This window comes from Schistocerca serialis, chromosome 1, assembly GCF_023864345.2.
Source record: "Schistocerca serialis cubense isolate TAMUIC-IGC-003099 chromosome 1, iqSchSeri2.2, whole genome shotgun sequence".
Classification (NCBI taxonomy): Eukaryota; Metazoa; Arthropoda; class Insecta; order Orthoptera; family Acrididae; genus Schistocerca; species Schistocerca serialis.
In genome coordinates this window covers 359,028,065-359,172,243 of record NC_064638.1, presented here as the reverse complement: position 1 = coordinate 359,172,243, position 144,179 = coordinate 359,028,065, and the positions used below count along the sequence as shown (strand labels likewise).

The 144,179-nt window shown below is 42.5% G+C and overlaps 1 protein-coding gene across 1 annotated transcript; it reads right to left on the bottom strand.

Moving 5' to 3' along the window:
* Window positions 1-50,898: 50,898 nt before the first annotated feature.
* On the bottom strand, window positions 50,899-135,342 carry LOC126470267 (uncharacterized). Its single transcript, XM_050098009.1, has 5 exons — window positions 135,266-135,342; window positions 91,672-91,917; window positions 66,562-66,626; window positions 66,434-66,465; window positions 50,899-53,528 (listed from the first exon to the last, which is right to left on the bottom strand). The coding sequence occupies exons 2-5, from the start codon at window positions 91,782-91,784 to the stop codon at window positions 53,412-53,414; spliced, it is 327 nt and encodes a 108-aa protein (XP_049953966.1). The 5' UTR covers window positions 91,785-91,917; window positions 135,266-135,342; the 3' UTR covers window positions 50,899-53,411.
* Between the last annotated feature and the right edge of the window lie 8,837 nt (window positions 135,343-144,179).

The following is a 144,179-nucleotide window of genomic DNA, read 5'->3' as shown; positions in this document are numbered from 1 at the left end:
AAGATAAATAAATCACGGTGCTTACGGAAGCTTACATTCATTACTCCTTCGCTCCATATGCAAGTGGAAAAGGGCTGTGCTTCTATAATACTAATGCAAAGTACCCTCTGACATGGACCGTGCTGTAGGTCGTGGTGCATAGAAACCAGAGCTCCTCCGACAAGCTTTCAGAGGTAGTTTAAAGACAACTTCTGAGCATTTTCGTATCAGGGATATGAGGTCTCCGGCAGTTCTCTACAGAGTAATAGTGTAATTATGATTTATTCGGTTTGTTACCGCAATCACCTACTTTCTGTGAAAATACTATCACTAACAGTGAATTAGCTGGGTGGCTGCCGTCGGTACGGTAACAGCTCAGCATAGTGCCGTTGTGCTACTCTTCAATAGCATTCAGTGAACTCATGTACGAGGTGCATATCGGCCACCTCTTCGTCAGTAAGCCTATTCGTAGTAATACCGTCGACATTTCAAGTGTTGTGCACTATTTTCAGTGCAATACAAATACAAAGAAAACTGGAGCAAGAAACCAAACGAAATGTAATAAATCTGAAATGAGCTGCCGGAGACTATGGGTCCCTTATACCAATCTCAGAAAGTCTGTCGGCGAGGTTCTGGTTCTTCAACCTACACATTGAGGATGCCTCCAAACGTCGTATCAGCCCCCCCCCCCCCTTTTGCCGGCGTAGTGTGGCAACTCGACATGTTGTGGACTCAGCAAATCGTTGGAAGTGGCCTTCAGAAACATTGAGTCATGCTGCCTCTGCAGCCGTCCGTAATTGCGAGTGTTGCTTTTGCAGGATTTTGTGCACGAATTGGTCTTTCGATTACGTCCCATAAGTGTTCGTTCTATGGGATTCACGTTGGGTGATCTGGATGGGAAAATCATTAGCTCGAATTGTCCAGAATGTTCTTCAAACCAGTCGAAATTACTTGTGGCCCGGTGACATGGTGCACTGATATCCATAAAAATTGCATCGTTGTTTGGGAAGATGAAGTCCATGAATGGCTGCAAATGGTCTCCAAGTAGCCGAACATAATCATTTACAGCCAATGATCGGTTCAGTTGAACCAGTGGATCCAGTCCATTATACGTAAACTCAGCCCACACCATTATGAGCCATCAGTCAGCACAGTGCCTTGTTGACAACTTGGGTCAACGGCTTCATGGGGTCTGCGCCTTACTCAAACCCTACTATCAGCTCTTACCAACTGAAATCGGGTCCCGTTTGAGCAAGCCACAGTTTCTACTTGTCTAGCTTTCTAACGCGTACGTTCTTCGTACGTCCCACATTGATGTCTATGGTTATTTCTCGCACTGTTCCTCATCTGTTAGCTCTGGCAACCGTACGCAAACGCCTCTGCTCTCGGTCGTTAAGTGAAAGCCGTCGGCCAATGCTCCTCCCGTGATGAGAAATAATGCCTGAAATTTGTTATTCTCGGGACACTCTTGTCTCCGTGGACCTCGGAATATTGAATTACCCTACTATTTCCGAAATGGAACGTCTCATGCATCTAGCTCCAACCACCACCCCACATTCTAAGTCTGTTAATTCCCATCTTTCGGCCATAATCCCGTCAGAAAATCTTTTCACATGAATTGCCTGAGTTCAACTGGCATTTCCGCCAGTACACTGCACTTTTATACCTTGTGTGCGCGATACTACTGCCATCTATATAAGTGAATATCTCTAGCCAATGACTTTTGACAATCTATATGTCGCAGGAGATTTGTGGAAATTAGCAGTGGAGTTGTCCAGACATTGACGTGAACATTTTTCCATGCGAAATTTTTTAGCTGAACCAACACTCTATGTTTCTGGTTAGGTAACTCACTACAGTATTAAAACTTCAACTGGCAACGAAGCAGGCACTTGTGGAACGAACGCATATTTTATGGTATTTTCATATTGATAACTTTGAGATCTTATGTGTTAGCCTTACTTTTATTGTTTTACTTCAGGCCTATATCTAAAACTTTTCGTCAGATATTTTATTTTCGTTTTCCTCTCAATCCAAGTTGCTGACAGATATGAGAAACGCTCCAATTATATGCAAATGATCTGTACAGACAACAAAAATTGTTCCCGTGGATGGAGGATATACACGAAATAGGTGTTGGGAAGGACTGACACAAGAATAAAATCTCCTAAGATCGCATATGAATTACTAATAGATAAAACTGTATCTGAATGAGAGTTGTCGGACTCCTTTGACTTGACTACAGTAAAATGTAGATTGGGAGGGAACCTCTAGACAAGTAGAGTACCGAAGTAGTCTAAGGGTAACGTACTCAGATGAAATGTGATGCGGTTTAATATGGATGCAATAAGAAACATATCGCAAGGCACAAGCTGAAGCCTCTCCTATCATTGAAGCTGAGTTTCATTTACATCATTATTTCGTTGCAGAAGCACGAAACAAGATATTGGACACCGAAAAGCTCCTCTGTATGAAACAGTTTAACGCAGAAATATCTATTGCGTGAGCATAGCGCATCGTAGTGTAGTGCTGCGAGATCAAATCGGATATGTCAAGTGATTTCTGTATAATACTGTTTGGATTCCTTTTTGCGCTAAGACTGAAACTTTAATATATTACATATATTTGAACTGTTTTTACATATCGATATATTAGAAACAACAATGGTGAATAACTACGCCCTTGCCGCAGTGGTAACACAGGTTCCCATCAGATCACCGAAGTTAAGCGCTGTCGGGCTAGGCTAGCACTTAGATACGTGACCATCCAGTCAGCCGACGCTGTTGGCAAGGGAGGTGCACTCAGCCCTTGTGAGCCAAACTGAGGAGCTACTTGATTGAGAAGTAGCGGCTCCGGTCTCGGAAACTGACATACGGCTGGGAGAGCGGAGTGCTGACCACATTCCCCTCCATATCCGCATCCTGTGACGCCCGTGGGCTGAGGATGGCACGGCGACCGGTCGGTACCGTTGGGCCTTCATGGCCTATTCGGGCGGAGTTTAGTTTTAATTGTGAATGACTGTATGACTGTTGCAATCAAATATACGAAAATACATGAAAGGAGGACAGTTATTTTCCACAGATAAGTACCACAGAGTCGTGTGTTCTGGAATATAATGTATATCGACGACAAAAACCCTATTCTGCGCATCTGAATACTCTCTCCATAGATATTCGTACTCACATACAAGTATTACGTTTACGTGGGGCACCCGAATCCCGTTTCCATAAACCCATTTTCCAATACCGCTTCTAGGTGGTTATGTAAACACTTCAGTTCTGAAAATGCGATATTACCTGCTGGATTTACTCTTCACCAATCACCGAACGTGGTTAGCACACTGAACTGGCATTTTGGTGAACGACGGTCGAAATCCCCTCCCAGCCATGCACATTTACGTTTCCTATGCTTTTCCTTAACTCGATTATGGCAAATAAAGCCATAGTTTCTTTCAAATGGCACAGTCGATTTCCGTTGAGATCATTCTCCAGCCGAGCTTGTGCTCTATCTCTGATGATCTCGTTGTTGAAGTGATGCGAAACTCTTATCTTCTTTTACGTTCTTCCACGGTCGTTATTCACTCTCATATAAACACTGTAGCATTTTTGAATCGTGCTTGCATTCTCAAGTTCCTACTTACTTTTAAAAAGATTGGTTAAAATGGTTCAAATGGCTCTGAGCACTATGGGACTTAACATCTGAGATAATCAGTCCACTAGAACTTAGAACTACTTAAGCCTAACTAACCTAAGGACATCACACACATCCATGCCCGAGGCAGGATTCGATCCTGCGACCGTAGTTGTCGCGCGGTTCCAGACTGTAGCGCCTAGAACCGCTCGGCCACTGGTTAATATGGACGAAGTGATTGTATGTGGAGTGAGGGAAAAGGAGTATCCCACTGAGCGGTAAGTTATTCACGTCCTTTGTTTAACTGAAGAGGACCATGTATTATATTTATAACATGGAAGGAAACACAGCTGCATCAGGAAAACTGAACTGAGTGGCAGCAACCCCTATATTCTGCACAGCTGGCTAATCAGTAAATTGTTATACCCACTCTCTCCTTTAGTGTGAGAGGATCTAATACGGATTGTAATAAAAATTTGTTAATTCTGTACATAGGAATATGACTGTGTCTTCTCTGATTCAGAATTCTTCAAAATGTTGAAACAGAATAATCTTTTCCAGTGACCGCTTCGCACTCGTGTAATCCTCTTCCTCCTACTAATAGTCACCTGACGTCCATAAGGATATCGTAATCACTGTTCATGAAAACTAATACAAAAGCAATGATAACATCACCTCGGCGTGCGGACAAAATCGGATACTTGATTTACAGACACCATGCTTTGAAAACAATCGCTGCTCGATGACCAATACTTCATCAGCACGTCGATTCAGATCGAACAGGTAAATACTACACTGAAAAATGATTTTCGTCTTCCAGAAGTTACGTTACATGTGAACGAAATGTTAGTGAAGCAGCGCGACTTCTGGTAGAACCACTCATGTGAAGCCCAGATACAATCTGCCGGCTGGAGTGGCCGAGCGGTTCTGGGCGCTATAGTCTGGAATCGCGCGACCGCTACGGTCGCAGTTTCGAATCCTGCATCGGGCATGGATGTGTGTGATGTCCTTAGGTTAGTTAGGTTTAAGTAGTTCTAAGTTCTAGGGGACTGATGACCTCAGAAGTTAAGTCCTATAGTGCTCAGAGCCATTTGAACCAGATACAATCTCCCACTGCTGTCTAGTAAACAAAAAAATACGTGCTGACAAAGGGTCAGGCAAGGTATACGACCACATCAGCGCATTCTTCCCAGATGGGAAACATTGTCAGAGACGAACATATCGAAGGGTGCATTGCAGGAGTTTATTCAGTTCCAATTTATTTGAAAGTTGCCTACAACCTTTCTCTGTAATAGTGCTAAAGAGAGTGCGCCCTTCAACGTCACCCTTGGGCTCGGAGACTCTGAACAGCAGTGTGTCGACACATACCGAAAGATGGCCAGATGTGAGCTGTAAAGTTAGTCAAATTGGCTCCAGATTTCACCATACTTCTGCCCTATGCTACAGTGGACGTGTTACGCGATGGGAAGGTCGTCACACACCCCCTTAACCACATTTCACCTCTTTTCTTGACGCCTATGCGATGCAGGTCAGAACCGCGATGCCCAGTGTTGAAATTACGCGGCTTTCTCATGGGTGGCTGAGGAAAACCTTTCAGACGCGTCGTCGCTCAGGAAGTGATATAAAAGGCGCCAATAAAACCACCCCTTGCCTACAGGCCTTCATTTACACAGATCTCACGGTGGTAAACGACAGTGTTCCGTGAGATGTAGAACGGAACAACGTTCTTAGCTTAGACACAGCTGATACCCCCAGACTATTCTCCCCTTCTCTAAGGACATCATGGGGCTGCAACCTCATTTCAGGTGATCTGGCTCCTTTGGAGGGTAGTGCGACGAAACTTTTTGCCCCATTATACTGGGTGGAACCACTGTGGACATTCTAAACTTCTCAACAAAGGATTTTTATGGTTTTTCAGCCCCCATGTTCCAGGCCCTCCTTATGGCGTGATTATGGAGGGCGGGGATTGCGACATTGACAAGTGAAATGGCAAACGGTCCCTCTAAGTTCATTCTGTTCAGCAACACCCTCAGTGTCACCTGCTCGTCTTTGTTGAGCACTTTAAAAATGTGCATGTACAGAAACAACTCCTGACTGAGACCCAGGCAGGTAACCCTTTCGATACACTACAACTGAGTGACTCTAGCTAGTCTAAGGGCTGCTTGCAGGCATGCCGAATCTGAGGGGTGTCGAACGTGTTGCCTGCCCACAGGCGTCTAGGAATCAGCCAAGGGTTGCCTCTGTATATGTACATTTCTAGAGTGCTGAGCAAAGGTGCATGGGTCGGCACCGAACTGGATAGTCCTACAGGGATGCTTTGCCATTTTCTTCATTCACGTTCCAATGTCACAGCTCGCCACCATGATCATGTCACAGGAGGGTACAAAGGAAAAGAACTGAGAAAGCCTAAAAATTTTCTGCTTTCGATCTCATTCAGATTTCTCCGAATGGTTTCGAGTGATCCCTAGTTGTTCCACCTTGTACACCAGAAGAAAATTTGCAGTCACACTGCACTGCAAAGGGGTTAGGTCACCTTAAATGGGGTTGTAGCCCCATGATGTCCTTAGAGAAGGGGAGAATCGTCTGGGGGGGGGGGGGTATCAGCAGTGTGAAAGGTTGTCAAGAAAGTCGATATGTTGCACATCGAAACACAAATTGTCGTTTTAGGCCGCAAAATATGCGTAAATGAATGTCACAAGAGTGGTTTCATTGACTCCCTTTACGCCACCTGCCAGGGACTTTTCGTGTCGATTCAGAGAGACGTATGCCTAAAGTTTTTCCCTCAGTTATCCTTAAGAAAACCGCGTCATTTCAACACTGGGCATCGCAGTTCTGATCTCTATCGTAGAGGCGTCAAGAGAAGGGGATGAAATATGGTTAAGGGGGTGAGAAGGGGGTGAAAAATGGTTAAGGGTATGAGTGGCGACTTTCCCATGGAATGGGATGTTGACAGTGGCGTTTGGCAGCATTGTGGTGAAATTTGGAGCCAAATGCGTCCCACGATACACCTCACGTGAACGTCTGAGTTCTGGTCTTTTCTTCGCATGTGGTGATCAATTGCTGTTCGAAGTGCCCCGAGCCGAGCCCGAGGGTGAAGTCGTAGGGCGTCAAGCTTTTGCACCGTTACAGAGAAATGTTGTAGGTATCTTGGAGCCAAATCTCAAACATCAGCATCGCAGTGGAGAAAAATAGAGGAGGTTTCAAAAAAATGACACTTTAATTCTTCTGCGCAGTGTTTTTCACGTTACATACGCCGCGTTCCGTACCTGACAACGATGTCGATAGGCCGCCATAGTCTGCCAATGACGCCATCTGGGTGCCATGTGAAGAGGCATAAGTTCTGCACACTGCTCTCCTGGCTGTTGTCGGCTTTCCACACCCTGCAGCCGCTACTTCTCGTTAAAGTAACTTTACAATTGGCATCACGAGACTCAGTGTGCACCATTGCAGTCCTCCCACCAAGGAAAAGTCCCTGACAGATTCAGGAACTGAACACGTTAGCTCTGCAGACTGCCCATTTACAGAGGCGCTCTATAAAAGTATAATGAACAGAACGGCTATACAATAGCGGACTGTATCTTTTGGATTCTTTTTGCCGTTCTCCTTATAATATGAACAAACGGAAGGAAAACCAGCGTTCAGTGTCCCTTGAACAACGAAGTCACTAGAGACGAAGGTAAAGGAACCGTCCCGGCAATTGCCTGGATCCATTCAGGGGAATCAGGGAAACCCTAACATGGATGGTCAGAGCGGATTTGGACCTTCGTACTTCCAAAAACGAGTTATCATTGTATCACGTTGCCCGGCGCTTTCCGCAAATACCATTGCTGTTAAGGTCATGCATGCTAGTACCCTGGGTCTTGAATACGGAGTAACGATTCGAGTCTCATGTTGGAACAAAAATTAATCGTTCACGGACATATTACGGGGACAGCATGCAGAGCTCTATGTCTGGCATAGAGATGGTATTGATATCTACTGGGGTCACTGTGATTAACAGCGAAATCTGACACGGATGAAAGTATACGATAACAACAGCAAAAAGGTTCCAACAAAGATGCGTCAGGAAACGATCCGTTTATGAATTAACTTCGAATGTGTGGTCACGAGCCACCATTCACTTCAGTATCAAATATTGCCATAGTCAGTATGAATCTATATGAAATGCGAAAGTCCTCATCGAGCTGTTCTTGAATTTCGCCCGTGGCCCATGTTAGGTGCATGATGGCGCCCCGTTAAGTTTGCTGCCAATGTGAGGCGGCATATAAAGCCCCGGAATCGTCCAAGATCCATAACCTTAGCCTTAAAGATCACTTGAACAGAAAAATATGTTTCTTGTCAGGGTCATCATAAAAGCGTAGTGTTACAGGACTAGCCGTTGACGCACTGAAGAACTGGAACAGTGAACTGTACACTCTAGTCAGGAGTTACGAGTCGATTGATTGAGTGTTCAAAAGAATCAGTAGCTGACCGTAGAGACGAGTGCAGTATTGCCTCCAAAAGGGAAAAGGATACGTGGAACATCTCATTTAAAAGGTACGAGAGTACAATGAACTTTAATATATGACGCTTTGGGGCAGTGCTCTATTTCATATTAAGGTAGGCCATGGCTGAAATTTGAACCCAGTTATATGGAAACTTAATTGAAAAGTTTACATTTCAAAAACGTTGTTACTAACTAGGACAACATTTCACACTCAATTCATTGGCGTCCCGTAACCACACAACCACAGTTATCTCGCAAACGCCTCGTTTACAGAACCACATTTACTGAAACATTTCTACTTCTTTTAAAATTTCAAAAGGAAAAACAGCCTTGATTGCTGCTAATTGTTATTTAAACCCCGTTTCACCTTTTTGGGGCATCATCACATCATGTAATTTTCTGCCAATAAACATTTGTCAAAAAACGTGAGAGATAGGACATAGACCTTAACAACACCAGCATCCGCAGAAGTAGCAGAGCGGAAATAGGACCATTCTCACAACTCCCCACAAATAGGACATCTGTATACACAGCAGTAGTCTCCTCAGAACAGACATTTGAACAGATGTGTGTATACACATACGTATCCACGTTCGGTTGCTACCGGAAAAGCGACGTCAGAGCATCTGTTCTGTCCAGAAACGAAACAGCGAGAAAAGCAATAGGGAAGCCATGGTACTACAAATCTTGATTGATTTGCCAGAAAACTTGTGGTTAATACTTAATGCAATGTAAAGAGGATACTTCTTATTTATTACCTTGCAAATACTGAAGGAGTTACTTTCATGCGCAAGCCTTTTGTACGGAACCCGTACACAATATGTGGACAAAGGTCTATGATGTAAAAGAAAACAACGTTTATCCAGAGAATACTGCTCTTCACGAAAGCGCCGCGCGGGGTAGCCGCGCTGTCTCAGGCGTCTTGTCACGGCCCGCGCGGCTTGCCCCGTCGGAGATTCGAGTCCTCACTCGGGCATGGATGTGTGTGTCGTCCTTAGCATAAGTTACCTTAAGTTAGATTAAGTAGCGCGTCATCTTAGGGACCGATGACCTCAGCAGTTTGGTCCCATAAGTCCTTACTACAAATTTCAAAATTTTCTCCACAAAAGTTCAATATCCATCGATAGTCCTATCTAGTACAGGTCCAACACACTTTAGCAGAATTCTAGAATTTGTCGCACGAGTGTCTTGTAGGCAATGTCCTTTTCGAAATCATTGCAGTTTTGTAGTATTTTACTTATGAGTCGAAATATGTCTCCTACTTTGTTAATGACTCAGCATATGTCATGTTCCATTATATCTCTCTACAGAATGTCATAATATGATATTTCTGTAAACTGACTGATTTCACTTCTGACTCATTGTTACTGTAGCTATAGGATAGTACGTTTTGTAAAATCCACGATTTTTCACTTCTGAACATTTAACGCATGTAGGAAATCTTAGCACTACACTGAAACCTGATCTTGGTCTCGTAAGGTTTGATCAACTTCTTTCAGGCGGTAACTCCATCAGCTGCGAAATATCTGTGGTTACTACTACTTCCCGAAGTTCTTAGCATGTTCATAAAAGAGTGTAATCAAAATGTATTTCTGAGTTGGCAATTCGTGTAAAGCTGATTTCCCCGATAATTCTTATGTACTGTAACTCGGCTGGCCTGAACGGCTTCTTCATGGCAGTATCTATTCCGACTGTTTCGACCTTGGAATGTTTATTGGTAAAATTAGTACTGGCCAGCTTACGGAAATAGTTATTGCTGTAACTGTTGTCACCAGATTTTCTTATAGTAACGTAATGTACTGCTCACTTAAAAGTGGAAACCCATGTTCTCCGTTTTTCGCTTTAAGAGAGATAACTACTTTGAGTCTAGATTAAGACAACTTGTCTGCAGCAGTAGGTCAGTTGTGGGATGCTTGCAAATTTCTGATTGGCAACTGCGTTTTGTAGACACAACGGACAGTGCAGTTGAAGAGTCGGAGCTCTACTGGTAGAAGCACACAACTAGTGACAGACCAGGGCAAATATAGCTGCAAGGAAGGTAACTGCGAAAAAGCTTGGATAACAAATCGACGAAAATGTAAAGTAGAAAAATGTTCAAGGACAGACTGGAATACATCAACGAAATAAATAAATAGGAAGCGAAGGTGAAACCACTGCAGAAAAAAAAGTGATGGAACAGAAAAAGAAACCGTCGTCAAAACGAGTATTGTAGGATATAGAAAAGTCAAAACAAACTTCCGTGAAATTAATAACAGGTACTTCAACACTAAGATTCCAATGGGTATTGAATTCCACTGTTAAACGCAGAGGAGAGAGGGAATAGGTGGACAGAGAACATAGAGATAGCCATGAAGACGAGCAATTGTCTGATGACGTGATAGAAGAAGAGTTGCGCGACAGGGTTCATTATTTATTACAATATACAGAGAAAATACCACCAAGTGTTACATTTTTACGTACAACACACCCTTTACACCAAATATAAACAGCTCCACCTCGAGGCCCCTTACGACGTCCACAAATTCCAACTACAAAAGGCATCGTAGTATAATAATGCACTGCACTGTACCCGTATCCTTACTCAAACATTCACCAACTTTGAAAGTACAATAGGCAATGACGTCACGATTATTAAAACTTCTTCAATAGGACAACTGGTCTACATCAAATACGAATTCTTGGTACATTCCACCCTATTGACTTGTTTTAGCACCAGCGGACTTCTAAAGAAGTGCGTCGCTCGAAGGCCCTTCAACCCGAATGAAGAGGATTTAGCAGCCGTAGCTGGTTAATCTTGCAGATATTCCAGAATCCAACTTCTGGGTTCTTCATCTGTATCTACAGAAATACTCTGCAATTCACCTGGCAAAGAGTTTATCGAACCACTTTCAGCTGGCCAGTGTGGCCGAGCGGTTCTAGGCGCTGGTCGCAGGTTCGAATCCTGCATCGGGCATGTGTGTGATGTCCTTAGGTTAGTTAGGTTTAAGTAGCTCTAAGTTCTAGGGGACTCATGACCCCAGATGTTAAGTCCCATAGTGCTCAGAGCCATTTGAAGCATTTTGAACCATTTTCACGATAATTCTCTACGCCCAGTCTCTAACAGCGCACGGGAGAAACAAACACTTAAATATCTCCGTACGACCTCTATTTCTCTTTATTTTACTACAACGATAATTTCTTCCCAAGTAGCTAGGTCAAAAAAATATTTTCGCTTTGGGAGACTGAAATTTCGTGAAAAGTAAACTGTTGTGAAAAACGCCTTTTCCCCCCAACTCGTGTCTCATATCCGTGGCACTCCCTCCCCTATTTCGCGATAATACAGAACTAACTCTTCTTTGAACTTTTCCGGTGTGCTCCGTCAATCTCACCCAGTAAGGCTCCCATATTGCACAGCGATACTCTGGCAGAGGACACTGTAGCAGAGGACGGACAGGCGTAACGTAGACAGTCTCTTTAGCAGACCTGTTGCGTCTTGTAAGTGTTCTGCCAAGAAATCGCAGTCTTTGGTTCGCCTCCCACAACATTTGCTATGTCATCTTTTCAGTTTAAGTTATTTGTTGTTATAGTTCCTAGGTACTTTTTTGCGTGTTCTTCCGTTACTTCTTGGTAGAATAGTTCCATATTTAAGATTGAATAACAGGTAAAATGTTCAGGTCTACTGATTTTTTCTTATTTCAAACTAGTTTTCGGCTTATTGGGCTATCCTCAGGAAACAACTGACTAGCGTCTGAAAGAGACACTAGTTCTTACGTAACCAAACATTATTAGCAAAGATACAATCCGCTTGCATAGAGTTCTATGCATCAAACTTGTTTCTTAACGTTGAAATTACACTTCAAAATGGACCACGTTAACCACAGTAAATAATTAAATTACACAATATTAGAGGTTAAATTGTTATAGTTCTAAAGTTTGTGAGATCTTAACATTGACTAAGAAACTGTTCATCTACAACTACATCTACATCTACGTGATTACTCTTCTATTCACGATAATGTGCCTGGCAGAGGGTTCAATGACCACCTTCAAGCTGTCTCTCTACCGTTCCACTCCCGAACGTCGCGTGGGAAAAACGAGCACTTAATTTTTTCTGTGCGAGCCCTGATTTCCCTTATTTTATAGTGATGGTCATTTCTCCCTATGTAGGTGCGTGCCAAAAGAATGTTTTCGCAATCGGAGTAGAAAACTGGTGATTGAAATTTCATGAGAAGATCCCGTCGCAACTAAAAACGCCTTTGTTTTAATGATTGCCACTCCAATCCACGCAGCAAGAGAGGGGAAGAAAACCAATGTGCACTCCGTGTGCATACCGGGGGGAGTCATTCCAGATGTGGAAAGGGTCCTTCCGGATGCCATGAAGGGTACAGGGTGCACACATCTGCAGGTGGTCGCTCATGTTGGCACCAATGATGTGTGTCGCTATGGATCGGCGGCTATCTGATTTAGTGAAGACTGCCAGTCTCGCTAGCGGGATGAAAGCAGAGCTCACCATCTGCAGCATCGTCGACAGGACTGACTGCGGACCTTTGGTACAGAGCCGAGTGGATGAATCAGAGGCTGAGACGGTTCTGCGACCGTGTGGGCTGCAGATTCCTCGACTTGCGCCATAGGGTGGTGGGGTTTCGGGTTCCGCTGGATAGGTCAGGAGTCCACTACACGCAACAAGCGGCTACACGGGTAGCAGGGGTTGTGTGGCGTGGGCTGGGCGGTTTTTTAGGTTAGATGGCCTTGGGCAAGTACAGAAAGGGCAACAGCCTCAACGGGTGCGGGGCAAAGTCAGGACATGCGGAGACCAAGCAGCAGTCGGTATTGTAATTGTAAACTGTCGAAGCTGCGTTGGTAAAGTACCGGAAGTTCAAGCGCTGATAGAAAGCACCGAAGCTGAAATCGTTATAGGTACAGAAAGCTGGCTGAAGCCAGAGATAAATTCTGGCGAAATTTTTACAAAGGTACAGACGGTGTTTAGAAAGGATAGATGGCATGCAACCGGTGGTGGAGTGTTCGTCGCTGTTAGTAGTAGTTTATCCTGTAGTGAAGTAGAAGTGGATAGTTTCTGTGAATTATTATGGGTGGAGGTTACACTCAACAATCGAGCTAGGTTAATAATTGGCTCCTTTTACCGACGAGCAGCATTAGTGGCAGAACAACTGAGAGAAAATTTGAAATACATTTCACATAAATTTTCTCAGCCTGTTATAGTCTTAGGTGGAGATTTCAATTTACCAGATATAGACTGGGACACTCAGATGTTTAGGACGGGTGGTAGGGACAGAGCATCGAGTGACATTATAATGAGTGCACTATCCGAAAATTACCTCGAGCAATTAAACAGAGAACCGACTCGTTGAGATAACATCTTGCACCTACTGATAACAAACAGACCCGAAATTTTCGACTCTGTATGTGCAGAACAGGGAATCAGTGATCATAAGGCCGTTGCAGCATCCCTGAATATGGAAGTTAATAGGAATATAAAAAAGGGAGGAAGGTTTATCTGTTTAGCAAGAGCAATAGAAGGCAGATTTCAGACTACCTAACAGATCAAAACAAAAATTTCTGTTCCGACACTGACAATGTTGAGTGTTTATGGAAAAAGTTCAAGGCAATCGTAAAATGCGTTTTAGACAGGTACGTGCCGAGTAAAACTGTGAGGGACGGGAAAAACCCACCGTGGTACAACAACAAAGTTAGGAAACTACTGCGAAAGCAAAGAGAGCTTCACTCCAAGTTTAAACGCAGCCAAAACCTCTCAGACAAACAGAAGCTAAACGATGTCAAAGTTAGCGTAAGGAGGGCTATGCGTGAAGCGTTCAGTGAATTCGAAAGTAAAATTCTATGTACCGACTTGACAGAAAATCCACGGAAGTTCTGGTCTTACGTTAAATCAGTAAGTGGCTCGAAACAGCATATACAGACACTCCGGCATGATGATGGCATTGAAACAGAGGATGACACGCGTAAAGCTGAAATACTAAACACCTTTTTGCAAAGTTGTTTTACAGAGGAAGACCGCACTGCAGTTCCTTCTCTAAATCCTCGCACAAACGAAAAAATGGCTGACATCGAAATAAGTGTCCAAGGAATAGAAAAGCAACTGGAATCACTCAACAGACGAAAGTCCACTGGACCTGACGGGATACCAATTCGATTCTACACAGAGTACGCGAAAGAACTTGCCCCCCTTCTAACAGCCGTGTACCGCAAGTCTCTAGAGGAACGGAAGGTTCCAAATGATTGGAAAAGAGCACAGGTAGTCCCAGTCTTCAAGAAGGGTCGTCGAGCAGATGCGCAAAACTATAGACCTATATCTCTGACGTCGATCTGTTGTAGAATTTTAGAACATGTTTTTTGCTCGAGTATCATGTCGTTTTTGGAAACCCAGAATCTACTATGTAGGAATCAACATGGATTCCGGAAACAGCGATCGTGTGAGACCCAACTCGCTTTATTTGTTCATGAGACCCAGAAAATATTAGATACAGGCTTCCAGGTAGATGCTATTTTTCTTGACTTCCGGAAGGCGTTCGATACAGTTCCGCACTGTCGCCTGATAAACAAAGTAAGAGCCTACGGAATATCAGACCAGCTGTGTGGCTGGATTGAAGAGTTTTTAGCAAACAGAACACAGCATGTTGTTATCAATGGAGAGACGTCTACAGACGTTGAAGTAACCTCTGGCGTGCCACAGGGGAGTGTTATGGGACCATTGCTTTTCACAATATATATAAATGACCTAGTAGATAGTGTCGGAAGTTCCATGCGGCTTTCCGCGGATGATGCTGTAGTATATTGTAGCGAAATGCAGGAAGATCTGCATCGGATAGGCACTTGGTGCAGGGAGTGGCAACTGACCCTTAACATAGACAAATGTAATGTATTGCGAATACATAGAAAGAAGGATCCTTTATTGTATGATTATATGATAGCGGAACAAACACTGGTAGCAGTTACTTCTGTAAAATATCTGAGAGTATGCGTACGGAACGATTTGAAGTGGAATGATCATATAAAATTAATTGTTGGTAAGGCGGGTACCAGGTTGAGATTCATTGGGAGAGTCCTTAGAAAATGTAGTCCATCAACAAAGGAGGTGGCTTACAAAACACTCGTTCGACCTATACTTGAGTATTGCTCATCAGTGTGGGATCCGTACCAGATCGGGTTGACGGAGGAGATAGAGAAGATCCAAAGAAGAGCGGCGCGTTTCGTCACAGGGTTATTTGGTAACCGTGATAGCGTTACGGAGATGTTTAACAAACTCAAGTGGCGGACTCTGCAAGAGAGGCGCTCTGCATCGCGGTGTAGCTTGCTCGCCAGGATTCGAGAGGATGCGTTTCTGGATGAGGTATCGAATATATAGCTTCCCCCTACTTATACCTCCCGAGGAGATCACGAATGTAAAATTAGAGAGATTAGAGCGCGCACGGAGGCTTTCAGACAGTCGTTCTTCCCGCGAACCATACGCGACTGGAACAGGAAAGGGAGGTAATGACAGTGGCACGCAAAGTGCCCTCCGCCACACACCGTTGGGTGGCTTGCGGAGTATAAATGTAGATGTAGATGTAGATCATGTCTGTGACAATATCTCCCTATTTCGCGATAGTACAAAACGAGCTGCCCTTCTTTGTGCCTTCTTTGTACTTTTTCGATGTCATCCGTCAGTCCCACCTGATGCGAATCCCTCACCGCACAACAACACTGTTAAACTGAGCACTCTTCATTTATGTTGTGCAAGAAACATGTTTTACATTGTAAATTACATTTTATGCAGTGGGCAACATTAAACACAGTACAGGGTTAAAACGCTCAGTATTATAGTATTCCAAGCTATATTGTTGAAGTTTGTGGGGTACTCAAGGTAAGGAATAGGAAATTCTATTGTTTTTATTTCGTGTAGCAGTATGTGACATTGTGGTGGTGGCTGGCTGATTGCGTCATGTGAAGCTTAAAGATAGGGATGTACTCAGCTGTAATTGATCATTTAGAACCACCTGGGGATTTTGAGCTAAATGTTTGTTTACATCAAGTGCTTCTAACAGGCTGAGTTTTCTTCCTTTGTTGGTTATATGCAATTGAACTGCCATCATTTGCATTTGTGTAATTTATCGTGTAACCGAAATTTTACGGATTTCTCTTAGTACCAATGGGGATGACCTCGTACTTTTCATTATTTAGGGCCAATTTCCACTTTTCGCTCCATATAGCCATATTGTATAATCATTTTGCAATTGGTTATGATATTCTGATGACCTAACTTAGACGGTAAATGACAGCGTTATCTTCAAACAATCTAAGGTGGCCGTTCAGATTGTCTCCTAAATCTTTCCCATGGATTAGGAACAGCAGAGGGCCAATAACACTTACTTGGGGAACGCCAGACATCCCTTCTGTTTTAATCGATGACCCTCCGTCATACGAACTGTGAATCACGAGTCTAGTCGTACAACCGAGACTATATAGCCCATACGCACGGAATTTCATTAGGAGACGTTTGTGACGAGCGGTATCAAACGTCACGGGGATTTCTAGACATATGGAATCAATTTGAGATCCCTGTCGGTAGCACTCGTTACTTGATGAGAATAAAGAGCTAGTTGTGTCTCATAAGAACAATATTTTCTGAATCAGTGCTGACAGTCTGTCAACAGAGTGTTTTCCTCGAGGTTATCGATAACGTTCGAACGCATTACATGTTCCAAAATCATATTGCAAATCGACGACAGAGATATCAGTCCGTAATTGGTTGGACTACTTCTACTTATTGTCTTGAGTACTGGTGCAATACAAAGGGAACTTCATCAAAAATAGTGCATATTTTTTCCCAAAAGAAACAGTATTTCACTGACAAGCCGTAAGATGTTCGGCTTTCCTTGAAGAGGAACAACAGCATTTTGTTACAAAATACGAATAGACGTGCAATCATCTCAATCCGCTAAATGATATTCTAAGTTGATTTTATGCTCGGAATAAAGCGAGTGGCAAATAATGGATGAGTTGTCCCATTTGGAAATGTACTGTGTATGAAATCCAAATGATGCGATTAGATGACAGGATGAGGCGAGAGTAGACGCGAAAGCTGAGCGGTTTGTTACAGGTGGGAGTGTAGTCGAGTGGCAGAAAGTCCTGTGGTATGCGCCTTTGATCGCGGAATAATAGTCGTTGTGCAACTGATTCATATGAAAGGGTGACACATTTCGTATGAATCAGTTGCACAACGATTAGGATTCACGGTATCCAGTTTTATGGCACTATACGATAAGCTTGTTGACTCGAAAAAAGCGTATGGGGCCTGAAGATACAAAATGAATTGCCGAAACTGGTTGCGTTCGAAAAAAAATAAAATAACATAAAGCATACGGCTGGTGCTAAAGTTTGTTGAACTGGGATGTATAGTATCTGTTTATGGCGGACTGTGTGACCTAGTAATGGGAGTTAAATGAATATCTACTTGGAGATGATGACGAAGTGTGTTGGTACAGGCAGATGAAGATAGGTGCAAACTAAAGTAGACCAGTCACACAAAACTAGCATTAGGAAAAGCAGATGGCTGGCTAAGATTCAATAGCAGAATTTTAAGGAAATGTGGCTTAGAAAACACTCGTTCAACCGATTCTTGAGTATTGGTCATCAGTCTGGGAGCCTTACCAGATTGTATTGACAGAGAAGATACATTACTGGCCATTAAAATTGCTACACCACGAAAATTACGTGCTACAGACGCGAAATTTAACCGACAGGAAGAAGATACTGTGATATGCAAATGATTAGCTTTTCAGAGCATTCACGCAAGGTTGGCACGGGTGGCGACACCTACAACATGCTGATATGAGGAAACTTTCCAACCGATTTCTCATGCACAAACAGCAGTTGACCGGCGTTGCCTGATGAAACGCTGTTGTGATGCCTCGTGTAAGGAGGACAAATGCGTACCATCACGTTTACGACTTTGATAAAGGTCGGATTGTAGCCCATCGCGACTGCGGTCTATCGTATCGCGACATCGCTGCTCGCGTTGGTCGAGATACAATGACTGTTAGCAGAATATGGAATCGGTGGGTTCAGGAGGTTAATACGGAACGCCGTGCTGGATCCCAACGGCCTCGTATCACTACCCGTCGAGATGACAGGCATCTTATCCGAATGGCTGTAACGGATCGTGCAGCCACGTCTCGATCCCTGAGTCAACAGATGGGGACGTTTGCAAGACAACAACCATCTGCACGAACAGTTCGACGACGTTTGCAGCAGCATGGGCTATCAGCTCGAAGACCATGGATGCGGTTACCCTTGACGCTGCATCACAGACAGGAGCGCCCGCGACGGTGTACTCAACGACGAACCTGGGTGCACGAATGGCAAAACGTCATTTTTTTCGGATGAATCGAGGTTCTGTTTACAGCATCATGATGATCGCATCCGTGTTTGGCGACATCGCGGTGAACGCACATTGAAAGCGTGTATTTGTCATCGCCATACTGGCGTATCACCCGGCGTGATGCTATGGGGTGCCATTGGTTACACGTTTCGGTCACCTCTTGTTCGCACTGACGGCACTTTGAACAGTGGACGTTACATTTCAGATGTGTTACGACCCGTGGCTCTACCCTTCATTCGATCCCTGCGAAACCCTACATTTCAGCAGGAAAATGCATGACCGCATGATGGAGGTCCTTTACTGGCCTTACTGGATACAGAAAATGTTCGACTGCTGCCCTGGCCAGCACTTCTCCAGATCCATCAGCAACTGAAAACGTCTGGGCAATGGTGGCCGAGCAACTGGCTCGTAACAGTCACTACTCTTGATGAACTGTGGTAACGTGTTGAAGCTGCATGGGCGGCTGTACCTGTACACGCCATCCAAGCTTTGTTTGACTCAATGCCCAGGCGTAATAAGGCCGTTATTACGGCCAGAGGTGGTTGTTCTCGGTACTGATTTCTCAGGATCTATGCACCCAAATTGCGTGAAAATGTTATCACATGTCAGTTCTAGTATAATATATTTGTCCAATGAATACCCGTTTATCATCTGCATTTATTCTTGGTGTAGCAATTTTAATGGCCAGTAGTGTATAAGGGGTGGTCAAAAAGTTTACGTTCGAAGGGCGTACAGTCCAGAATCGGTGAGTAAATCGGGTAAAATCACCGTGAGCATTGAGACAATCATCACATCAATGCACCAGGTTCAAGATAACCATTTGGTAAAAGTCCGTGTCCTGCTACGTGAAGAAGGCCGTAACCGTCCATTGCCCACCCTCGTCCGACAGGAGTCATCGATCCCTCAATGCCTTTTTTTAAGGGACTGAAGGTGTGATAGTCGCATGGGAGGAAATCAGGGCTGCAGGATGGGTGTTCGAGTGTCTCCCGGTTGAGTTGGCGTAACTTCTATGTTACTACTTTTGCGATATGTGGACGTGCGTTATTATGAACTTGGTGCACCATTCGACAATGTTAGTTTTCGTCAGACATGCTCCGATGGATGTCTACCGGTTGTCCTTTGGCAGCCAAGGAAAAAGTAACAGCACGTTGGTCCATTTGTTAATAACGTCACCATAGTTCACGTTTCCGCATTAACCGCACGTCTGAGATACACGAATGCCACACTTATTCATTGCTACATGTCGGTGTTATGTCCCCGCATCGGAGTCGCATATACACTTGAACAACGCTCTCAAACGGAAACTTTTTGACCGCCCCTTATACAAAGAAGAGCAGTGCGTTTCGTCACAGTATCGTTTACTTAGCACGAGAGCGTTACGGAAATGCTCAACAACCTCAAATGGTAGATGCTACAAGAGAGGAGTTTTGTATCACGGATGGTTTTACTATTGAAATTTGGGGAGCAGAAGAATCGGGCAACTTATTGCTTCCTCCCACATACGCCTCGCCAAATGATCACAATGAGAAAATCAGGGAAAGTAAAAGTTTACTGACAAACATTCTTCCCATTCACTATTCACATCTTGACCAAGGGAGATGGGAAACTATGGCGGGTCCTGAAGTACGCTCCGCCACACACCGTAAGCTTACTCGCGTAGTATAGATGTAATGTAAGTATATCAGAACGTCATGGTTGGAAATTAAGGAAAAAGCGTTAGGACTGTAGTTGCCATGTTTATGGCCCCTGCATTGTGCGTGTAAATAAATCTGTAATCTGTCTGCCAGCGGAAAAATGTTCGTGTCGGAGAACATAAAAGGCGAATACGCTCCTGGTTAAAAGATCTTCCTCAGCACCTTCAAAAATTTTCCCAAAAATTTTGGCATGCAAACATATTCGCGCTCTTTTTTAACATGCAAGTTACCTCAAACTCGCACAAGCTTCCCTAGTAGCTCATTCACACCCACTAGTGCATCGCTGTAAGTCGCTCTTACCCATACATTTCCAGCTGCCCTTTCTCAATCACTCATTCAGTTCAACTCATTGTCATCATCTCTTTGCGTCTGTCATTGTTTCCTGCGTCACAGCCACAGTCTCCTTCGTTCATGTTACACAACTAGCCTCCTCTCATTGTCACTGTCTCCCCCTTATTGCTAATATCTCATTCCCTCGTTCCTACCGCTACTGTCTCTTTTCACTTTCAGTATCTCTCTCTTCCTCGTTGTCTTTGTATATATTCTCTCATTATCACTGTCTCTCACCTACTTCCTCCATCTCTTTCTCTTTATTCCTCCCCTCCCCTCTGTCACTGTCTCCTACATTCTTTTCCTGGCACTATTCAGTCACTGTCAACTATGTTCCGCCGGCCGGAGTGGCTGAGCGGTTCTAGGCGCTACAGTCTGGAACCGCGCGACCGCTACGGTCGCAGGTTCGAATCCTGCCTCGGGCATGGATGTGTGTGTCGTCCATAGGTTAGTTAGGTTTAAGTAGTTCTAAGTTCTAGGGAACTTATAACCTCAGCAGTTGAGTCCCATAGTGATCAGAACCATTTTGAACTATGTTCCACTGTCACTCTGTTCCTCAGTCTCACACACACTCCTATTGTTTCCTTCGCTATTCCTATGCCACAACCATTGTCTACTTAAATCCAATAATTATTATTTTTCCCTCACTTTCCCACTGATTGTTTCCTCCTCGCTCATCATAAAAAAGTACAAATATGTTCGCATGCCAAAATTTTTGCGAACATTTTTAAAGTTGCTGAGGAATGTAGAGTGAGGCACTTGCTATCCTATTTTCCAGTCAGTCTTTTAAACAGGGGCATATTCTCTTTTTTTGTGCTCCGATAAGAGCATTTTTCCACTACTTTCCTTCTTTTTCCTGTCACAGCAGGGCATATCGCTCTTATGGAAAGAGCCTTATGGGTCAGTGAAATTTTGGTAGTTTACTTATGTGAGACTGAAATGATTTTACATACACAAAAACTATGCTTGTACTTCAGTACTACAACATAGGGTTCCCAGAATCCTTCTGATAATAACGTAGACACGTTCCAGCATATTTCTCCGTACTACATCGTTTTATAGACTAAGTTTTCGCCTCACACCGGATTTTACGAGTAGAAGTATGGCAGCTTTGAATCTCTGTATCTCGGAACCGGATAAAGATATCAAGAAAATAATTTCAGTTGTTCGAGATAGGCATCTTAGGAAAATATCGTAAAAATTACAGCCATTTGCAGCGCACAGCCGTCTTGGAATCCGCGGCTCAGTTTTGGTACCCAAAAACCATGTTTTTGGGGTGTTGGCACTTCTAGACAAATGCCTGGAGAATATATCGTTAAAATTTGAGCAATTTGCTAAGGTTATTTATTTTGATATCAGCTGCTAACGGTGAAAAATGCTGAAAAACTATTTTTTCGAGAACCACCCATGACTTAAATTGTACATCTGTAAGTCTCTCAAGGCGCAATGTAGATCACATCTAATGCAAAAAGAACCAAACACTTTGTTCCATTTGCCTAAGCTGAAGGAAATGTGTAAGACTCAGTCTTTGACCCTTCAGTGTAGGACAGTTACAGCAAGATGATCCATCTGTTGGTTACACAAATGATCTGTAAGCCAAGGACTATCCAAAACACTTAACTATACTTTTCTATTATTAATAGAACCCGAGGTATATGCCCTGGAAAAAATTAGTTTTTATGCGAGGCAGTTTTGAACATATTGGTAGCGCATGCTGTCGCTTGTGTGCCGATACGAGTGGAGAGATAATTCATATCGAAGTAGGTTGAGAACCAGATTTGATTCAAGTATTTACGGCCCCTGGCTGTACGAATCAAAAGCAACAAGTAAGACAACAGTTAACGAATACGGCAAAAGTGCCGCCTGTCTTTAACATTCGTCGTCTTTGCAGGACGAGAAAGCGAAACGTGTGCAACCTTGTGGCTACACGGTTGGAAGGAAGACTGCTGACGCAGGCGGGTGCGGCCGCTATGGCGTTGCGCAGGCGACGAAACAACGGAGCACAAACAGCTTCATCAGCCCTGACGAACGAGCCGCCAGGTTACACTGCAAGGCGCCGCTTTCGGGGACGCTCGCGCGCCGGTACAAACGAGTTAGTACCTTAGAACCTTGCAGCCGATGCTTATCGGTAATAACATAGAAAGGAAACTCGTATTTTCCACTCGCACCGGCCCTGCAAAGTACAGGTTGTACGGCATCCGAATTGCCAGCAAGAGAAGGGGGCACCACATGGAAAACAGCTTCTGTGTAATTTCAAACATTTCATTGGATGATGCGTGACCTCCAGTTTAAGTTCAGACACATTAGCAAACAACTAATTCGCTAATAGATGTGATCATATAATCATATAGGTCCAGGTTCAAATGGCTCCAAGCACTATGAGACTTAACATCTACCGAGCGAGGTGGCGCAGTGGTTAGCACACTGGACTCGCATTCGGGAGGACGACGGTTCAATCCCGTCTCCGGCCATCCTGATTTAGGTTTTCCGTGATTTCCCTAAATCGTTTCAGGCAAATGCCGGGATGGTTCCTTTGAAAGGGCACGGCCGATTTCCTTCCCAATCCTTCCCTAACCCGAGCTTGCGCTCCGTCTCTAATGACCTCGTTGTCGACGGGACGTTAAACACTAACCACCACCACCGTCTCTAATGGCCTCGTTGTCGACGGGACGTTAAACATTAACCACCACCACTTAACATCTGAGGTCATCAGTCCCCTAGACTTAGAACTACTTAAACCTAATTAACCTAAGGACATCACACACATCTATGCCCGAGGCAGCATTTGAACCTGCGACCGCAGCAGTCGCGCGGTTCAAGACTGAAGCGCCTAGAACCGCTAGGCCACCGCGGCCGGCGCGACCGAAGCAACAGCGCGGTTCCGGACTGAAGCGCCTAGAACCACTCGGCCACAGCGGCCGGCTTATAGGAACAGGTTAAGCTAAATAGCTTAGTTGGGGGGGGGGGGGGGTTGTTTGGGGAAGGAGACCAGACAGCGAGGTCATCGGTCTCATCGGATTAGGGAAGGACGGGGAAGGAAGTCGGCCGTGCCCTTTCAAAGGAACCATCCCGGCATTTGCCTGGAGCGGTTTAGGGAAATCACGGAAAACCTAAATCAGGATGGCCGGACGCGGGATTGAACCGTCGTCCTCCCGAATGCGAGTCCAGTGTCTAACCACTGCGCCACCTCGCTCGGTAAATAGCTTAGTGAACGCACCATAGAATGAATATTATGTCTCGCCGGCAAATGGGTATTTAGAATCGGAGTGTCGGATTACGTGGGCAAGGAATGGGGAGAAACTATCTCCGCGATTTCTCTAAATCGCTTAGAGAAAGTTGGAGAAACGAAAACCAGAATGATCGGCCGGGAATTTGAAATCCCCCCCCCCGGAGAACAGGCTCATCACTGGGTGGTTCTCAGACTGCAGCCAAACAGAAAATACAGCGGGTTTATATGACAGTAAAGTAGACTTTCAGAGATGAAATAAAACAAAGAAATAATTAAGTGAGGTTTGTTAGTTGCATGTTCCATAGATGATCTGAACGATTCTTTTATCGAAATTATGTGGAACGAATGATTTACAGGGTACGTAAACGGGATTAATGTTAACTTCAATGAATATTTTATTTTTTTACATCCACCCACGCAATTAAGATTGCATGCTAGGTGATAGTTTTTTACAAGCTACAAGTTTTTAAATAAAATTTAGCACTTGGAAAAGGTTTTGTCCAGGAGAAATGATTTTAGGTTAGAATTAAAACTTGCTTTGCTATCTGTCAGACATTTTATCTTACTGGAGAAATTATCCAACATGTTTGTTGCTGCATGTTGAACACCTTTCTGAACAGTTGTAATTACAGATAATAAAGGTAGTCTTTTCCTCTGTTGTTCTAGGTACTCTTCTCAAATTGTGATGGTTTATTTATGGCGAATTTCATAAGCATATATGTGTCTTGCTATGGTGCAGTTAAAATGTACAACTCCTTGAAGAGGTACCTACGCGACGCCGCGGGTGAACCCCATATACTATTCTTTCTGCACGCTTTTTTACACTCAGTTCTTTTTTTCTGAGTGGAGAGTTACACTGGAACATTATTGCGTAAGACGTTATTGAGTGGAAACATGCAAAATACGTCAAAGGAAGATTCATTAGTTCCAAGACTACTAATTATACAAAGAGCAAAAGTAGCTTATCTTAATTGTTTGAGCAGCTGAGTGATAAGCTTCTTCCACTTCAACCACTTCAACTTTTCATCAAGATGTAAAGTTCAACTTCGGCACATTCTGACCTGTTTACTGACTCTTGTTCATGCGCTACGTCAATTATTGGAGTGACTGTTGTGCGAAACTGAATATAGTGCGTTTTCTCAAAATTTGGGAAGAATCCATTTTCACAACTCCACTTCATAATTCTGTAAAAACATCCTTTACAAATCTTTATATTATTTTCTGTCCAAAGGGATTTGTTTTAACACCGGTATCACCTGCAAAAGTACCAATTATGCATGATGAATGTCGAAGTGAAAAATTATTGACATACATAAGGAATAGGAATGGACCTAAAATTGAATCTTATGGGAGTCACAACGTGAGTTCTCTCCGGTCACTAAAATTTTTTCCCCTTCCAACATTGTTTATACCGTTCAGCAAAATGTTATTCTTTCTGTTTGTTAAGAATCATGGCGAGTAAAGACATCAGTTCCATAAGACTTGTTCTTCTAAGAATGTAACATAATGTACACAAGCAAACGCCTTGAAAAGATCACAGAAACACTAAGTGGCGATATTTCATTACTTGAGGCTTGTAATATTCGGCGAGCGAATGTATAAATACTGTCCTCAGACGAGCAACCCTTTTGGAATCCAAACGGTGATGTGCTACGTAAAATGTTTCTACTTAAACGTGAGACTAGAACTGAGTACGTTAATTTTTCAAATATTTTGGAAAAACACGTCAGTAAGGAAATTAGGTGATAATTATTAACATCTTTGTCAGCTTTCTTAACAAGAGATTTAACAGCATATTTTAATCTGTCTGGAAAGAATGCCTGTGTCAGTGATTACATATATCTCTAAGAACATTATTTACTAAGTTACAACTTTCCATAATTCTGATTGGAATTCCATCAACATTATATAAGCTTTTTCTGTTAGAACTTCTGTTTGAAAACAGCCTAAGCTTTATTTAAAAGTAGTTAATCACACTAGCGAGACTTTGCAAGCACCCTCAAATGGGGATGGTTGGGCTGGAAGGGACCTACGCAGAGTTCTGAAGCCATACCTTTTAAAATATATTATTTTCTCTATGTAAACTGTGAAGGTGAAGTCTAACAATGTTATTTCATTAATTTAAAAACTAACTGACGCTACACATCTTAATTTTGAGATCTTCATCTTAGCAACGTCATTAATGTTATTCAAAGACTTACAGTTTTAAACATGATTGTTTCTCAGAAACCGTATACTAGTTTCAACATAGGATTATACAGATAACCGGTTGCAAGTAACTGTTTGGTACAATGACTTACGTTTCGACAAGTACTACAGGTGTCTTCACCGCAAATTTTGAGAAACCCTATAAAATAATACAAAGAAAATTTAGTATGACAAAAAAACGCATTAACCAGGATAAAATTGTCATAACGTGCAAACATTACTTACGTATAATTACATTGCGAAAAAGCAATGGTCAAAATTTATATGCTCAAGTCTAAAATAAAATAAAACACATTCCAGCATTTTCTACATGTGCCTAGCTAGGAACGTCATGAGACTGACCGGCCCAGTGGCTATATAAGAAAGCATTTTTCCGTTCAGCCGTCCATCGTGCACTTTCTGTACCTTCCTCACCTGACAATCTTAATGAAGAAATGAATATAATAAAAACTATTGTAGTTAATAATGGCTATAGTCCCACGTTAGTTGACAATGTCTTCAAAGTTGAAACTGACGCTAAAGTGACCACGTAACCACTTTAGGCAGCAGTGGTGTAAGGAGTACAAAAATATTTTCTCGATTCAATTTTTAGGCCCCTACTTCGTATACGAGGGTGAGTCAAATGAAAACCTTAAATATTTTTTAAAATATTATTTATTGTGCAGAAGTGGTACAAAGCTGTATCACTTTTCATCATAATCTCCCCCACGCTCAATGCAAGTCCTCCAGCGCTTACAAAGTGCATAAATTCCTTTAGAAAAAAATTATTTTGGTAGTCCGCGCAACCACTCATGCACCGCGTGGCGTACCTCTTCATAAGAACGAAACTTCTTTCCTCCCATTGCGTCTTTGAGTGGTTAGAACATATGGAAATCACTTGGGGCAAGGTCTTGTGAGTATGGTGGATGAGGAAGACATTCAAAATGCAGGTCTGCGATTGTTGCAACTGTTGTACGGGCAGTGTGGGGCCTCGCATTGTCATGTTGCAAAATGACACCTGCTGACAGCCATCCACGTCGCTTTGATTTGATTGCAGGCCGCAGATGATTTTTAGGGGAAAAAAAATGGTTCTGAGCACTATGGGACTCAACTCCTGAGGTCATTAGTCCCCTAGAACTTAGAACTAGTTAAACCTAACCAACCTAAGGACATTACACACATCCATGCCCGAGGCAGGATTCGAACCTGCGACTGTAGCGGTCTCGCGGTTCCAGACTGCAGCGCCTAGAACCGCACGGCCACTTCGGCCGGCATTTTTAGAAGATCTGCGTATGATGTACTGGTGACAGTGGTCCCTCTAGGCATGTAATGCTCCAAAATGACGCCTTTTTCGTTCCAAAAGAGAGTCAGCATAACCTCCCCTGCTGATGGTTCTGTTCAAAACTTCTTTGGTTTTGGTGATGAGGAATGGCGCCATTCCTTGCTCGCTTTCTTCGTTTCCGGTTGGTGGAAGTGAACCCAGGTTTCGTCCCCAGTAACGAATCTTGCAAGGGAGTCATCACCTTCTCGTTCAAAGTGCCGAAGAAGTTCTTCACAAGCATCAACATGTCGTTCTCTCATTTCAGGAGTCAGCTGCCGTGGCACCCATCTTGCAGACACTTTATGAAACTGGAGCACATCATGCAAAATGTGATGTGCTGACTCATGACTAATCTGTAAACATGCTGCAATGTCATTCAGTGTCACTCGGCTGCTTTCCTTCACTATGGCTTCAACTGCTGCAATGTTCTGTGGAGTCATAACTCGTTGTGCCTGACCTGGACGAGGAGCACCTTCCACTGAAGTCACACAATTTTCCAACTTCCTACTCCATTCGTAGACTTGCTGCTGTGACAAACATGCATCACCGTACTGAACCTTCATTCGTCGATGAATTTCAATAGGTTTCACACCTTCACTACACAAAAACCGAAAAACAGAACGCTGTTCCTCCCTGGTGCAAGTCGCAAGTAGGGCGGCCATCATTATACTGATACTGTGACGGTATGTGTGCATCTACACTATGCTGCCACCTACAGGCCATTCTGCACGCTGTTTGTAGCACGTTTACCAACTTACAGGATAACGACGCGAAATTTCTATTTGTTATTACAAGTTTAAGGTTTTCATTAGACTCACCCTCGTAAAATTCATCGTCTTCTGATTAAAAACTATGGATTCAAAGTTATCTTTTCCACGAACAGTAACTTGCAAAAAAATCTCAGACACTGTCTCAAGTCTACAGTTGCTTCTATACACAATTCAGGAGTATATAAAGTCACACTTGTGATACGTGTCCGTTTTATTGTATAGGACAAACTGGAAGGTCTTTTAGCGTCCATTTATTATATAGGACAAACTGGAAGGTCTTTTAATGTCAGGTACAAGGAACATTTACAGGGTCAAAAGAGACACCGATGTATACCGTTCCACTTTTGTTGATCGTTGCTGATTTCTGGACATCCATCTTACACAGAGAAAAGAAAGATCATTGACACGACGAGCGCAAAGAGATGGAGATTTTAAAGCATATTTCTAAGAACGATGACCTAATCCTCAACGAATAGTTACATCTACGTAACAAAAATTTTTCAGTGGGTTCAATTCACTGCTCGAGGAATTTTGATTCCTCCACCTTTTACTATATTTTCCTGCCACTGATTCGGAAACATAATTTTCTTCGAAAGTCATAGACGTATGCTACTGAAGTTATCTTCGTGCAGATATTTTCTGGATTTTACAGCTGTTTGTATAATTTTTGTATATTATTCTGTCTTTTACGTAATAGTAAATCCTGTATAGCCTAATGAATGATTCTTAGTTGCAATTAATCTGCCTGGCTACTGTATATTTTCAAAAATACAGTACGTTCTCTTCGTTTGTATTTTGTTTTTAAAATTAACTGTTGTTTTTTCCAATTATTTCTGTTATAATGTTTCAGATGAGCACATGTCACTGTCCGCGCCCGATAGGAGGCGCAACCAGTATTATTTTCGTGGTAGCAACGTAAGCCACAGGGCCGACAAGTCTGATGATGTTCCTAGGTAGGCACACGTAGCGAAGACTGGAACGGGGCTTATTTTATTTTTGACTTGAGATAGCTGCTCTAAATTCGGGCCATCGCTTTTTCGCAATGTAATTTTACAGAAGCAACCTTTGTACGTCATGACAATCGTCATCTTGGATAATATGTCTTTTTGTCTTACTTAATTTTCTATGCATTATTTTATAGGGTTTCTCAAAATTTCATTATGATGAAGACACTCTCAGTAGATGTCGAAATCTAGGTCAGCGTACCAAACATTTATCAGCAACCAGCTGTCGGTATAATCCTATGTTGAGATTATTCAAAGACGCTAAAACTACCCATCACAGATGAATTATTAGTTTTATTTAGGTAGGAAGCAAAATTGTAAAACTGAAATAATATTTTTCGATGACAATCTGCTTATGCCGTGCATTCACTGAAACTGACCATGTGATCAAGGCATTCCCGCTCTTGTATTCACCACGTAGGGATAGTAAGGTAGTCACTATTATATATTTGTAAGTACGCTAATAATCTCACCATTAAGCGCCCTAAATCCATAAACAAACACGTACACACGTAGTACCATAGCTCGAATTATCAGCAAGCAAAAGTTACAGCTGGCCACCTCTAAGGATTGCCTCGAAACTACACTCATGTTCAGAAAAAACGGAACACCTTGGACGACTAGAGATACGACGTTCATATCCACAGGATATATACATTAGTGTGTTCAGCAGAAATGATTAGCCTTTCAGTCAACTCGGTTCAGCAAGTTTGCTTAGGAGGCACAGGGTCTCCCATGGGCCCTTATAACTCGTTCCATGCGTGTAAGTTGCGAATGGCGTCTGTGATGTAGCCATCCATGCTGCATTCACCTGGTTCCAGAGTTTATCTGTGGTGGTTGGCATTGGGTCCCAGTGCTGCACCCGCCGTTTCATCATATCCTACACATTTTCGATTGGCGGCAAGTCTGGTAATCTTGCGGACCAGGACAAAAGGCTGGCATTCTGCGACACAAAGAAGTCACGTGTTTGTGCAGCAACATGTGGTCGTTTATTGTCTTGCTGAAAAATGCCGTGTGGGGTGTTGTGCAGAATGGATACTGCTACGGGTCGCGGGATGCCATTCACGTGGGTCACACTTGTCACAGTGCCCTGGACACACACCAACTGTGATTTGTGGTTGTACCCAACAGCACCCCACATCATAAGGCCTTCTGTCGGCGCTGTACATCCAGTCAATGTGATGTCGCGCCCCCTGTCTGCGGAACCTGGATTCTTCCGAAAACACTAAATGATGTCATTCCTGTCCTCAGTGACGACATTACATACACCATTGCCGTTTAGCATGTTTCTGCACATTCGTCCAAGGCAGGCGGAGAAGTGGACGACGCGCACCCAACCCGTGCTGTAGCAAACAACGACGAACAGTCACCACCGATAGTGTCGATGTGTTACGCTGTGTCACTGATGCGCCAGAGCCGAGCAGGAAGCAGTCTATGCTGCAAAGTCATTCGCATGAGGTATCGATCTTCTCGGGAGGTGGTCTGGGTGGTGCGACCTGACCCATCTCGTCGCGTTCTATGGACTTCCGTGAACCATTCTATACATATCAGTTGCACTGCCGAAACACTTCGTCCCATATGAGCAACATTATGGCGGATGGATCATCACATTCTCTCATGCCAATAATGCGCCCTGTTTAAAACTCACTGTTTTGACGGTGAGTTTCGCGCATACGCCTGCGAGGCATCTTGCACGTCTGCTCAAGTCAAACTGATCCATTACCTTCGTTTTTTAGCGATAACGAGAGCCACCGGCACATTTTAACTGTAAGTGGTGTTGTGCGCCGCGATATCGATGTTGACCTTGAGCCCGCGGTCCAACAGGGTTCAAACGCTAATCATTTCTGCAGAACATACGCTACTGGCCATTAAAACTGCTACACCAAGAAGAAATGCAGGCAATAAACGGGCATTCATTGGACAAATATATTATACTAGAACTGACATGTGATTACATTTTCACGCAATTTGGTTGCATAGATCCTGAGAAATCACTACCCAGAACAACCACCTCTGGCCGTAATAACGGCCTTGATACGCCTGGGCATTGAGTCAAACAGAGCTTGGATGGCGTGTACAGGTACAGCTGCCCATGCAGCTTCAACACGATACCACAGTTCATCAAGAGTAGTGACTGGTGTATTGTGACGAACCAGTTGCTCGGCCACCATTGACCAGACGTTTTCAATTGGTGACAGGTCTGGAGAATGTGCTGGCCAGGGCAGCAGTCGAACATTTTCTGTATCCAGAAAAGCCCGTACAGCACCTGCAACAGGCGGTCGTGCATTATCCTGCTGAAATGTAGGGTTTCGCAGGGATCGAATGAAGGGTAGAGCCACGGGTCGTAACACATCTTAAATGTAACGTCCACTGTTCAAAGTGCCGTCAGTGCGAACAAGAGGTGACCGAGATGTGTAACCAATGGCACCCCATAGCATCACGCCAGGTGATACGCCAGTATGGCGATGACGAATACACGCTTCCAGTGTGCGTTCACCGCGATGTCGCCAAGCACGGATGCGACCATCATGATGCTGTAAACAGAACGTGGATTCGTCCGAAAAAATGACCGCAATCGCGAAAGGTTACAATCCGACCTTTATCAAAGTCGTAAACGTGATGGTACGCATTTGTCCTCCTTACACGAGGCATCACAACAGCGTTTCATCAGGCAACGCCGGTCAACTGCTGTTTGTGTATAAGAAATCGGTTGGAAACTTTCCATATGTCAGCACGTTGAAGGTGTCGCCACCGGCGCCAACCTTGTGTGAATGCTCTGAAAAGCTAATCATTTGCATATCACAACAGCTTCTTCCTGTCGGTTAAATTTCGCGTTTGTAGCACGTCATCTTCGTGATGTAGCAATTTTAATGGCCAGTAATGTACTAATGTACACGTCCTTTGAATATGAACAGCCTATCTCTAGTCGTTCAAGGTGTTCTGTTTCTTCTGAACATGAGCGTGCTTATACAGCCCACGGTTAAAGGGAAAATACGTCGTATTATAATCTCATAAAACTTAGACCTCAGGACAGAACAAAATTTTGCGACACACTCCATAGTTCGTGCCACAACAGTAAAATGTCGTGGCATATCCGTTGGGAATGCTTAATCTACGTTATGCTTAGTGGTGGAATCTGGAAACTTAACACTGCACCATTTGGCAAGAAAGTACGACAACACAGGTGTATCTAAATGAGTTCATGACGGAAGCGTGCGTGATAAATTTGCCTAGGGTTGCTGAAACACTGTTGACAGATATACTGTAAAAACGCGCTCTGCCTCGGCACCAAATCAGTGAATGAACAATAATATATTAATAGAATCGAAAAACGCACTTATTGAGGTGGACTAGCTCTAATCTCAGTGTAAATAAATAGTCGTCTGACTTTGGGAGCCGCGCGTAGTGGTCGTGCGGTTTGAGGCGTCATGTCACGGATTGCGCGCCCCCTCCCACCGGCGATTTGAGTCCTCCCTCGGGCATGGCTATGTGTGTTGTTCTTAGCATAATTTAGTTTATGTAATGTGTAAGTCTAGGGACCGATTCCCTCAGCAGTTTGGTCCCTTAGGAATTCACATACATTTGAACATATGTTTTTGAGAGTATTCTCGTTTTCGGATCGCTTTGCCGATGGTTCACATTCAAATGGCTCTGAGCACTATGGGACTTAACATCTGAGGTCATCAGTCCCCTAGAACTTAGAAGTACTTAAACCTAACTACATCACACACATCCATGCCCGAGGCAGAATTCGAACCTGCGATGGTAGCGGTCGCGCGGTTCCAGACTGAAGCGCCTAGAACCGCTCGGCCACATTGGCCGCCGCTTTGCTGGTCGGCCTACACCATTTGGTGCGAGGGTACATCAAAAAATGTCATTTGGTGATAGCATCAATATGAAGCGAATAATCTCTCACCTCAGTACATTTTGTGGTACATTTGCAAATAATGTCTTTCAGAAAATTATTAAGTGGTTCTCTGCAAATGGACTCTCACTAAATTTTGAGAAAATGCAGTTTATACAATTCTGTACAGTAAATGGCATAACACCATTAATAAATATAGACTATGAACTGAAATCTGTTTCTAAGGTAGAACACTAAAAATTTCTGGATGTGTGCATTGATGAGAAATTGAATTGGAAAAAACACATCGATGATCTGCTGAAACGGTTAGGTTCAGCTACTTATGCTATTAGGGCTACTGGAAATTTTCGTCATATACATATCAGTAAATTAGCCTACTATGCCTATTTTCATTCACTGCTTTCATATGGCATATATTTTGGGGCAATTCGTCATTATGAGAGAGAGTATTCATTGCACAAAAGCGTGTAATCAGAATAATAGCTGGAGCCCACCCAAGATCACCTTGCAGACATTTATTTAAGGAACTCGGGATATTCACTGTACCTTCACAATACATATATTCACTTATGAAAATTGTCATTAGTAACCCATCCCAATTCAAAAACAACAGCGAAGTGCGTAGCTACAACACTAGAAGAAAGGATGAAATTCACTATTCTGGATTAAATCTCACTTTGACACAGAAAGGGGTGAATTATGCTGCCATAAAAATCTTTGGTCATTTGACAAATAGTATTAAAAGTCTGACAGATAGCCAACCAACATTTAAAAGCAAATTAAAAGAATTTCTGAATGACAACTCCTTCTACTCAATAGATGAATTCTTAGACATGAAGTAGTAACTGTAAAAAAATTAATTAATTAATTAATTAATTTGTCTTATGTTAAAGTGACACGTTCCACATCATTACGAAACGTCGTATTCGTGATCTATGGAACAAGGATTAATGTATGTATGTATGTATGTATGTATACATGTATGTAATAGTGCACGCTGGACCACAGTGGAACGGAACATGCAAATAAAACCATCATGCCAATATGTAATACCTAAAACATGGTTTAATGAGACAGTATAACGACGAATGTTTCCTTCAAACGTTCGAAAATATACACAATTTTAACTCCGTCATCTATTACTTCCACTGCTTAAAAATTCTTTCGAGTTATATGCACATAGCCAATCATAAAACAGTGTTACTTTCAATTAAAAACTGCTAATGATTAATTCTCCCACAGAAGAAATAGGCGTTATAATGTGGGCCCCGGAAAGCTCGGTACCATTACCATGTGCTGTACGAGAAAACCGTCTGTGCCCTCAAGCAACAAGTAGATAACAGGCAACCTCTTTGACATGCAGTGGGGCATGTCGGAGGGATGGCCAAAATGAGCTTCAGTAGGTGCTATTGCAATACACTGCGGTGGAAAAAGTCTTGGGGTATTTCCTTATATCGTGTCGGATCTCTTTTTTCCCGGCGTAGTGCAGCAACTAGACGTGGCATGGACTCAACAAGTCGCTGTAAGTCCCCTGCAGAGATACCGAGCCATGATGCCTCTATAGCCGTCCACAATTGCGAAACTGTGCCGGTGCAAGATTTTGTGCACGAACTGACCTCTCGGTTATGTCCCGTAAATGTTCGATTAGATTCATATCGGCTGATCTGGGTGGTTAAATCATTCGCTCGAATTGTCCAGAATGTTCTTCAAACCAATCGCGGAAATGGTTGCTCAGTGACATGGAGCATTGTCATCCATAAAAATTCCATCGCAAATGGCTGTAAATGGTCTGCAAGTAGCCGAAAATAACCATTTCCAGTCAATGATCGATTCAGTTTGGCCGAGGACCCAGCCACAGCCCATTAACGTCAGATTTTGCCGCAGTGTTCCAACTGATTCGTTCGTCGTACGTCCCACATTGTTTTCTGTGGTTATTTCACTTAGTGTCACTTGTCTGTTAGCACTATCAATTGTACGCAAACGTCGCTGCTCTCGGTCATTAATTGAAGGCCATCGACCACTGTGTGTTGTCCGTGGTGAGAGGCAACGCCTGAAATTTGCTATTCTCGGCACAGACTTGACACTTCGAATTTCGGAATACTGAAGTCCTTAACTACACTCATGCTCATAAATCAAGGATAATGCTGATACATGGTGAAACAACGCTCTGGTCGGCGGTTTGCGGGTTTAAATCACCTCGGGGTATGACCATGCGGTGCTTCTGACCTGCGGTCGTCGCACGGTGGCGCTGGCAGCGGTCCACATATGCAGAGGTGTATTGGTGCATGTCAGAGTACGGTGCAGCGAGTAAGTGTGCAGACGTTTTCAGACGTGTTAATGGTGACTGTGTGTTGAAAATGGCTCAAAGAACACATACTGATGACGTTATGGGGGGTAGAATATTAGAGCGACTGGAGGCTGGTCAAACACAACAGGTCACAGCACGGGCCCTCCGTGTGCCACAAAGTGTGAACTCAAGATTATGACAACGATTCCAGCAGACAGGAAACGTGTCCAGGCGCTACAGTACGGGACGTCCACAGTTTACAACACCACAAGAAGACCGATATCTCATCATCAGTGCCCGCAGACAGCCACGGAGTACTGCAGATAGCCTTGCTCGTGACCTTACTGCAGCCACTGGAACAGTTGTCTCCAGACACACAGTCAACGGACAACTGAACAGACATGGTTTACTCGCCCAGAGACCTTCAATGTGTATTCCACTGACCCCTGGTCACAGTAGAGCCCGTAAAGCATGGAGTCAAGAACACAGTACATGGGCATTGGAACAGTGGTCCCAGATTATGTTCACGGACGAGTCCAGGTATAGTCTGAACAGTGATTCTCACCGGGTTTTCATCTGGCGTGAACCAGGAACCAGATACCAATCCCTTAGTGTCCTTGAAAGGGAGGTCGTGGTTTGATGGTGTGGGGTGGGGTGGAATTATGATTGGTGCACGTACACCCCTGCATGTCTTTGGCAGAGGAACTGTAAGAGGTCAGGTGTATTGGGACGTCATTTTGCACCAGTTGTCCGCCTTTTCAGAGGTGCAGTGGGTCCCACCTTCCTGCTGATGGATGACAACGCATGGCCCCATCGGGCTGCCATCGTGGAGGAGTACCTTGAAACAGAAGATATCCGACGAGTGGCCTGCCTGTTCTCCAGAGCTAAACCCTATCGAACACGTGGGATGCTCTCGGTCGACGTATCGCTGCACGTCTTCAAACACCTACGACACTTCAGGAGCTCCGACAGGCACTGGTGCAAGAATGGGAGGCTATATCCCAGCAGCTGCTCGACCACCTGATCCAGAGTATGCCAACCCGTTGTGCGGCCTGTGTACGTGTGCATGGTCATCGTATCCCATATTTATGTCGGGGGTACATGCGCAGGAAACAGTGGCGTTTTGCAGCACATGTGTTTCGGGACGGTTTTCTCAACTTATCACCAATACCGTGGACTTACAGATCTGTGTCGTGTGTCTTCCCTATGTGCATATGTTATTAGCGCCAGTTTTGTGTAGTTCCACGTTGTGTGGCACCACATTCTGCAATTATCCTTAATTTATGTGTATTAGTGTATTTCCGAAATGGAATGCGCCATGTGTCTAGCTCCAACTACCATTCCGCCTTCAAAATCTGTTAATTCCCATCGTACGACCATAATCATGTCAGATACCTTTTCACAAGCATCACCTGAGTACAAATGACAGCTCCACCAAAGCACAGCACTTTTATACTTTGTGTATGCGATACTACCGCCATCTGTATATGTGCATGTCGCTATCCCATGGCCTTTGTCACCTCTGTGTATATCTGTACTGATGAAAAACTCTCAGGATCCCAGCTGAGTGCCAGAGTTAAGATAAAGCGACGTTTCTTTCGCACGTATCTGTCCTTTTCGCCAGTATCGTTGCTAGAAGTTAATTCTGTAATATTTAATGATAATATTCTGTAATATTTAATGTTTATATTCCATCGCCTACCCCATGAGCCATGGACCTTGCCTTTGGTGGGGAGGCTTGCGTGCCTCAGCGATACAGGTGACCGTACCGTAGGTGCAACCACAACGAAGGGTTATCTGTTGAGAGGCCAGACAAACGTGTGGTTCCTGAAGAGGGGCAGCAGCCTTTTCAGTAGTTGCAGGGGCAACAGTCTGGATGATTGACTGATCTGGCCTTGTAACACTAACCAAAACGGCCTTGCTGTGCTGGTACTGCGAACGGCTGAAAGCAAGGGGAAACTACAGCCGTAATTTTTCCCGAGGGCATGCAGCTTTACTGTATGGTTAAATGATGATCGCGTCCTCTTGGGTAAAATATTCCGGAGGTAATATAGTCCCCCATTCGGATCTCCGGGCGGGGACTACTCAAGAGGACGTCGTTATCAGGAGAAAGAAAACTGGCGTTCTACGGATCGGAGCGTGGAATGTCAGATCCCTTAATCGGGCAGATAGGTTAGAAAATTTAAAAAGGGAAATGGATAGGTTGAAGTTAGATATAGTGGGAATTGGACAGGTCAATACAGGGTTATAAATACAAAATCAAATAGGGGTAATGCAGGAGTAGGTTTAATAATGAATTAAAAAAAATAGGAGTGCGGGTAAGCTACTACCAACAGCATAGTGAACGCATTATTGTGGCCAAGATAGACACGAAGCCCATGCCTACTACAGTAGTACAAGTTTATATGCCAACTAGCTCTGCAGATGATGAAGAAGTTGATGAAATGTATGATGAGATAAAAGAAATTATTCAGGTAGTGAAGGGAGACGAAAATTTAATAGTCATGGGTGACTGGAATTCAAGAGTAGGAAAAGGGAGAGAAGGAAACATAGTGGGTGAATATGGATTGGGGGAGAGAAATGAAAGAGGAAGCCGTCTGGTAGAATTTTGCACAGAGTATAACTTAATCATAGCTAACGGTTCAAGAATCATAAAAGAAGGTTGTATACATGGAAGAATCCGGGAGATACTAGAAGGTATCAGACGGATTATATAATGGTAGGACAGAGATTTAGGAACCAGGTTTTAAATTGTAAGACATTTCCAGGGGCTGATGTGGACTCTGACCACAATCTATTGGTTATGAACTGTAGACTAAAACTGAAGAAACTGCAAAAAGGTGGAAATTTAAGGAGATGGGACGTGGATAAACTGACTAAACTAGAGGTTGTACAGAGTTTCAGGGAGAGCATAAGGGAACAATTGACAGAAATGGGGGAAAGAAATACAGTAGAAGAAGAATGGGTAGCTCTGAGGGATGAAATAGTGAAGGCAGCAGAGGATCAAATAGGTAAAAAGACGAGGGCTAGTAGAAACCCTTGGGTAACAGAAGAAATATTGAATTTAATTGATGAAAGGAGAAAATATAAAAACGCAGTAAATGAAGCAGGCAAAAGGGAATACAAACGTCTCAAAAATGAGATCGACAGGAAGTGCAAAATGGCTAAGCAGGGATGGCTAGAGGACAAATGTAAGGATGTAGAGGCTTATCTCACTAGGGGTAAGATAGATACTGCCTACAGGAAAATTAAAGACATCTTTGGAGTAAAGAGAGCCTCTTGTATGAATATCAAGAGCTTAGATGGAAACCCAATTCTAAGCAAAGAAGGGAAAGCAGAAAGGTGGAAGGAGTATATAGAGGGTCTATACAAGGGCGATGTACTGAGGTCAATATTATGGAAATGGAAGAGGATGTAGATGAAGATGAAATGGGAGATACTATACTGCGTGAAGAGTTTGACAGAACACTGAAAGACCTGAGTCGAAACAAGGCCCCGGGAGTAGACAACATTCCATTGGAACTACTGACGGCCATGGGCGAGCCATTCCTGACAAAACTCTACCATCTGGTGAGCAAGATGTATGAGATAGGCGAAATACCCTCAGATTTCAAGAAGAATATAATAATTCCAATCCCAAAGAAAGCAGGTGTTGACAGATGTGAAATTACCGAACTATCAGCTTAATAAGTCACAGCTGCAAAATACTAACACGAATTCTTTACAGACGAATGGAAAAACTGGTAGAAGACGACCTCGGCGAAGATCAGTTCGGATTCCGCAGAAATGTTGGAACACGTGAGGCAATACTGAGCCTACGACTTATCTTAGAAAATAGATTAAGGAAAGGCAAACCTACGTTTCTAGCATTTGTAGACTTAGAGAATGCTTTTGACAATGTTGACTGGAATACTCTCTTTCAAATTCTGAAGGTGGCAGGGGTAAAATACAGGGAGCGAAAGGCTATTTACAATTTGTACAGAAACCAGATGACAGTTATAAGAGTCGAGGGGCATGAAAGGGAAACAGCGGTTGGGAAGGGAGTGAGACAGGGTTGTAGCCTGTCCCCGATGTTATTCAATCTGTATATTGAGCAAGCAGTAAAGGAAACAAAAGAAAAATTCGGAGTAGGTATTAAAGTCCATGGAGAAGAAATAAAAACGTTGAGGTTCGCCGATGACATTGTAATTCTGTCAGAGACAGCAAAGGACTTGGAAGAGCAGTTGAACGGAATGGACAGTGTCTTGAAAGGAGGAGATTCAGAAGGATGTAGGTTGCAGTAGGTACTAGGAGATGAAGAAGCTTGCACAGGATAGAGTACCATGGAGAGCTGCATCAAACCACTCTCAGGACTGAAGACAACAACAACAACAACAACATATTCCATCGAACATTTCCGAGTAGACAGTTGCAGACCGTACCTTATGTGAAAAATTAATTAATCTACCAAGACTGATAAGCCAAAACATTATGACCACTGCCCACCGCGACGTTGGATACCGCCTGGTGGCGTTGCGATCACGTGGCGCGCTAACAAAAGTACTGTGAGCGGAGCAGACCCAGACGGGGGATTACCATGGCGAAGATATGGGCTGCAAATGGGGAAATCCATTGACAAAAGCGACCTTGACAACGGCCAGATTATTTTTACACGGAGCCTGTGAACGAGTATCTCGAAGACGACGAAGCTGGTCTTATGTTCACGTGCTACTTTCGCGAGCATCTATGAAATAAGGTACATCTACATCTACATGATTACTCTGCCATTCACATTTAAGTGCTTGGCAGAGGGTTCGTCGAACCACAATCATACTATCTCTCTACCATTCCTCTACCATTCCACTCCCGAACAGCGCGCGGGGAAAACGAACACCTAAACCTTTCTGTTCGTGCACTGATTTCTCTTATTTTATTTTGATGATCATTCCTACCTATGTAGGTTGGGCTCAACAAAATATTTTCGCATTTGGAAGAGAAAGTTGGTGACTGAAATTTCGTAAATAGATCTCGCCGCGACGAATAACGTCTTTTCTTTAATGACTTCCATCCCAACTCGCGTATCATATCTGCCACACTCTCTCCCCTATTACGTGATAGTACAAAACGAGTTGCCCTTTTTTGCACCCTTTCGATGTCCTCCGTCAATCCCACCTGGTAAGATCCCACACAGCGCAGCAATATTCTAACAGAGGACGAACGAGTGTAGTGTAAGCTGTCTCTTTAGTGGACTTGTTGCATCTTCTAAGTGTCCTGCCAATGAAACGCAACCTTTGGCTCGCCTTCCCCACAATATTATCTATGTGGTCTTTCCAACTGAAGTTGTTCGTGATTTTAACACCCAGGTACTTAGTTGAATTGACAGCCTTGACAATTGTACTCTTTATCGAGTAATCGAATCCCAACGGATTTCTTTTGGAACTCATGTGGATCACATCACACTTTTCGTTATTTAGCGTCAACTGCCACCTGCCACACCATACAGCAATCTTTTCTAAATCGCTTTGCAACTGATACTGGTCTTCGGATGACCTTACTAGACGGTAAATTACAGCATCATCTGCGAACAACCTAAGAGAACTGCTCAGATTGTCACCCAGGTCATTTATATAGATCAGCAACAGCAGAGGTCCCAGGACGCTTCCCTGGGGAACACCTGATATCACTTCAGTTTACTCGATGATTTGCCGTCTATTTCTATGAACTGCGACCTTCCTGACAGGAAATCACGAATCCAGTCGCACAACTGGAATGACTCCTCCAGGAACTGAATCAGAAGGCTGTCTACTCTCGCTCTATTATGAACTATTTTCGCTAATCAAGCAGGTACTGTAGAATGACAGTGAAACTACCATTAGATGCTAAATGGTTGGACTTCCACTACTCTTCAAAGATCGTGGGGTTCGGAGGCTTGTCTGCTATGGTAAGTCGGATACATGGTGATCCCTGGCATCTCTGCCGAAAGAGCACAGTGCTGGTGCACGCACAAGTGTTTCGGAGCACTCCGTTCATCGTACATTGTTGAACAAGGAGCTTCGCAGCAGACCATCCCTATGTGTTCACATGTTGACCCTACGACTTCGTCAATTACGAGATCCGTGCTGCAGTGGTTTGAGGAGCATTATAGTGAGCTCATGTTGATTTATCGCGACCAGATTCGCCAGATGTAAATCCTACAGAACCCATCTGGGTCGCTGTCGGACGCCATCGACACTTCCGCAAATCAGCGGCCCGTTATTTACGCGAATTACATGACCTGTGAGTAGACATTTAACACCACATACCTCCACAAATCTACCAACAAACTGTCGGAGTCCTGATACACAGAATCAGTGACGTATTTCGTTCCAAAGACGGACAAACAAGCTATGATCATAATGTTTTGGCTCATCAGTGTTTATCCTCAGTTCAGTTGTCTTCTTCTATGCGGAGGAGAAGACAACGAACATGAAATAAGTTCTTGTGCGCTATTAGTATCGACCAAAGAGGAAACCAAATCACAGGCCCCATTGTAGTAGTGGAAGAGTTCAGCTTATTTTAAAAGAACACATTGAAATAAATGACACAAAGATGATCAAACAGTAGAAGATAAACAGATAAAAGTAAAGTGACTTCTTTTTTTTTTCTTTTTTTTTTTTGCCTCATCACTGGCCAAGCGAGAGAGACAGGAGCACAACATGGCGAATAGTCTTCTCTAGGATAGGATTCTTGCTCGAGCAAGGCGTACCCTCTCTTAATGACACTTTGTAAATCAGTCCTATCTCGTTTTCTGAAGTGATTGTGATTCTTTTAATATTCCATCAGTGACACTTTGCGGTCATTGTGAAATTATGAAACCCTTTCTGCAGCACTCTATATACCCTGACGATAAGCATCTTACTAGATTCTTCTGGTACAAGATCAACTCCAACTAATCCAAAACAAAGGACAGTTTATCGGTTCGGCCTCGCATGCAGCCCGTTTTTTGCCTTCAGCTACCATGCTGGACTAGCAGACCCAGTTCCGTATAGCTGCTGCCTTACTTCATCAGAACATGTACATGGATGACTGCTCCAGGAACTGAATCAGAAGGCTGTCTACTCCCGCTATATTATGAACTATTTTCGCTAATGAAGAAAATAAAATTACCACTGTCTTTGTGTGCGTTTAGTTCGAAACAATTATCCGTAATTTGGAAGATGGAAGGAATTTGCAATTTTAATATGATGTATTGCTCATTTACAGTCCTGTTGCCTTACATTTTATAACAGGTCGTTCATTTTACAGCTTTTCGTGTAGATTACCGAACATTCAATATTACAAATAGCAATTATTGTTTTCAATAATTACAGCGGAAGTAATAATAAATTAAAAGTACATTAGAAAATTAAAGAAACACCCAAAAAATATTTAAATTTGAAGTTGAATTGGTGACAGGTGATTGGAAAGACTTGGTAAAAAGAACGAGAGAAATGTTATTCTGTCAGAGCCAGCCTGGTCTGAAAGCCTCGGAACTACTTCGAGCCTTGCAGTCCCGGCTCGCTATAGTTTAATTTATGGATTAATATTTCTAAACATTATTTACAAAAACACTTTAACTATTATGCACATTGCGGAAAGCTCAGTGGTGTTTCAGTATAAAGTACGTTATTCCTTGCTGTTACTAATTAACCGTCAGTTCTAATATTATGTGTTTTGAATTTTACCTACAATGTTGCTTATATACGCAGTGTTCAGTAACAAGCGTTACATCCCAACAGTGGTATAATTACCGCGGGATGGATATACCTGCTGTTTATCCTCAAGCTAGAACAGGTTTACAGGGTTGATTGTATTTCACTGCTTATCCTAATACGATTTAATTATTCTAGTTGCAGTGTGAGGTCGCCTGGGTACGTATTGGTGTAAGTGTTCGCTGTTTGAGTGAATGGTGTCTCGGTACTGCTGTCTGTGTTGGTGTACGAATTGGAATTGCTGTCTTACGTGTTTCGTGTGTGTTGCAGTGTTCTTTATACGGCCGTGTCTGTTTTCGTCATTTAATGTCCTTGAGACATCATCAGCGATTTTATTTATTATCTCTCAGTCGCCTTTGTCTCTTATTGCCTGTATCATGTCATTGTCGCACCAAGTCGGTGTCTGGTGCGGTTCTCCCTATTGGTGACAGTGAAAAAGTATGTGTTCTCGGTATGCATGTTCCCCAATTGTACGAGCAGCATTCTGGTCGCTGCCTACGCGGTGAAGTGCGCAAGGTAAGTGCCGTGATCTGTCAGAAAGTGAACTGGAATTGACATGGTTCAGTATCAGACGTTCCCTGATGTCCGGGAAGAAATGAAACACCCTACGGTCCTTGCGGCTTGTCTTACATTCCCTTTGCCAAATATCCACCCGTCATTTAACAAGTTGGCGCTTCTCGGTGACGTCCTGTCCGGTACTCTCGATTACCTAATCCTGTCTCTCACTCCTCAACCAGTACATTGCAGCCCGAACCCGAATGGTTATGTCCTTAGGTAAGGATCCAGGCATCAAGCAGAGTGATTCCACTGACGTGGTGTTGAAAGCTCCTGACAGTCTTACCAGGGCACTTCTCTGACCTCGCCGCACGATATCCCTATTTGTCACCAGACATACTCGGTGGGGCCCATGCACTGGCTGGGAAACTGACAGAGACCCAAAGAGCGCACAATAGTCAGTTCTCAATGTGTGTAATGGTAACCTGAAGTGTTTTATGTTCAGACTAGCCAAATTGTGCATGATCTTGACAGCCGTGTCAGTCGTTGTTCTGGTGACAAGGGATTTCAGATCGATTACGTATTTTTGAATTTCTGGAAGGCTTTTGACACTTTCACACAAGCGGCTCGTAGTGAAATTGCGTGCTTATGGAATGTCGTCTCAGTTATGTGACTTGATTTGTGATTTCCTGTCGGAGAGGTCACACTTCGTAGTAATTAACGGAAAGTCATCGAGTAAAAGAGATGTCATTTCTGGCGTTCCCCAAGGTACTGTTATAGGCCCTTTGCTGTTCCTTATCTATATAAACGATTTGGGAGACAATCTGAGCTGCAGTCTTCGGTACTTTGTAGATGACGCTGTCGTTTATCGACAAATAAAGTCATCAGAAGATCAAAGCAAACTGCAACGATTTAGAAAAGATATTTGAATTGGCAGTTGACGCTAAATAACAAAGTGTGAGGTCTTCCACATGAATACTAGAAGGAATTCGTTAAACTTCGGTTACACGATAAATCAGTCTAATCTAAAAACAGTAAATTCAACTAAATACCTAGGTATTACAATTACGAACAATTTAAATTGGAAGGAACACATAGAAAATGTTGTGGGGGAGGCTAACCAAAGACTGCGTTTTATTGGCAGGACACCTAGAAAATGTAACAGATCTACTAAGGAGACTGCCTACACTACGCTTGTCCGTCCTCTTTTGGAATACTGTTGCGTGGTGTGGGATCCTTACCAGATAGGACTGACGGAGTACATCGGAAAAGGTCAGAGAAAGGCAGCACAGCACGTTTTGTATTATCGTGAAATATGGGAGAGAGTGTCACAGAAATGATACAGGATTTGAGCTGGACGTCATTAAAAGAAAGGTGTTTTTCGTTGCGACAGAATCTCCTTACGAAATTCCAATCACCAACTTTCTCCTCCGAATGCGGAAATATTTTGTTGACACCGATCTACATAGGGAGGAACGATCACCAAGATAAAATAAGGGAAATCAGAGCTCGTACGGAAAGATATAGGTGTTCATTCTTTCTGCGCGCTATACGAGATTGGAATAATAGAGAATTGTGAAGGTGGTTCGGTGAACCCTCTGCCAGGCACTTAAACGTGATTTTCAGAGTATCCATGTAGATGCAGATAGATGTAGATGTGTTCGTCAAAGGACAGTCGCTCGTCAAATTGGACACAAAGATATCTGCGTACGCTAATGTCGAGTAGTTATATGGTTCGATTGCTTTGTAGTGTTCCTTTGAGTCGTATAAAAAAAATGGCTCTTAGCACTATGGGACTCAACTGCTGAGGTCATTAGTCCCCTAGAACTTAGAACTAGTTAAACCTAACTAACCTACGGACATCACAAACATCCACGCCCGAGGCAGGATTCGAACCTGCGACCGTAGCGGTCTTGCGGTTCCAGACTGCAGCGCCTTTAACCGCACGGCCACTTCGGCCGGCAGTCGTATAAAACTGTTTTGTGTAGAGCCCTCTGAAGTCTACTATGTTTGCGTCACTGGCTGATGCTTGTGAGCAGCTGTGTTTACCGGTGGTCGAGTTGCGCTCTTGAGTCCGCGGAGACCACCATCAGGAGGTCAACTGCGTATGCTATCGCCCCGTTCGCATGGTTATCCACATCCATTTGATGCATCGGGGGTTCAAGGGCAATATCTCAGAAGACAAGGCCGCACATCGATCCTTGCGGGCAACCTTTGGTGATTCTTATAATCAATTTCTGACTTCCCGCGCGGCATTCTAACACCCTGTTTCTACAGTGGTTCGAAAGTCTATCGTAGAAGGCCTTAGGTACCTGCATCTCTCTGAGTCAAACATTGAGAGCCACCAGAGATTATCAAATACACCCGAAATGCAGAAGAATAGCAACTGAGTATTTGCTTCATGTGTTATTAACTTTGGGTAGTACCTTATTTCGTGTCTCGTCTACACAATTTCCCGTCCTGAAGCCCAATTGGTGTGGACTAGGGCCAAGGAGCTCCCTGTGCGATTGCAAGCGATAACACAGAAGTCGCTCCTGGAACTCGGCTAAGGTTTTCATTAATCATACAGGCCTACACGTTTTTGGATCTGAGGGATTCTTTTCCTCTGATTTTTTTAAATTATGTCGGCATTTGCTGTTTTTCAGGCCGCAGGTACCCATCCCAACCGTAGCACTTCGTTGACTAGAGCCGTCAGATATGGAACTATCTGTGGAACGACAGTTGCCAGTGTCTCGGAGTGGATACCATCTGGCCCGGCGGCTTTTTTGTTTTTTAGTTTGGCTATCGCAAGCGCGACCTCCTCACATGCAAAGGGAATAATGACAGCACCATTTTCATAGCAACAGTTCATTAAGATTCGCTGTCAAGTATGAATCTGCTCTTCCGGCCATTGCTCGTCATCTGGAAGGGGTTTGTTTAGTAGGAATCCCGCAGAACATCTCCATCACTCTTACGGTACCGTCATCTCGTCTCATCGTTGTTAAGGCAAGTGGCGTCTTCAGATGCTCCGCTTGTATTTTGAAGGATCCCCCCCCAGCGTCGCGCCAAATGTTGGTTTGGAGCTGTTTCTGCACGTGCGTGTTCCAATGTTCCAATGTTCTTGTGTTTTTTGTGACTATTGTTTGTAGCGTTGTTCTGCTTTCCTGAACTGTGTGAGCTTCACATCTCTGTCCCTTGCTGTTTGTCGCTCTTTGATACCATTTCCGTTTGTTCCTTGCTCCTTTGCACAACCTTGTTTATCTTCTAGTCCATGGTATGTTTAGCTTGCGTCCTGTGTAACCGGTCGGAACTGCAACCCTTTGTGCTTTTTGTAGTAAGTCAACCAAAACTTGCACTTAATAATCCACTGACCCCTCAACTGCATGTAGGGGCAGGGTTCAGTCATTTGTCTTAGTTTTGCCCAGTCCGCCTTATGAAATAACAATCTCTGATGTCTGTCCTGTGTAGATGAGTGTATCTCAGTATATGTGAGTAGCACCATCCATGACATCCCACCACGTTATAAATGGCATCTGCAATTTCAATTGTTATGTCAACCCTGCTGCTGGCTCCCGACGGCGCTATTAGGTGGGTGGCCGATTCGGACTGTTGGCGATGTAGAGGCTGTGTTCATTTAGCACCTCCTGTACTTTGTACCCAGCATCATTTGTTTTGTCAGAGTGCCATATACTGACCTAGCATTTATGTTACTGCTATCACTAAGTTTGTTATTGGCATAGTCGACAACGTCTCTGATCTGAAATGTCGTTCAATGTCGTGCGAGTAATGCGCGTATAACTACACAATTATCCACTTCTTGCTTTCGTGCACTAATTTCACTGTTACGAGGTGTTCAGTACATAGATGAGCAGTGTAACTGTAATGTTTCGATTTGTGACAACAGTAGCAGACTTCGCATTGGATTTAAGGTGGAAGGAGGAGAGAGCCAAACGAAAGTCTCAGTTCTAGGGATGATATGAAATTCGGAAGAAGATACAGTCTCAGTGAGTCAGCAAGAAGTCACTGAAAAACTTTCAGAGACGGCTGCAACAAAAGGAAATTTACTAAGAGCAACAGCAGGTCTTTTTGACCCTCTGGGATTAGTAACACCAGTATCCAAAATCGTAGGAAAAATTCTGTTTGAAGACACTTTGTTGCTCAGGCTAGGTTACCACAAAGCCCTGCCTCACAACCTACCTATCAGATGTCGCACTTAGATGACAAACCTTCCTGAGCTTTCTAACATTCTTCCTAGGTGGCTGCAACTGTCAGATCGAGAGCTCCTGTATTCATGTTTCCTGTGATTCATCTGAGACAGTATATAGTGCTGTCATATATTTTATTTCCGCCGATGAAATTCCAAACTAATGTGTAGTAAGAGTAGATTAGTGCCCGTGAAGAAAATAACACTTCCTCGGCTAGGACTGTTAGTAGCATTGACGGGGACGAGGCTACTACATTACTATCATAAGGTCATAACCTCTAATCTAAACAGAGCGACATTGTGACTGTGTCGTAACACGTGGGTGGATAAAGTATGATCCTGCCACTTGGAAAAAATTTGCTTGCACAGAGTCACAGAACTGCAAACACTCGCCACTCTACCTGAGTAGACACTATCCAGCAAAGAAACCCTTGCGGATTTAGTTTCAAGAGGATCGACACCTCAGACGTTGTGAATATTGGACGTATGGTGAAATGGACGACCATGGCTATCACAAACTCCTAATTTATGGCCGAGCAATTATCACACATGTGTTGCACCTAGAACATTATCGGAAGTTACATAGACCTCCTCAGGCTTTCCTCATTCAGACTCCACAACCACTTATGAACGTTAATAGATTCAGCTCTTACTGGAAACTATTACAAACCACTGCTTACCTTCTCTGCTTCAAAGGAGAACTTCAGAAAGCAGACACTTGCGAAGAGTTCACTGCAGAAGAAATAGCATAGGCTAGTTTTTGTTGGATTAAGACTGTGCAGCAATACTTGTCATGAGAAATTATCACTTTAAGCAAAGTCCTATCGCTTCCTAGCACATCAAAGATAAAATGCTGCTACCCATATTTAGATAGTGGCCTATTACATTTTAGAGGTCGTGAGCAACATGACAAAGTCTTTAAGAATGGCATCCCCTTATTCTATAAGGAAACCATCACATCTTCAGACTTCTGATCATGTACATACATCTCAATCTACACCATCTTGAATTACGAGTGTTTGTTTCACGACTAATAATGTGCTTTTGGATACTACAAGCCCATAATGTGATCAAAATGATCCAACATAGTTGTTTTGCCTGTAAAACTCCTCATACTATTGTTGGACAACAGAGAGAAGCACCATTACCAGCTTAGTGAAACCAGACAAGCTGACTGAAGTTTCTAGAATTTTTCATTGGGCCCCTATACTCAAAAGCAGGCATCACTATAAGTATTACATTCTATTAATCACTTGTGCTGCAACTAGAGCTATTCATTTGGAACCAGCTAATAACTCAAAAACACACCAATGCTTATGAGACTTCTGGAAGGCGTTCGATACAGTTCCGCACTGTCGCCTGGTAAACAAAGTAAGAGCCTACGGAATATCAGACCAGCTGTGTGGCTGGATTGAAGAGTTTTTAGCAAACAGAACACAGCATGTTGTTATCAATGGAGAGACGTCTACAGACGTTAAAGTAACCTCTGGCGTGCCACAGGGGAGTGTTGTGGGACCATTGCTTTTCACAATATATATAAATGACCTAGTAGATAGTGTCGGAAGTTCCAAGCGGCTTTTCGCGGATGATGCTGTAGTATACAGAGAAGTTGCAGCATTAGAAAATTGTAGCGAAATGCAGGAAGATCTGCAGCGGATAGGCACTTGGTGCAGGGAGTGGCAACTGACCCTTAACATAGACAAATGTAATGTATTGCGAATACATAGAAAGAAGGATCCTTTATTGTATGATTATATGATAGCGGAACAAACACTGGTAGCAGTTACTTCTGTAAAATATCTGGGAGTATGCGTGCGGAACGATTTGAAGTGGAATGATCATATAAAATTAATTGTTGGTAAGGCGGGTACCAGGTTGAGATTCATTGGGAGAGTGCTTAGAAAATGTAGTCCATCAACAAAGGAGGTGGCTTACAAAACACTCGTTCGACCTATACTTGAGTATTGCTCATCAGTGTGGGATCTGTACCAGATCGGTTTGACGGAGGAGATAGAGAAGATCCAAAGAAGAGCGGCGCGTTTCGTCACAGGGTTATTTGGTAACCGTGATAGCGTTACGGAGATGTTTAATAAACTCAAGTGGCAGACTCTGCAAGAGAGGCTCTCTGTATCGCGGTGTAGCTTGCTCGGCAGGGTTCGAGAGGGTGCGTTTCTGGATGAGGTATCGAATATATTGCTTCCCCCTACTTATACCTCCCGAGGAGATCACGAATGTAAAATTAGAGAGATTAGAGCGCGCACGGAGGCTTTCAGACAGTCGTTCTTCCCACGAACCATACGCGACTGGAACAGGAAAGGGAGGTAATGACAGTGGCACGTAAAGTGCCCTCCGCCACACACCGTTGGGTGGCTTGCGGAGTATCAATGTAGATGTAGATGTAGATGTAGAGACCGTCCAAGGTTTATATGTTGGAATGGCATCACTATTTACAGTAATACCACCCAAATTTTTATGTAGCTAACTTAGAGATAACAGAAATATGGACCACTATCTCTGCTGACAAGACATGCCTGTTTGTCACACAATGGAGTATCACATGGAAATTTATAATATCATAATTTCTTGGTAGGGAGGATGGTGGGAATGTATGTTAGGCTCAAGTAGACAATGCCCCAATAAAATGCTAGGGCTATGGCTAGGGCTAGGGTGCTGTAGCATGGATGAGAAAGACTTACAAACCATATTTGTGAACACAGAAGTCACCCTTAGTACTATACTTGTCACACAAACTGAGGACAACAGTGTTCCCTAGCTCACTTTCTCGTTTGAGGAAGACTTACCACATTATCCCATGGACCTTGGACTACCAAAAGCAACAGATTTGGTAAGGAAATTTAAGCTTGAGACATCTGAGGACTTCTGGAAGCTCTGGAGTGAAGAGAACTTATTGATACACCAACACACTAAAACTGGCAAACCACTAAAGGTCTGGATTGGAAATATTGCACTTCTATAGGAAGACGTCTTTCCTTGCCTCATCTGGGACTGGGTAAGATTAAAATAATTACAAATAGGTTAAGATTGGCTACCAACGTCTGTCATCCTCGTAGCCACAGATTTAAGGGATGTTATTAAGCCAGCTGCTTAGCCTACTGGAAATTGACCAGGTGGTGAGGATATGGGAGATTAGTGACGCTCTACTTCATTGTCCTGAATGTTCTATCATTGCACTTACATTTATGTTATGTCATTGCCGTCATATTGCTATAGCTAAGTTATTAAACACTTTGGTTCGAGTGATCAGTCTCTCACTTTCTTTTATTTTCAACTCATTGGTAACAGTCTTCAAGTCTGATTCTTCAAGCTTGCATGTCGATGTATTTAAATGTCAGTGGTTTTGGGATACCAACAGGAATTAGGTTTTCATTGGTTGTTAAGGATCTGAATACAAAACAAAAATTAAGTGCAACTTTTATGCTGACACTTCTCAATCTTTCTTGGTGCAATCCAATATTCAGTTGTAATCAAGTTTATGTAACCACCCAATAGTATTATTTTTAGGATACTTCACAGCCTTATCTGTTCGTGATATTCGGAGTCAGGTAGTACTCTCAGGTGTGAAATGCTTTCACAAGTGTTACAACATTTATAAGGCACAAAATGGGTATGAACAGAAAAAATAAATTTAAAAGCATACTTTACTATCTAAATGAAATGTATTCACAGTTTCATATATGGACTACCATCAGCAGTATAATGGACTGATGAAAATGAAAATTTGTGCTTTTCACAGGCTGTCACTTTACTACTTGGCTATCCAAGCACAGCCGACAGCCAGACCCACACTTCCCTGTCATCAACCCTACGTCTACAACCTGTACTCTTACATTCATTATGTATATTTCCATACAGGAAAGACAAATTTACTTTAATGTTGCTTGCCCACTGTCAGCAGATAAATATGATATTGGAGTGCCTGCGTTAATCTGAATTACAAAGTAAAATTCCTTTGGATGTGCCTGAATGTACAAAGGAACTTTACATTGTGATTTGGATTAACACAGGCACCGCAATGTTGTATTTATCTGCCAACATCAGGCAAGTGACTGAAGTAAAATTATCGTGCCTGTATGAGAATGCGCCAATGGCCTTGCCGCAGGGGTAACACCAGTTCCCGTCAGGTCACCGGATTTAAGTGGTGTCGGGCTGGGCTACTTGGGCTTGCTTGGATAAGTCACCATCTAGTCTGCCGAGTGCTTTTGGCAAGTGGGGTGCACTCTACCCTTTTGAGGCAAACTGAGGAGTTACTTGATTGAGAAGTAGCGGTCTGGTCTGAAACTGACGTTCAACCAGGAGAGCAGTGTACTGACTGCATGCCCCTTGATATCCGCATCCAGTGACATGTGGGCTGAGGATGACACGGCGGCTGGTCAGTACCATTGGACCTTTCAAGGCCTGTTCAAATGGAGTACGAGAATGTACATAATGGATGTATGAGTATAGGTTGTAGACGCACAGTTGATGACATATGGCAGTTTGGGTTTGGCTGTGAATCGTGCGCTGATAGCCACATAGGCAACCACATTTCATTATACAGCTGATCATAGTTTTCATAACAGCTGTAGTTGCTGCAGTGTCTGTTCCTTTGAACGTGCATTACATTGTAAGTCATGTTAACACAGGTACTGCAATAGCATATTGCTATTTGCAAATCCAAGCTTTCAGAATAAATCAATGTACCATATAATGGTCCATTTTGTGACACACTTGCACTTGTAATTAATAGTCTAACTTTCACTAATATAACACAAATACAATTTCTGTACATACAATTTCTGACTATCTGAGCAAGGTAAGCAGCTGACTTTCTTTCTATCAGAATACAAGTCCTAAATTACCACGGAAAAGTATAACACTATTTGAATGAGGTGATAATCACTGTGTGTCAGTAATAAATACAGCACACATGAGCAGTTTCTGATACAAGTTAAGAATATTTTAATATATTTCTTTGACTAGTTTAATGTCTCAGAAGAATGCACCGATACATTATCTAACATTTCACACATTTTATTTCCACTATCAGTTACATGCATAACTTTATGCTGTAAAAAGGAACAGCTTTTGACTGAATACCATTTTGATTTTGCCTTGGAGAGTTTGTCAGCATAATCATTCCAGTAGTCCTTTGTCTTTTTAAATACAGTACACTCACTTGTTAAACTTCATGCTAGTGACACTTTCTAATGATAATCAGTTTAGCTAATCTGTTCTGTTAACATTTCAACACAATTTTTTACTGTCTAATGTATTATTTGGGATGTTCCAAATAACAGTTCCATCACAGTGTCCTTCACATTCACTGATTTATTCCTTTTGTTTTCAAATAATTTAGCGTGTCAGATATTCAGAGTTTATTGTACTCATTAATTCCTCTTTGATATTTTTCTCACCAGTGCATTTTTACTATGCACTATCACAACTATTACATAATACTTGTTCAGTGTGGTTTGCTATGTATGTAAATGACATAATACTTATATACTTTGACTTGAGAACTGGATTGTATACTGAATTAACTCACCAACTTTTAGAAGACACAATGATAATTTTTTCAAATATTTTAAAGGAAATTCTATTGAAAGTGTACAAACATCCTACTAATCTAATCTTACAAAAATTTTCTTTGTTTTTAATTGGATTCAGCACTTATGTACAAAATTCAGGTTTCACATTCATGTATGTTCATAAGACTATACAAGAACTGTGTAAGAACAACTGAACCCCCCAAAAAGTTAGTTTAGTTTATTTTATTTTAGGTGCACAAAGTCATAATACTAACTCTGAATTCATACAACAGTACAGAAGAGATTCAATAAAGGAAAACGCAGTCTGCCCGTTAAAAATTAAGGTTTTTCTTCATCATCAGGGACACGTCTGTTGCTGCTTCTTCTATCAATCATTGTAGTTTTGCGACGAACTAGTCGAGATGTCACATCATTGCGTCTTAGAGACATCAGAATCTGAACAGAAACAAATTTGTCATTAGCCATTTCAACTGTATTTTAGTAGTATATCAAGTATATGTTTAAACTAAATTAAATGCCTTCAATAATTCCATAGATAACTTAAGTGGAGCACTTTGAACATAAGGGTAGTTCATTTCCTAAGCGTATAATGAAATATTTCTGGAGCCATAAAGGACTTTTTATATAAAAAATGAGTACTCAACAATACCCAAGTACATATTTATTCTAGTTCTATTAGTCCCCCTCCTCCACCACCCACCCACTCATTTCCGTCCAAGTGTCCCTGCCCCTTCTCTCTGTCCACTTGCTCCTACCTCTTCCCTGTATCTCCTCATCTTCCCTTTCTCTATTTCCTCCTCTCCCTCTCTCCATCCATTTCTTCCTCCAATTATCTATGACCATCTCATCCCTTCCCCTTTTCTCTTCACATTATCACCTCACCCTAATAGGAGGTTGCTGGTTCTTACTCCCACAGTATTTCTTTTCAGACATTATGTAATATATACAAAGTATCCATGGGTTTAGCAGGAGCTTTTTATCATGGCTGTCTGCATCTGAACATGTCCTGTAGTTCACATATATTTAATATATTTCACACACTTTGAATAAAATAATTTTAGCTATTAGGCCACATCACTATAAAACACTAAAGAAACTAAATTACCAATGCTTTGACTGATTATCTGCAGCCCTCTTCATGGCAGTTCACTGCTGGATACTGGTGAATGTCTTCACTTGTATGAATTCTATTTTGGTTACATGGCTGCTGCCAATGTCACATAGCGGTATGATGCTACTTAGTAAGTGATTTAGACAACTCTCCGATTGATAGGCAATAGCAAATCAGCAGCTTGTGTCCAGGGAGTAATTTTTTCCCGCAGCAAAGCATCAAAACCACACAGCCCCTCTCTCAGGGCCATTGTTTGTGCTGTTAAATGCTGCTGGCTGGTGAAAATACACTCCTGGAAATTGAAATAAGAACACCGTGAATTCATTGTCCCAGGAAGGGGAAACTTTATTGACACATTCCTGGGGTCAGATACATCACATGATCACACTGGCAGAACCACAGGCACATAGACACAGGCAACAGAGCATGCACAATGTCGGCACTAGTACAGTGTATATCCACCTTTCGCAGCAATGCAGGCTGCTATTCTCCCATGGAGACGATCGTAGAGATGCTGGATGTAGTCCTGTGGAACGGCTTGCCATGCCATTTCCACCTGGCGCCTCCGTTGGACCAGCGTTCGTGCTGGACGTGCAGACCGCGTGAGACGACGCTTCATCCAGTCCCAAACATGCTCAATGGGGGACAGATCCGGAGATCTTGCTGGCCAGGGTAGTTGACTTACACCTTCTATAGCACTTTGGGTGGCACAGGATACATGCGGACGTGCATTGTCCTGTTGGAACAGCAAGTTCCCTTGCCGGTCTAGGAATGGTACAACGATGGGTTCGATGACGGTTTGGATGTACCGTGCACTATTCAGTGTCCCCTCGACGATCACCAGTGGTGTACAGCCAGTGTAGGAGATCGCTCCCCACACCATGATGCCGGGTGTTGGCCCTGTGTGCCTCGGTCGTATGCAGTCCTGATTGTGCCGCTCACCTGCACGGCGCCAAACACGCATACGACCATCATTGGCACCAAGGCAGAAGCGACTCTCATCGCTGGAGACGACACGTCTCCATTCGTCCCTCCATTCACGCCTGTCACGATACCACTGGAGGCGGGCTGCACGATGTTGGGGCGTGAGCGGAAGACGGCCTAACGGTGTGCGGGACCGTAGCCCAGCTTCATGGAGACGGTTGCGAATGGTCCTCGCCGATACCCCAGGAGCAACAGTGTCCCTAATTTGCTGGGAAGTGGCGGTGCGGTCCCCTACGGCACTGCGTAGGATCCTACGGTCTTGGCGGGCATCCGTGCGTCGCTGCGGTCCGGTCCCAGGTCGACGGGCACGTGCACCTTCCGCCGACCACTGGCGACAACATCGATGTACTGTGGAGACCTCACGCCCCACGTGTTGAGCAATTCGGCGGTACGTCCACCCGGCCTCCCGCATGCCCACTATACGCCCTCGCTCAAAGTCCGTCAACTGCACATACGGTTCACGTCCACGCTGTCGCGGCATGCTACCAGTGTTAAAGACTGCGATGGAGCTCCGTATGCCACGGCAAACTGGCTGACACTGACGGCGGCGGTGCACAAATGCTGCGCAGCTAGCACCATTCGACGGCCAACACCGCGATTCCTGGTGTGTCCGCTGTTCCGTGCATGTGATCATTGCTTGTACAGCCCTCTCGCAGTGTCCAGAGCAAGTATGGTGGGTCTGACACACCGGTGTCAATGTGTTCTTTTTTCCATTTCCAGGAGTGTAAATGGTCCACCAGGCTGGAACCATTGGCAGCCATGCCATAGGTGGCTTTTAGCCATCCTTCCTGTTCATGTTGTTAGAGTATCTGATTATTTCAACACCCTCTTATTTTCTGCTGCTACATTCAAGGCTGCTGAGCAAGTTCACACAGTTCTTGGAAACTGATAGAACAGCCAACTTTTTATTCTTTCCCAGTCATATGTAACATTCATGCTCCTACATTCAAATGCTAATGGATCTTCTGGTTTGACTAATGTAGACTTCACCACAATCACACCAATGTTCATAGAGTCTCTCAGTATGGAGAGCATCCACAGGATTGTAAGTGAGCCTCAACAGATCTCTGATCTTGTGGGCCACTGTGGAATATGGGTTAAATTCCTCTGCAATGTAGAACCTTGTCTACATGGTTAACATCACTAATCCAGTGAGCTTGGGCTGTCAGCGTACATAGCACAGTATTCATCTGTCCTCGACGATTCCTGTAGACCATCTTAGTTTACTGCTAGGTGTTCTGTACACCTCCACATCCAGAAAAGGAACCACTCAGTTGTTTTCCATTTGTAGAGTGAAATGTCTGTTCTTATATAAGATGTTGAGGTGCTCATGAAATCTGCATAGTTCTGTTTCCTCAAGCAGTCACATGATGAATATGCCTTCTACGAAATTGTGCTAGGAGTGTAGGTGCAGTGACACGGAATTTAGCCATTCGAAAGCTTCCATGAATAGGTTGGCTGCTACAGGTGAGAGGGGAAGCCCTTTACATTCTGTTTGTCTCATAAAATTTGCCCTGCCAATTAAAATATGTTGATAAACACAATTGCACCAGAACACAGATGTCTTATGGATTAGCTCCTGCAGGGTGTTTATTGTTTCAGCTGTGGGCACATTGGTAAACAAAAATTTTATGTCAAAGCTAACCATAAGATCCATTAATAGTACTTGCTGTTCCCATATAAGGTGGATGAAATGTTTATACTATGTGTGGCCAACTAGACTGCTCAGTTTGTGGGCCAGATATTTTTGCAGTAATATATGGCAAGTTGACCCCATTGACAACCAGTCTCCAAAGACAGCTTTCCTTGTGAAACACTTTGACAGTCCATATATTATTGGCAGCTCTGGAATTTTCGACATGAGCCCCCAAGCTACATCAACAATGACTCAAACTCTTCAGAGGGGCTTGTGCCTGCCTCAGTGTGTTCTCTGTGGAGTTAGTTTTAAGTACTTTGTATATGGAGTCAAACAGCAACTCATTTATTTTGGCTTCATATAGTGTTATGTCCAATACTACTGCAGTATTGCCTTTGTCCACTTAGTGTGACTTTCTGCTTCAGAGACTATGTATGCTGCAGGATTCTAACTGTTTCTTGTTGGATCTTCTCTGCTTCTACTTGAGGCAGTTTCTAGAGCGACACTTCAATTCCTTGTACAATATCCTCTGTTAGTATGTGCTGGAGCATCACAGAAAAGTTTAAATGCTTCCAGTGCCACACAGAATATATGGAGTATCAAAGGTTCACAATCATGCAGTCTGGTTAGCCACAGGGAGTCTTGTTAAGGATGCATTTCATCCAGCTTATATGTGAACAGCAAGTTCTAGCTACCCATCTTGCAGTCAGCTTTGACATAAAACTGTTGTTTACCAATGTACATTTAGCTGAAACTGTCAACATCCTACAGGAGTAAATATCATCAGACATCTGTGAGCTTGTCCAGTTGTGCTTTTTATCAACATAGTTTAGTTGGCAGTTAAAATTTAATGATCAGACAGAATGGTAATGGGTGCCCCCCTTTCATCTGTATCAGCTGACGTATTCACGGAAGCTGCTCTAAATCCATTGTGCCCATGCTGTTGCCTGAGGTACATGGACAGTACATTCATCGTATGGTCACAGGAGGAAGCAGAAGTACCCTGATTTGATGATAACCCCAACAGCTATGTAAGAACATGCAGTTCACAATAGAAATGTGAAAAAACAGAGTGATTCCTTTAGTGGATGTGGAGATGTGCAGAAAATCTAGCAGCAAAATAGGAAATAAGTTCCAAGGGAAACTGATGCACGCCAATGGCTACCTGCATGTGGATTTGCATCACCATCCAGCAAAAAATAACACTGTGCTATGTATGCTTACAGCCCAAGCTACCGGATTAGCGACACTAACCATATACAACATGAATTGAATGAGCTCCAGACAACATTCCATACAAATGTATGTCAGAGACCTGTAATGAGCTATGAGATACAGCAGATATGGTTGTCTAAGATACAGAAGAAACTCTTCCTGTTGTCTTGTTACCTTATTGCCCTCATACCTTCTATGAGAGGTGTCAGTGACCGTGTAGGCAAGGTTCTCCATCATGGAGAAGTTAAACCCATATTCCAAAGTGGCCACAAGATGAGAGATCTGTTGAAGCCCCCCAAGAATCTTGTGGATGCTTTCCACCTGCAGACATCCAAGAATTTGGGTGTGAATGCAGTGAAGTCTGTGTCAGTGAAACTGGAAAACCTATTTGCACTCCTAAAACTGAGCATGAATGTTACCTACTGCTGGGACAAAACAAAAAGTCAGCTGTAGCATGCACACTACCAAGAATGAGGCCATTCTATCAATTCTCAAGGACCTTGCGTGCTCGCTCAACAGTAGTGGAAAATGAGAGGCTATTGAAATAATCAAACACCGTAACACCAAGAACAGGGAGGATGGCTACAAGTTACCCATGGGCTGGCTGCCAGTGCCTCCAGCCTGGCAGACCATGTGTGTTTGCCCACCAGCAGCACTACCACCACCACTCGACTCAGGTTTACAATGGCCATGAGAGAACTGCCTTGAGGCTTTAATGCTTCGCTGCAGGAAAGCACTAACCCTTGGACACATGCTGCTGATTTGCTACTGCCAAACAATCACCATTAGGATTTGCCTAGGATCAATTACTAGAGTGACACAGGCAACAGCCTGTCAATAAGCCGTTATCTGCCAATCACCTACTATATTTGCCATCCAATCAGTCACCAAAGAAGCACAGGCAATAACCTATCATACAAGCATCCTCTACATAACAATCTTTCTTCAAATTGTCCAACGTCATCCAACACACATCAAGCTGGTAGCCACCAAATAACCGAAATAGACAGTATGTAAGGGAGTGTATTCACCAGTATCTAGCAGTTAGCCACCTTGAACAGGACCGCTCCAAGTCTGCTGAAACTTTGAAAGTTTAGTTGCTTTAACATTTTGTAACATGGCCTAATATTCAAAGTTATTTTATTCAGCATGGCAATGGCTGTAGTAGCTTATAAACTTATAGTTCACATATCTTTATGCACATATTTCACCTCTATCTCTATCAAAATTTGTGCTGCAGTTTCATTTTCAGGCAACGCCATATTTATGAAATCATATCTCCTGAACTGTGTCATACAATGACACAGACAGAGGTGACAAAAGTCACTGGATATCTCATAATACGATATCAGACCACCTTTTGCCCAACAGAGTGCAGAAACTCAGCTAAGTATGGACTCAACAAATCATTGCAAGTCCCCTGCAGAATTACTGAGCCCTGCTGCCTCTGTAGCCATCCATAATTGTGAAAGTGCTTCCAGTGTAGGATTTTGTGCACGAACTAACCTCTTCATTATGCCCCATAATTGTTCAGTGGAATTCATGTCAAGCAACATGGGTGGCCAAACCATTCACTAAAATTGCCCAGAATGTTCTTCAAACCAGTCACAAACAATTGTGCCTCATGAAATGGTGCACTGTCAACCATAAAAATTCCACTGTTTGGGAACATGAAGGCAATGAACGAGTAAGTGGCCTCCAAGTACTCTAACATACCCAGGACCCAGGCCTTTCCATGTAAACATAGCCCACACCATTATTGAGCGACCACCAGCTTGCGCAGTACTTGTTTTTGACAACTTGGGTCCCTAACTTTGTGGGGTCTGTGCCATACTTTAACTCTACTGTCAGCTTTTATCAACTGAAATTGGGACTCATCTTACCAGGCCACAGTTTTCCAGTAATTTAGGATCCAACTGATATGGTCATGAGCCCAGGAGATGCACTGTGGGTAATGTTGTACTGTTAGCAAAGGTAATATTGTAGGACACCTACTGCCATAGCCCATTAATGCCAAATTTTGCCACACTTTCCTAATGGATATGTCAAAAAGCAATACTTATGCAAGGTATAAAAAACTATATATATATATATATATATATATATATATGAATATAATAGAGGGAAACATTCCACGCGGGAAAAATGTATTTAAAAACAAAGATGATGTGACTTACCATACGAAAGCACTGGCAGGTCGATAGAAACACAAACAAACACATACATACAAAATTCTAGCTTTCGCAACCAATGGTTGCTTCGTCAGGAAAGAGGGAAGGAGAGGGAAAGACGAAAGGATGTGGGTTTTAAGGGAGAGGGTAAGGAGTAATACCAATCCCGGGAGCGGAAAGGACCTAAGGTAAGTCTTTGTGCACTTCCACTATTATTGTTGTTGCTGCTGCTACTACTACTACTACACCTAATATGTGTATTAGAAGCATAGTTTTCATAATGCTGTAGAGATAACCAAAAGCACTCTAAGATAGTTTCATTCCTCTGCTCATTTCTCATCCTGTTATGCACTCATTATATTCAACTTCCCTAATTATGAGTACACTTGTTGGTTCTACGATTTTATTTAAAAATAGTAAAATTTTCTTTTTAATATTGCTTATTATTTTAGTTTGGTTTTAATTTACTTTCATGCCTATTTTCAAGCTTCCTGTATTAAAATCTTACCATTATTTTTATGTTTAGGCCAATTGCATCAGAGCTACACAGCATAATGTTTGTTTATTTACTTGTCCATAAAAAGCTTTTTTCAGTACTTATACTGCACACAAGGTATTGGACAGAAAATTCTTTTACATTTTGATATAAAATCTGCATTTGTTCTTCACCAGTATTCTGAATGGTTCTGTGTGGCCCAATACAAATTCCACTCTTTTACCAAGCCCTTCATCTCAGGGTTGCACTTGCACCAACATCCTCAGTTATTTGCTGCATGTATTCCAATCTTTGTCATCCACTACCATTTTTCCTATCTTGAAGCCCCCTCTAGTACCATGGAAGTTATTTCAGGACATCTTAACACATCATATCATCTGTCCCTTCTTTCTCGTGTTTTGTTTGTGTTTCTTTCCTTGCCAGTTCTACAGAAAACCACCCATTTCTTATCTTACTAGTCTACCTCAATTTTGAGATCCTTCTACAGTACCATATCTCAAATGCTTCAGTTATCTTCTTTTCCATTTTTCCCAGTGTCAATGATCCACCACCACAGAGTGCTGTGTTCCAGGCCTACACTCTCAGAAATTTCTTTCTCAAATTAAGAATTACATTTGATATGGACAATTATTTTGCCCAATGATGCCTTTTTCCTTGCACTAGTCTACTTTCATTTCGTTCTTGTTACATCCATCTCATGTTATTTTGCTTCCAACTCGGGCACAGCCCTCGGGCACAGCCCTCGGGCACAGCCCTCGGGCACAGCCCTCGGGCACAGCCCTCGGGCACAGCCCTCGGGCACAGCCCTCGGGCACAGCCCTCGGGCACAGCCCTCGGGCACAGCCCTCGGGCACAGCCCTCGGGCACAGCCCTCGGGCACAGCCCTCGGGCACAGCCCTCGGGCACAGCCCTCGGGCACAGCCCTCGGGCACAGCCCTCGGGCACAGCCCTCGGGCACAGCCCTCGGGCACAGCCCTCGGGCACAGCCCTCGGGCACAGCCCTCGGGCACAGCCCTCGGGCACAGCCCTCGGGCACAGCCCTCGGGCACAGCCCTCGGGCACAGCCCTCGGGCACAGCCCTCGGGCACAGCCCTCGGGCACAGCCCTCGGGCACAGCCCTCGGGCACAGCCCTCGGGCACAGCCCTCGGGCACAGCCCTCGGGCACAGCCCTCGGGCACAGCCCTCGGGCACAGCCCTCGGGCACAGCCCTCGGGCACAGCCCTCGGGCACAGCCCTCGGGCACAGCCCTCGGGCACAGCCCTCGGGCACAGCCCTCGGGCACAGCCCTCGGGCACAGCCCTCGGGCACAGCCCTCGGGCACAGCCCTCGGGCACAGCCCTCGGGCACAGCCCTCGGGCACAGCCCTCGGGCACAGCCCTCGGGCACAGCCCTCGGGCACAGCCCTCGGGCACAGCCCTCGGGCACAGCCCTCGGGCACAGCCCTCGGGCACAGCCCTCGGGCACAGCCCTCGGGCACAGCCCTCGGGCACAGCCCTCGGGCACAGCCCTCGGGCACAGCCCTCGGGCACAGCCCTCGGGCACAGCCCTCGGGCACAGCCCTCGGGCACAGCCCTCGGGCACAGCCCTCGGGCACAGCCCTCGGGCACAGCCCTCGGGCACAGCCCTCGGGCACAGCCCTCGGGAATCACGTTTGCATCGGTAGATAACATGCCATTGATTTTAATGCCAGGGACACCTGTTGGTGTCTGGTACCAAAAAAGATGTCTGATCTTTCATGCAGACTTGGGAAGATAACATATGGCATCCATTGGCCGACACGTACCTCTCCTGTTTCCGTCGTTTTATAAACTGGCAAACGTGGGTACAGAGCCACTTAGAGGCTATTAGGTTCTCTAGGGATGGTGCTGTTTATGTCACTGTAGAGCTTGCTGATGCTTTTTAATTGCCTCAGCGACTTCCGGCAACCACCCAGGGATTGTCTTTCACCAGGGGCTCCCTAAAGAATGAGGGATCACGTTTTCCACCGCAGAAACGATCGTTGTAGTGACCTGCTCAACCACAACATCGATGGCACCATGTGGGGGAGATTCAGCATTGCCATGTTTAAAGTCCATCTCAGTAGGCGTCCGTGGGCATGATGCTGGGGAAGTGATAGGAAGATGGAGTGACAGGAAGATGGGGAAGTGGTCACTACCACACAGGTCATCATGTGCTCTCCAGTGGATAGATGGGAGAAGGCCGGGACTGCAAACCAAGAGATCAATGGCCGAATGCGTGTCATGTGCCTCACTGAAATGTGTGGGGGCACCTGTATTTAAGAGGCAGTTATGACAGTAAATTTTTGACCTCCCTACCTCAGCCAGTAAGCTTGGTGCCACTCCACAAGGTGTTAAGAGCGTTAAAATCTTCCAAAAGTAGGAAAGGTTTAGGGAGTTGATCAATCAGTGCAGCCAATATGCTCAGGGGTACTGCACCATCTGGAGGAAGACATACATTGCAGGCAGCTATTTCCTGTGCCATCCTTATCCTGAGAGCCACAGCTTCAAGAGGGGTTTGAAGGGACACAGGTTCACTACATACTGACTTCAGAGCCGCAAACTCCACCTGACACTATTACAGTCACTATGGTTCCTGTAATATCCCTTATAGCCACAGATGGCAGGGGTCCACATTGGCAGGAACCAGGTTTCCTGGAGGGCAATGCAGAAAGTAGGTGTAAAGCTTAACAGTTGCCATAGCTCAGCCAGGTGGTGGAAAAACGCCGCAATTCCACTGGAGGATTATGTGATCGTGAGACTGGGAAGGCATGAAACACTCAGTGAGGCAATCTACACCTTATGGTCACCTGCTGCCACCAGATGAGTACCTGTGCAATAATGTCCATTGTGTCTGAGGGCCCAGCAAGATCTAGGTCCTCAGCAGACACCAGAATCTCCACCTCATCCTCAGACACAGAGCTTCTAGGTAGTGGTGGTGTGGGTGCCACCACAGTGCCTTGGTTTTTGTGGGTCTTTTTCATTTTAGGTCTCTCTCACTGCTCCTTAGGTTTGTCTGGTTGGGACGGCTTCACTGATTGAGTTTCAGGGACTGTGGAGGACTGAAGCCCTATGACCAGCTACCTGTGGTTGCTTCAGCCACTGGCAGGTATCAGCTTTGCCACTGGTAGGAACCTGGGAAGGGAGTGGCCCAACAAGGGATCCCTTCCTGGCAAGAGGAGCTGAAGAAGACTTAAAGCTTCTCTTCTCCAGCTGAGAAATAGGGACTGACATCCCCAATCATTGGGGGAGGGGGTGATCCTGAAGTAGGTTGTGCAGGAGCAACAGGGAGGTAAGTACCCCCCCACCATAAAGGGGGCAGATGGAGTCTGATGGCTCAGAACCAAATATACACAGTAGAACACAAAATAGTAGAAATGTTGCCACAGCAGCAACGTAGGTTGAAGTCATATGCACAGGATGTTGACTCTCATATTTTCTCTTAGTTTCAGTACAGGTCAGTTGGTCCAGGGTCTTGTATTCCATTATTTTTCTTTCTTTCTGGAGAATCCTGCAGTCTGGCAAGCGTGAATGGTGCTCTCCGTAGTTGACACAGATGGGAGGCGGGGCACAGGGAGTATTGAGATATGAAGAATGTCCACAATCCCAATAGGTGATGCTGGAAGTACAGCGGGAAGACATATGGCCGTACTTCCAGCACTTAAAGCACCACATCGGGTGTGGATGGGGGGGAGGGGGGGGGGATATATGGCTTTATGCCACACTGGTAGACCTGTCAGCAGTTGACCTTCTTGTGTTATACGTCACCCTCGAAGGCCAAGATGAAGGCACTGGTGGCAACCTGATTATCCCTTGGACCCCGGTGGATGTGCCAGACAAAATGGACACCTCGCCACTCTAAATTGGCATGCAGCTCATCGTCAGACCTCAAAAGAAGGTGCCTGTGAAATATGATACTCTGGACTGTAATTAAGCTCTTATGGGGTGGGATGGAAACAAACATCCCCCAGTTTGTCACAGGTTAGTAGTGCCTGTGACTGGGAAGAGGATGCTGCTTTGATCAAGACTGACCCTGACCACATTTTCGACTAGCCCTCCACCTCCCCAAACTTACACATGAGGTACTGGGATTAATAAGCTTTGCTGCCACCCTTAGCCTGGCTTCCTCCCATGGTGTGGCAAGGAGGGTTAGGATTTGGGGTCTTATTTCTTAGCACTGGAGTTAGATCTTGACTGCTTAGAAACTGCCAGTGTTTGACCACTAGCAAGATACGACTTACTACACTTTATGGCAGTCATCCACCCTGATGCCCTCCATTCCGACCAGGGCCCTCCCCACTGGCACCACCCAGGCACAGGAAAGGCCCCCGGCAGAATGGCCATTGCCTGGAGTCCCGATGCCCCAGGATGACGAGCATCTACTCCTTGGCATACATGGGGAGTTAACGGTGCAGGCAACAGCAGAGTGATCCCTGCATATCAGGGGGCTACAACCAACAGGGTACATGGCAGCCCCACCACAATGGACTGGCTACCATGATGGATATCCAGCACATCGAGCCAAGATGTCCATTATCGTTGGCAGTGCAGAAAGCGATACTGCACAGAGGAGGGAGGAAACTGCACCCAGATGGGTGACCTCACCCAACACCTGGAGAATGAGCAGGAGTGCAGATCCACATCAATGAAGGATGCAAGAGGTCTCAGCACATGATTGACACTATGCACCATGTAAGACACCCTTCCCCAATTGGCTCGCTCTTTGGGAAAGTTTTGAAAAATGGAGTTCAAACCCTACAGGGGACCATCACATAAAGGCCGAAATGTGAGAGACTCCTTTTAGTCACCTCTTACGACAGACAGGAATACCTCGGGCCTATTCTAATCCCCAGACCCACAAGGGGGTGGGGTTGGGTGTGGGTGGGAAGGCTGTGGCCAAAAGCTTTTGTGTAAGTGTCATAACTGTGCCTGCCTGCATTTTAATATCTTATCTGTGCAGTGGTATCAACCTACTTTTTCCTACATAATAAATTACTGTTTCTATTTGTTTGTTTGTTTTGTAAATTTACAAGTCATTTTTACTATATTGAGGAATGTTATTTTATGCATAGTTCATTTATTTTGATTTTTATACAACACAGTGCAACATTTTAAAATTTCATTGGCAATGCAGTTTTAAATTGTGATTAAAACACAACTGGAGACATATGTCCAGGAAAGTGCCTGTCAGCATCCCATCAAAAGAAACTAAGAGACAACCTGTTAATGGAGGTAACCAAGAAACAGATCTATTACAACCAACCAGTAATTCAAAAAATTGTGTTTTTAAGTTCTTCCATTACATGAATTGAATTATGTGATGCCTTCAGGATGGCAGGAATTAAGGAAGTTTACTTTGAGAAACTGGATGAAGTTATCAGTTATGTTACAAGAGCGATGTGATTACACAGTAATGAGTAAGTGGTCATCATGGAAACATTTAATCAACTTCCCAGAACAACATGTAATAGGAGTGTGTGGCTGGATTCATTCCTTTATTCATAAATGGAAAAGGATTGCATACCACCAGGTGTTACCCATTTTTCTGCTACACGATCTCACAGTTACGCATGTTATCTTATTTTGTCTTTACTAGAAATAATGTGAACCTTCAAGATTTGATTAGCATTCTCCGAATTTTTGCATGTGACAAAGTATCTTATTCATACAGGTTTGCATAACTGTTCTAAATATAATACTGGATTATGCAGAATAAATAGAGTAACTTACTGATCGATCACCAGCTGCCACACCTTTCATTTCTGAAAATGAATAGGTTTTTTTCAGTATGTGGAGAAAGTGTAGTGATATGTTATGAAAGTCTAACAAGAAAAAAAAAGGTTGAATAATCTTCATACTTCTCACAGTTTCACGCCTTTGGTTTCGAGTTAGTGGTATCTCTTCTTCACTGTCAGAATCACCCCTAGAAATTAAATGCACATTTATTACGTACATTATGAACTGAAACACTTTACACTAATTTCATACATTACAGCTTCCAGAACTAATCACTCTCCTAATAGCTAAAACACTCCCAAGTGAAGGACAAGGGGAAGAATAGAGTGGATTTGGAAAGGAGAGAAGCTGTTGGATCATGGTAACTAGAGGAAAATGAAATGGGGAAATTTGTATAAGCAACTGTGTTATAACTACATTTTCCATTTATATATGATTGATAAGTCTTTCTCTTGGGTCTTTTACCAATCTGGACCACATGACTAATGGTTAGGAGCAGCAGCAGCATACAGACAAAGAAGTACCATATGCTCAAAGCCTTGGTAGTGCTGCCCCTGTCAAAAGTGATTGTGTGAAAGGGCAGAGGCTGTTCTTTCATATTTACTCAGTGTGTGTGAATAGATTAGTATAGTAATGACCCAGCTGTCTAGAGTATGACATGTCTGAAGTCCTTCATAAGACTGGGAGAGGGAGTGCTTAGCACTGTCGTTGCAACAATAATGAACACCAAGGCTGCAGGAGAGAGATGAGTGATGGACATATTGTTGCTTGTTGGTTTAATATGGACATAGGGTGTAATGGAACCATCTGAAGTGAATGTTGATGACCATGAAGGTGTCTCACTAAGCAGAAGAGGACCAAATGAAATTGATTTGAGAGAATATGTTGAGGATTTGGCAGAATGAAGGTGTAGTATCTCGGCCATATATCCACCTAGTTAATCTAAATCAGATTACGAATCTGGCATTTAAAAATGTTATTTTCCACCTTTGCTGTTACACTATCAGCATAATTTATGTCACATGATCAGCTAATTTTGGCAGTGTACCACATTCAAATGCTACCATTATTCTTTTTAATTTCATATGACTATACTGTGTACTTGTATACACTACAGTGCTGAATCAGCCCATGTAGAGCAATAATCTACGAGATATGTAATGATTTTATCTGTTTACCTACTATTACTACTTTTTAATCATTGAAAATTACAGAACATTGTTCTCACTTGAGTCAGCCATGACAGCAGTTGTATATTTAAATGACAAATGCATGTTTGTATATGCAAACACCTGGTGATGGTGTAAAAATATGATTATATGAGAAGCATCCGTCTATGCCACATTGCTGAAATCAATTGGTCATATGGTAGAAATGACGGCATAACAGCCAAGACGGAAAATTGAATTGCCTTCCAATGAATCTGTATCTGTGGTAAGCAATATGGAAAGATTTTTTAGGATTTCGGGTAGTTTGAAAGAGTTCCTCCACATGGCACACACACATGCTGGAATATAAAACCTAGTATGACAGGTTTCATAGCTCTGACTTTCTAATAAACTACTTGTGAGAGCATTATTTCATTAAAATGTATAAAATTCATTCGTTCATTGAGGATACTGTTGTGGAATCCTTTTAGAGAAATTAATATTTTTTGGAAAACCAAAGAGAAGTTCAAAAATAATTATAAATGCTGTGTGACAATGAAAATGATCCAATGCCACAAGAAACAGCATGATTCATTTTTAACAGTCTACATTTAGCAGGAAATGTTACTGATAGTTTCACTATCATTTAACACGATGATAGTCAACTTTTTTCCAGCATTCTTCTGTGTTTTTCACCTACATTTGAATGTCAAGGAAGAAAAACAGAATGAGATATTTCAAGTCTGAAGTACACACTAACTCAGATTCTGTTATATTCTCAGATGAAAAATGACAATATTCTGAGATACATTAATTTTTCAAGAAATACCCACTTCAATTTAGTTTCTTGCTCAACCTCTGTTGCAAAGGCCATTGTTACATTGACAGTGACCATTACAACAACTGCTGTTATAACAAAGGCTAAACTGATGTTTCAGTGTGATAAAATCTGCAAAAAATCTTTGGCAGTATTTTTATTCTCAATGCATCCGAACCTAACTATTTTCACAGATCCACTATAGTGTTTTATCAGTTACAATTTTGTCAGTATAACTATCCAATAATTTACAATTTTCTACTATATTTTCTCTCAGTACACTAGATTTTTTTTTACAGTAGCAGTACATAAACTGTTGAAATGTGTTATCAAAGTTAAAAACAAGCACATTTGTGGAAATTCTTGTATTAACCTGCACAAAAAGTACTAGTTGTTTCCATTAATGTCCCTTTGTTTAGCTTGATGAAACTATTTTTAGGATAAAAGAAATCTGTCTTGTGATTAAAATAAAAATATGTCATGTAGACAGATGGATCCAAACAGACTTACTTACTAAAGTGTTTCGTTTCATTCTTATTAGCTAATTGATGTCCATAGCGATCTGGTTTAAAAGATGGGTAAAATAACACCAAATGCTTCTGATAAAATGTATTATTATCTATAGGACAGTAAATACTTTTGAAATTCCAATGAACATTTACACTGGGAGAATATTCCAGATTTGTAGCATACGTTAAAGCAAAGTATGAAACAGATTTAACTTGACTTGAGTGAAATTTTGCCAGCTTAATAATTATCTATTTCACTATAGTTAGATGAGTTCATTATTTCACAATGGCAACTATCCTGTTTCCAGATCATTTGCTCAATTTATGTTGTATCTGAAACGAAGTCTTTCACAACAGTACTGTTGTATAAAACATTCTCTGATTTCTTGCTGCATCTATTCAATTCACGGTAAAACCTCAAGCTTTTGATAATCACCTCCATTGTCTTCTTCAGGAGCAACTGATTGTCAGAACTGCTTCTGTAGTGGTCTTATATAGCCCAAAGAAGGCTTCTCATTGGTCAGTAATTATGTCACGTTGATGAAGATGATATCAATGTCTGCACTGGTGGCACCCCCACTCCTGCCATAGCATAAACATTCTGATGAACATCTCTGGCCGTTTTCTGCATTGAGAGCTCGCTTCCATGCACCACTAAGATTATATCCACTGTTAGACGTTCGTAGTAGTAGTAGTAGTAGTAGTAGTAGTAGCAGCAGCAGTAGCAGTAGTTTATTCATCCAGTGACAATGTACATTGTATGGTTTTCATCAAAGAACATAGTATAACAAAACAATAAGATAAGGGTGCACAGTTTCCTACAGAATACAATGGCTTGTTGCACCCGTTACAACATTTTTGGGCAATACAACTTTGATTACTATAGTAATACAAAAGTATGAGAAGGATCTCTTACATGAAATACATTAGAAGTAAATAATTGATTTAACACTTTTGTTAAGAGAAATTAACACTGAGGCTGTGGCAAGTGTTTGATTTATAGTACTATTAACATATAGTAAATTAATGTAGTTACTTGCTACAAGGTTACTGCAGATATTCATTTATACTATAATAGCAGTTGGTCATTAAGAATTTAAATATTGCTTCCTTGAATGTAGTCAACGTTTTTATTTCTTTTAGCAGTATAAAGTTAGATCTGAAACATACAATCCAAATATCAAGAAACATTTTGAATCATGTGCCATAGAGCTAAAATCTGAGGAGAAGCATAAAAAACTAATTGTCATAACAATATACAGGGCTATTACAAATGATTGAAGCGATTTCATAAATTCACTGTAGCTTCATTCATTGACATATGGTCACGACACACTACAGATACGTAGAAAAACTCGAAGTTTCGTTCATCTGAAGCCGCACTTAAGGTTTCTGCCGCCAGAGCGCTCGAGAGCGCAGTGAGACAAATAGGCGGCAGGAGCCGAGAAAGCTTATGTCGTGCTTGAAATGCACTCACATCAGTCAGTCATAACAGTGCAACGACACTTCAGGACGAAGTTCAACAAAGATCCACCAACTGCTAACTCCATTCGGCGATGGTATGCGCAGTTTAAAGCTTCTGGATGCCTCTGTAAGGGGAAATCAATGGGTCGGCCTGCAGTGAGCGAAGAAACGGTTGAACGCGTGCGGGCAAGTTTCACGCGTAGCCCGCGGAAGTCGACAAATAAAGCAAGCAGGGAGCTAAATGCACCACAGCCGACGGTTTGGAAAATCTTACGGAAAAGGCTAAAGCAGAAGCCTTACCGTTTACAATTGCTACAATCCCTGACACCCGATGACAAAGCCAAACGCTTTGAATTTTCGGTGTGGTTGCAACAGCTCATGGAAGAGGATGCGTTCAGTGTGAAACTTGTTTTCAGTGATGAAGCAACATTTTTTCTTAATGGTGAAGTGAACAGACACAATGTGTGAATCTGGGCAGTAGAGAATCATCACGCATTCATGCAGCAAATTCGCAATTCACCAAAAGTTAACGTGTTTTGTGCAATCTCACGGTTTAAAGTTTATGGCCCCTTTTCCTTCTGCGAAAAAAACGTTACAGGACATGTGTATCTGGACATGCTGGAAAATTGGCTCATGCCACAACTGGAGACCGACAGCGCCGACTTCATCTTGCAACAGGATGGTGCTCCACCACACTTCCATCATGATGTTCGGCATTTCTTAAACAGGAGATTGGAAAACCGATGGATTGGTCGTGGTGGAGATCATGATCAGCAACTCATGTCATGGCCTCCATGCTCACCCGACTTAACCCCGTGCGATTTCTTTCTGTGGGGTTATGTGAAAGATTCAGTGTTTAAACCTCCTCTACCAAGAAACGTGCCAGAACTGCAAGCTCGCATCAACGATGCTTTCGAATTCATTGATGGGGACATGTTGTGCCGAGTGTGGGAGGAACTTTATTATCAACTTGATGTCTGCCGAATCACTAAAGGGGCACATATCAAACATTTGTGAATGCCTAAAAAAAATTTTTGAGTTTTTGTATGTGTGTGCAAAGCATTGTGAAAATATCTCAAATAATATAGTTATTGTAGAGCTGTGAAATCGCTTCAATCATTTGTAATAACCCTGTACAGGTCGCCACTAGGTGACAAACATATTTCTTAAAAATTTGGAAGCAGTGCTGAACATTCTGTACAACAATGAAGTGAACTTATTACTATGTGGGGATTTTAACAACAACCTGTTAATTGAAAATGAAGGAAAGAGACAGCTTGTGAGTATCCTAAACAGCTTTCACATGAAACCACTCTTCACAGACCCCACTAGAACAACAGAGTCCTCTTCATCCCTATTAGGCAATACATTTACAAATATCGAAAATGGTGTTACTGAGGCATGAAACGTAAACTTAGGTCTTTCAGACCACAACATACTAGTAACATGCATAAATTCTTCTGTACTTGAGGTGGTTAAATACAAGTGGGAATATAAAAGGCACTTCTACCCAAAAAAGGTTAATACTTTTATTCAGTCATTAGCAAAACAAACCTGAGAAGATGTATACGCAAAAATCATCACCTGATGAATCATTCAATGCATTTCATAATACTTTCATGTCCATATTTGAGATGTGTTTTCCAAAGTAACTGACAAGAATTAATTTCACGCCAAGAAACAGCAGCCACCTGCTATCAGAGTATCCAGTCAAAAGCTAAAACTTCTAAATCAACTGAGAAACGACAGCCAAGATTAACACTTTGCAGAATATGTAAAGACATATAACAAAATTTATAAGAAAGTAACTGAAACAGCTGAGAGAATGCACAATGACAAAGTAATCATAGGGACAGCAAACAAGTCAAAAGCAATATGGAATATAGTAAAAAAGGAAACAAAAAATGTTAAAAAGCAAGACGACATTGTATTAAAAGATGATCACGGTGTGTTACTCAGAAATGGTACTCTATCAAATTACATAAATTACTATTTCATGAACACTCCAGTCAATCTGAGTAAAAATTTTGCTAGAAATAGTAGTACCACAGTTCAAAGAGAGCAAAGTGGTAATTCAATATTGCTATGTCCCACAAATAAATTAGAAGTTCTTGAGATAATAAAAACAATGAAGAATAAAATGTACTGTGGGATTGATGAGGTACCAGGTTCAGTCATAATTAAATGTGCTAGTGTCATAGCAGAACCACTCTCACATAACATAAACATATCATTAACAGAAGGGACGTTCCAACAAAGACAAAAAATTTCAAAAATAAAACCATTGTATAAAAAGGGTAATATAAATGGAGTGGGAAACTATAGACCAATAGCTTTGTTATCTGTATTTTCAAAAATTATAAAGACAAACTATAATTACAAATTACCTCAAAAAATTCAAAGGCATGAGTACAGAAGAAGCAATTACCCAATTCATCGAAAACATTGGAATAGGACTTGACAGAAATACCGGTACAATAGGAATAAACTTGGACTTATCAAAGGCATTTGATACTATTGATCATGATATCTTGCTAGACAAACTAGAAGCTATAGGTATAGGTATACGAGGAGTTGCATTGAAATAGTTTCAGTCATATCTCCACAATAGAAAACAGGTAGTAGAAATTACCTCAGCAAACAATAAAAACCAAAGCATTGTGTACAGATTGAACATGCAAACCATTTCAATCAGAGTACCCCAGGGCAGTGTTCTAAGACCTCTCTTATTTCTTATATATATATATTAATGATATCAAGATCCCAGTCAATGGTATGCATGTAACTGTTTGCTGATGACACAAATATTGTAACAGACATAAACAGGGTATTGCCAACATCTGCAACCACAGTTTTCGAATACATACAGAACTGGTTTGAACTGAACAGGCTGACCCTAAATATTTCAAAAACTTATGTGCATTACAAGAAAACAATGATGTCAACCTCAAAATTCAAAATAAACAAATTGAAAGGGTAGCTGCCTCAAAATTTAGGTGTGCAAATTGATGAAAATTTACACTGGAAAGCCAACATTCTCTACCTCAGTAACAAGTTAAGCTCTACTTGCTTTGCATTACACATAATTAGCATTGTGTGTAGTACAGGCTGTAGCAGAACTGTGTACTTTGTTTACACCCATTCTACTATCACCTATGGCCTAACTCTCTGGGGTCAATACAGCAAACATGAAACCATCTTCACCCTACAAAAATGAGCTGTTGGAATAATTTCAAACAGTACAAGGCTAACACCTTCCAAACAGTTATTTCAACACCTAAATATTCTACCCTTACCATGCCTCTATATAAAAAAAAGTGTTAATATAAAAATGCACATTGATAATTATAAAACCAACTCAGATGTTCATTCCTACAATACAAGAATGTGCAATGACATTCACATAAAAAGAACAAACAAGGTTTTAACACAAAAACAAACCAACACTCAGGGTACTGTATTTCTACAGCCTCTTCCATTACAGAATCCCAGTAAACAGTATTTTACGTTTGCTTGTGACACTGTGCTCAACAATGGCAAATTTCTCCAGTTCTTGATTTTTAATATGACGAAGTTCTGCACAGTGGTTGGAAACAGTGCAGACTGACTGACCAACATAATTGCTATCACACTCACGAAGGATGAGGCGGCCAAGACTGTCCTTAACAGCATATTGCATCTCTTATCTTCTCAGGAAGTTGGAAAATAGATCTGATTTATTGTCTTCCCAGGACTCTGCCTATTTTGCTACAGAAACAACGGAATACAATTAGTGACTCATCATGTGAATGTTCAGCATTATCACATTTCTTTTCTTGGAGAATGCCGACTTCATATAATGTTACCCATTGTCATTCTTTCAGAACACATATTTCAGATGATTAATTTCAGAATCCAAGTGGTCATCACCAGAAACAGATTTTGTTGTGTGTACCAAAGTATTTAAAGCTGCTCTCTTCTGGGTGAAATGTTGAAAACTCTGGCGGTTAAGACATAAATCAGCGTGCATCCGCTTATGGTACACTGAGTAGCCAATATGTCCTTCTTACCTTCATTGTATCAAAACATCTGAAAATGGGAGACTTCCCTCTTTCCCTGTCTCAACAAAGAACTGGATGTTTGGGTGCATACTATTCATATTTCCCTGGAAATGATCAAGAGCTTCTACGCCATCTGGCCAGACCATAAATGTTTCATCAACATGATGATAAAATGAAGATGGATGAAGGGGAGCCAAGGTTAATGCTCATTCCTCAAAATGTTCCCTAAAAAAAGTTAGCCATTGCTGGAGACAACTGAGAACCTATAGCCATTACATCAATCATTTCATAAAATTTACTGTTACACAAGAAGTAGGTGGTCCTTTTAACATATCTGAAAAACTTGATCTTTGCAGGAGGAGAATGCTCTGCCAACAGTTTCAATGTGAACACCGCATGAAACTTTTATAAATAGTGAGACCACACCTAGGCTGATTAAAATATCATTTGGGCCAACTCTAAACTGTTTAATTTTTTAACAACTGGCCTCAAGACGAAAGTGTATTACGTTCTCTACAGCGTGATGTGGAAATGTGTGAACAGAATACAAATCTACTTAAGAAAATGATGAGAAGCCTTCTTAGCAACTCTGATAGTATTAACGACGATAACAGTAGTGAGTATGTTACACCTAATTCAGTGCATCATAAACAGTGTGAAAACATGCTTCACACAGCAATAAACATACGTATCAGCGCACTTTAGGCAGGTGTGAGTACAAGTAAAACTACGTACAGGATGAATATGTTATGTCTAGTGCAGTGCATCGTAAACAGTGTAAAAATATGTTTCATACAGCTGTAAACACAGCGATAAATACACAGAGTGAAATAACTACAGGTAGGCCTACCGGTACTGTAAACCACACACAGGAACATGCGCAAATTAATACAGTGTTACATTCGCAGATTTCTGAATCAAATGTGTGTATATATTCTGACAGCCATGGACGTGGTCTTGCTGAAATCTTACGTGATAGTTATCGTGTAAACACAACCGCCAATGTAAAACTGAGGGCACCCATGTCTGAAATCACAACAAACATGAAAGTCGGAAATTGCTCCAGCACAACTCAGTGTACAGTTATAATAGGTGGAGCTAATGATGTCTACAGGAATGAACTTCACAAATCCACTAACAATTTGAAAGAAATTTTGAGCTTTGCTAGAACACCTGTAATTATTGTTGGTATTCCCCATAGACACGACCTTATGGCTACTTCTATTGTAAATAAAGAAATCATTAAGGCTAACAGACAGTTCAAGAAGATATGCAAAGCATTCCAGAGCTCACATTTCATGAGTGTAGATTCACTGGACAGAGAACATTATACCCAACATGGCCTGCATTTAAACAACAGGGGAAAGATTCTATTAGGACAAAAAATCCGAGACTTCCTTTGTTCAGTAGGCAGATGCAAGAAAAGTGAACCCATTATTCTTCCACCTCCAGTAACCCATTCTACAGCATCGTTTGTAGGACAACAATCACTATCTTCAACAGAAGCAGATCAGCCTACACTGCTGGCAGCTTCAGCAACAGTACCTACTAAGGAAAGTGAGCCCATTATTCTTCTGCCTCCAGTAGCCCAGTCTACAGCATCTTCTCCAGTACTACAATCACCGTCTTCAGTAGAAGCAGATCAATTTACATCACTGACAGGTTCAACAACAGTACCAACTACACCAGCAGAAACAATGAAAACCACCCGCCCTTTAAGCAAAAGAGTGTCACCACCAGGTCATCTCAAAGATTTTTTTACTGGAGGCAGGCAGTAATCAGCCAATGTGGTGAGCACTGCAACAGATGCTAAGCATAAAAAATTAGTAGTTTTGTATCAAAATGTACAGGGTATAATTAGTAAGATTCCAGAATTAGAAGTACTATTGCTTGATGAACTAAAGTATGTTTCAGTTTTATGTGTATGTGAACATTGGCTAAAAGAAAATCAAGCTTTTACTGCCAGAATAACAGGATTTGAAATGGTGAGCAGCTCCTGTAGAGAAACTTTTAAAGGGGGAATAACATGCATTTATGTCGGACAAGGAATTGAATGTAAAGAAATCAAGTTCAGTAAGATAAAAAACATTGAAAAAGTATTTGAATATTGCGTTTGCAAACTTACAGACCTTAAAATAATTATTGTGTGTGTATACCGTTCCCCATCAGGCAACTTTATGGAATTTTTAGTAAGTTAAGTCATTCTACAGTAAGCATTATTGTACTTGGAGATTTCAATGTCAACTTTAAAATCAACTGTTTAAATGTTACAAAACTGATCAATGTCTTTTGTTCGCATAATTTAGCACTAACTATCTTTGAATACACTTGACATGGAAAGAACTCTGAAACAATAATAGACCAAAAATTTCTTGACTTACATAAACTAAACAATGTTGTAGAAGTGATTGACGCTGGATTCTTGGATCATAAAGCACTAAAACTTAGTATAAATAATGTACTCTGTAAAAACTCTAGCCCAAGTGAGACACACATCCACAGGAGATGTATTAATGAGGACAACATTAGGATTTTTAATTCCTTGTTAAGGAATACAAGTTGAGATCTAGATAAACATGATAGTATAGACATGAAGTTGGAGTCATTTCTAGTGATTACAAACATAACTTTGAAATTGTTTTTCCCCTTAAGAAAATGAAAGTAAAAGGCAAAATTAACACATGGATAACACACGGCATAAGAAAATCTGGAGAGCAACTCAGAATGTTAAGTAAATCAGTAAGGCAAAATCCCACTTTGAAACGAGTTAAGTGTTATAGGAAATTGTACAAGAAAGTAATTACTGCAGCAAAAAAGTTGAATAAAGATTCATGTATCAGTAGAAATAATGGCAACAAAAAATGAAATCACTTTGGAAATGATCGATAGTAACTTAGGAAGAAGCAAAGTAAGAAACAACAACATTGTTATTAAAACTGAGGACAAAACCATAAATGATCCATTATACATTACCAATATATTCAACTGTCATTATACAAGTTTAGTTCAAAACCTCATACAAACCCAAAGTAGTACAGACATCAGTCATATCATCACATTGAATCCCAAAACTATGTTTTTGTATCCTGTAACAGTACATGAGGTAGAGAATGCTATCAGCAAACTAAAAAATAAATTATCCTGTGGCACCGATGGCTTTCAGACAAAATCATTAAACACAGCAGATATATTACTCCTCTTCTTGTAGACATAATTAATGCATCTTTCAGTACTTGCACTTTCTCTAGAAAGCTGAATCAATCAATTTTAAAACCATTATACAAAAATGGGGATTGTTATGGTGTAAAAAACTACAGGCCTTTATCAATGTTATCTTGTTTTTTAAAAATTATAGAAAGAGTAATGTATGGGAGACACTCTACTTTCCTAAAAAAAAAAAAAAAAAAAAGTGGAATATTGGTCAATGAACAAAATGGCTTTCGAAAGAATAGATCAACTAAAACAGCTATATACAACTTTCTAAAACTTGTCCTAAATTCCATTGATAATAATGATGAAGTAAATTGTGGGGTCTTTTTAGATTTATCAAAGGCCTTTGACGTTATTGATCATAAACTACTGCTCGAAAAACTTAGTTGCTATGGAGTCCGTGGTACTGCTCATGCATGGTTTAAGTCATACTTATCTGGCAGATGCCATAAAGTAGAAATAGTTCATGATTGAAAGTCATACTTTTCTAGTTATAAGGAATTTAATTATGGGGTGCCCCAAGGTTCAGTGTTGGGACCCCTGTTCTTGATCTTTATAAATGACTTGCCAAACTATTTAACACTAGCTGATTGTGTACTTTTTGCTGATGATACAAGTCTCTTTATTAAAGCTCAGAATGAGACTGACCTTAACAGGAAAATTGAAACAACAACAACAGTTGAAGCAAGTAAATGGTTCAGGGACAACAGTTTATTTGTGAATGAGAAAAAAACATTATGGATGAATTACAGACACGTGTCAAATAATGTGAAGCCCGATATAACTGTGAAGCTAGGCCAAGAGAATATACTACAAACGCCAAATACAAAATTCTTAGGAATTTGGTTAGATGAGCATCTAAAGTGGACCAAGCATATAGATGTGCTCAATAAAAAATTAAGTAAATGTTTCTATGTATTTAGAATGCTAAAAATTGCTGCAGTGATCAAACAGTATTGTGTACATATTATGCATTTATGCATAGTCTTTTGCGATATGGTGTCATTTTGGGGAAATTCAAGTCAGGCAAAACGCTCTTTTATTATTCAAAAATGAGCGATAAGGATCATAAAAGAAGCTGCATCTAGAGATCCTTGTAGGGAATTTTTCAAGGAATGTTAAATCAGGACTCTTCCATCCATTTACATCTATGAAAGTATATGCTTTCTGAAGTCTCACCCCCAGTTTTCTTCTTTAAACAGTGAGTTCCATAACTATACAACAAAACAGAGTAATGACTTACACAGAGAAGTGCATAAGAAAGCCCAATACAACAGAGTGCAATATACCACCCAAAAATTCTCTATAGTGCTCTTCCCTTAAAAATTGGAAGGATTCAGAAGCTGAGCAATTTTAAAAGTGAACTCAAAAGAATGTTAATTAGTAATAGTTTTTACAGTGTTAGTGAATACATGAATTCTTCAGAAAGGGTAGCGTGCCTCCACGTATCTTATAATTCACTCATATGCAAACTTGTGTTGTGGGGTAGACTCTAATGTACACACAAAAATTAATTAATTTGTCAATATAGAGTGTTATAATCATTGTTTCTTGTTGCTGTCCATTATACACAGAATATATGTAACTTATTTGCGTCCTATATTGTTACATATTTATATCATGTAAGCTATAATTGTTTTTGCCTCTATATTTAATTCAGATTTGTTCACTGATATTTTTTACATAATATGTTGTTATTCATATTTTTTTCTGTACGTAACATGACGAATCCCGTATCATTGTACATGATAAAACGGGTGCTCAATAAATCAAATCAAAATGGAAGAGCAACAGTCCTTGAGTAATTACCAGAAGATTCTGCAAATATTTTGGAATACAAATTACCGATGAAGAGAAACACTGCTGATAGTAACAGATGTTTGTAACATTGAAAAGAAAATTATGAAGTGTATGAAAATCAATGTGATTTTTCTGATCTTTGTTATGCTAGCAGAACAGAATCTTTCAATTGTGATGGTACTACGATCTTGTGAATGGGACTATTCAAGATGCTGAATTTGAAAATGGTTGTTTTATATTCATTAGAAGAAATCATTTCCAACTGGTTATGGAACCAAGCCACACTTTAACAGCTGCAAAGTAATTGTTTTACCTGCAACTTTTTTTCCCCTCAAAAACAGGTTAGCAACATGAATCTGCTCATTGTGTTTCCTTCTGAACAAAATGGCTGCTGGCATTGATGACTACAACAGGCAACTGGATACACTTCCAACATTCAGGAATTAGAGTGTCAAGTGCTACTAAGAGGAAACTGCATATGGAGGCAAAAGTAAATCAAAGCCATCAATTTCTTAAGTATGTAAGCACATACAAAAAAAACATTCAACAAAATAGTTAAACTAGCAAAACGTACTGCGAATAATAACTTCATTTCAAATGCAAAAAACAAATCAAAAGTTGTTTGGTCTATTATAAGAAGCGAAGTTTGCCGTGAGGCAGAGAGAAAATACGCTTCTAAAATAGTGATAAATGGTAGAGTTGTTACAGAACCCAGTGCCATTTGTGAATCATTCAATGACTTTTTCATAAACTGTAATAAATTTGGTGACTGTACACCACCAAAAACAAAGCCCAATATGACAGACAGCAATTGCCCATATTTTAAGTTTTCTCAAGTTTCCATCTCAGATGTCATCAAAATCATAATGTCCCTAAAAAAATTCCAAATCTGCAGGGTAGGATGAGGTCACAACCTAATTTCATAATCAACCAATCTTTTGATGAGGGATGTTTCCCAGATCAATTAAAATATTCAGAAGTTCGGCCCATACATAAAGGCAAACAAGATGAATTGGGCAACTATAGGCCAATCTCACTGTTACCAATTTTCTCAAAAATATTTGAAAGCGCTGCATGTGATCAGATCAAAAATCACAATTCATCTAACAACATTATCTTAGGCAATCAATATGGTTTCAGAAAAGGCTGCAGCACAATCCATGCGATAAATGAATTAGTCACAAAAGTCAGCAGATAGAATGTGTGTGTCAGCCATCTTCTGTGACCTGTCCAAAGCCTTCGACACAGTAAATCATGACCTGCTTCTCCAAAAATTGGCACGCTATGGTTTTCAAGGCAAATCTCTTAGCTGGGTATCATCATACATGGCAAACAGAAAACAAAGTACTTATTAACATCAACTGCAAGAAATTTCTCTCTGGCTGGAAACACACTCAATTAGGTGTTCCACAAGGTTCAATATTAGGGCCACTACTTTTTCTGTATTATATTAATGATATGCCATGTCAGGTCCAGTCTGATACAATCCTCTATGCAGATGACTCAACAGCTGTAGTCTGCTGTAAAAATGAGGTAGACCTAATTCGTCATATTGAACAAACACCTGGGGAACTGGAGGCATGGGTCAAAAACAATAACTTGACATTAAATTTTACAAAAACAGAAATTGTTCATTTCACCAGAAAACAATCTACACAGTCTGTCTAAGTGAAATAAGGTATATGGACAAAAAAATTAGAGACTGCAGACTGTGTCAAATTCCTTGGCATATTAGTCAATGAAAACCTGTTATGGAGTCATCATGTGGACAACATACTGGGTTGACTGAATAGCCTTGTATATATTATGAATATCTTGTATAGTATTACCGATTTAGCTGTAAGAAAAACTGTATATAATTTATATTTTGCTTCAGTCATTTGGTATAGTATAATTTTCTGGAGGTCTGAAAAAACAAATTTACTTAGAGCTTTTAGACTACAAAAAAGAATCATCCAAGCAATGTTGGGAGCAAAACCAAAGCAACATTGTAAACCTTTATTTGAGAAACTAGATCTAATGAGCATTCCAAGCATATACGTCTATGAAACTCTCACTTTCACGAAAAGAAACCCACAACTTTTTGAGGGCTACTTCTTCTTGCATCAGTATGATACTAGATAGAGAACGAGCTTCATGTTACCTACCCACTGTTTAAAATCATATGAAAAAAACCCATACTATATGGGCATGAAATTTGTAAATAAAATATGTAAAGATATGGATGATGCAAATGCAAAAGGTACCAAAAGAGACCTGGGAAAAATATCTGAAAGATAAATGTTACTATAGTGTAGAAGATTTTGTGAATGGCAACAATGCATTTTAATTGTAATTAAAATACCTCTTTGAAGATGTTACACCACATATATTATTAGTTTATTGTCTATTTTTAGTATTATTACATGTAGTGTAAAACTGACAAGTCACCTATGTCACAATCTTTGATTGTATAAGGCATGTTATGTGATGATAAAAATTGAATTGAATTGAACTGAAAATCAAAAGACTGGGCAAAATGTAAATGCTATGTATCAGTAATACTGCAAGCATATGCACCTGAAAATTTTGTTAACAATACTCACAAATGTCCTGTTAATATGGAAAAGCTACTACAAAACAAATAGTGACACTTCAGCAATGGTTTAAGTGTGATGCAGAAGTGGCAAATATTATTACAAAATTCACTAGCAAAATAATTTGCTTAGCTCATTTAGGCATGCTTTGAAACAGGTGAAATTTGGGGCAATGGGTGCATAATTCTATCATATCAGTATGCAGCAATCCTACATGTTGCTCAAAGGTTTCCTCCTCCTCCTCCTCCTCCTCCTCCCCCTCCCCCCCCCCCCTTTTCCATGTTGAACATGACAACAAGAAAGACATCAGCACACAATCTGCGAAGTTGTGGAAGCTTTTTGTGGATTTGAACAATGATTTGAAGAAAATCATATTACACACAGCCAATTCTTATCCATCCTCAGCAGACAGCATGACAATCTTAAGAATTTGTTGGGCACAATTGTGTCAAGAAATCAAACTCTGAACTTGTTTATTGAAAAACTGTATCATTTCTCAATGATACCTAGTAACAGTTGAATCACCTGTGTTTGTTGGCCAAATTGATCCTAAGAATAAAATTTAGTGAAGTAAAGGCAATGATAGCGAAAAATCAAAGTAGAATATTGGAAGTTCTGAATCATAAATGTGGACAGGTACTGGTAGGCTATCGGTTGTAGAGTACCTTAGAAGATAGTCAGGCCAGCAACCATCAGCCTGATAAAAATGTTTTATTTGTATCATGTTTAGGGTACTTCAGTCAGTAATTATGTTGAAGTGGACAGATTGTTAGTGGCACATCAGATCGCATTACCATGATAATATTGTGTGTCATACACAAAATTTGTTATTCCTGGAAATATTTTACCTTGGGAATGAGATTTAAGCATGCTGGCTCATGAAGTATATGTGAAATTTCAAATATTGAATTAAAAGACTTACTCTGTGTTTCTTAGGCTGTGTGGGGGGGGGGGGGGGCGGGGGGCGGGGGGGGGGCAGGGGGGGGCGGTGGGGGGCGTGCAAAATTTTGGCTCAATTCTTTCTGGTTCCAGAATTAGGGCCACCCATACCAAATCATGATGTGCACAGGGTGAACAATTTGGCCAACTTTGGTATAGCTTTGCACATCTGTTATGACATCTATCACCTTCAACTTTTGTACACTAGTACAACTTTTAGGGCTGAATGCAGCTATAGCACTCAAATTGCTCAGAAATGACTATCCCTTATGCTACTTGGTCCGAAAGTGCCTTGTAAAATTTATTGCGAAATATTTAAGTCATACTTTGATCATCTTTTACTATAAGGGAAAAGCAGCTATGACCTTGACTTTTTAGCTGCTAGCCAATAACCAGGCGCCCACTAAACAACAACAGTATTAGCATTTGTGAGTATATAGTTCTGATTTTATTGACCCTTGTCTCAAGTGTCAGATTGAAAAGTGAAAATTTACAGCATTTTTCAGGATTAGTTTTTAATATGGCTACCATCTCTGATCTTTCTTTAACTGACACCACTGGAAAGAGTTCAAATTTTGCTACAAGGAACATTTTAAAGTAAAATGGTAATTTTCCTTATAAGGTTTTTAAACTAGCTTCAAAGATACCTTAGTTTTTACGCATACCGAATGCTTGACAGAATAGCTTTAATGAATGGCATACAAAAATGAGCAAATAAACAACATTGCTGTGCACATAACAAATTTCATGGATCTAAAATTCTCTTCATGTTCTTCACCATGTCTGGTGGCCAAGTGTATCTCCGACCCATGGAATTGGCACTTGGAGCTAGCAAAATGCTCTGGGATTCAGCAGGTGTCTTTCCTTAGGGGTCAATGAAACAGATTAGTTGGACCATGTGGATGCATGAAACTGACAAAGGCATCTTGTTCTTCCAATGATGTATCACAGATATTTCCAATCCACCAATTGTGGTCATAAATGCAGGCTATGTATTGCCCAGATTGGATGCTGTCAACTGGAACACTCTAGAAGTATACTTTATCAACACTTGCACTAAATGACACTGTTATTGGAAACTCTGCTAATTTGTAACTATTTTTCATTGATTGGTCTGAAGCAGTGGTTTTTTCTGGTCCCTGCAACCATGCAACCATTTTCAAATCTCTTTTCCTACAAAATTCTTGCAGCATTAATTTCTTCCTTTGTGATAAAAAGGAATTTGAGTCTGTGAACTTGTTCATCACAAAATCTGAGTAGAACACTTGGTGTTAGAATTTGATCTAAAGTTGGCCTTTGGGACTTGCTCTTGCTGCTAATCACTTTGTTCTGCCCTCAATACCACCACATGGAGACTTTACATGGCTTGTGCTGAAGAAGTTCCATTCGGCACCCATGCTAAAGTCATTGTAATGCTGACAGATTCATGAAGTTCTTGAAATTTTTGTATTGGGCGTCTGATACATCACTACAACAGCTGATGTGCTTCAGCACTGGAAAGTGGGTTCACAGCTGATCAATCAGCTTGGAGCAGAAAACATGAACTGCAACTGTATCACGTCACAAGCAACCACTGATTATGCAGAAGCTAAGAGACTCAATCTTATCAGGCAAAGTCTTGTAATAAATAAGAAAGGAATGTAATGTAGCCTGACTATTTTCCCAATGGAAGCCTTGTACCACATCCTGCACAACAAATGAACAATTTTCTGCCAAATCCATCAGAACAACCAGTTTTTCACATTCCAGATTTTCTTCAGTTTCTCTTAAGTAGTTACTTTGATGCTTTGCTGTATAATGATGGGGGTGAGAGATTCACAATGTGTATCCATTCCTTGTATTCAATTGCTTCATCAATGTTGTTCCCTTCAAATGCAGCTTCTACAAGTCTTTCCAAGACTTCTAATTCAGGGCATTGGTCACATCATTGGAACATGCAATCTTTTGAATCCATATTGCAAACCTTTTTGGCTAACTCTTTTAGTCATCCTTAAGTGGAGTTGTTGCTAGCACCAACTTGACATTTTGATGAGCTGTACAAACACAAACTGAATGTGTTACTGCTGAACAACTGCAATGCACCACTGTGGCTGGAGCTCACAAAATTTGGAAAAGCCAACTTTTGGTAAATTTTGTCTGCAATGTTCTTAATAGGCTTCTTTCAAGTTACAAAGCAGCAGACATTTCTGCATATGAACTTCTGGGCCAGGTGGTGTCCTTATGGCAACAAAGTCCTTTTTCCCCAGGGCAGATTTGGCTGACTTCTTCACTGTCTTAGAATTTTGCTACACTTTACTTAATATCTTCTTGCAGAGTCTTTCCTCGCTTTGGATCTTGTTTCGCTAATGCCTTTCTCTTCCTTCAGCTTTCTGTCAGCCTTAACCATTCACTCACACATGTAGAATTCTTCCATTTTTTTAATACTTTAACTGCTAGGGGCCAAAGTTAAAATCTGAATTTACTCACCAGCTTTGGACAACTCCAGCTTTGCTTTAATTCATTGATAAGCACTTTTTACAAAGAGAAGTTGTGGCATTTTTGATCTGGTTGCAGTTCTATGACATCTGCTTTAAGCCAGCCCCCCCCCCCCCCCCCCTCCCCCTCAATTTCAACAGTTTTTGTAGCCACAACCATTTGAACTTGCCTTATCTTTCATTTCGCGTATCCACTAGAATTCACGTTTGAAATGTGCTGAAATTTTAGTGGCGACACACCAATTGCTGCCAAGCTAGAGTTCATGCTGCCTGAAGCAACCGTAGCATCATCATCATCAGACTCTGATGATGGCAATGGGTTGGCCTTTTTTTTGCATTGATGTCAACTCTACAAGCAGGGCAAAGTTTCTGTCCAGACTTAACATCAACTGTTGTCATTTCAAAAAGCAGGCTGTTGCAGGACACAGACCTTTGCTGAACACGTGATTCTTCTTTTGAAATGGATTGAAGCACGATTTCTGCATGTATTGAAACCTGGTCGACAGTTCTGCTTCATGATGTAAACGTATTTTGGCGTCAAAATCAAGCTGAAATCCGACTTGTCAAATCAGCAAGTTCTGATCCTCCTAAGAGACGTCACTAATTGATTTCAGAAGGTGTTTGTCCTTGGTGAACTCAGTTAAATGACACACTGACTTGTTGATTTGTCCAATGGTGCACTTCTCTAGGTCCATATTTCCATTGTTTGAAGTCGTAGGTTGTAACTTCAGCAATGCTTCAGCAGTGGATTGAAGGAATCAACCAAGCTGCAAGGTAAACATTCACAGGTAATAACCACAAATGATACAATGATACAATGATTGTCAATTTGCATACAAGCACGAGTGACACCCAAATCAAATTACATATTATATAGTGTGAATGTATAAAATGAGAATGCTGGAGAAAATTCCATAACATCACAGAAAATTCAAGAAATTTCTATTGCCTTGCTATAACACTGTTGTACCTGCATACAAGTTTCTGGAATCCATGCTTTGTGTTATAAAACAGTCATACCTGCATATAAAATATCCAGAAATTTCTGGAACCCCTACCCTGTTATAAAATAGTCATACCTACATATCTAATTTCCAGAAGCTTCTGGAACCCATTATGAAACAGTTGTACCTGCACATCAGAGGAACAAAAGTATCATGCTGCAAATAATTTGTACTAACAAATCACATCACAGGTGCCTTGATATTCTCCAACATAACAGCTACCAACATGGTAATACATGCAGTAAGCGTAACATCTTAGATTTCTTTTAAAGTATTTTAAACACCTTATACAGAAAATTACCATTCTACTTTTTCAAATCCCTTGTAGCAAAAAACGTGCTCTTTTTAGTGGTGTCAATAAAAGGAAGATCAGAGTTGATAGCAATATAGGAAACTGATCCTGAAAAGTGCTAGACATTTGCAATTTTCAGTTTGACACTTGAGACAAGTGTCATTAAAATCAGAACTATTTATTCACAAATGCTAATACTGGTGTAGTGTAGTGAGCATGTGGTTGCTGGTCAACAGCCCAAAAATCAATGTTCCAGCTGCCTTTCCGGTATAGTAAAGGATGGTTAAAGTAGGGCTTGACTCTCTTGCGATAAATTTTACAAGGCACTTTCAGACCAAGTAGCATAATGGATAGACATTTCTAAGGAATTTGAATGCCTCAGCTGCATTCAGCAACAAAAGTTGTACAAGGATACAGAAATTCAGAGTGATAGGTATCACAGAAGATGCACAAAATCATAAAGTCAACCGAATTCTTTACACCATACACTATGTGACTTGGTATGGGTCCACTAAGGCGACTTTAGCTCTGGAACCATTATAACAACTGAGCCAAAATTTTGCATATTGACCTAACACATACATATTTATACAAGAAAAGTTTTGTACAGAATCTGAGATGATCAAGTGGGAACCATTTTTCATTCTACGACACTTGACATGGAATGACATTTGTTTTGGGTACAAGCAGCTGCACAGAAAAGTTTTTGCAAAAGATTTGATTGCAAAAGAGAAAATTGAAGACAAAGGTAATAGGTAAACGAAGAGCATTCATCTCTATGTACTTGACTTGCATATCATTAAATAAATGCAAACTATTGAAATGGATGACAATTTCAGAGACTTTACTGGTGTCAAACAGATATGATTTTATGTACAGAGACTGAAGCAATTGTGTCATTTCATTTCTTTAAGTACATGTACCTGGGTTTCAGGCTAGATCGCCATTTACATTCAATGCTGAGGTGTTATTCCGGAACATGGAGTGTCTCAGCGATTCTCTTTGTGCGTAAGGGGGAATTTAAAAAAGTAGACTGAGGCGGCAGTTAAAATTTGGACTGAGGAGAGTGGCATACCAGGGTAATCTGTACAGTTCTGAGAACTGCTGTGCCAAGGTGACTTGTGGCTGAAGCACCTGGCTAGTAAGCAGAACACCCTGGTTCAATTCCCAGACTTGGTACACATGTTGACTCACCGTTTCAGTCTATACACATACAGCCTATTCAAGTAAATTTTGTGACGTCATCAGATATGTTGCAAACATATCATGAGAGACTTGGTCATCAGTACAAAGAATGTATGAAAAGTGTGTTTAAGCAAATGAACATCAATGTGGATGGCTGCAAAGAATATTTTTTGATTGACATGTTCCTAGCAAAAATGCATTGATTATCGTTCAAGCACTGAATGAATTGAACTATTCAAAGATGACTTTAGCAAATTTTTGTAGAATTTTCTTTTTGAAACAGAAGAGATGTTAGCACTGTTCTGTAATAATTATTGAATGCAGCCAAATATATAGTCTTATAATCAAACAGTTGTGATGCTGTGGTGAGAGAAACTTCAACAACAAGAAAGTTTCAGAATACTGATAACCAGAGACACACAGCATTTTACTACTATACCCTACACACTGCAGCAACATGGTGTTGCAGAAAGACACACACTCATTATGTTGAACCCAAGCAAATCAGCAAACTGTGGGCAAAAGCATGTCATGCTGCCACAAACCCTTTGAACCATTATGGGAAGCCTTCTGTTGAGAATAAATCATCTTATGATTGTGGTATGAACAGCCAATAGGCAACTGGAATCACCTTATAGTCTTTGAAACAGAATGTTATGTGCACTTTAATAAGAAATTTCATTCAAAGTTGACACCCAGGCTTTGTCTGGACGTTTGGTTGAATATATGTGATGTGTCTTTAGAATCTTCCAGCTCAGATGAAGGTTGTCCTGAGGTAAAAGACTAAGCTTTTCACAAGCTGCACATCAGTGTTACTGAATTTAAAATTCAGTGGAACATTTATAACACCAATTTTAGTAAAAATTAACAAGATTCCACTTTTTAAGGCCACAAATTATCCCGAGTCTCTTTTTTGTATTCTGAAGACGTTTATACTCTGAGTAGCATTTCCGATAAAATGATTCTATGTGAAGCAATGAATGGAACTGAACAGGAAGTCAGTACCACTGTCTCTTTACTTCTTGTAGCCTTTAATTTCCTCAGAGCATAGCAGACTATTTAGAGTCTAACACATCATTACATGTATCTACCATTTCACTTCAAGGCCTGCTGAACTTATATAACTACAAATTTTGTGGCACTAGTTTTTCTACAGTTTTCTTTTTTGATCCAACCCGAAAGTGTTGACATAGATTTTTCTGCTGCTCACTGCAAACTTTTGAAGCTGTATTCAGAGAGTAATAAACCATCATCAACAAAAATACAATACAGCAGTTGCCTACAATGTTACTGTGGTGAGGGAAAAAAAAAAAAGACGTCACCGATACAAATCAGAAAGCGTAATGGATCCAGGATCGTACCCTGGGGAACTCCGTGTTTTATTCGTAACAACTGAAAATAAATTATTGTTTGCGATCCCATTCCGAAATTTTCTGAATACATTTTTGAGCGTATTTGTGTGTATGAACAAGCTGGCTCCTCACTATGCAAGGAATCTCAGAGGAAACAATTTTTTCATTCTATTATCGAATACTGATTTTCATTCTGTTATCGGATACCGATATTGTTTTCGAAATATTACTGGCTAGAAACCTGAAGTTCCGTTTGTAATTTATCGCACGCCGATGCTGTGGCAACTTTCTCCGCTGCTGATTGGCTAACATTCCGTGCAGGTCAAACCGGTCTCCCGTACTGAGTCATGAGCGCTTTGCCCTTTCGCCTAGCTATGAGCTCTGCCAAGGGGCGTTGCGGCTAGCAGTTCGAATTAATGTTCGCTTTAGCTTGCGTGCAGATGCTCAGCTTTCAGGATGGGGGATAAGAGTACAGTACAAAAGCAGTACGGTAACTCTTTATGCGACTGCCCTACCGTAAGGCATCAGTCACATGCTGAAATCGACGTGAAATCAGTAACTGATTAACTGCTAACTATCTGAGAAAATGCGAGGTTGTTCTACATCGATCTTTCGTCTTCCTTAATGTTTCCAAGCAAGTCGCCAGTATCTTATACTGCTCCGATATTAAACCCAAAATTTATAAGCGTTCCAAGTGCGGTAGGCATTTCACCGAGGCAAAAAATTTTTCGATGAAAACTACCGCACTACTTGATGAGGGCTCACCGAGATAATATCGCACCCCTGTATCAACAGCGACAACTCAAAAACGCACTAGTTGAAAAAACTCCAATTAATGTAACAAAACGACTACCGAAACAGTATAAGCTCAAGTAAGTATCGATGCCATTTGGCAATAAGTAAAATTTTTCTTGCACATTAAAGCATTTCACGCGTATTTTTCAGTGACAAACTAAAGATGACGCTTTCGATTTTGTCACTTTTCTTGCTGGGATGCGATATGTGACACGCATAATTTATGTTTCAGAAGAGTCGTGTCGTGAACAGTGTAGAAATAACAAAATCATCTTCGTCCACACTGTCTTCCACATCCAGGTAGCGCTTTCTTTTTGTAGGATTCAACCACAATTGGCTCCATTTACACGTCAACAATTTAATGTGAGCTGTTAGCTAATAGAAAGCAAACAAATTCCGACGGAGTGTAATTAGCAATATTGATGAAGCAAAATTATCTATTATCACGACGATTGGCTTGGACATCATGTGATGAAAACAGATGGCTGTAAGCTATTACAGAGCCGTCATTGGCTGAACTATCGCATCCTAAGGTATTTACAATCAGCATGCGCTATTTTATGAATTGCCATAGACGAAAACGAAAAGAGAAAAAAGCGGCTAAACCACGAGGCTTTCCAATCAGTAGGTGCAATGCTACGAACTGAAATGATAGCTACCCAGCAGAGAACTGTAGCATACGATGATACATCTAAACCTAAACACCACCTCCTGGTACACTAATTAGCCCATTTACGTAGGCCCTAACATGCAAAATATTTTACAGTAATTTCCTAATCACTGTTACAAGGAATTGTAAATAGGAATAGTATAAGTTCGTCCGTACTTAGTAAAGGACCGGACCGTGCTAATGTCAACAGTTGCATTGTGTTTTGCATACAAGTTTATGAAAAATTACATTAATATTAACATAAAAATGGCTAAGTTTAGAGCGTGCACTTCATCAGACATCACAAACACAATTTCATACGACAAGGTGAATAAATTCTGAAAATTTTCAAGACGAATTTTCTGTTGCACGGACAGAACTGTCATTCCCAGTACCATTTAAAGCTGACCACGTGCATGGCCTACAAACTACGTAGCATGACCTCAGACTGTCAGATACAGTATTGACTGCTCCACTTCCGGCGAAGGTTTTTGTGCTGCTGCTGCTGCTGCTGTTTTAGAGCTCAGTGTTCGACCTCAAACAAATTTTCAGTTTGGATCTAACAGCATTTAATATTTTCTTGATGTCATGAGGCAAAACGACGTTTTTACTGCTTATGGATAGTGGTAACGACAGATTCTGTTCTAAATTAGAAGTGGTCGAACCAATCACAAAGCTGGGTTGTCATGTCAGAATTTGGAGTGAATGACGATTCTTAGACCAAATCAGATTTAAGATTATTTCGTTACTTCTGACATTGAACAAAACGTAAAAGAAAAATTACGCGAGCATTGAATACTTGAATCTGGCATTTATAGAATAATAGCCACGCATTTGATTACAAAAGTACTAATTATCGATGAATCTTCACTTTGAACTTCAGAGTTCAATTCATACATGCCACTAGATTATTTCAAAAAATGTAGATAAATAAGGAACAAAAACGTCAAACTACTAGAATACAGCAACGGTACTCACATATCAAGCCTGGTACAACAAATCCAAGAGGCGAGTATTTCACAGCAGGACTTCACTATGTGATACGGCCCACAGCACATCCACATGCACAGCTTCTCACAGCTGTTGGCCATCACGTAATGCTGCAGCTAGATCACTTGTGGCCTGGCAAACAGGTTCATTTTCGAAAAGCCATTGTGACGAGCATTAGAAGACTACTTCCTTGCCCAGGAAACAAGGAACATTCTTTGCAGCTATAGGTGTTCCCTGAATAAACAGAGAAAACAAAACTGTTATTCTGTGTTCTTGGTAGTGCTCGTCTGGAAACTGCAAATGCGTATTTCGTTTGGAGGTTAAAAGCCTTCGATTGTAATAGTAAAGAAAACAAAGTGTATAGGTAGGAAGAACCAAGTTTTGGCATCCCGCCCGCGAATTAAGACTGACGCGCAATAATATTACGGCTGATTTCGCCATAACCCGCTTTCGGCCATCGTGGCCCCGAAAAAGATATATGGCACTACTGAGGAGTTATGATGATGATGATGATGTTTGGTTTGTTGGGCGCTCAACTGCGTGGTTATCAGCGCCCGTACAATTATCCAATCTTTGCTCAGTCCAATTTCGCCACTTTCCTGGATGATGATGAAATGATGAGGACAACACAAACACCCAGTCATCTCGAGGCAGGTGAAAATCCCTGAGGAGTTAACCGGGACCATTTGTAAATTAAAAGAAACGTAGTTTGTCGTAAACGGACAGCACAGATAGGTTGTCGGTAGTAAACAGAGACAATCCTGTTTGCTCCAAGTAAAATCTGACGACCATGCACGGTTCAATGTTACTTACAGTACCCTGCTACACAATTCTTCATTTTAAAAAGCTTTTCCAGAGATGGATCAGAGTAGATCTTAGGTTTCATTCGTTTACGATGTTCTGCAGCTAAGGTAATGTGTACCCCGCGGTATCATGCGCCAGGCATGAACAGCACCATTACTGCATTTCATAGAACTGGCACTTTGATGCCAGCACGTACCATAACGTATACGGCTTTTATCCTCCATTAATATGTTTCTTTGCAACAGTTGTTAGTAAAGTTTCTTGGTGATAGATCACGGTAAGTGATATTTGGGAGAGATGAAATGATAATTGAACAGTCGAAATTAATTATGACAAAAATTAACATTTAGTGGTATCCTTTTGGATTGAATTGATGTCAAGTTTCCATTTCTTTTTTCTTCATCTCTGAAGGTTAGCCGCCTATGCAGAGGCCGATACGCATGCCAATACCATCACATCATCAACGGGTTTCACGTCCTCGTCGCCCTTTATCTACCTCCACACCAAAATCTTATCCTTGTTGTGAAAAACATTGTTTTTACTCTCAGCTGTCAAAAAACTCACAACAGTACTTTTACGCAATGTCTCTTTGGAGGATAGTAAGTTTTTAACGTAATAAATGCGTGGACACTTGCGTGGTGCCTTATAACTGCATTCTGTACGTTTGAGCACTACTCTGACAACTCTAGATGACAAATCTGAGCTCTGTTATTCCGCTAAATGTGGCATAATTACAGATCAAGCCGTACTTGCTACTTTTTAATGGAGATTTAATATTCTGATCCGTGAAATTTAATTTTGCTTGCTGTGAGCCGGACAACATTTCCTAGTGACAACAGAGATTTTCAGTACGTCGTTAATCCAATCGTCGTCTTCGAGCGCTATTGCTTTTCTGGAACAGATCGAACATTAGTAGATGAAACTGATCAAACGCAGTGTTCTATCCAGTGTCACTGGTGCATTTCTTACATCAAAAGGTTGTGCAGAGCAGTGATTTCCGTTTTGGATATCTCCAGCATGCTGGGTTTGAAACAGGTCTGCAACTTTTGTGTTCTTACAATAACTGTGGGGGAAACGCTTTAAGTTTGCTTAGGAAGTTTTTTTATTTATTTATGGCTAGTTTCGGTCGGCTTGTCCATTAACAAATCATCCTGAAGAACAAAATATAGTGGATGTTAGGGTACATAGCACTGAAGGTTTAACGAAATTCCAAATTATTCTAAGGCGGATAGCATACTGTGTATATAAGCGGTACTTAACAACTAGGCGTACAAGTAAGTTACTGGCCAAAAAACGCACAAACTTTGCAAAATACAGTGTAGCGTCCACACATGAACACTGTATGTCGAAACGTAAAATGATGTTAAGTGGTAACTACAGCAACCACGAAAGCGAGGCTAGTGGCGACACGTGTGAAAGTATTGGAGCTTTTTTTTTTTTTTTTTTTTTTTTTAATACAAGTACAGTTTACACAAATCATTTGTAAAATACAATCTTAACAAGTTCTGAACCATCTACATTAATGAAACGTTATAAAATACATCAGGTACTATGACGCCACACACGGCATATTGAGACTAATACAGAGGGAAACAAGGGAAGGACGTATGGCAGATCAACTACAACACATTACAACAAAATGTAACGTGGTATAAGGCGTCTATATAGCGCGGACGTGGTGACTCGTGTTGTACAAAATGGCGTGGCTGTAGTTATGTTCTTCCTGTACATCAAATATAAACATAACAAACCATCCTAAATACAGACACTAAAGTATAAATTGACAAGTAAAGTAAAAGAAGGGTTATGTGAGACATTGTACAATGTGGTCTGTACGTTTGTATACTGTACAAGGGTTACCACAACCCTTCCTTTAACATTTTATGTTTTAATGCCTGTGTTTAGGATGATTTGCTATTCCGTTTATATTTGGTGTACAGGAGCAAAATGCTACCACCATACCACCACGTCTTCTTGCATAATGTGGGTCATTACACCCGCATGTACAGACACATATTAAGGTTACAAAAGTCATGCGATACCTCCTAATATCGAGTCTGACCTTTTGTCCGATGTAGTGCAGCAACTCTACGTGGCACGGACTCGACATTTTACTGACGTCCCCTGCAGAAATACTGTGCCGCGTTGCCTCTACAGCCGTCCATGATGCGGAAGTGTTGCAAGTGCACGATTTTGTCCACGAACTGCGCTCTCGATTATGTCCCGTGAATATTCGGTGGAATACATGTCGGGCTATCTGGACGGCCAAATCATTTTCTCGAATTGTGCAGAATGTTCTTCAAACCAATCGTGAACAAGGGGCCTTGTGACATGGTACTTAGTCATCCATGAAAATTCCATCGTCGTTGAGACGATGAACTCCACGAATGGCTACAAATGGTCTCTAAGCAGCCAAACAATTATTTCCGATCAATGATCGATTCAGTTGGACCAGAGGACCCAGTCCATTCCACGTGAACACAGCCCACAGCATTACGGAGCCACCACCAGCTTATACAGTTCCTTGTTAACAACTTTGTCCATGGCTTCGTGGAGTCCGCACCACACACTAACCCTACCATCAGCTCTTAGCAAACTGAAATAGGGGCTCAGGGTGAAACCAATATGGTTACGAGCCCAGGAGAGGCGCTGCTGGCGATGTTGTGCTGTTAGCAACTGTGCTCTCGTCAGTCGTCTGCTGCCATAGCCCATTAACGCCAAATTTTGCTGCCCTGTCCTAAAATACGTTCGTCGTACGTCCCACATTGATTTTAGAGTTTTTAGATGCATTATTGCTTGTCTGTTAGTAGTGACAACTCTACGCGAACGTGGTTGCTCTCGGTCGTTCAGTTAAAGCCTTCGGCGAGTGCGTTGTCCGTCGTGAAAGGTAATACCTGAAACCTGGTATTCTTGGCTCATACTTTTCACTGTGGATCTTGAAAATTTAATTCCCTAACGATTTCCGAAATGGACCGTCCCATGCGTCTAGCTCCAAGTACCATTCCAAGTTAAGAGTCTTAATTCCCGTTGTGTGGCCATAATCACGTCGGAAACCTTTACAAATGACTAACTCTCATCTGATACTTTCCTCTCTTTGGGGAAATGTGTTGGGGAGTTTGTAGCCTTTCGGCTTTTACTCCACGTGTTTACTTGTGTGTGAGATTCTGTGATTTTTTAGTGTCTGCGTAATGTGATGAATGTTCTGTGTGTGTTTCGTACTTGCCTGAGGTCAGCGAGTGATAAACATGACTCACATGCCTACAAAACAAAGCGCTGCCCCTTTTAAAAAATGGTTCAAATGGCTCTGAGCACTATGGGACAGAACTTCTGAGGTCATCAATCCCCTAGAACTTAGAACTACTTAAACCTAACTAACCTAAGGACATCACACACATCCATGCCCGAGGCAGGATTCGAACCTGCGACCGTAGCGATCGCGCGGTTCCAGAATGTAGCGCCTAGAACCGCTCGGCCACCGTGGCCGGCTGCCCCTTTTATACCTTGTCTATACGATATTACCGCCAGCTGTATACGTGCGTATCGCTGTCCCATTACTGCTATCGTGTGTGTGTGTGTGTGTGTGTGTGTGTGTGTGTGTGTGTGTGTGTGTGTGTGTGTGTGTGTGTGTGTGTGTGTGTCATGCTACAGTTTTTTGTACTTTGTGTTTTAGTTGATCTGGCATATGTCCTTTCCTTGTTTCGCTTTGTAATAGTTACAGAGTATGCCGAGTGTGGCGTCATAGTGCCCGATTTATTTTATAACATTTTATTAATGTAGACGGTTTCAAACTTGTTGAGATTTCTTTTACAAATGATTTGTGTAAACCGTATTTGTATTACAAAAAAAAAGTCCTAATACTTTCACGCACGCCGCCACTAACCCAGCTTACGTGGCCGCTGTAGGTACCCCTTATCATCATTTTACATTTTGAAATGCAGTGATGTTCATGTGTGGACGCTACATTGTATATCGCCAAGTTTATGCGTTAGTGGTCAGTAACTTGCTTGCACGTCTGGTTGTAACGCAAGACTTACGTATGCACCATGTTATCTACCTTAGAACAGATTTGGAATTTTGTTAAGCCTTCATTGCTATGTATCCTATCCACTGTACTCTATTCTTCAGCATGATTTAGTAATGGACAAGCTGTCCGAAACTAGAACTTAAAGCTGTTCTCTAACAGTTATTGTGAACGATTTTTTTCTTGTTTTTAAGGACTTTTTGTTTGTAATGTTACTCAGTAACTACGAAGCTTCAACATAATTCTTTTTAGCTGTGTTTGTCCTTTACCAAAGGAGACAACTTTATTTTCCATTTGTGGAAAGAAGTATCTATATTATGGTGACGTTTCGTACAATCAGTTTCATTTCCCGAATGTGTTAAATTTTGTATGGATTCTCCGGTAGGAAACGCTAGTTTCGTGTTGAAATTCTTTGCGCGCTGCATTCTCTTTCACGGAAGATGGGACAAGGTCTCTGCGTCTTTCAGAACCTCAGTACCGATTTCGGTGTACCGCTTTTCGGGCGTGATTGCGAAAGTATTGTGCTTCACTTTATCACAGTTTCCGGTGAGAAACAAGAAATCAATCTCTTTCAGCTTCTTGTGACTCATTAAGACGTCAGAAAAATACTTCGCTGGCACACTCGAAGTTTCTGTTACACAGTAGTAATAAGATAACTTTTAGTTGTACACCATTGTACTTCAACAGCACTATTAATTTTAGCAGAACACGTTACATTCAAAATATCTGACTTCGATAATTCCTACAGCAAAAATCGATCTTACTGAAGAGTAAGTCTGATTTATCAGCTTTCGTATTCACCTACAGGCCTATGAAGAGCAGTGACCAAAGAATCTGTTTTAAAACAGACATCTCCAGGACTTATCTGTTTTCTTCATTTTCTGCCGCAGGGCAACCAATGACTGCGCTTAAGCAACTAAATCCGCTTTACGCTTTCTTTAATATCTTTTCGTCTGATTATTTTTATATCTAGTAAACCATGCAATTTCTTTATTTTGTTCAGTTTCTTCCTTTATCATCGGAATTGCCGGTAAAATATCAACCTCTCTAAGTTAGTACATCCAAAAAATTCTGCCTGTATGTACACTTCTTGGTTCCCCTCAATTTAAGTATATCAGCGCACACGCTTTCTTTTTTCCCAGATTTGTTTCCTTTTAACGATCCTACAACCAGTAGTAGTAACGCTTATGTGAATTCTGGCTGAATCATTGTTTTTGTGACACGGTATTGAACTTTTGCAGTTCTAGATAATAATTCGTTTGTCGTAAATACCGTTTGTTTTGTGTTGTGAAAAAATCACGTTTCATAATGTTCTGATGGATTATGTCTGAACCCCCATTCGGCTATCTTTCTGGACTTTCCTACGAAAACCACCTCACACTATTTGCAATAATTATCGAGTAATTGACTTCTTCCCTATTCCCTTACTTTTGGTCCACGTGTACGCTTATTGCGCAGCTCAAGTACATCGTTTTGCTATTCAGTAGTAAATCTGATCCCAAATAATAGTTGACGCTTAAAATGTCACACTGTGCTGAAAGTTACGTGGTTGATTTTGTTTACGTACGTACTTACTAATAGTGGTAGAGCGTCTAGTGTTGCGTTGTGAAATAACATTTGTACGATGATCGGCATTCAAAAATGATCATTGTAACACAAGCTTTTCACATTAGTAACTAACCTCATTTGCAAGAATGAAATGTGTAAACAAATCATTATTGTACACTTGGGATAAACGAAGGAGATCAATCTGTTTAAAAGAGACTGGTCTTGTATCGCGAAGTAGGATGCTCTTATTTTCATCGAGCCATCCTGATTCTAGTTTTCCATGGGATGGTTCCTACTAAAGGTGTCATGAATTAATAATGTTTCTTTGGCGTTTCTGACGCGTCCACAGTCATTTCCTAGCATCCTGACAACTGGAGAGGTCACCGCTCTGCTTCCAGTCCACCGGGGCGCCTACGGATTTGGTGTCAGAAGACCTCGCGCCCACCGCCTACGCATTTGGTATCAGAAGTGTTCTAACCGCCCACTACAGCACTGGCCTGCAGATCTGGTATCTGGAGTCGTCGACACCGCCACTGCAGGACTGACACCACAGAGTTGCGGTCAGAACTGTCGACTCTACGCAGCCTTGTGGTAAGTGCACGAGGCGATTTTTGTTAATAACTATGGATGCACGTTATTTGTTGGGAGTGCACTTTGTGAGACCTGCGGAAACAGCAGATTTATCTGAGTTTAAGGGAAACAGTTGAGAAACGTACTTGGTACCAGTCAGATGTACTGTGTGTAATTTAACGGGGCATGGGGAGCCATGCACGAGGTTTGTACCAGTAGAATGTTCAATTTGTAGCCGGTTTGGTCACGCAGCGCACAATTGTAGAGAGTGTCGCTGGGCAATAACAAGGCGGAAGGATTAATTTTGTTTAGTTGTGCATTGTGAGTCTTGTTTGTCTTCTTGTGTGTAGTGCTCAACTGTGACAAAGGAGTTGAGTAGCTAGTGTAGTTAGTGTTCTGAGGAGTAAATTCAGTATAGAGTAAGTGGTTGGTAATTTGCACAAATCATGCCGGAAACAAGATCCGTTAGTACTAAAGTGAGTATAGATGCTCTGACGGAGCAAGTCTCACAATTGTTAGAAGAGAATGCGCAGCGTAAGTTACGTCACGTAGAATGAATGACGCAAATGGAGACCTTGCGTTCGGCGCAAGAGTCGCAAACGGGTTTAAGTGAGTGCAAGTCAGTAGAATGTCCAAACTTGCAATATATCCTTCAGTGGCTAACCTGATCACGCCTTTCTCGCGTAAAACAGAGGATGTCACAGCGTTCATTAACGATGTTTTGGCAACAGCTACAATGAGCAATTGGTCGGACGTAACTACGTTACGTATGGCAAATTTGCGACTTGCACGGAAAGCCAAGACGTTCGTGATGTACCGTGAGACGCTTAGTAAGGCGAGCACGTTTGAAGAATTGGCAGATGGGTTACGACGAAGATATCGTAAGCAGAATAGTGCAAGATTTTTTAGGGAGAAGTTAGCTAATTTGACACAGAAGGTCAATGAGACAGTGGAGTCTTTTTCAGATAGGATACGGAAAATTAATTCGCAGGCCCATGAATTATCGGGTAATCCTGATGCGGATCGTGTATTACTACGAGAGGCAGAAAACAGAGCCCTCGATGTATTCTTCAGGGGAATTGATGCAGAATTTTCTCGTAGGGTTAGGATGGAGAATCCTGGGGATTTAGCTGCAGCACTGCGTATTGCAACGCATCTGCAGGAGATAGACATTGCGACAAGGGTTCGCAATGATAAACGCATCTTTGCGTCGTAGAGGAATTGTTACCGTTGTGGGAGGAAAGGTCACGTGAAGGCTCAATGCAGACAGCCGCAGTGCTGTGCTTGTAAACGCAATGGTCACAAGGCGAATGAGTGTCGCAGTAAGCAGAATGGTAACGGGAATAAACAGGAAAAAGCGTTAAACGGGAACGGGAGTGTTTCGTCTGTCGGAAGACATTCCCGGTAAGCAGAAGTACGGTGAAAGCTAGTACAGAGACGGATTGTTGCTTGATGGGCGTTTTAAGGAATAACAGATGTAAGTTTTTGGTTGATACAGGAGCACATGTATCTGTTGCTAGTCTAGACCTCGTGGGTAGGAGAAGACTAGGTACTCCTAGGTATAGATTACGTGAAGTAGGGAATAATGAGTTGCAATCACTGGGTACAACACAGCTCGTTTTTAAGATTGGAATTGTAGAGTTCGGAGAGCAAATGGAAGTGTTGCCAACTGTAGGAAAAGGGTATTCTGTGATTCTCGGACTGGACTTCCTCGATGAACACCATGCCAAAATTAGTCTTTCACAGCGTACAGTTGAACTTAGTGAAAACTTGTTTTCAATGGGTACAACAGCTGTAAATGTTTCTACATCGCGAGGTGCATCCGTTGCTACGATGTCACCAACTGAACAGCGTACAAGGGCATTAAAGATGATTACGCATGTCAAAGTGCCTTCGGGTACAGGGAAGTTAGTTAGTTTGTCAGTAGGTACCGATGTACCACAGCAGAGATTGTGTGTGGTGGAGCCACTGCAGAGCAATGAAGCATTGGATGAAATCCATTGTTTTGTTAGGAGGAGCGTTGCGCGCGTAACGGATATAAATGGGGAACTGATGATTCCGGTCAGTGTAGATAATTTTGGGGCAGATGAAGTGGATCTCCCAAAGGGTTTAGTAGTAGCAAGTTTGGAAATACTCGACGATGAGGATAAAGGTGAATCTCAAGGTGATTATAACGTCAAGCAAACCGTCAAGGCATCTGTACTACGTGATAAGAATCGTCATTCGGAGAATGGTGATCGGAAAGCTATGGAAGCTTTGTTATTAGAGTATTTAGATTTGTTTAATTCAGAAGGTCCATTACCAGCAACTCTTATTACACAGCACCGTATACCGACTGGCGATAGTCCGCCGGTCTATAGAAAACCATACAGGATAGCGAAACACCTACAATCACTAGTGGAAGAATTTATTAATCAACAGCTAAGGGACGGTATTATAGAGAACAGTGAAAGCCCGTGGTCTGCCAACATAGTGGTAGTTTCTAAGAAGTCATTGGACGGTACTAAAAAGTATAGGTTTTGTTGTGACTATCGTTTTTTGAACGCACGAACTGTAACAGATGCGTATCAAATACCGAACATCACGGAAACATTGGACTACCTAGGTCGGTGTAAATATTTTTCAACACTAGATCTAAAGAGTGGGTACCATCAGACAGAACTAAGTCCCGAGGATAGACCGAAGACGGCCTTTACAACAAGCCTTGGTCACTTTCAGTATCGTCGAATGCCATTTGGGTTGAAAAACTCTCCTGCTACTTTCCAGCGTCTGTTAGATGGTGTGCTTCGGGGATTGAAACCGAAGATTGCTATGGTATACCTCGATGATATTGTTACTTTTTCGCGTAATATAGAAGAGCATGTGGAACGACTGAACGAAGTATTTAGTAGGCTAAGAGCGGCAAATCTTATGCTTAATGTCGAGAAATGTCAGTTTGCTCAGACACAAATGACTTGTCTTGGGCATATTATCAGTCAGAATGTGGTAAGAACGGATCCTCGTCTAACGTCGGCTGTTCGTGGTTTTCCAGTACCACAGACCACTAAACAAGTTCAGCAATATGTCGGTTTATGTAATTACTACAGACGATATGTAAAGGGGTTCGCAAAAATTGCACATCCATTAACGAGATTGTTAAAGAAAGGTGTTAAGTTTGAATGGACAGCACAGTGTCAGGAGCCATTCGAGAAGCTCAAACAGATACTAACATCAGACCCAGTGTTGATACTTCCTGATTTCGAACAAGAGTTCATTCTATCTTGTGATGCTAGTAATATTGCTGTAGGTTGCATTCTTTCTCAGAGGGTTAATGGACAGGAATATCCAGTGGCTTATGCTTCCAGGCAACTGAGTAAGGCAGAGAAGAATTATTCAACTACAGAGAAAGAAATGTTAGCAGTGATTTACGGTATCTCGTATTTTCGCTGTTATTTATATGGGCGTAAGTTCAAGGTGATTACAGATCACGCAGCATTGAAGTGGTTGTTGGGATTGAAAGATCCATCGAGTCGTTTAACGAGATGGGAATTTGACTACGAGGTAATTCACAAACCAGGGGTAACACATACGAATGCAGATGCGCCTAGTAGAAAAATAGCAGCTGTACAAGTTGTGGGCATAAGTGAGAAGGAGTGGATAAAGGCGCAAGCCAATGACAGACAGTGTCAATTGTTCCAAACGCGATGGCAGTTTGAAATGCAGGATGGGTTGCTTTGCAGGAAGACGAAGTGCGGACTACGCGTCGTAGTACCGGAGTCGCTGAGGGACGAAGTGTTGAAACAAGCGCACGACCATGTATTGTCGGGTCATGGTGGTAAAAGAACGACTGATAGACGGGTAGCTGAAAGGTTTTGGTGGAAGACACGTCGCAGTGATGCAGAGCAATATGTGCAAAATTGTATACCGTGTGCGCAGAGAGCAGATTTAAGTCATCAGAAAATTCAGTTACAGAGACTGCCTGAAGCGGATCGTCTGTTCGCATTCATCGGATTAGACGTAACCGGAGCATTTAACAAGACCCAAGCGGGTGAAAGTTAATACAGGAACGGGGCTCTCTCTGTATGAGGTAATTTATGGTCGGAAAATGCCATCACCATTTGATGTGCTCAAACCTCAGGTAGTCTCACAGGATGAGTCAGTGAAGAATTTAGCCAAGAAACAGAGAGATTTGGCAAAGGGTACGGCGTGCTAATACTGAAGCTTTCGAGAAACAAGAGTATTGGGCAAAGAACAGGTACACTGCCGCAATACAGAATTGGTCAATTGGTATTGTTGGCAAATCCTTATGTTCCGAAGGGCAAAACGAAGTTTTTGACGAAATATTCTGGACCGTATCAGGTAAATGAAATAGTGTCTCCAGTGAACGTAAAGTTGCAGTTACCAACCAAGTCGTCACTAGTTCATGTGAGTAGGATTAAGCCGTTTAAGGGCGCAGTGGATGCGTTACCGCAGATTCCTCCAGCAGTAACAAAGGGTATGAGGGTACCGAATCAAAAAGAACGGCAGAGGAACGTTCCTTACGCACTTAGGTCTAGGGATAAGTAGATTAAGTGTCCTCGGGGAGGAACATGTATTTATTGTTATTAGGTAATATTGTATATGTACTTTTTACTTGTCATTTTGTTTTAGACGTGGTAAGGAAGGGAGCGATTGACATGGCTTCCTTTTCCTTCAGGTGCCATGCCAGGATGTGGCCTGGGAAACTTTCGCCAGTCTGGTACTGCTACAGTGTTACAGAGGAGAGGTGGTGCAGGTGCTACCACTAGATACGGGAATTTTGTTTGCAAGACAATTAGATGTGGTACTGTCAAGCCGCAGGTGGACAGTTGTGTTCACGTATAATATATGGGGAGTGAGGAATGATGTACGAACACTACAGGATAGGTTTACGGCGCTACAGGCGGCCACGGAGAAGGAGGGGTTGTTTCAAGACATCCGGAACGAGTATCAGGAATTGAAGCTCTCATACGAAAAGCTGAGAAGGCAGCTGCAACAAGTAACAGAAGTGGTCCCGCAAACGCTCTTTCGCAGGAAACGAGGTTTTTTTTTGTGGTTTTAGGGCGCACAACTTCAATGGTCATTAGCGCCCAGACTACGTTAGGAAAGCACCGGGAGGCACAAGTATAAAACAGCAGCTAAAAGGGAAAACACGATAAAAGACAGACTGACAGGCATAGGATTAAAAAAAAACCAGCATAATCAAATGTCCTTAGAGAGGTTTGTCAAGTTGATAAAACGAAGAACGCGAGCAGCTGCTCGTGGGTCATCCGCTAAAATGGCATCTAGAGTACATGGCAGGCCAAGATCAAGACGCAGTGTGTTAAAATCCGGACAGGACGTTAAATTGTGGCGGACCGTCAGCAATTGCCCACATGGGCAGAACGGCGCCGGCGCAGCCGTCAGCAGATGGCGATGGCTGAACCGGCAGTGTCCAATTCGTAACCGGGCCAAAACGACCTCCTCCCGCCGAGAAGGGCGGGAGGAGGACATCCAAGCCGCGGGAAGAGGTTTCAAGGCCCGAAGCTTGTTGTCTGTAAGTGCAGCCCAATCGGCATGCCACAGCGATAAAATGCGCCGACAAATGACCCTGCTACAATCTGACGAAGGGACACAACAAGAAGCTGTCCGAGGCTGGAGGACCGCAGCCTTGGCCGCGGCATCTGCAGCTTCGTTCCCAGGGATACCGACATGGCCAGGAACCCACATAAAGCTAACCGGAGAACCGACGTCGACCAGCTGCTGATGAGAGCGTTGGATCCGGTGCACGAAAGGGTGAACCGGATACGGATCACTGAGGCTCTGGATGGCGCTCAGGGAATCGGAGCAGATGACGTAAGCAGAATGTCGGTGGCGGCAGATGTAAAGAACAGCCTGGTAGAGGGCAAAGAGCTCAGCTGTGAAGACCGAACAATGGCCATGGAGCCGGTATTTGAAACTTTGTGCCCCGACAATAAAAGAACACCTGACCCCGTCATTGGTCTTAGAGCCATCTGTATAAATGAAGGTCATATTAATGAACTTCGAACGAAGTTCGACAAAACGGGAGTGGTAGACCGAACCGGGGGTAACCTCCTTTGGGAGCGAGCTGAGGTCAACGTGAACGCGAACCTGAGCCTGGAGCCAAGGTGGCGTGTGGCTCTCGCCCACTCGAAAGGTTGCAGGGAGTGAAAAATTAAGGTGTTGAAGGAGGCGACGAAAGCGAACTCCAGGGGGTAGCAGGGCAGAGACATACAACCCGTATTGACGGTCGAGAGGGTCGTCAAAAAAGGAACGATAAGACGGGTGGTCGGGCATTGACAGTAGCCGACAGGCATACCGACAAAGCAGTATATCGCGCCGGTAGGTGAGTGGCAATTCACCAGCGTCACCATGAAGACTCTCGACGGGACTAGTATAAAACGCTCCGATCGCAAGTCGTAAACCCCGATGTTGTATGGAGTTGAGGCGGCGTAAGATGGATGGCCGTGCAGAGGAGTATACGAAGCTCCCATAATCCAGCTTGGAGCGGACGATCGACCGATATAGACGAAGTAGGACGGTTCGATCCGCTGCCAACGGGCAGCCAAATATGACATTTGGAGACCAGCTAAGTTTCCTGTCAAATGTAAGACCTAAAAATTTTGTTGTCTGCACGAATGGGAGAGCAACGGGACCGAGTCGTAAGGACGGTGGGAGAAACTCTTTGTAGCGCGAGAAGTTAATACAGACCGTCTTCTCGGCAGAAAAACGGAAGCCATTGGCAACACTCCAGGAGTAAAGACGGTCAAGAGAACGCTGAAGACAGCGCTCCAGGAAACATGTACGCTGCGCGCTGCAATAGATGGTAAAATCGTCCACGAAAAGGAAGCCTGATGCATCAGCTGGGAGGCAATCCATTATTGGATTGATCGCTATGGCGAAGAGAGCGACGCTCAAAACTGAGCCCTGTGGCACTCCATTCTCCTGGCGAAAAGTGTGACAGGACAGAACCCACACGGACCCTGAACTGTCGATCCATTAAAAAGAAACGAATAAAAAGAGGGAGGCGACCGCGAAGGCCCCATGTATGCATGGTGCGGAGAATGCCCGCCCTCCAACAGGTGTCGTAAGCCTTCTCCAAATCAAAGAACACAGCCGCGGTCGGGCGCTTCCGCAAGAAGTTATTCATAATGAAGGTCGACAAGGTAACCAGATGGTCAACAGCAGAGCGGCGCCTACGAAATCCACATTGTACATTGGTCAGTAGGTGTCGAGACTCGAGCAGCCAAACCAAACGAGAGTTAACCATTCGCTCCATCACTTTACAGACACAGCTGGTAAGCGAGATGGGTCGATAACTGGAAGGCAAGTGCTTGTCCTTCCCCGGCTTAGGAATCGGGACAACAATAGACTCGCGCCAGCATGAGGGGACTTGTCCCTCAATCCAGATGCGATTTTAAGTACGAAGAAGAAAACCTTTACCCGCAGGAGAAAGGTTCTTCAGCATCTGAAAATAAATAGAATCAGGCCCTGGAGCGGAGGACCGTGACCGGGCAAGTGCGTTTTCGAGTTCCCGCATGGTGAATGGGGCATTATAACTTTCACGATTCGAGGAGCGGAAGTTAGGTGGCCTTGCCTCCTCTGCCTGTTTGCGGGGGAGGAAGGCGGGGTGGTAATGAGCGGAGCTCGAAACCTCTGCGAAAAAGCGGCCGAAGGCATTGGAGACATCCTCAGGGGCCACAAGGACGTCATTCGCGACCGTCAAGCCAGAAACTGGTGAGTGGACCTTAGTGCCAGATAGCCGGCGCAGGCTACCCCAGACAACAGAAGAAGGAGTAAAACTGTTGAAGGTGCTTGTGAAAGCAGCCCAGCTGGCTTTCTTGCTTTCTTTAATAATACGACGACACTGTGCACGTAATCGTTTATAATTGATACAATTCGCCACTGTAGGGTGGCGTTTAAAGGTGCGTAAAGCACGTCGACGAGCACGTAAAGCGTCTCTACATGCTGCGGTCCACCAGGGGACCGGTACGCGACGTGGAGAAGAAGTAGGGTGAGGGATGGAATAGTCAGCAGCAGTGATAATGACTTCCGTGAGGTGTGCGACCTGACGATCGCAGCTTGTGAAGGTTTGATCCTGAAAGGTCGCCCTGGAAGAGAAGAGCCCCCAGTCTGCTTTGGAGATGGTCCAACTAGATGAGCACGGAGAGGGGGTATGCTGCAGGAGATGGATAACACACGGGAAGTGGTCGCTCTAATATGTATCAGAAAGTGCATACCACTCAAACCGGCGTGCAAGTTGGGTAGCACATATAGAGAGGTCTAAATGGGAATAGGTGTGAGATGTGTCCGAAAGAAAAGTAGGGGCGCCAGTATTGAGGCAGACAAGACTGAGCTGGTTGAAAAGGTCTGCTAACAGGGAGCCCCTCGGGCAGGATGCTGGAGAGCCCCCAAGGGGATGGTGGGCATTGAAGTCTCCAGTTAACAAAAATGGTGCAGGTAGCTGAGCAATAATTTGCATCATGTCTGCCCTGGTAACGGTAGACGACGATTGAGTGTAAATGGTACAAATGGAAAAAGTAAAAGTGGGGAGAGTAATTCGGATGACAACTGCCTGCAGGCCGTTGTGCAATGTGATGGGATCGTAGTAAATATCATGCCGGACCAGCAACATAACCCCTCCATGAGCCGGAATACCTACCACAGGGGGTAGGTCAAAACGCACAGAGGTGTAGTATGCCAAGGCAATTTGATCGCATGGGCGTAGTTTCGTTTCCTGGAGGGCTACGACGAGCGGACGGTGCAAGCGGAGCAGCAACTTCAAGTCCTCTCGGTTGGAGCGAATGCTGCGAATATTCCAGTGAATAAGTGCCATCGTAAGAAGAAAAGCAAGATGAAAGAAGGGGTCACCTCGAAGGCCGCTGAGGGCCTGGCTTCGAGCGAGCACTGCCGCCGCTATCAGTAGGCGGACAGTCATCGTCCATTGGTTCTATAGGTTCATCGGCCATCTTGGTAAGATGGCCGGGAGGGGGAGCTTCCTCCGCCGGTGAACGGCCAGATGTTCGGCTACCAGCGGTGCGGCCAGGCGAAACGGATGTCGGCCTGGGGCGGCAACCGCTGGGTGGCGCAGGAGAAGAAATGCGCCGTGGCGGAGAAGGAGAACTGTGCTTCCTATGAGCCTTCTTGGAAGGTCGTTTGGTGGAAGTACTGGTCGAGGTACGTAGGAAGTCTCCATGGGACGGTTCCTTCTTGAAGGCCCGTGCATCTGACTTCTGGGTCTTCGTCTTAGCAGAAGCTGATGAAGGGGCTTGTGTCTGTGGGGTGATGGGAGGATGAGGAGACGTCGACCGCGCGATCTTAGCACTGGCCGAACGGACGACCGTGGTGCTGAACGTCAGATCGCATGTCTGGGTTGCCACCTCCCTGGTAGTCCGAGGAGAGGCGAGGACAGTACTGTATTTCCCCGCTGGGAGCAGCGTGGGCTTCCTACTAGCAAATAGCTTGCGAGCAGCCGAGGTGGACACTTTCTCTTTGACCCGAATTTCTTGGATACAGCGTTCTTCCTTATAGATGGGACAGTCGCGGGAGGACGCTGCATGGTCACCCTGACAATTCACACAACGAGGAGACGGAGGTGGACAGTCACCCTCATCTGCATCCCTGCCACAAGTGACACATTTAGCCGCATTGGAACAAGACTGGCGAGTGTGATTAAAACGCTGACACTGGTAGCAGCGCGTAGGTGTCGGGACATAGGGGCGAACAGAAATAACCTCGTAGCCCGCTTGGATGCGCGATGGCAGCTGAACACTATCAAAGGTCAAGAAAAGTGTCCGGGTCGGTACAAGGTCATTGTTGACCTTTTTCATGACCCTATGGACAGCCGTCACGCCCTGCTCAGCGAGGAAAGACTGAATCTCCTCGTCAGTCAATCCGTCGAGGGATCTAGTATAGACCACACGACGAGACGAATTCAAAGTTCGGTGAGCCTCCACCCGGAAAGGGAACGTGTACAAGGGTGTGGCTCGAAGCAGTTTCTGTGCCTGAAAGGCGCTCTCAGTTTCTAGTAACAAGGTACCATTACGCAACCTTGTACAAGACTTAACAGTACCGGCTATGGCATCTACGCCCTTCTGGATAACGAAAGGGTTGACAGAGGAAAAATCCTTTCCGTCCTCAGATCGAGAAACGACGAGGAACTGTTGGGCAAGCGGTAGTACTTTTGTCACTGGTGACTGGTCATGTTTCCGTTTGTGGGCAGAAGTCGAGAGAGAAGAAGAGAAATCCATTGCGGAGGAATCCCCCATGATTGCCAGCGTCTCCGATGGCGCGCTCCTTCCTTATGGGGACCCTCTCAGAGGGCACTCCCGCCTTAGGTGAATGTTTACACCTCAGGTCACACCTCCCGAGAAACAGACGGAGGGACCAATCGGCATGGTCAGAAGGTATCAGCTCAGGCAATCACCCCTCCCTGGGCCTGGCCTTTACCAGGGGGTACGTGCGTGCCTTACTTGTCTACCCAGGGCGGGGAATTACGCGTTACCCCGTCACCGGCTACGCGTGCGAACACGTGGGTCGGCCTTCAGGCGCGCACAGGGAGGGAGGAAGGAAGAAGAGGAAAAGGAAAAGAGAGAGGACAGACTGTCTCAAACGCCGAGGCGGAGACCAGAGAAGGCAAGGAGAAGAAGGCAAGGAGAAGAAGGCAAGGAGAAGAAGGCAAGGAGAAGAAGGCAAGGAGAAGAAGGCAAGGAGAAGAAGGCAAGGAGAAGAAGGCAAGGAGAAGAAGGCAAGGAGAAGAAGGCAAGGAGAAGAAGGCAAGGAGAAGAAGGCAAGGAGAAGAAGGCAAGGAGAAGAAGGCAAGGAGAAGAAGGCAAGGAGAAGAAGGCAAGGAGAAGAAGGCAAGGAGAAGAAGGCAAGGAGAAGAAGGCAAGGAGAAGAGAAGGAAGACAGTGAGATGGAGAAGAACAAAGAAAGGAACCAACCAAAGGAAGGAAGAAACGAGAAGTGAAAAACCAAAAAGACCACAAATATAGGTCGTGGAACCGTCCGTCTCCGGACGCAGGCGCTAACTACCCCCTTGAGGGGGATGGACTCCTTTTAGTCGCCTCTTACGACAGGCAGGAATACCTCGGCCTATTCTAACCCCCGGACCCGCAGGGGGGGGGGGGGGGGGGGAGGGGGAACGAGGGTGGTTGGATGCAGGGGGAAAATTGCTGAAAACAGTGTTTGGAACCACGGGCAAGGAAGATATAAGGAGCTTAAATAGCACGGTGGGGGAAGTGCAGGAGTTGGCGGGGGGGAAAGTCGAAAGTGGATTGGCACACGACAAGTGTAGGTAACATGGAGCAGGGGATATTGAATGTCACTAGAACAGGGAGTTGACGTCAGATCTGGAACAGTAAGCTGCAAATACCAGGAAAGTGTTGAATGGAGATATAGAGGCTATACAGGCGAGATTGAGCCGAATAGACGGGAAAATACAAGTAGCAGCTTTATTGAAGGCATTGGCAGACAGTGTGGATGATGCACGTGCCTAATTGGGAGCGTTATATGAAGCTATGCATCACGCAGTGCATGGGCAATTGAGTGCCACTTTGTTAGGAGGAGGAGGAGGATATTAGTGTTTAACGTCCCGTCGACAACGAGGTCATTAGAGACGGAGCGCAAGCTCGGGTGAGGGAAGGATGGGGAAGGAAATCGGCCGTGCCCTTTCAAAGGAACCATCCCGGCATTTGCCTGAAGCGATTTAGGGAAATCACGGAAAACCTTAATCAGGATGGCCGGAGACGGGATTGAACCGTCGTCCTCCCGAATGCGAGTCCAGTGTGCTAACCACTGCGCCACCTCGCTCGGTACTTTGTTAGGTCCAGATCAGATGCTGAAGGCGTTGCTGAAAGCACAGAAAGAATTCTCGGAAGGAGTGCGTCATGTCGTGCCTCCGGCGAAGCGGAATTTACCGTTATTCTATCGCATGTCTAAAGTGAGAGTAATTACGGATCAGGCGAGTATACACGTAGAAGTGCAAATACCAGTGATGGGTATCAATTCGAGGTACCAGTGTAATACAGTACACCCGTATCCTATTAGATGGGGTGCACTTGGGAAGTGGGTGCAAGTGCAAACTCGGGAAGTGTTGTTAGTGTCAAGACGGAGGAGTGCTCATATGGTAATGTCTACCGAAGATTTGACAGACTGTTTCAGGGGAAGTGTTTTTATCTGTCCAGCAAAGGAGGTGGCAACCCACAATCATTTGTGTGAGATGCAGTTGTTCTTGGGGGAATATGGGAACCTTAGAATGCGAAAAGAAGGTGTTACTTCCGAGACCGAAATTTCACAAAGTTGGGGAACATTGGATTTACTGTGTGTTCAAACTACAGACTGTAGGTGCCACTTGTTACAGAAATGGTAGATTGACGGACATATCGAAGCTTTAATTGCAGGGCAGTGGGTTACTGATAATGGCACTGGATGTGAAATAGTGTGGAAGCATTTTCATCTACCAGCTACTTTCAAGGGTACAACAATGATTAACGTGACACAGCCTATCTTGTATTATCCAGAGGAACCACCACACATATTGCCTCGCCAGAACCTAACATTTATTAACGAGTCCTTGGATCCCACATTGCTACAATCTTTAGATAGCCTGATTATCTCAGAAAAAGAGCAGATCTCGGTTAATCAACTACTGCAGCACGTGTAGCAATATCGGGAGAAATGTAAGCAAAACACAATTATATTTGGTGTGTCAACGACTAGCATAATCTTAGTTCTAGTGTTTATTTGTGCAACTTACTGTTGTATACGAAAAAAGATGTGTCTTTCTGAAATAACAACCGTACATCAAATACCTATGGGTTGGATCAGGAATAGTGGAACGTAATGTAAATAGAGAACCAATGATAAGATTGGGATCAGTATTAAGTGTAAATAGATTATTAGCGGATAAGAAAAGTTTGACAGTGTTGAAGGAGTAGTTGTAAGACGCCTGTAGTGTATAAGGAAATATGACGTGCACAACCAGTAAGTCCAGAATTGTAAAATTTGGGACGAATTTTCTTAAAGGAGGGGGATGTGTAGTGTCGCGGAATAGTAAAGAGTTGGAAACATGGAATATTGTCAAAGTTTCGTTGCTTATGTCGTGAGCCAGAGGCAGTAGGTTATCCAAGAGGTAAGAGGATTGCACATGTATCTGAATGTGTCTTCATGCAGGGTCAGTGGCCTGGTTACACAACAGGCCAGAGAGAATTGCTTAGCACGTGGGTTTGTGTTAGATGGATACTTTCGTAGAGTGTAAGACAGAGGTATAGCGTCAGATGTACTGCATTTCATAACTTCGCGTAAGTCTGCCGTAACAACAAGTAACTCTGTCACAAGAACACCTAAGGGGCGAGTACGACAGATAAATCAGCAGTATAAGTGGAACGAATGCGTTCATTAGAAACGAGCATGATGTCAGGACGTCGCTTGTGCTTCCTTTAAATACGCCAGCTTTGATAGCAACAAAGCACTCGCAGTCAGACTTGCAGTTAGATGTGTACTGGGTCGCTGCATAGCGCTCAGCTCGGTGATCGACATGTTAATCTTTTTTAAGGAGATGTTGCAGTAAGGGCGGCCCATCCACCAGCAGACGTGAGGAGACAGTACCAGCTCTGGTCCTCTCTACTGCCACTATCGATCATCAACCCAGGATTAGCAGACATCGCGGCAGACTCACTCGCCGCAAATGCTGACCACATCGGTGAGCTGTCGTCGAGATCGTGCGGGGCCTAGGCCCTGTGCATCCGTCGTCACAACCGGGTGAGCCGACGACGCTGGGGGACTGCAGCCTGTTCCACCCGTCCACCGCAGACGAGCCACCAGAAGGAGCAGGGAAGAAGATGGGTGGGATAGAGTACACTCCGCACAACGAGAACTCCTCTCATGCTGACAGCGTCGGGACTCCAACCGGCGAGCTGGCCGGCCAGCCGGGTGGGCGCCGCCAGCCAAGCGCAGTCAAAGTAAGGGCATTCCACCGCTACGTCACAGCACGCAGCGCTGCGCTGGCAAGACTGCTGCTGTCCAGAGCTGGTGTCATCGCTCCGAGTCAGCGAGGACTCTGGGAAGGTCGTTGATATCACCAAGCTCAGCCAGCCTGTGTTACGCGGGCCACATTGTACTCGGCAGGAAAAAAGGTGTCATGAATTAATAATGTTTCTTTGGCGTTTCTGACGCGTCCACAGTCATTTCCTAGCATCCTGACAACTGGAGAGGTCACCGCTCGGCTTCCAGTCCACTGTAGGCAACCGGGACCACTGGGGCGCCTACATTACTGTAAGGCCATGGACCACCTCCCAATCGTGTCAGACTGGACCTACAAATATGTAAATGCCTATATATAGGCTTTTTTCCTTTTATCTGTAATACCACGATACAGTAGAGTCTCGTTAATCTGAACTAACTGGGGCCGGACCTCGTTCAGATTACTGATTTGTTCGTATTAGCCAGAATTACGGTGACGAGTTCCTAGAATGAAGTACACCAAACAGGTAAGTAGATACACCATGGTAACAAATTGGAACAAGTGTGGGGAAAAATGGCTCACTCTCACTCCTTGCCCTTGTTGTTGTGCATTGTTGAGACCTTTGTAGTGTCTGAGGTCAGAGCGCTGTCAGTTGGCTTGCAAAGCGCTTGGCTATGTTAGTTATCGATCGCTGGCACGAGTAACAGTTGTATTGTATTCGTTCAGGTGTAGTGGTGTACGTATTTTCGTCATGAGTAAACAGAAACATACAACGTTAACTCTCAATGAAGAACTGAATGCTTTGAAGCGGATACACAATGGTGAGAATGTATCGAAATTGGCAACGGAACTAGGTGTTGGGAAAGCAACCATTTGTGATTGGAAGAACCGAGCGAAGCTTGAACAGTCCTGTGCAGCGGCTTCGGGAAAAGCGCACTAAATTCGGCAGACTTTGAAAGAGGCACAGTACGAAAAAATGGATGAAGCTCTTTTCCTTTGGTTTATGCAGGAAAGAGAAAGGGGAACTCCTTTGAGTGGAGCACTGGTTCAGGAGAAGGCAGTTTACCTGAACAAGTTAATGAATGGTGAAGTCTTAGTGCGAGTACGGGTTGGCTGGACAGATTCAAACAACGTCATGGAATTAGTCAGCTAACAATTACTGGAGAGGAGCTTTCTTCTGACCGTGATGCAGCGAAGGAATACTTGGGTGACTGAAAAAATGATAAGAGAGAGAGAAAGTATTCTCCCCAAAAAATTTATAACGCTGATGAGACTGACCTCAATTTCAGGGCATTGCCAACAAAAAGCCTGGCATCAAGAGCAGAAGACCATGCTCCTGGTTTTAAAATGCGCAATGATCGTGCGACTATTAGCGTGCAGCAACGCTGCTGGTAATTACAAGCTGCCTTTAATGCTGATCGGCAAATCTGCTAGGCCCACAGCTTTTAAAAACTGCAACATGAAGTCCCTGCCCGTATATTATCGCAACCAGAAAAAAGCCCAGATGGATGATAAGCTGATCAAAGAATGGTTTCACGGCCAGTTTTTTCCCTTTGTTCGACGGTTTTCTAAGGAAAATCATTTATCTCCTCGTGCAATCCTTCTGATTGATAACGCGCCATCTCACCCCATCACTGAGAAATTATGTGATGGAGAAATTGTGGCGAAGTTTTTGCCGCCGAATGTTACACCACTTCTAAAGCCCATGGACCAGGGCAAACACTGAAACTGATTTACAGAAGACTATTTTTAATAATGCTGATCCAAGATGGTAGCATTCCTTTAGTGGGCAAAATAAAAAAGACCAATGTGAAGAATTTTGTTTATTGGGCTGCTGAGGCATGGCAGAATATTTCAGAAAATACTTTGAGAAAAACTAAATATCTCTTGAATTTCAGGGCAACCTAGTTGAAAATGAAGAGGAAAATCTACTACAAATGATACAGACAATTCCTGGATGTGAAGAAGCTAGTGAAGGAGACTTAAATGAGTGGATGGCAGCGGATGGAGCATGTGTGGAGAACCTTACTGACGCTGATTTAGTTGCTGCTGTGACTCGGGACCAGGAAGAAGCGGACTGCTGTGAGGGAAGTGGCAGTGAGCCTGACGGCGACAAAAGGACAGAGCTGGTGCCACACAAGTGACGCAGCAGAAGCCCTTCGCCTCGCGCTACGTTATTGGGAGCCACAGCCCACTGCTACACATGCTGATTTGATATTTATGAGACGATGGCGCAACTATGCTTCAGATAACAGACTGTCTTCATTACGCCAAAAAACAATGAGTTTTTGTCATGTAAAAAGTAAGGGTAAATGTCCGCTGTATTTTAATAAGTTTGACAGCCTTTCTTTCATTGTTATGCTTTGCTTAAACCTAATGTTTTCTTTCCAATTTTTCTAATACACGTTTACTGTACTGTGTAAATTAAAACAGTGTATGAACAGCAGTTTACCGCACAGTTTTCCATACTTAAACTAACATTTTTCATGTTCGGATTAACCGAACGTTCGGATTAGCGGGACTCTGCTATATGTGGTGTACCACAGATGAATAAAATACTACTAGTACTACTATCACTTCTACGACGAAGCTAATAAATTTTAAGAAACTGTGTATAAGGCAGCAACAATCGATAACACCTTTCACAAAAGTGCAGATTTTATTTTTTTGTTGAAGTTTTCAACGATGAAGTGGGTTAGATTCTTAAAGCACCATAGAGGGAGCAGATCTAACTGGACTGTTCGCTGTGTATTTTTAACGTATTCACTCACGAGTAGCCTCGCCTTGGGACGGGTGTTTCAGGTTATTCTGGATACAGCTTTAATGAGTACTGCCAGGTGTTCCAGTTTCTTGTTCGCACCAGCGTTGACTTATTTGTCTGGGGAGCGAAGTTTCTTGGCTCTGAGTCCGACATGCCGCGAATAACTTGTCTACACAACTATCACTTTTCACATCCTGCCCAACAGTTTCTTGGTATAGTTGTGTAATCAGTAGTGGCATCTTAAGAAGAAAAAAAGGAACAATATTGTGTTTTGTTTCGTTCGCACTATAATGAGCCAGATGGCTTGATGTCAAGACAAGTATTCTCGATGATGATGATGATGATGATGATTGGTTTGTGGGGCGCTCAACTGCGCGGTTATCAGCGCCCGGACAAATTCCCAACCTTTGCTCAGTCCAATCTGCCACTCTCATAACTGATGATGTGATGAGGACAACACAAACACCCAGTCATCTCGAGGCAGGTGAAAATCCCTCACCCCGCCGGGAATCGAACCCGGGACCCCGTGCTCGGGAAACGAGAACGCGACCACGAGCTCTGGACAAGTATTCTCTAATATGGAGATGATGGCCTGAAATACTTTCTGGTCAGTCTGATTTACGGCGACTTCAACAAGATAATGGCTAATGTCCTGCCTATCTTTGTCAGATTCAGCTAACGTTCCTTCTGCGATATGCTGTCGATGAAACGTTAAAGACAAATATTTTAAGCTCTGTCTTTAGCGGATAAAAGATGCCACGTCACATGTTCTCATTTCTCAGGTTCTTCAGCTAAGTGGGTGTTACCTTATGGTGCCTATCTCTTGCAGGTTAATATAGAAATAGTTACATCAGGCTTTTAGATTCTACACATTGTGCGGCCTAATGTTTTTAAGCTGTCTTCCAGTTGTTACCAGATAAATGTGGCCGGGTGGATTACTGGAGTTCTGTTTGTGTGCATGACCGTTTCGCAGCAGCTTTTACAACCAGTTATTACTGAATTTGGCGTGTTAAACGTACCGTAATTAAGAAGTATTTTAAAACAGCAGCGTTTTGCTTTTATTTACAAAGCATCTTCTGTGGCTCTTGGTTTTACCATTGTTTACTACTCTTCCTTTCACTGTTAGCAGTGTGAGGTCGAAAGTTAATCGTACATTCAGTCTTGCCAGTTTTTCGCCTTGTTTGAAACCACATTTTCTTACGCTCCATTGGAGGTACTCCCTTTTTACCTCTTTTAGAATTTCTCACTGAACTAGAGCTGTAGTTACAAGACCTCCGCAATCAACACGGTGAATAATTGCCTGAGTGAATGTACAACCTAGTTCCTTTCGATGTAAACCTCCGATAACAACGAAGGAAAATGCATTTGTTTGCAGAATATGTAAACAAAAGGCAGCGACATCAATAACCACAGAAGATGCTTTATAAATACAAGCGAAAAGCGTCTCGTGGAAACTACTTTTTAGTTGCAATAATATTAGGACGCATAATAACCATAATAATAGTAATAATACTTACCGAATTACTCGCATGCATTTTAGATGATTTCAAACTCTCAAGTTCAGTAGCATTTGCTTTGTGTATAACTACGGATTTTGGAGATAAAAGTATCAGAAAATTAGCTTCCTTTGCATACTCCCATTAATTGATGTCATATGGAATCAATTTTTTCTGGGGCACTTCCTCAAATTGACACAAGGTAATGATACAAAGAAACATGCTGTGAGGATAAGATCTGATGTCCATATAGGAAAGTTAAGAACAAGAACTAACTACTGTCTCACAATACAGTGACACACTATGAACTTCGCTGGAAGAATCGTGTATGGCTGGCTCTGAGCACTATGGGACTCAACTGCTGAGGTCATTAGTCCCCTAGAACTTAGAACTAGTTAAACCTAACTAACCTAAGGACATCACAAACATCCATGCCCGAGGCAGGATTCGAACCTGCGACCGTAGCGGTCTTGCGGTTCCAGACTGCAGCGCCTTTAACCGCACGGCCACTTCGGCCGGCAAGAATCGTGTATACTTAGAAAATAATAATGGTGATCATAAATATAACACGAGGAACAGAGCCACCACTAGCCACAACTTAACAGAAATCTTGCACAAAAAGGAGCAAAGTTTACAGCCATAAAAAAGGAGAAAGAATTATCACCATCTCCTGTGCAGTAAAGGCGCCGGTAGCTAATAGAAGTTTTTACAACGAATCGAAATCATTTCTGCTTTACTATTCCCACTACTCCATGGACGATATTTCGAACAGTTAGTTTGAATGTAGTTGATTAGTTTTACCAAATATTGTTTTAAATTAAAGTTAATGCGAAAAAATCTATTTATGGATGACCAGCTTATTGCCACGTTTTCATAGAGGCAATTATTTGTGACCCTATAGACAAACGTTCACTTTATGGCAAGTTATCAACATGATTGACAGAACAAGCAAAAAGATCTAAAACCATCTCGCTTGCTCACACGTGCATAGGGGCTAAAGAGGGAACTAGAGAAATCTGTTCGGAAAGCTTAGATTTCTACGCGGAGGATCAACAGCGTACACTGAAGGTAAGAAAATTTCAAAGTTGCTTGGTCAGAACGTAAAACTGAAAGCGTGATCGAAAATCTTATTTGTGGAGCAAACTGAGAACCAATGAATTCACTTTGACCTGACATCGATCAAATGTCACTTTCTGATTTTTATTTAATGTTCTATAAACAGCTTGGTAATCAGAGAGGTATTAATTTAATCTTATCTAATGCGGAAGACGGTGTCAGGGACTGTTAACACGTCTTTTTGAGATTTACTGTACATTACGTAATAGCTTGGTGTCTTAGTGACAGTTCAGAATCAGGCAAATATTTCCCAACGAAAGGCATAGGAAACCGCATAGGAGAACAGACGGCTCACTCACCTGACAATTCTCCATTGACACCAACCTTCATTTAAACTGTGCTTCACGATATAATATACTGTTGCATTCAGCCAAGTATTGTTGCTTTTTACTTTACGTTTCAGAGCGTGGTCATTATGTTACACATATATGTAGCTTTGATGTTCAGCGTTTCTGCTTCTGCCCCCAAATGCCTGTCGGCCTTTGTGTTGGGAAATTGGACATTTAGGAAAGAAAATGAATATGTCGCACTGATGGGACATGACTATTTACTGTCCTAAAATATTGATTGCATTACAAATTTGAATTCACAATAATGCATTGCTAATTTTATTTATTAGACAGATCAATTTAGTGAGGTTACAAATTTTAATGGATGAAGCAAAAGAGTAAATATATAGTTGAGGTAAGGGACCCTGCTCCATAACCGACAGAGTCCAAAGTAAAAGCGAAAACGGTTTTGATACTTCGTACAGTGGATCTCATCTAATACAAGCTTTTCGCTTGCCATGTTTTGAGAGGACTAAAACAAGAAAATAATGTCCTGTAAACATTGGCTTTAAAGAGCATACCTTAGGAGCTATGAACACTTTTTGATCTTTGCTACTATGAAACATTTCTCTTATACTGAATAAGTGCTCGTAACTCTTAGCGTATTCGCTTTAAAGTCCATGTGTTCTGGACAATTTTTTCTTGTTGTGTTCCATACTACCTTCACTGAAAAATGTTCAAATATGTGTGAAATCCCAAGGGATCAAACTGCTGAGGTAATCGGTCCCTGCGGCGGGAGGGGCCGCGCAATCCGTGACATGGCGCCTACGTCCGGGCGTCGCTCCACTGAAAATGTGGAAAGCAAAGAGCTTGCAGTAAGAAAAGATCCACTGTCAGAGGTATTAGAATGATTTCGTTTATAACTTACGACTCTGTCGTTTCCAGACCAGGGGACCCTTACCTCACATAGACACTTTTACCCTTCTCCATCAGCCCCGAAAGTGTGCAACATCACCGAATCACCCCATACAGAAATTCATTGCTTGAAACGGTGAAGTGACGAAGTCGACCGTAAGACGAACTGTTGACTTGGAAACACACAAATCGGTACTGACGTGAGACAAGAGAGCCACTAAACTCGTATTTCCGACACTACAGTTTTATCTAGATCCAATCATTACTGTGCTTATTTATATAGGGGCCACAGAAATGGAAACACACAGAAAAGGAGGAGTCTTGAAATTTGGGTTTTTGTGGGTCTCTGAGTTGCATAAAGAAAACAGCCCCAAATCTTCCCCACTAGAAGATCCATAACAAACGTTGTCGCGAATCCGCGAACTAAGGGTTTTATAAGCCGACCGGCCGACATGCTAGGAGCCTCACATCTCGCCACGCAGCGATCACCCTGCCGCCCTTCTGGCCGATCTTTGTTTATGTTAAGTTTGTTGAGGTGTTGCTCGAGATGCCGATTAGCACAACAGAGAGACAAAAAACTAGGATTTTTCTTGGTGTTTTAGAACTGACAAGCACAAAAAAGGGGGAAAAGCTGTGGGCAGAGAAATGGCTTCAATGATATGAATTCAGCCGCACTTTGTTACTGAAGGAGCTGGGATCCGATGATATCCCAAATTTTTTACATATGGCGAGAAATGAGCTGGTAAACCTCGTCAAGCGACAGTTGGGGAAAAAGAATATTAGGATGAGAGAAGATAAAAACTGAGGGTTTTTTTTAACTACCTGATGGCAGGAGACCACCAAGTTTTTGCAGCTCTATCTCCACAGTTACTACATCTACATCCATACTCCGCAAGCCACCTGACGGTGTGTGGCGGAGGGTACCTTGAGTACCTCTATCGGTTCTCCATTCTATTCGTATTGTTCGTGGGAAGAAGGATTGTCGGTATGCTTCTGTGTGGGCTCTAATCTCTCTGATTTTATCCTCATGGTCTCTTCGCGAGGGAGCAATATACTGCTTGACTCTTCGGTGAAGGTATGTTCTCGAAACTTTAACAAAAGCCCGAACCGAGCTACTGAGCGTCTCTCCTGCAGAGTCTTCCACTGGAGTTTATCATCTCTGTAACGCTTTCGCGATTACTAAATGATCCTGTAACGAAGCGCGCTGCTCTCCGTTGGATCTTCTCTATCTCTTCTATCAACCCTATCTGGTACGGATCCCACACTGCTGAGCAGTATTCAAGCAGTGGGCGAACAAGCGTACTGTAACCTACTTCCTTTGTTTTCGGATTGCATTTCCTTAGGATTCTTCCAATGAATCTCAGTCTGGCATCTGCTTTACCAACGATCAACTTTATATGATCATTCCATTTTAAATCACTCCTAATGCGTACTCCCAGATAATTTATGGAATTAACTGCTTCCAGTTGCTGACCTATTTTGTAGCTAAATGATAAGGGATCTATCTTTCTATGTATTCGCAGCACATTACACTACGTAAAAGTATTCCTGAAACCTACAGCAGAAATACAGATGCCTGAGGAAATGTATCACGACAAAGAATAACAAAACAAACGATGATCATGTAAACTTTACGTATTTATTTATGTATGTGTATGTAGCATAAAAGAGGTCCCATGCCAATTTAAGAAACTCATTTCAAACTATGAATAAAAAGAATGCCACGTAATAGAGTAATAGACATACAAGAAATTGAACTGACTGATTGAAATAGTAAGGAAGGAAGGGGTGGTTCATATGGAGTTAGTGATGTCCACCAGAAAGAGACAGTGGTGCAATCTAAGCACTGAAGGCGATAGAAATAATGTAGCTGAGAAATAATTTAAGGAGTCCAGCTGGAACGTACAAGGGGTGGACAGTGTATGAAAGCACCAGAAACTCAACACATTACCACGCCTAACAAGGTTTAGGAAACCGTTTGCATTTGAAACAGTTTCCGGTCATCTCTGAATGGATAAATAAAGGTTCTGAACTATTTTCAATGAAATCTTATACAGTTCTTCCTGCAAAATCGTAATTCAGATAACAGTGATGGAGATGAATAACGATCACGCATCCTTGTCTCTAACGTAGACCACAAGGGCTCAATAGTAGAGAGATCTGGTGTATGTGATTGCCTGAAGAGATACGACAGTTCATCTTCGTGATCACATACCTAGTTTTGGACTATGAGATGTGGAAATAGGGGCTCTGCTGTCTTGGAACATGGCGTCACCATTGGGGAACAAAGATTGTAGCGTGGGATGGACTGATCTGTCAAAATAGCCACATAGTATTTGGTACTAGTGCGACCTAGTTGTGCAACCGTGGGGCCCATGAAATAGAACTGTATGGCTGTCCATATCATCACCGAATCTCCGCCATGTTTCACGCTTGGGACGTTAACTGAGCCAGAAATTGAAAATAGTCTGAAACAAGACGTCGAACCAAATGAGTTTCTTCCATCGTTCCATAGTTCAGGTTGTGTGGCTTCGGCGGGACGGTTTCCCGTTATGGGCATTAACATCACTGATGAATGGTTTTGGGACTGCAGCTCGCCTTGCAGTTCCCTGCCTTCTGAAGCTCCCTTCGTGTCATTTTGGTGCTGACAAGGATCGCGAGTGCAATATTTAGTCCTCCTCTTTTTTGTCGCAACCCTCTCCAACGAATGTTCGTTATGATCAGTCAACACACACTTCCGTCCGTGTGGATAATTCCCACTTTTCCTGTATACGGCATAAATCTTTGATATGGTGCCAAGTACTTCGGCTGCCTTGGTTACAGAAGCATCTACTACACGAGCACCAACAATTTGCCTACAATCGAATGCACTGAGCTCTGACAGAACGCACTCTACACAGAACAATGTTCTCACCACAACTGACACTTGCAGCGTATTGAGGATATTTCACAGGTGTCGTTCGTGGGCAAGCACAACAGCGCAACCTTCAGGTGTGGTTAGGCATTTGCATTTACGTTCAGGCATATATTTCTCGCGCTGTTTCCACATTTTTGTCCATCCCTGTAGGTCAGAGCAGAAGACCGGTCTCCCTGGGCTCATCTCTTTGAGAGAGGAACCCAACCCATATACGACACTCGCCAACCCGATTAAGGACGAAGGCCCAAATCAGAATATTAGAAAAGAATGTTAGAAAAGTAATGGTTGTCAGTTGGACCATCAATAATACAACAAGGTGAAAGAAATAACCAGGTCAGCAGGTGGGTGGGGCGAATCGAGTGTCTTCCTGGGCTTTCGCGGCCGTCCCTCTGCCCCCTCCCCTTTCCCCTCACCCGATCTGTTACCGCCAAGGCGTTAAGGAGAGGCACTATTCATTGGAACGCTACCTCTAAAACGGAAAACAAGGAGCAGCAGCAAAGGGGCTGGCTTCATCAAAAGCAATTCGGATTAAAATAGGGATGATCAAGGCAGCTGCTAGGAAAGAACGTAGTATCGGGGGTTCCCCAGATCCAGCACGCGGCGGGGGTCACCCAACTCCAGCCACCACACCCCAACCCGCAAGTAGTTTAAAACATTATGCCTGAGAATTAAAAAATACACTTTCAGGGAGAAAAAAATAATTACTTCAACTAGCCGAGTCTTCGGTCAATATAAGGGGCAAACTATCCAGGAGACCATGCTCAGCACGGAGAGCCAGAAGGACTACATATTCTACCAGGATGTGAGCAACTCAGAAGTAGCGGAGCAACTTAGAACAATAAATGCCTCTGGTCCAGATAGTATACCACTCAGGTTCCTTTCAGAGTATGCTGATAAAATAGCTCTATACTTAGCAATCCTATACAACTCCCGCTCGTAGAAAGATCCGATCCAAGGTCAGAAAAGTTGCACAGGGCACGCCAATACTCAGGAAGTAGAAGTAATCTGCTGAATTGGAGACCATATCACTAACGTAAATTTGCAGTAGGATTATGGAAAATATACTAAATTCGAACGCTATGAATTATCTCGAAGAATATGATTTATTGACAAATGGCTAATATGGACTCAGAAAAGATCGTTCTTTTGAAACAACAACCTCCTTATTCTCAAGAAGTAATGAGTGATACCGACTTGCAACATCTAATTGATTGATTATTTTTAGATTTCCAGAAGGTTTTCGACACCATTGTTCACAAGCGACTTCTAATCAAAGTGTATGTGTATATAGTATCGCCTCTGTTGTTGGATTCGTGATTTCCTGTCAGAAAGGTCACAGTTCGAAGTAATTGAGGGAAGTCATCGAATGTAACAAATGTAATATCTGACATTCCCCGGTGAAGTGTTAGTTCCCCTGCTTTTTCTGGTCTACATAAACGATGACATTTTCCACACCAGGAAAATGATCTCATTTTTGGGTCTGTGGAGCGAAAACTTTAATCTAGGAGAAACTTAGACTGTTTTCAGATGACGCTGCCATTTACCGCTTATAAGCTCATCAGATGATCAAAACAAATTGCAAAATAATTAAGACACGATGTCTGTATATTGCGCAAAGTGGCAGTTGACTTTAAATAACGAATTCATACAAATACTAGAAGAAATCCGCTAAATTCGATTACAAGGTAAAACACACAAATCTGAAGGCTGCAAATTCATCTAAACACCTAGGGATTAAAATAAAGAGTAACTTAAATTGGAATGATCATGCAGTTAATGTTGTGCAGAAAGCGAACCAACGAGTGCTATTTATTGGCAGGACACTCAGGAAATGCAACAGGTCTACTAAAGAGACTGCTTATACTACGCTTGTCCGCCTTCTGATTGCCGCACAGTGTGGGATCTGCATTAGAGAGGATTGATGGAGGACAGAGAGAAAGTTCAAAGGAGGACAGCTCGTTTTGTATTATCACGAAATAAGGTGGAGAGCGCCACAAACATGATACAAGAATCGGGGTGACAATCATTGAAACAAAGATGTTTTTCTTTGCGAGAGGAAATTTCACTCCTCATGAAATTTCAATCAATAGGTTTCTCCTCCGAATGAGGGAATATTTTGTTGGCCCCCTTCTACATAGGAAAAAATGATCACTTAATAAAATAAGAGAAATCAGAGCTTGAGTGGAAAGATTTAAGTGGTCGTTTTTCCTTTCGCCGTTCGAGAGTGAAAAGGCAGACAAATAACTTGATGGTGGTTCGATGAACTCTGACAGACGCTTAATTGTGAACTACAGAGTAACCATCTGGATGTAGAAGTAGAAAACTTAGAACTGTTTAACTGGATTAGGCTTTGGATGTCTTTCGAACGCCTCTGCGTAAAGGTCGACGGACTCTATGTCACGGAACGGAACTTTGAAATATTCTACAATGCAATGCATCTCAAATGGCAGACAGGCCGTGAACAGAGGGGAACGGATCATCAATGTGAAGCATTTCGGAAAAAAAAAAAAAAAAAAAAAAAAAATGACATCGGCGATGGTGGAGGAGAATGTTGTCTGCTAAAATCGAAAGTTAGCCTGTTTTCGCCGCAGTCACTGATATTATCTAGTAGTGGAATTTGTTTTGTTGAGTCTTTTCAATCTATTTCGTGGAAGTTTTGGAACATTCCATGATGACTGATATTACAATGGCCAAAGGCACCCAGCCGCAAGCTTGTGCGTTTTTAACCACTTGATACGCCTGGGAACTCGAGAAAATATTATTAGAAAAATACAACTCAAAAATTTGAGCAGAGTGCTGCTTTTATGACATATGTACGAAGCTTTCCCAAACTCCTTAGGTTCAGAAATAAAGATGTTATTACAGGGCGCATACGCCACGGGAAATCCGGTAAAAAAACCAGGAATTTTTGTTTCCAGGAGAAGACCGGCAAAAACCCGGGATTTTTTTAGAATTCCGGGAATTTATCATTGTTCTAGTTTTCAGCAAAATATTTATTTTTACTGGTAAGAACTGGCACTGTGACAAAGAACTTCACTGTATCCCGCCACCGCAGAACAATATTGCGGCCATGAAACAAATAAAAAAAAAACTTAACCGAGAGAAAACCAAAATAAAACAAGTGGCAAGGGAAATCCGCCATTTACAACAACGGAACACAATTCACACACAAGCGTCTGCCAACAGCAAAACGTGGCAAAGCCCTTAGGACGAAACTATGCAATTCTTCATAACAAACTGCTTACGATGAGCACGACTTCATAACTGTTCGCAATAAGGTCGCCTGAACAGTTGCCAGCGGGCTCATGGCCATGCGCAGTTCAGTCGCGTGTGAGCAGTACCTTCTCCCGCTTTTGTGTGGCTGTTGGCTGTATCAGCAGTAGCAAACAAGAAGCCAGATGCTACCCGGAAACATTTTTCTCGCGCAGCCAAGCTGCCAGATTCGCACGTTCGCAGAGTAGCCTGAGTTATAGTGGGTAGAGGGAGTAGTTTACACGTGCCCAGTTTCTACTTTCGGTGATTTTGCTGTTTCCTCTTCACTTACAGCTCTCGCATCAAATGAAAACAAAACATAATTCTATGGCCGGAAGCTACCAAGTGAATTGAACTACAATCTCATAATTACGGAAGGCTCAAATTTGTTGTTAGTTTCAGTTTCCGGATTTTATTTTATTTCCACGTTTTTGGCAGTCAATCATTAATCGTCTTGCAGAACAACGAAGTTACTTTTGTCGATTTGCTAAAGAAATTTGCCTTTTATTAGTCTTTCTCCCAGTGTCAGTTACTTTATGTGAAACTAAGTGTTTCATTCCACACCATTGACCAATTTCAACTGTGTGCTTAATTTCAAATGCACATTTACATCTTTCAGCACGTATGGCATTATGCCGTAATAAAGAACCAAACAGGAGCTAATACAGTACTGATACTCCAAGAAAATTTGCATCCAGAAAACCACACTGAAAAGCTTAATACCGGGTTGGGACCTACATCTTTGTGGTTCTGGACACAAGAATGTCCACATTAAGCCAAATTATGCATTTTAGTATGATTTACAAAATTCCGACCTTCTCTGAGTATCATCTGATGTTCTGTTTCGCTATATGACGTAATGTAAACTCTCTTAACGCTCTGCAAGATCTCTTAATGCTATATACGTACAAAGATACGGGCTTCCTAAGTTATCGTAGTTGCGCACTCACAGAAACGCCTGTTTTCAGGTGCTCCGACAATTGCTGAAACGAATTGTAACAGGTCGCGAGAAAATATTGCGAATGGTGGTTTGAAAAGTGTTACCTTCAAAGTAAATTTCATTTTATGCAAGATGAATCATGTGGCGTGCGAGAATGTCTTTTGAATTTCTTAAATCGCACCTTAACTCTTTGAAGGCCAGCCACTTAGAAGAAGACTAGACATTTACGTCATTATTTAAAATTTTACTGGAACATTTTAGTAATGTATCTTAAAGTTTAACACACGAAAGAAAGACTAATATTATATGTGAAAGCTTAGCTTCTCTTGTAGCTACACTATGTATATTAATTTAAACCATTAACTTTTACTGTGTGAGTGTTTGCGACAGGCTGACTACCTCACGTGCGCTATGCTCTGAAGATCTGCTATCATCGGCTGATGAGATCACGTGACACGAGGTATGACTAATTTACAAAATTTGTAAGTAGGCTGTTTAGGTTTTTATGTTTGTAATACCACGTAGCGCTCTGTATGAAAATCACTGACTGCTGTGTGCATTCTGTGGCTGGTTGGCATTGTTTAAGTATTCGCTATTGTAGTGTTGGGCAGTTGGATGTGAACAGCGCGTAACGTTGCGCAGTAGGAGGTGAGCCGCCAGCAGTGGTGGGGTGGATGTGGGGAGAGGGAAGCCAGAGTTTTGAGACATTAATATAAGCGGACGATCTGGACGTGTGTCCGCCAGAAAAAGGAAATTTGTAAAGATGGATGTAATAAATTGACAGATATATATATTAGAGATGGGCAAACTGAAACACGTAACTGTTTCGAAACAAATGAAACAGTACAATGTAATGTTTCGATACGCTGTTTCGAAACAGTGAAACAGTTTGTGTTTTGTAATCTAATAAACCTAGACATTTTATCATCTTGAATGTCTACTGTATAGGTATGTCCATATAAACACAAATGAGGTGCGAGAGCGTTAATCATATTGCAGAAAGTATGAAACTATCACTTAGGCCTCTTGGCAGTATCGTATTTCATGCAGCAAATGCGCTGCTTTCGTGTCGTGTGACTTTCATACTTTTCAATTGGCTGAGGACAGCCATAGCTGAAGACAGAAGAACCACCACGAACGGAACTGGAGGTGGGAGCGAACTGCAGAAACAACGGATATGGTACTGGGATTCCCACATTCCGCTAGTATGGGAATATACCCATCCTGCTAATTGCCATGCACACAAAGGGAATCATTGTGGATAATAGGCACAGTGACTATAGACTCACAAATAATGCCAAATAATTCGAAATAATAAAATATAACAATAAATTTTGTCTTTCAAGGTGTTTCGAACCGTTACTATAAATTCACCATGCTTCCCAGCCCTTCCCGTTCACCATTACACTATCAGTGATGTCAAACAGATTGCTTGCAATTATACCTACATTAAATTTATGTATATGTATAATAACTGTCACTCTACGCCTTTTTTTTATTCAAAATGTTCTAGGCTTACTTGGGTTTCTTAATATGATTACTGTACTTGAACAGAGAAACGTATGTTATAAAAAAGTGTAATTTAACTGAATGATTTTCACATATTTATTATTTTGAATGTGAATAGTATGCGTTGTTTTACTGTTTGGTTAATGTTTATAAAGCAAATGTTACGCCATTTCGGAATAGGACAGTCATCTAGAAACGAAGCTTTATTTTCAAATATCTTAAGCTTCATGCTATTGCTTGTCAAAACGATTTCGACACTCTTGAAAGTATTTCACGAAGTAGTACGTTGTGTTTCAGTACCTGCGCCGAGCCCGAATCTCGTCCGACACAGAGCGGAATGAAACATCACTGTTTCGATGCAATCAGTCCGTTCCAAGCACAGGTGGACTGAAACAGCCTTATTTTGAAACAACGATACAGTTTCTGTGTCTGGCTCGAGATCGAATCTGGTCCGGATATCCGAGACAGGGGCGGAATGAAACACCACTGTTTCGAAACAGTAAACCACAGCCGTTCCGAAACACTGAAACAGTTCCACGTATCGATACACTGTATCGAAACATAGAAACAGTGGCCAAGTCTAATATATATGATGACTTATAAACGTTGTTGTTGTTGTTGCTGTTGTTGTTGTTGTCTTCAGTCCTGAGACTGGTTTGATGCAGCTCTTCATGCTACTCTATCCTGTGCAAGCTTCTTCATCTTCCAGTACCCACTGCAGCCTACATCCTTCTGAATCTGCTTAGTGTATTCATTTCTTCGTCTCCCTCTACGATTTTTACCCTCCACGCTGCCCTCCAATGCTAAATTTGTGATCCCTTCAGGTTGTGCCACAAACTCCTCTTCTCCCCAATTCTATTTAATACCTCATTAGTTATGTGATCTACACATCTAATCTTCAGCATTCTTCTGTAGCACCATAGTTTCTTGTCCAAACTATTTATCGTCCATGTTTCACTTCCATACATGGCTACGCTCCATACAAATACTTTCAGTAACGACTTCCTGACACTTAAATCTATACTCGATGTTAACAAATTTCTCTTCTTCAGAAACGCTTTCCTTGCCATTGCCAGTCTACATTTTATATCCTCTCTACTTCGACCATCATCAGTTATTTTGCTCCCCAAATAGCAAAACTCCTTTACTATTTTAAGTGTCTCATTTCCTAATCTAATTCCTCAGCATTACCAGACTTAATTCGACTACATTCCATTATCCTCGTTTTGCTTTTGTTGATGTTCATCTTATATCCTCCATTCAAGACACTGTCCATTCCGTTCAACTGCTCTTCCAAGTCCTTTGCTGTCTCTGACAGAATTACAATGCCATCGGCGAACCTCAACGTTTTTGTTACTTCTCCATGGACTTTAATACCTACTCCGAATTTTTCTTTTGTTTCCTTTACTGCTTGCTCAATATACAGATTGAATAACATCGGGCAGAGGCTACAACCCTGTCTCACTCCCTTCCCAACCGCTGCTTCCCTGAAACCCCTCGGCTCTTATAACTGCCATCTGCTTTCTGTACAAATTGTAAATAGCCTTTCGCTCCCTGTATTTTACCCCTGCTGCCTTTAGAATTTGAAAGAGTATTCCAGTCAACATTGTCAAAAGCTTTCTTTAAGTCCACAAATGCTAGAAATGTAGGTTTGCCTTTCCTTAATCTATTTTCTAAGATAAGTCGTAGGGTCAGTATTGCCTCACGTGTTTCAAAATTTCTGCGGAATCCGAACTGATCTTCGCCGAGGTCTGCTTCTACCAGTTTTTCCATTCGTCTGTAAAGAATTCGCGTTAGTATTTTGCAGCTGTGACTTATTAAACTGATACTTCGGTAATTTTCACATCTGTCAACACCTGCTTTCTTTGGGATTGGAATTACTATATTCTTCTTGAAGTCCGAGGGTATTTCGCCTGTCTCATACATCTTGCTCACCAGATGGTATAGTTTTCTCAGGACTGGCTCTCCCAAGGCCGTCAGTAGTTATAATGGAATGTTGTCTACTCCCGGGGCCTTGTTTCGACTCAGGTCTTTCAGTGCTCTGTCAAACTCTTCACGCAGTATTGTATCTCCCATTTCATTTTCATCTACATCCTCTTCCATTCTTCCATTTCCATAATATTGTCCTCAAGTACATCGCCCTTGTATAGACCCTCTATATACTCCTTCCACCTTTCTGCTTTCCCTTCTTTGCTTAGAACTGTGTTTCCATCTAAGCTCTTGATACTCATACAAGTGGCTCTCTTTTCTCCAAAGGTCTCTCTAATTTTCCTGTAGGCAGTATCTATCTTACCCCTAGTGAGATAAGCCTCTACAACCTTACACTTGTCCTCTAGCCATCCCTGCTTAGCCATTTTGCACTTCCTGTCGATCTCATTTTTGAGACGTTTGTATTCCCTTTTGCCTGCTTCATTTATTGCGTTTTTATATTTTCTCCTTTCATCCATTAAATTCAGTATCTCTTCTGTTACCCATGGATTACTACTAGTCCACGTCTTTTTACCTACTAGATCCTCTGCTGCCTTCACTATTTCATCCCTAAAAGCTACCCATTCTTCTTCTACTGTATTTCCTTCCCCCATTCCTGTCAATTGTTCCCTTATGCTCTCCCTGAAACTCTGTACAACCTCTGGTTTAGTCAGTTTATCCACGTCCCATCTCCTTAAATTCCCACCTTTTTGTAGTTTCTTCAGTTTTAATCTACAGTTCATAACCACTAGATTGTGGTCAGAGTCCACATCTGCCCCTGGAAATGTCTTACAATTTAAAACTTGGTTCCTAAATCTCTGTCTTACCATTATATAATCTATCTGATACCTTCTAGTATCTCCAGGATTCTTCCTTGTATACAACCTTCTTTTATGATTCTTGAACCAAGTGTTAAGCTATGATTAAGTTATGCTCTGTACAAAATTCTACTAGACTGCTTCCTCTCATTTCTCTCCCCCAATCCATATTCACCCACTATGTTTCCTTCTCTCCCTTTTCCTTCTCTCCCTTTTCCTTCTCTCCCTTTTCCTTCTCTCCCTTTTCCTTCTCTCGAATTTCAGTCACCCATGACTATTAAATTTTCGTCTCCCTTCACTACCTGAATAATTTCTTTTATCTCGTCATACATTTCATCAATTTCTTCATCATCTGCAGAGCTAGTTGGCATATAAACTTGTACTACTGTAGTAGGCATGGGCTTTGTGTCTATCTTGGCCACAATAATGCGTTCACTATGCTGTTTGTAGCAGCTTACCCGTACACCTATTTTTTTTATTTATTATTAAACCTACTCCTGCATTACTCCTATTTGATTTTGTATTTATAACCCTGGATTCACCTGACCAAAAGTCTTGTTCCTCCGGCCACCGAACTTCACTAATTCCCACTATATTTAACTTCAAACTATCCATTTCACTTTTTAAATTTTCTAACCTACCTGCCCGATTAAGGGATCTGACATTCCACGCTCCGATTCGTAGAACGCCAGTTTTCTTTCTCCTGATAACGCCGTCCTCCTGAGTAGTCGCCGCCCGGAGGTCCGAATGGGGGACTATTTTACCTCCGGAATATTTTACCCAAGAGGACGCGATCATCATTTAACCATACAGTACAGCTGCTTTCCCTCGGGAAAAATTACGGCTGTAGTTTCGCCTTGCTTTCAGCCGTTCGCAGTACCAGCACAGCAAAGCTGTTTTGGTTAGTGTTGCAAGGCCAGATCAGTCAATCATCCAGATTGTTGCCCCTGCAACTACTGAAAAGACTGCTGCCCCTCTTCAAGAACCACGCGTTTGTCTGGCCTCTCAACAGATACCCCTCCGTTGTGGTTGCACCTACGGTACGTTCGTCTGTATCGCTGAGGCACGCTAGCCTCCCCACCAACGGCAAGGTCTATGGTTCATGGGGGTGGGGTAAACATTATTAAGGTAAATATATTTTTTGTTCTCTATCAAAATCTCATTTGCTAAGTATGCCTATCAGTAGTTAGTGCCTTGAGTAGTTAGCTTCTTTTATTTAGCTGGCAGTATTGGCGCTCGCTGTATTGCGTTAGTTCGAGTAACGAAGATTTTTGTGAGGTAAGTGATTCATGAAAGGTTATAGGTTATTGTTAGTCAAATGGCTCTGAGCACTATGGGACTTAACAGCTGTGGTCATCAGTCCCCTAGAACTTATAACTACTTAAACCTAACTAACCTAAGGACATCACACACATCCGTGCCCGAGGCAGGATTCGAACCTGCGACCGTAGCAGTCACGCGGCTCCAGACTGAAGCGCCCAGAACCGCACGGCCACACCGGCCGGCTGTTGTTAGTCAGAGCCATTCTTTTGTAGGGATTATTGAAGTCAGATTGCGTTTAGCTAAAAAGATTGTGTGCCAGTTTAGTGTTGATCAGAATAAGTAAAGAGAGTAATGTCTGAGTACGTTCAGTTTTGCTCAGCTGTTTGAAAATCAAATAACGTAGAGATTTATCAGCGGTCACAGCGGCCGGCAATCTCTATTTTCTTACACTTTCGAAACTTAAGAGCCTGTATGACATTTGAGGTACACTCTTTTCAAGACGTAGAAATGGAAAAGGAAACAGTGCAAACATACAGTTGCTGTTGCCGATTATGAATTTAAGGTGACTGTACACCCCCTCTCACCCGAGAACGGAATCTGCGCACCCAATCTTTCTGCTTCTGGAATAAATCCTCTGAGCAAGCGTGAGAAAGTTTTCTAAATGTTTATGTAGGTGTATCTGAGGCAGGACGTGGGAGCCAGCCGGGTATTCGCCTAATGGAATGTAGGAAACCGTCTAAAAACTACATCCAAGCCGATCGACCTACCGGTATTCGTCTGTTACCCTAGAACACTAAAGGGGAGGAACGTTACATAATTACTAAACCATCATAAATTTTACTATATATTTTACTCGAAGAGATTTTGATTAGTAGTTCATGCACTAGTTATTTTGTGACAAAATAAGTAGAAAATGTTTGTTTTGTACACTACATTGACAATACCAGGTTCACGTAGAACGCTATTTGTGACGTACTGCAACAGTAACAGGGTTTAGTAATCTGGAGTTAACCCCGTCGGGAGGATTTGATTCGGAACAAGCGAGGCTCCCTGTCCGGGAAGAGGGCGTTTTAACGCCCACGGCATTCCGGGCAGGTTGCAAGCATACAACCACCACGAACAAGTTTAACGTTACACTTTGAGGACTAAAGGGAGCTTTTGCTGGTAGATTCTATGGGCACAACTATTCTTGCTGCGGAAAATGAAACGCGACGTTACAAGAGAAAATGTGAGGCCATTTCTTTCCGGTGTTGTAGCATCCCAGATGGTTGTGTGGCTGCCTACCGCTACAACACCACTAACAAAAACAACTGATTGAAGCTTTGAGGTCTGCGCTTTTTATTCAGCTACTTTATTGCTAAGATGTCACCGAGGGGCTTAATTTTTTCATGGGATATTCCTAGACTCGCCATGAAAGTTTATTGATCAAACTGTTCTAAGACTTCGATAGTTATTAGAAGTCTCTTCAAGTGTCTCTTAGTTCGAATTATATTTTGCTTCAGTTCAATAAAGCGTACGACCATATGTGCTACTCTTTCATGTGTGTTCGATATAGGTGCTTATTTCAACATGAAGTATTTAATAATGAAATTCCACCATTCACACACTGAACACTTCCATGGTCCTATTGCTAAAACATATTATTGCAGTTGGCCGTTATTGGAAACACGTGGTGACGTTAAAGTAAACAAGTCCAGTGGTGACAAAGAGAGCGCATCGCATTGTCAACCCTTTCAAGTCAGTTGTGCATATACTGTCAATCGCAATTGCGCGCTTGCTCACGATAAGTCGACCGAAGCACCCCTTACACCCAGACCCAATATATTGTGGTCAACTAACACATATGAACCGAAACGTGCGATCTTCAGAGATTAGCGCTTCACCTCAACAGGGAGCTAGGGTACTAGAAATACCGTATTCCTTGTGCGAAACACTACAGCTTGGACAAACAAGGAGAGGCCAATCTGGGACGAACTTGGGGCTACTAGTAGGGGGCCACTGAAAAGCAACTCCTGCAAAGAAGCTGAAGGGTCCTGACTCTGGGCCAGGTGGACTCTTCTAAAGAGTCGCAAATAAGGAAGTTCTATTCACACATCCCACCTGCAGCTTCACAGTTTCCAGTACATCGAATTACTGATTTAGACCCATTACATATACACTTGAAAAAGATAAGGACGTGCTAACTACAGCTTCAGTCACGTGGTGCAGGAATTGCGTTCATGTCTCAAGAAACTAACGCGCGCGGGTTCCAATTTTAGTTCTTACAATGTATGTCGCAGTTTTCTTTAGCAAGCGTATGGAAACTGTCACCAAATTTACATATTATTTTAAATAAATGCTATTGTAAATAAGAGGAAGTGATCAGCTAATATTTCTCTACTTTCCCTGCTTCTATGATGCATACCACCTGAGACACTGATGCTTTCCAAAATACGGAAAAAACTGTCAGTGTTCGAGAAACAGGAAGGGGAGGGGAAATGAAGCAGCATTTTTTGTTTCTCTTTTCATCTTCACTCTCCCTAAAACGGACACCATTATCGTGCCTAGAACTGAAGAAAAAAGAATTGGAAGAAGTTAGATTCGAACCCATGCACATCAAAGTTTCCTGTGATAAGGGAGGCCTTACAAAATTGGCTGCCGCCACAGTCAGCAAGAGCTCTCCCTCCTCCTCCTCCTCCTCATAAATGCGTACCTGCAACTGATAGAAATAATTCTTCCATTTCTCGGAAACCATTGGGTTGCATACCTCATACCTAAAAATAAATTTCCTAAATTTCGAGGGTTCTAATGATTCGACCTTGTCCGAGGAATGTGACTTAACTTTTTTCGGAAGCAGAAGCTTGGTGACAAACACTTTGACAGGAGTCACTTCTGAGTGGCCGTTAACTAAAACGTCGAAGCTATGCGAAATTGTGTGTCGCAGTACCTCTCCTCTACTTGTCGTAAGTTACTCATACCGACATTAAATTTTCAAGGAAAATTCCATTCATAAATCACTAATTTTAAGATTTTTCGTTTCTTAATTACTTGGAAGTATGTAAGTATTTAAAGCTGCAATATTATTAATCGTTATTAAAAATAAGAAATAGTAAGTATCACATTCTGTTCATGTACAATTTCATATTGTGAAAGTGCGACCTGTCTTAGTAACGAGATGGCAGGTCATTTGTAAATGACAGTAAATAAATAAATAATTTTTGATAACGTTGCATAAAATCTGTGCTGTGATGTTACATTCTCCTTTAACACTAAAGAAATTGTAAGTACCATAAAATTTGAATATAGGTGTCGAATGAGAATGTCCGAAAAAATAGCTTGACTGTTCACACACTGTTCGCCACAATAAGATGTCGAGCGAACGGAGCGTATGCGAAGTAGCCACAAGCACTGAAAGTATGTGTCACTAACTAACAAAAATTCCTAAACAGTAAAGAATGTATGTTGTTTTGTGTTACCTGAGACTCCTAGGTTATGTGCAACGGACAGGTCAGCGCCACACTGCTTGCCAGGTGAGTTGCTTGTTGTGGTGCCCAATTCAAGCAACCGCGAGTTTCCGCTGACAGGAAATGCCACGGCCCTCTGCGGTTGCCCCGACAACTATCGCACCGAATGTCTCACTTGCAATCGCTGCCTGGCGTGTGTGCGTCATTTATGTGAAAAAATTCTTTTCGGTTTCTAAAGCATTACTTGTTCATCAGATCTTGAATTCTCATAATTCGACTGTAAGCTTTTCGTTTATGCATTTTCATATTCCCAGACCTCTTCATAAGATGCAGAAGTTTACAACACGTTTGCAGCTATTGCTTCGACACCTGCATCTATACTGTATACACCACATGAAAGTGCGTGGCTGAAGGCACTTTTCGCGTTAATGTTGCTTCCCGTTTCACTCACGTTTTGCGCAGTATGTTTCACAGTTGCTGTTATAGGCTTCTACGGATTGTAGAGGGGACTTAATAGATACGGAACGCAGGTCTAGAAACGTACCGTCTGGATATAAAATAAGTTTGAAGATTGGATCACTTTCAAATCCTGGGAGACACACAGCGGAGTCAAATGAGCTCCGACCTTTGTGCTCTGCAGGTGTGGCTCGACGCTGTGACTCTGCTGTTCGTTGCACAAGTTGTATCTGCGACGCATGCTTCCACAAACACTGGTGAGCGGCCGTGGAACGCAACAGTCAATCCTCCTAGTCGTGAATGTACCACTTTCTCGCAGATGTTGTCGTAGTCGGACGAAAATGATATGCGATGGACTAAGGTGATCCGGAAAATGTTCTCGATACATGCATTGGTGTAGCTCTGTCATTACCTACCGTACCGTGAAGCGGGAAATTTGAAAATGATCCGATCTCCAAACGGTTCATTTCCGGACATGGGCTCCTCGCAAAAACTTAATGTCCTAATTTCAATCTACAACTCCTAACAACCTGTAATGGGAATTGTGAAACCTAAATTTAGACAACATTGTCTATGGAGTGGTGCTATATATAGGGTGAAATCAACAGTCGAGATCGTAATAATATTTGTTTATTTTCCCGGTTTTAGCTTATGTTAAAGCCACCTGCTGATGCGTACGATCGTGGTATCACGAGAGAACCGAGAAGCCGCCTGCTCCAGCCTTAGGAGGCCAAAAATTCTGAAGATGGCTTTAGCGTAAGCCATCTCGACTGCTGATTTTAACCTAAACTGTGAAACAACGTGTATACGTCTGTGCGTACCATTGTTTTTCCTTGCAGTTCGTAGGGGGGTAACAGGCACACGGCTTGAGATCATTCGTAATATCCGCTCTGAAAAAAAGTCCTTTGAATTTTTCAAGCAGAGTTTTGCTCGGTATTAGGCTGTTTTTCGGTGTCTTGTTAGTTAAGATAGATAAATGAGTACGTTCGACGTCTCATCATAGGTAAACCACATACAACTCTCAATTACTTGAGCAGAACTATGACACTGGTCCTGCAAATGGTTTACAGGCAATCTGTTTCGTAGAGATGCTACAGTTTTTTAATAACCTACAAATGAGTTGCTACGTATATCGAGTTATTTCGCCTATAAATGGAGCTATGCAATAGTACCACTTAACAGCCTCACTACTTTCTACTTCCAGGTACTTGTACGAAATGTGAGTGAAGATGTATGTAGATTATTATATAGTCCAAATGAATTAAGGAAGGAAGATTAGGGTCTAACGTTCCATCGACTGCGAGACTATTAGAGACTGCACTAGGTCGGCCTTAAGGGCCGAGCGAGGTGGCACACTCGGGACTCGCATTCGAGAGAGTGATGTTTCAAATCCGAATCCGACCATCCAGATTTGGGTTTTGTATGATTTCCATAAATAGTTCCTAGCAAATGCCGGGATGATGCCTTTGACAGGGCACAGTCGATTTCCTTCCCTGGCCCTGAAACATTCTTAGCTTGTACTCCATCTCTAAGGACCTCGATGTCACCTTTTCTGACTGATGAAGCGTGAGGAAGGGAAACGGCAGCGCCTTTAACGGAATCATCCCGGCATTTGCCTTAAGCGATTTACGAAAGTCGCAGAAAACCTAAATCCAGATGGCCCACATAACACAACGTTCGTCTGTCTCAGAGGACCCATGATCATACAACCGCCCAAAAAGGGCTTGAAATGCTGTGTTATGTGGTTGGTGTCTGTGAGGGTACATGTTTTGGTATAGCCTGGCTGCCTCTCGACCGTTTCCATCTGCTTGGCCGTAGGCAGACACTATCTCTGCTCCCGACTTGAATACCGGACCATTCTGCTGCTTCCAGTACGCTGCGTCAATCACACAGTCTGCGACATACAAGGAACATATGGCACGTGATCAGAGGAACTTTCATTCGTCAGCGTCATCTATCGTGACAACGATGCATTTTCGGATACGTGTTCATAGGACCTTTCTTCCTCCATTTCCCGTCAGGAATCCGGCCCCGCAGTTTGTCGGTTTTATTAACGTTCGCCCTGTATTTCGCCAAGATGTAACTGAACACTATTGCAATTTTTATCGATAAAACCTCGTTTATTTATAACCACATCACACTCGAAAGGTTTGAGAGTGCACACTATGACCATTGTCATTAGAACGTTACCATCCATACAACACGAACTGGCTTTCGCACGCTACTTGATTTCCGGATCAAATATTTGTTAACGAGAAGGCTGTTTCGTTCCAAATAGGTAATTCTGTTGGGACTCAGAATACATTGTAGAACTCAACTACAGATAAAACTGACAGACAGAGCACAATAGTTCTTTGAGTCAGTTTTGCTGCTTCTCTTTTGATGAGTGTTACCTCTCCTGTCTATAAGTGTGGCCTGTGCTTACTTCGAATCACTGGAAACATCTCCCTAAGGATGTGCAGTAAATTAGGGTTAGATGCATAAAGAGTGCGGATAATTCACTTACAAATTCCGTACAGAAACTTAAAGGAATTTGACGATGGTCCGTGCAGAAATTTTGAGTTTTAGCAATTTCAGCTGCTTTTCAGCGCCACTAGCTCTAAGATTTATATTATTCTTCTTTTCGGTGATTCAACGGTGGCAGCAATCTTAGCCTTTCCTGGAAAGAAGTAACTGAAAGCAGGTTATTCAGTAATTCATTTTGAGATTTTTCTGTTTTCTATTTTGGTACCTGTGCCATTAAGAAATGTCATGGGACCAATTTCGTACCACAGACACTCTTGACATACGCCATTGTAGATCGCGGAGTGGGTCCCTACTATTGTTTTGTTTTATACTGTATTGTTGCAGCTGCATACTCTTAGGTCATCTGTAACGTTAACCTCTGTAGACTGAAGTCGTCGAAAACGCAAAATCAATTGAAAGTATATATCCGTGGCAGTGACCGATATTACTTCTTAATGGAATTATTACATTCATGTGGGAAACCCGAAGGATAAAGAAAAACCCAGAATGCATACACAGAGTAAATGGTTAAAGAGAAAGCCTTCGACAATCTACTATACAATAAGATACTCGAAATGGTGAGAAGCTAAACGATAAAGTACAGATAAGAGTAATGTACAATACCAACAAAATTCAAGTTGATGAAATAAAATTAGCCAGTTGTGAAAGATTGGGTTGTGGCAATCCAAGCGTAAGGTAGCATTACAGATTATCTTTCGTGTCGAAATTAATGGGGATGTGCAAAAAATTAGAACAGCTACAAAGTTCAGGATCAACGGATCCCAAAGATATGTATGTTTCGCAGACTATAGACCTCTTCGTAACAATTAACTATCGAATATTATGATCAGCATAATTAGAACAGAATGTGATTAAGGAAAACAAAGATTAAAGTAACGAAAAGTAATAGAAAAAACTTACTTCCTTGACGTCAGAATTGGGGAGGTCAGTGAAAGAAGTGAGATCTAGGACGCGAAACATATCTGCTCGCTCCTGATTACAGTACCTTCAAAAATCGGAACTGCGGAACAGGATTTGTGGATAATCACGTCCTTAACAAGGTGTATTCTGAGTAATCCGACACGTGCTTGTGTGTGCGTGTGCACACAGACTATTTTGGATCTCTCTTGGACAACGTTCTCCCATTGAAAAAATTATTGGTCTCTTCTCTACTAACTTCGTAGAATAGTGGCGCATTCGTTAAACCCAATCATTCTTGCTTTTTTATTTTTACTAGTGAATTCCACCAGTTTCATTTCGCAGTCTAATCGTAACAGACAGATCCCAACGTTTCGTTCCACACTTCCAGTTCATAAACAATATCTCGACTGTCCCTAAGCTCTTTTTCTATTTTTCGCCGCGCGGGATTAGCCGAGCGGTCTCAGGCGCTGCAGTTATGGACTGTGCGGCTAGTCCCGGCGGAGGTTCGAGTCCTCCCTCGGGCATGGGTGTGTGTGTGTTTGTCCTTACGATAATTTAGGTTAAGTAGTGTGTAAGCTTAGGGACTGATGGCCTTAGCAGTTAAGTCCCATAAGATTTCACACACATTTGAACATTTTTTCTACTTTTCGCTACGCTACATCCAAATGTAGCTCTGGGGCCTGTAGGACTCTCTTAACAGTTTCAGATTTGAGCTGCATTCGTGTTTTGAGGCATCATGTAAAAATAGACTCATTCCTGTAATCGCCTACATTTCGTATAAGCTGCAATTTGCAGTAAGCGGTCAACAACCTGGAATGTGTTCAGCCTCTTCTGTCAAAAGCCGTCCTCCATAAAAACGTTTTGGATTTAGCTATCCCAGCAGAACGATACATATTTCCATTTGCTCAAGGCGGATATTCTCAGACTATAGATGAAAAACACATCACTGAAATGATAAATCCAATAACTTAAGAGACGTAATAAGATAGCATTTTCTGTGGACGACACAATTAAAAAAAATCCATAAAAGCCGCTTTTTATCTGCCAACAACACTGTTTATTACAAAAATAAAAGTGTCATTATGTGTCCGTTTCATACCAAAATTTTTATTGCTATCATTTTCTTTTTTTTCTTTTTTTTGTACTATTGGTATTTTTCGAGAGTTTCGACCTCTCGTGTTGAACGGATCAGGGAGCACTATACCTCAAAAGTTGACAACCACTTCCACTTTCTCCTCATTCTTTTTGGTTTATTCTACCAAAAGAGTTCCGGAACCTGAACAGAAAATTGGAATAGAGATCAACATAAACATCATTTTTGCCCTTTTTATTGTTCATGAAAACCACACATTGCATGTTGTACCACCATACAGCGAGACCTTCAGAGGTGGTGGTCCAGATTGCTGTACACACCGGTACCTGTAATGCCCAGTAGCACGTGCTCTTGCATTGGTGCATGCCTGTACTTGTCGTGGCATACTATCCACAAGTTCATCAAGGCACTGTTGGTCTAGATTGTCCCACTCCTCAACGGCGATTCGGCATAGATCACTGAGTGATTGGTGGGTCACGTCGTCCATAAACAGCGCTTTTCAATCTATCCCAGGCATGTTCGATAGGGTTCGTGTCTGGAGAACATGCTGGCCACTCTAGTCGAGTGATATCGTTATCCTGAAGGAAGTCATTCACAAGATGTGCACGATGGGTGCGCGAATTGTCGTCCATGAAGACCAATGCCTCACGAATATGCTGCCGGTATGTTTCCACTATCGATCGGAGGATGGCATTCACGTATCGTACAGCCGTTACGGTGCCTTCCATGACCACCAGCGGCGTACATCGGCTCCACATAATGCCACCCCAAAACAGTAGGGCACCTTCACCTAGCTGCACTCGCTGGACAGTGTGTCTAAGGCGTTCAGCCTGACCGGGTTGCCACCAAATAGGTCTCTGATGATTGTCTGGTTGAAGGCATATGCGACACTTATCGGTGAAGAGAACGTGATGCCAATCCTGAGCGGTCCATTCGGCATGTTGTTGGGCCCATCTGTACCGCGCTGCATAGTGTCGTGGTTGCATAGATGGACCTCACCATGGACCTCGGGAGTGAATTTGCGCATCATATAGCCTATTGCACACAGTTTGAGTCGTAACACGACGTCCTGTGGCTGCACGAAAAGCATGACGTTGCTGTCAGGGTTCCTCCGAGCCATAATCCGTAGGCAGCGACCATCCACTGCATTAGTAGGCCTTGGGCGGCCTGAGCGAGGCATGTCATCGACAGTTTCTGTCTGTGTATCTCCTCCATTTCCGGACAACATTGCTTTGGTTCACTCCGAGACGCCTGGACACTTCCCTTGTTGAGAGCCCTTCCTGGCACAAAGTAACAATGCGGACGCGATCGAACCGCGGTATGACCGTCTACGCATGGTCGAACTACAGACAACACGAGCTGTGTACCTCCTTCCTGGTGGAATGACTGGAACTGGTCGGCTGACGGGCCCCCTCCGTCTAATTGGCGCTGCTCATGCATGGTTGTTTACACCTTTGAGCGGGTTTAGTGACATATCAAAAATGGCTCTGAGCATTATGGGACTTAACTTCTGAGGTCATCAGTCACCTAGAACTAGGAACTACTTAAACATAACTAACCTAAGGACGACACACACATCCATGCCCGAGGCAGGATTCGAACCTGCGGCCGTAGCGGTCTTGCGGTACCAGACTGACGGCCACTCCGGCCGGCTACTGACATATCTGGACAGTCAAAGGGACTATGTCGCTGATAAAACATCCACAGTCAACGTCTACCTTCAGGAGTCCTGGGAACCAGGGTGATGCAAAACTTTTTTTGATGTGTGTATATGATTTACTGTACGTGGACAGAAGTGATAACAATGAATGGTACAGAGTACTGGTAATCGCAGAATGTATCATGTTTAGAACTCGGTCTGGCCTTCGAGTTCGAAGTTTTCTTTGAGTACCGTAGACGGTTTGGTTGATATGTTTCAGCTGTTTCTGCATAACTACCAAAGATTCGTTACGCTTTCATTCCTAGTGTGCAGGTTGTATGGGAGAATGATGAAAAATCTTTTTTGCCGTCGCGATAAAGTGGAAACTTAATTGACTAAAATGTGACTCCTTCACACATTTGAAGTTTTACTCTGAGCGACTGTGCATGTACATTATACCTGACGACTCTTTTGGTTTTTTTGAAACCGAACATACAAAGCTACAACATATTGTCGCGTTGTAACTAGGGTTGCCGTCCGTCCCGGTGTATCGGGACCGTCACCGTTATTGACCTTCTTGTCCCGACATCCCGAAAAGACCCTATTTTGTTCCGATTTTGCAAAATACTGTTACGAGCTTGGCTGAAGTACTGAAGTAACGCCATCCGTTAGTGCAACATGTAAATACAGCCTCAGTTAGTTATATTTATGTCAACAAGTATATGTTGGCAGCTTCATCTCACAGATAGGATGGAGACAATTAAGTCTCGATAACTGAATAAGAAATATTTTAATCGACACTCAAAGACGTCTGAATGCAAAAAAGGCTACCAATTCTATTGACATGCAAACCAAGATGAATTTGAACAAATTATAGAATAAGAACCCTAACCAAGAAGTAGATTTCGAAACTGATGAACAGACAATGTCTTTCTGTACTATAGGATTTGATCACTTAGAGAAATGGGCTGTTCCTTGTAATAAATATCAAGTATTCGACTGAATGACGCTATCTGAAAACCCAGATTGGTTCCAATAGCTCTGAGCACTACGGGACTTAACTTCTGAGGTCATCCGTCCCCTAGAACTTAAAACTACTTAAACCTAACTAACCTAAGGACATCACACACATCCATGCTCGAGGCAGGATGTGTGCGGTCGCGCGGTTCCAGACTGTAGCGCCCAGAACCGCTCAGCCATCCCGGCCGGCGAAACCCTAGATTGGTGATGACTGAAAGCACTATTACACACGTGACTAAAAATGGCGAGAAGATTTCAAGCGACAATCGTTTTCAGCATTATATGTATCTGAAGAGCTTTTTAGAAACTAAGCGTGACTTGGAAGAATGGAAGTCTAAACACTTCCTGGAAGAAACGTAGCTTGACTTTCTTAACTAAACTCCGTCCGAACAGGAAGGACCAACGGTACCGACCTGCCGCCGCGTCATCCTCAGCCCACAGGCGTCACTGGATGCGGATATGGAGTGGCATGTGATCAGCACACCGCTCTCCCGCCCTTATGTCACTTTCCGAGACCGGAGCCGCTACTTCTCAATCAAGTAGCTCCTCAGTTTGTCTCACAAGGGCTGGGTGCACCCCGCTTGCCAATAGCGCTCGGCAGACCGGATGGTCACCCATCCAAGTGCTAGCCCAGTCCGACAGCGCTGAACTGATCTGACGGGAACCGGTGTTACCACTGCGGCAATGCCGTTGGCTTTACTTTCTTAAGAAAACCGAAAATCCTGAAGGCAAATGCAAACTGCTAAAATTATGCGAGTATTTGTTGTCTACTCTCGCATACAACGCCATTGTGGAAAGAGTATTTTCGCTGATGTCGACCCAACGGACTGATGAAGGAAATCAATTGCTACCAGTGACTGTGGAATCTATCATACCGGGCAAGTTTAACTACAAGCTGTCTTGCATGGAGTTTTATAAATAAGTAAAAGGAAAGAAAGACTTGCTGAAAAAGGTGAAATATTCCGAAAAATGTGGAGTACCAACTATCACTGCCGCAACAAGTTCCATGTAATTGTGTCCTAAATTATATCAAATACATTTTTTACTGCATTTCTACACCCCCCTGTCAGTGTGTTCCATCAAGGTCCCAGTTAGATTTGGCAACCCTAGCTGTAATGGTCTTTTTGTTATATATTGTGCATAGCTGACTGCAATGAAATATACAGAGTGTACATAAAGGGCAGGAAAACTTCCAATCTTTTATTGCACAAGAACTAATCATTGTACAGATGTCATATATATTGCATTTTGAAGAGAAACTCTGACGGTTTTTTATACAAACATTCGATATA

Bases quoted from the DNA above. Each gene is read 5' to 3' on its own strand.
- LOC126470267 (XM_050098009.1), bottom strand. From the start codon at position 91,784: ATGGCCAACAGCTGTGAGAAGCTGTGCATGTGGATGTGCTGTGGGCCG. The intron at 66,627-91,671 runs GTGAGTACCGTT...TTTAATTTCTAG, and splicing joins TGTTGTACCAGGCTTGATAT to GGGTGATTCTGACAGTGAAG. The intron at 53,529-66,433 runs GTAAGTTACTCT...GTTTCTGTTCAG, and splicing joins TGGCAGCTGGTGATCGATCA to ATTCTGATGTCTCTAAGACG.